This window comes from Hypanus sabinus, chromosome 3 (assembly GCF_030144855.1).
Source record: "Hypanus sabinus isolate sHypSab1 chromosome 3, sHypSab1.hap1, whole genome shotgun sequence".
Taxonomy (NCBI): Eukaryota; Metazoa; Chordata; class Chondrichthyes; order Myliobatiformes; family Dasyatidae; genus Hypanus; species Hypanus sabinus.
This window is the reverse complement of record NC_082708.1, coordinates 32,010,016-32,131,911: the sequence shown is the minus strand read 5'-3', so window position 1 is coordinate 32,131,911 and position 121,896 is coordinate 32,010,016. Positions and strand designations below refer to the sequence as shown.

Below are 121,896 nucleotides of genomic sequence, written 5' to 3'. Positions count from 1 at the left end.
TTGAGCGGGGACAATTCGGATATTTCTTTCAAAGACCAAGCTAGCATGATGAGCGCCCTCACTATACAAAATGGTTCAAAAAAAGAAGAGAATTTTGCATTACTTAGCATCTAATTTGAAAAAAAAAGTCTCTCAATAACAATAATTTGGGTACGTGTTCATTTAATCTAGTAGAATATCCCAAGTCTGTTTACGAGGTTCTGGCAGACAAAATGTGATAGATTAGGGTCTGTTGCATTTTTGAAGAGATGTATGTGGGTGGTGAAAGTGCCAGTTTTTCCGATCACATTTCCCATGTAGGCGCGTGTCGGAGAAAGACAGAGACATCCTCACCCTCTCGGAACTGTTGTGCGAGCCTGCGATGCCTTGCCGACGATGGTCCCATCTCGGGGCTGGACCGGTTTCCCTTTGCGAGGCCACGGTAGTATTTGGGTGCGGGACGGTTTTCCGGTGAGGTGGCCGGGGCTCGGTTTGTGTGCAGGGCGATGACCGACGCCAGAGTGGAAGTGGCCGGCCCTGTCCCGGAGCCGGGCGCCGGCGGGGCCCCGCAGAGCAACAACAACCCGCTGGCCAGAAAGCTGAATAAAATTCTGGAGACCCGGCTGGACAACGACAAGGTGGGTGAGGCCGGTACCGGAGCACTGCCATCGGTGTAATTACCGGGGAAACGCTGCCCGAGTTTATAAACTAGAATCCTCCCCACCTTAAAGCACATCGCATTTCTTTCGTAACTGCAAGTTCTGGTCACATTAAAGAATTGTCACACTTTTTGTTTGCACCTGCGGCGTGTTAAAAATAAAATCTGCAACCAATAATCAGCTCAATTCTTGAAAATATAGATAGTAAAAAATTAGAAGTGAAAACAAAAGAACATTCTTTAAGGCAGACAGCATTTGTGGTAAGACAAAACAGTATTTCAGGTCCTGAACCATTCGTGAAATCTGTTTTTTTCCCACTGACATTGCCTAACTTGAGTATTTCAAACATTGCAGTCCAACTGTTCAGATAGATTGCTTTCGAAATTGTAATCTTCTGGAAATTAAGATATTTGGGTTTAAAACGTTACTCCTATTCAGAAATGAACAACGTTTTGGGGTGACTAGTTCTTTGATTAGTCACTCTCCCCCTAGATAAGACTATACCAAGGTTTTGTCAAGTTCAGGTTGAATGTGCCTGTCACAGAGTTGGTTTGGCTTTCTTTCTCCAAACGTTGGAGTACTGGCACTTCTCAGTCCTAATTACCTGCCCCATGTCATCCTGCTGAGCGAAGGTAATCTTGGCCAACTTTTCACCACCTTCAGCTGTTTCCCCTTATTGCTGCTTTGTATTAAATGCAAGGAATTTGTGATTGCTTTTAGCAATAGGATCCAGCCCCGCTTATTTAGTTTCTTCTTCCTTTGCTACCTATCTAGCAGCATGGTAATGTTGTGCTTAACACAAGAGATAGTGATTGTTGTTGTCTGTAGGCGGTTTGCGTGTTCTCCTCCTGCCTGTGAGTTTCCTGTGTGGGCCCCCGGTTTCCTCCCACATTCCAAAGAGGCAACACCTGCAGATTGTCCCCAGCACAATCCTCACTGATCTGATTGAATGTTTTGACGTACATGTGACAAATAAGGCCAACGTCTTCTGCAGCATCACGATTCATTCTAATTCCTACATGATCCTTCATCTCATTTTCCAGAAAGCATATGCCTTCCTAATGTTCCATTTCTGTCAACTACTGCCTGACCACTTTATAAAAATAAATCCTTAAATTCTTTTACTTCACAAAGTATCACAGCATAACAATATTTTATTCCCTTTGAAAAGCTCTAATTGTGTTATTGCCTTCCAACTCTTTGGCCATCTTTGTAGTTCACTCTCTCCAATCAGGTTTTTGTCACTGCAACACATACAAAACGCTGGAGGAACTCAGCAGGCCAGGCAGCATCTATGGAAATTGGCTTTAAATTGGCTTTATTACTCACGTCCTTCATATACATGAGGGGAAAAATCTTTACGATACATCTCCATTCAAATGTGCAATGTGCATTATAGTCATTTATTATAAATATTATGTAACGTGCATTATGTCAATGTAACACAGTTGTGTCAGCATGAATTAACCAGCCTAATGGCCTGGTGGTAGAAGCTGACCTGGAGCCTGTTGGTCCTGGCTTTTATGCTACGGTACTGTTTCCTGGATGGTAGCAGCTGGAACAGTTTGTGTTTAGGGTGACTCAGGCCTCCAATGATCCTTCGGGCCTTTTTTACACACCTGTCTTTGTAAATGTCCTGAATAGTGGGAAGTTCACATCTACAGATGCGCTGGGCTGTCCACACCACTCTCTGCAGAATCCTGCAATTGAGGTATAGTTCCTGTACCAGGCAGTGATGCAGCCAGTCAGGATGCTCTCAATTGTGCCCCTTTAGAAAGTTTTTAGAATTTGGGGGTCCAGACCAAACTTCTTCAACTATCTGAGGTGAAAGAGGCGTTGTTGTGCCTTTTTCATCACACAGCCAGTATGTACAGACCACGTGAGATCTTCGGTGATGTTTACCCTCTCAACCCCAGATCCATTGATGTCTATAGGGTTAACCTGTCTCCATTCCTCCTGTAGTCCACAACCAGCTCCTTTGTTTTTGCGACATAGAGGGAGAGGTTGTTTTCTTGACACCACTGTGTCAGGGTGATGACTTCTTCTCTGTAGGCTGCCTCATTTTTATTTGAAATTAGGCCAATCAGTGTAGCATGGTCAACAAATTTAATTAGCAGATTGGAGCTCTGGGTGGTGACAGTCATGGGTATACAGAGAGTAAAGGAGGGGGCCTTGTACATTGTCCTGAGGGGCACAGTCAACATTTTGGGATGAAACCCTTTGGCAGGACTGGAAAAAAAGCTGAGGAGTAGATTTGAAAGGTGGGGGGAGGAGAGAGAGAAACACCAGGTGATAGGGAAACCTGGAGGGAAAGGGATGAAGCAAAGAGCTGGGATGTTGATTGGTGAGAGACAGAAGGCCATGAAAGAAAGAAGAAGTGGGGGAGCACCAGAGGGAGGTGATGGGCTGGCAAGGAGATAACATGACAGAGGGACAAAGGGATAGGGAATGATGGGAGCGTTACTGGAAGTTCGAGAAATCAGTGTTCATGTCATCAGGTTGGAGGCTACCCAAACGGAATATAAGGCGTGGTTCCTCCAACCTAAATGTGCCCTCATCATGACAGTGGAGGAGGCCATGGATGGACATATCGAAATGGGAAGAGGAATTAAAATGGGTGGCCACTGGGAGATCCTGCTTGTTCTGGCGGATGGAGCATAGACGTTTGGTGAACCGGTGTCCCAATCTATGTCGGGTCTCACTGATATACAAGAGGCCACACCAGGAACACCAACAGACTCACAAGTGAAATTTTGCTGCACCTGGAAGGACCGTGTGGGGCCCTGAATGGTAGGGAGGGAGGAGGTGTAGGGGCAGGTGAAGCGCTTGTTCTGTTTGCAAATGGAAGAGATGGGGTTGAGGGCAGCATTGTTGGTGGAGGAAGGGAAGCCCCTTTCTTTGAATAAGGAGGACATCTCCTTCATCCTAGAATGAAAAACCTCACCTGAGAGCAGATGCAGTGGAGACGGAGGAATTGAGAGAAGGGTCAAGTGTTTTTACAAGTAGCATGGTCAAGCAAGTTATATTCCAGGTAGCTGTGAGAGTCTGTTGGTTGATAATAGAGATCAGTGGATAAGCTGTCTCTGGAGATAGAGACAGTGCGATCGAGAAAGGGAAGGGAAGTGTCGGAAATGGACCAGGTGAATTTGAGGGCAGGTTGGAAGTTGGGGACAAGGTGGATGAAGTTCATTGCAGGTGCAGGAAGCAGCACTAATGCAGTCGTTGATGTAGCATATGAAAAGTGTGCGACGCTCACCAGTGTAGGCTTGGAACGTAGACTATTCCATGTAGCTGACAAACAGGCAGGCATAGCTGGGACCCCATGTGAGTACCCATGGCTACTCCTTTTGCTTGAAGGAAGTGAGAGGCGCCAAAGGAGTGAGAAGAAGTTCCACTAGGCAGAGCAGAGTGGTGGTGGAGGGGAGCTGGTTGGGCTGGTGTCCAGAAAGAAACGGAGAGTTTTGAAGCCTTCCTGGTGGGGGATGGAGGTGTATAGGAACTGGATGTCCTTATTGAAAATAAGATGATGGGGGCCAGGGAACCTGAAATCCTTAAAAAATCAAGAGCGTGTGAGGTGTCATGGATGAAGATGAGGTGGAACTGTACCGGGGGGATAAAACAGAGTCGATGTATATATGAGTTCAATGGGGCAGGAACAAGCTGAATGAGTGGGTCTACCTGGACAGGCAGGTTTGTGGATCATGATCAGAGTTTGTTTATTTGTTTATCGATACAGTGTGGAACAAGCTCTTCCTGCCCAACAAGCCATCCATCAATTCACCTAGTTAACACTAGCCTAATCTCAGGCTAATTTACAGTGACCAAGTAACCCACTAACTGGTACGTCTTTGGACTGTGGGAGGAAACTGGAGCACCCAGAGGAAACCCATGCAGTCATGGGGGAATGTACAAACTCCTTATAGATTGTATATGCAATTGAACTCTGACGCCCCGAGCTGTAATAGCGTCGCACTAACCACTATGCTACTGTGGTGTCCACCACAACCGCTATGCTACCATGGCCTTATTTCCAGTACTTGTGCTCCCTTAAATACTTGTGATTTTTCAACACCTAAACAATGCCCTTGGTGAGTTCATTTGCAGACGTTGGATTAGTTTCCACATGTTGATGATTTCATGATCGACTTATATCTACTCTTTTATCTCTTTTATTGCGTGAATTTTGCAATTCCTTTTAGGAGATGTGAGATTCTGGCAGGAGTCACAATCTTCTATAGTTAATCATGAGCAACATTAGCGTCAGTTTCTGCATAACACGCTTAATATAATTGTTTGAATCAGTCTCAGGGGGCACTGACTTTCAATTCTAAACCTTTCAATTCAAGTTGAGTAGTTTACTCTTCCCCTTTCTTTCTCATATTGTCTCCTGGTTCTTTGGGATCTGGAATTTGAAATTCTTTGTCCTATATGCTTTGCCTTTTATGGCATGGCTTTCACTTTCTCAAGAGCTTTCTTACTCTGACATCTCGTCCTCCCCCGTGTACTCTAATCTTTAAGTTTGGCTTTTTGTGTGTCCCATTGCTACGTTAAGAAAATTATGGAGACTCCAATTTTTTCCACACACCTTTTGGCACTCTGTCCTCTTAAAGATGTCTGTTAAAAACTGTTAGACTATTTCTATAACCTGTGCTGAAACATCTTTTGGCTTGTTTTGTTTTTCTGTGTATATTTTGGTATAATTTTTCTTACTTGTAGACAACAAAAAGCAAAGAAAAGAAAGTCTACAGTTATCCCTGGCTACAGGAATTAGAGATTGGCAATTTATTGATGTTGTTCCATTGTTTAACGAGGCAGGAAAGAATAAGATTCAAGATCGTTTAATGTCATTTCTAGTACACAAATGTAAAGGAAAATGAAATAATTTGTACCGTGGATCTGCAGCAAAAACATACCGTAAGATAAAGAACACAATAATAAAACACACAATAAATATAAGTATCTAAGATAGCTTAGATTGTATGTCCATAAAGTGATGCCAGGCACAGGAGTGTTTGTACATAGGTGACTTTGACAGGAAATGATAAAGGTGGGGTGATAAATGATAAAGGTTGGTGGGGTGGGTTAGTGAGTGGAGCCTTACTGCATAGGGAGATTAACTGTTTATGAGTCTGGTGGCAGTGTAATCGTAGATCAGTTGCTTTACTTTCAGTGGACAGTAAATTATTGGAATCTTTTCTCAAGGACATATTGATTTACTAATTGATATTTTTGGAGCCAGTAACAAAGAAGGGCATTGGGAGCATAGTAGATAACTTGGTGGTCGACGAAGTTAGCTCACATTTAAATTATAACACAGTAACACACACAAAAGGCTGGAGGTGCTCAGCAGGTCTGGCAGCATCTACCAAAAGGAATAAATAGTCAACGTTTCAGGTCAAGACCCTTCATCGGGATTGGAAAGGAAGGGGGAATAAGGTGGGGGGAGGAGGCTGTGTACAGTCCAGAAGGTGATAGGTAATGCCAGGTGAGAGGGAAGATGGGAGGGTAGGGGAGAGGGAATGAAGTGAGAAGGGGGGAGGTGAAAGATGGAAAAGATAATGGATGAAAAACAAGGAATCTGAGAGGAGAGTACACCATGGGAGGAGGAGGGGCACCAGAGGGAGGTGAGGAGATGAGAAGGGTACAGGGGGACCCAGGATAGAGAGTGGGAAAAAGAGAGAAGGAGTGGGGGGGTAGAACTTACTGGAAGTAAGAAAAATCAATGTTCATGCCGTCATGTTGGAGGCTACCCGGATTCAATATGAAATGTTGTTCTCCGGCCTGAGAATAGCCTCATTGTGGCAGCAGAGGAGGTCATGGACTGACACATCAGATTGGGAAGTAGAATTAAAATGGGTGGCCGCCAGGAAATCCTGCCTGTTGGAAAGTCCATCTCCCACCCCCCACCCTCATCACATTCTACAGGGGTTGTATTGAGAGCATCCTGAGCAGCTGCGTCATTGCCTGGTTCAGAAATTGCACCATCTCGGATCGCAAGACCCTGCAGCGGATAGTGAGGTCAGCTGAGAAGATCATCGGGGTCTCTCTTCCCGCCATCACGGACATTTACACTACACGCTGCATCCGCAAAGCAAACAGCGTTATGAAGGACCACACACACACCTCATACAAAGTCTTCTCCCTCTTGCCGTCTGGGAAAAGGCTCCGAAGCTTTCGGGCTCTCACGACCAGACTATGTAACAGTTTCTTCCCCCAAGCTATCAGACTCCTCAATACCCGAATCCTGGACTGACACCTCGCCCTATTGTCCCGTTTATTATTTATTGTATTGCCTGCAATGTGTGGTGCACTTTATGCAGTCCTGGATATGTCTGTAGTCTAGTGTAGTTGTTTTTTTTTTGTTTTTTTACATAGTTCAGTCTAGTTTTTGTACTGTGTCATGTAACACCATGGTCCTGAAAAATGTCTCATTTTTACTATGTACTGTACATAGCCGTTATGGTCGAAATGACAATATAAGTGACTTGACTTGACTTGTGGACAAAGTGAAGGTGCTCCCAATTTTCACCAAGTCTCGTAAGTGCAGAGAAGGTTGCACCAGGAGCACTGGATACAGTAGATGACCCTGACAGACTTACAGGTGAAGTGTTGCCTCACTGAGAAGGACTGTTTGGGGCCCCCAATGGTGGTGAAGGGGAAACTGAAACACTTGTCCTGCTGCAGGGGTAGGTGTCAAGAGGAAGATCACTGGGAAAGTACGGATGGACAAGGGAGTCAGGGTGGTCCCTATGGAGAGTGTTGTGGGGTGTGGGGAGGAGAGGGAAAGATGTATTTAGGGTAGAATCTGTTGAAGATGGTGGAAGTTGTGGAGAATGATATGCTGGATGTGGAGGCTTGTGGAAGTAGTAGGTTATTACATGGGGAACTCTGTCCCCGCTCTGGTGGCGGGAAGATGGAGTGAGGGTGGATGTTGGGGAAGTGAGGAGAGCATCAATGGTAGAGGAAGTGATACCCGATTCTTTGAAGAAGGGGACATTTCAGATATTCTGGAATGGAAAGTCTCATCCTGAGAACAGATGCAGTGCAGATGGAGGAACTCAGAAAAAGGAATAACATTTTTACAGGTGACAGGATGGGAAGAGCTATGGTCAAGATAGACATGAGTGTCAGTAAGTTTATAAAAGATTTCAGTAGACAGTGTGTCTCCAGAGATTGCAAGCAGGACAAGCGGTATCAGAGATGGACCAAGTGAATTTGAGGGCAGGGTGGAAGTTGGAGGCAAAGTTCATTGAAATAATGATATAGTCTGCATGGATTTTAGCAAGACTTGTGACATAGTTCTGCCATTATAGGCTGGTCAAATAAACAGAAGTACATAGAGTTCAAGAGTGTGTAACAAGTTGCATTTAAAATTGGTAGCAGAAGGGTAATGATAGAAAAACGTTGTTATGACCATTTGGCCTGCACAAAAGCTAATATAAAATGTGTTTTTTTGTGTTTTTATTCATGTTTTGAATTTTGGTGTTGAATTGACTGATTTTTTTGTACTATTGGATATTATCTATGTTAATACCATGACACACATTTACCTCACTTTTTTCTGTTTGTTAAATAATACCTTTGTCAATTTTCCACTGAACCCAGTGAGTTTAAAGGGACTGTGGGAAATGGCTCCCATGTAAGTTCATTTATTGTTGTCACTGTGAAAAATTTTCTTTTGCATCTTACGCATACAGATCATTTCATCATATCTGTACATTGAGGTAATAGAAGAGAAAACATTAGCAGATTGCAGACTGAAGCGTTACAGTTACCGAGAAAGTGCAGTGCACATAAACAATAAGGTGTAAGGCCATAACAAGATTGATTGTGAGGTCAAGAGTCCATGTTATTGTTCTAGGGCACTGTTCACTAGTCATACAACAGTGGATAGAAGCTGAACTTGAGTTTGGTGGTTCATACTTTAGGCTTTTGTATCTCCTGGCTGATGGGAGAGGGAAGAAGAGAGAAAGTTAGGATTGGGTGTGGTCTCTGATTATGTTGGCTGCTTTACTGAGGCAGCAAGAAGTGTAGATAGAAGGAAGGCTGGTTTCTGGGATGCTTCTATGGAGCATTTATTAAAAATAAACTGAAGGTCAAATGGGGCATCCCAAACTTCTTTATCCTTCTGAGGAAATAGAGGTGCTGGTGAGCTTTTTTAACCATAGAAACCATAGAACATTACAGCACAGAAACAGACCTTTCAGCCCTTCTTGACTGTGCCGAACCATTTCTCTGCGAAGTCCCACTGAGCTGCACCTGGACCATATCCGTCTATACCCCTCTCATCCACGTACCTGTCCAAGTTTTTCTTAAATGTTAAAAGTGACCCCGCATTTACCACTTCATCTGGCAGCTTATTCCACACTCCCAGCACTCTGTGTGTGAAGAAACCCCCCCCCCCATATTCCCTTTAAACTTTTCCCCCTTCACCCTTAATCCATGTCCACTGGGTTTTTTTCTCCCCTAGCCTCAGTGGAAAAGCTTGCTTGCATTCACTCTATCTATACCCATCATAATCTTATATACTTCTATCAAATCTCCCCTCATTCTTCTATGCTCTAGGGAATAAAGCCCTAACCTATTCAACCTTTCTCTGTAGCTCAGTTTCTCAAGTCCTGACAACATCCTTGTAAACCTTCTCTGCACTCTTTCAACCTTATTAATATCCTTGTAATTTGGTGACTAAAACTGCACATAATGCTCCAAATTCGGCCTCACCAATGCCTTATACAACCTCACCATTACATTTCAACTCTTCTATTCAGTACTTTGATTTATAAAGGCCAATGTACCAAAAGCTCTTTTTACAACCCTGTGTCACCACTTGTAGGGAATTATGTATCTGTATTCCCAGATCCCTCTGTTCTACTGCACTCCTCAGTGTCCTACCATTTACCTTATATGTTCTACCTTGGTTTGTCCTTCCAAAGTGCAATACCTCACACTTGTCTATATTAAACTCCATGTGCCATTTTTCAGCCAACTTTTCCAGCTGGTTCAGATCCCCCTGCAAACTTTGAAAACCTTCCTCACTGCCCACTACACCTCCAGTCTTTGTATCATCAGCAAATTTGCTGATTCAATTTACCACATTATCATCCAGATCATTGATATAGATGACAAACAACAATGGACCCTGTGGCACACCACAAGTCACAGGCCTCCACTCAGAGAAGCAATCCTCCACTACCACTCTCTGGCTTCTTCCATTGAGCCAATGTCTAATCCAGTTCGCCATGTATACCTAGTGACTGAATCTTCCTAACTAACCTCCTATGTGGGACCTTGTCAAAGGCCTTACTGAAGTCCATGTACACAATATCCACTGCCTTCCCTTCATCCAATTTCCTGGTAACCTCCTCAAAAAACTCTAATAGATTAGTTAAACATGACCTACCACGCACAAAGCCATGTTGACTCTCCCTAATAAGTCCCTGTTTATCCAAAGACTTGGAGATCCCATCTCTTAGTACACCTTCCAATAATTTACCTACTAGTGACGTCAAACTTACCGGCCTATAATTTCCTGGATTACTTTTAGAGCCTTTTTTAAACAACGGAACAGCATGAGCTAACCTCCAATCCTCCGGCACCTCACAAGTAGATACCGAGATTTTAAATATATCTGCTAGGGCCCCTGCAATTTCAACACTAGTCTCCTTCAAGGTCTGAGGGAATACCCTGTCAGGAGCTGGGGATTTATCTACACTGATTTGCCTCAAGACAGCAAGCACCTCCTCCTCTTCAATCTGTATAGGTTCGATGACCTCACTACCTGTTTGCCTTATTTCTATAGACTCCATGCCAGTTTCCTTATGTTACGTACTTGTGACACATGACAGTGGAGCCCTTGTCATGTGACTGGGGTTGAAGCTGTACTGGACTTGAGGTGATGGTCTTCTGATGGTGGAATGACATCATTTTCCCGCCAGTAGAGGTCATGTGACGGGTTTTTTACAGGTTATAAAAGGTAGACCCCACCCTGTGAGGAGGGGCAGTTCGTGGCTGGATTTGCCAAGTTGACTTCATGCCACTGCGTGTTTGAAGTGATGACGCAGTTTAGTTGAAGGATGAAGTTTTTATTTAATGCCTAAAGTTTAAAAGGTTAATGCCAACAGGTTCTTTATGATTCTGTTAGTTTGAGAATTAGAGGAGAGTGAAGATTCAAGGTTGGAAGTTAAAGATCGAGGAGAATCGCTTTCTACGGTGAAACGGGGGCGACCTTTGATCCTTATTTGGAAGGATTTCGTTGACTATCTTCGTGCTAATCCCTAGGTTTACCTAGAAAGGATTGAAGGTAGTGGAGAAGGAAAGGTCAGTGCCTTTAAGCCGTTCTGTTTCGTAAATTCTTCGTGGGAATTTCGACGTCGGGAATCGAAGCAAACGACGTGAAAGATAACTTAAATCGTCCTGTAAAGTCTCTCCTTTTAAATGGACTGTGAGCATATCGAACTTTTGGCAATATCACTTTAAAGAACTGTTTTGGAATATCACTTTAAAGAACTGTTTTGGAATATCACTTTACGAACTGTTTGAACAGCCGCTCAGCAGCTGTTTCCGGTTACGGTAGTGTTTGTTTACTTTTGGGGGGTTTGTTTTCTGTGTTTAATAAACGGGTTGTTTGTTATAAGAAACCCTTGCCGAACTCATATATTTATTGTTGCCTGAATACGTAACACTTAGTAAATACAGTTGCAAAAAACCCATTTAAGATCTCCCCCATTTCTTTTCGTTCCACACATAGCCGACCACTCTGATCTTCAAGGGGACCAATTTTATCCCTTACTATCCTTTTGCTCTTGTAGAAGCTCTTTGGATTATCCTTCACCTTGACTGCCAAAGTAACCTCATGTCTTCTTATAGCCCTCCTGATTTCTTTCTTAAATATTTTCTTACTCTTTTTATACTCTTCAAGCATCTTATTTCCTCCCTGTTGTCTATACATGTTATACATCTCTTCTTCATCATCAGAGTTCCAATATCCCTCAAGAACCTTATTCTTATTCACTTTGCCTTTAATCCTGACAGGAACATACAAACTCTGCACTCTCAAAATTTCTCATTTGAAGGCCTCACACTTCAAATGGCATCCTTGCCAAAGAACAACCTATCCCAATCCACGCTTTTTAGATCCTTTCTCGTTTCTTCAAATTTGGCCTTTTTCCAGTTTAGAACCTCAACCTGAGGACCAGATCTATCTTTATCCATGATCAAGTTGAAGCTAATGGCGTTATGATCACTGGAACCAAAGTGTTCCCCTACACACACTTCCGTCACCTTTCCTAACTTGTTTCCTAATAGGAGATCTAATATTGAATCCTCTCTAGTCGGTACCTCTATATATTGATATAGAAAACTTTCCTGAACACATTTTACAAACTCCAGCCTGTCCAGACCTTTAACAATATGGGAGTCCCAATCAATATGTGGAAAATTAAAATCCCCTACTATCACAACTTTGTTTCCTGCAGTTGTCTGCTATCTCTCTGCAGATTTGCTTCTCCAGTTCTCGCTGACTGTTGAGTGGTCTATAATACAACAACATTAATGTGGTCATACCTTTCCTGTTTCTCAGCTCCGACCACAAGCCCTCTAATCTGTCCTGCCTGAGCACTGCTGTATCATTTTCCCTGACTAGCAATGCCACCACTCCACCCTTCATCCCTCTGCCTCTATCATGTCTGAAACATCTAAACCCTGGAACATTAAGCTGCCAGTCCTGCCCCTCCTGTAGCCAAGTTTCACTAATGGCTATAATGTCATAATTCCATGTGTCAATCCATGCCCTCAGCTCGTCTGCCTTCCCCACAATACTCCTCGCATTGAAGTAGACACACCTCAGAAGATTATTACCACCACACACAAACCTTCTATTTGTGACTTTGCATGAAACTTTAACATAATTTTCACACCCACTCCACTATCTGCTCTGTCACTTTGGTTCCCATCCCCCTGCAAATCTAGTTTAAACCCTCCCCAATAGCACTAACAAACCTCTGCAAGGATATTGCCCCCCCCCCCCCCCCGTAGTTCAGGTGTAACCCGCCTCTCTTGTACACGTCCCATCTGCCCCAGAAGAGGTCTCAATGATCCTGAAATCTGAAACCCTGCCCCCTAAGCCAGTTCCTCAGCCACATGTTCATCCTCCAGAGCATCCTATTCTTACCCTCACTGACACGTGGCACAGGTAGCGATCCTGAGATTACCACCCTCGAGGTCCTGCTTGTTAGCTTCCTACCAAGCTCTCTATACTCACTCTTCAGGACCTCCTCACTCTTCCTTCCTACGTCATTGGTACCGATGTGTAACATGACATCTGGCTGATCACCCTCCCACTTCAGAATGCTGTGCACGTGATCAGAGACATCCCTGACCCTGGCACCCAGGAGACAACAAACCAACCGGGAGTCTCTGTTGCGACCACAGAACCTCTTGTCTGTACCTTTAACTATCGTTGTCCTCTTTCCCCCCTCCCTTCTGCACTATAGAACCAGTCTCAGTGCCATAGATCCAGCTGCCGCAGCTTGTCCCAGATAAGTCATCCCCCCTCTCCCCAACAGTATCCAAATCAGTATACCTGTTGTTGAGGGGAATGGCCACAGTGGAATCCTGCTCTGCCTGCCCTTTCCCCATCCCTCACCTGACAGTAACCCAATTACCTGTGCATAATTGCCATCGTGGCCAATCCTTGGCCATTGTGTCTTCTTGGTTGGACCAGGACAAGCTAATGGAGATGTTTACTTCTGGGAACTTGAACCTCTCAATCTCAGTGCCATTGATGTAAACAGGAGTATGTACACTGCTCCCTACTTTCTAAAGTCAATGTTTTGGTGACGTTAAGGGAGAGATTATTGTCATGGCATCATACCACTAGGCTATCTATCTCGTTGTATTTTGACTTATCATTATAGGAGATATGGCCAACAACAGTGATATCATCTGCAAACTTGTAGACAGCATTAGTGCCGGATCTGGCCATGCAGTCTGAGTGCATAGGGAGTAGTGTAAGGGGCTGAGGATGTGAACTTGTGGAGCACCAGTATTGAAGATAATCATGGCAGAGGTTTTGTGCTCTGTTGGTCAGGAGGTCAATGATCCAGCTGCAAGGGAAAGGTAAAAAACTCAGGTTTGAAGATGAGTTTGGTTGGATTGAAAGTTTAGAATTTTGAGCTGTAGTCAATAATCAATAGTCTAACACAGATGTCTTGTCTGTCCAGATATTCCAGAAATGAGTGTAGGGCCAGTGAGATGACACCCATCACAGACAGATCAAATGTTAGGCAAGTTGCAGTGGATTGATGTTGTCTGCAAAGCTGAAGTTGACTTGAGCCATGACACTTCATGATGGTGGTTGTCAGAGACACTAGGCGCAAGTCATTTTGACATTTACTACATTTTTCATTAGTACTGGAGTGATGATGGCCTACTTAAAGCAGGTGGGAACTTCAGGTTGAATTAAGGAGAGGTTAACATTCTTTGGAAGTATCCCCATCAATTGATTTGTGTAGGATCTAAGGAAGTGGCCAGGGGCAATATCTGGGCCAGCTGCTTTCTGTAGGTTTAAAGGAAGACAAGTTCAAAGGGAGAATAAGCACTGGTGGCGAGGTGAGATAAAAAGGAGTGTGTGAAATATCACTTAGTGAGCCAGATGATGAATTATTATGATTTCTGATTAAAGAGCAAATTATTAATTATACTGGAAATTGAAAATACTATATTGTTAGCTAAGTACCCTCAAGATTCAATATTGTTTAATATTTCCAGCACACAAGTACAAAGGAGAATGAGAAAATTGTGACTCCAGATCCGATGCAGCACAAAAATATGAAATAAAGAACACAATATTAAAAAAATGAAAATAAAATAAATACCTAAGGCAACTTGTATACGTAAATTGATTGCATGTACAAACCCATTTCCAGAAAAGTTGGGATATTTTCCAAAATGCAATAAAAACAAAAATCTGTGATATGTTAATTCACGTGAACCTTTATTTGACTGACAAAAGTACAAAGAAAAGATTTTCAATAGTTTTACTGACCAACTTAATTGTATTTTGAAAATATACACAAATTTAGAATTTGATGGCCGCAACACACTCAACAGAAGTTGGGACAGAGGCATGTTTACCATTGTGTTACATCACCTTTCCTTTTAATAACACTTTTTAATCGTTTTGGAACTGAGGATATTAATTGTAGTAGATTTGCAATTGGAAATTTTGTCCATTCTTGCTTGATACAAGGCTTCAGCTGCTCAACAGTCCGTGGTCTCTGTTGTCTGATTCTCCTCTTCATGATGTGCCATACATTTTCAATAGGAGATAGATCTGGACTGGCAGCAGGCCAGTCAAGCACACGCACTCTGTGTCTACAAAGCCACGCTGTTGTAGCCCGTGCAGAATGTGGTCTGGCATTGTCCTGCTGAAATAAGCATGGACGTCCCGGGAAGAGACATCGCCTTGATGGCAACATATGTCTCTCTAAAATCCTAATATACACCTCAGAGTCAATGGTACCTTTACATACATGCAACTCACCCATGCCATGGGAACTGATGCCCCCCCCATATCATCACAGATGCTGGCTTTTGCACCTTTCGCTGATAACAATCAGGATGGTCGTTTTCATCTTTGGCACGGAGAACTCGACGCCCGTTTTTTCTGAAAACTAGCTGAAATGTGGACTCATCTGACCACAGCACACGTTTCCACAGTCTTTCGGTCCATCTGAGATGAGCTCGGGCCCAGACAACTCTCCGGCGTTTCTGCATAGAGTTGATGTATGGCTTCCTCCTTGTGTAATACAGTTTCAAGTTGCATTTCTGGATGCAGCGACGGACTGTGTTAAGTGACAATGGCTTTCTGAAGTACTCCCGAGCCCAGGTGGCTATAATTGTCACAGTAGCATGAAGGTTTCTTTGGCAGTGCCGCCTGAGGGCTCGAAGATCATGCACATTCAACAGTGGTTTCTGACCTTGCCCTTTACGCACTGAGATGTCTCTGAATTCTCTGAATCTTTTCACAATATTATGTGCTGTAGATATTGAAAGACCTAAATTCTCTGCAATCTTGCTTTGGGAAAAGTTCCTTTTGAACTGACTAACAATTCTCTCACGAATTTTGGCACAAAGGGGTGAGCCACGACCCATCCTTGCTTGCAAAGACTGAGCCTTTGATGGACGCTACTTTTATACCCAGTCATGATACCTCACCTGCTACCAATTAGCCTGCTTAATGTGGAGTCTTCCAAACCGGTGTTACTTGAATATTCTGTGCACTTTTCAATCTTATTTTAACTCTGTCCCAACTTTTGTTGAGTGTGTTGCAGCCATCAAATTCTAAATTTGTGTATATTTACAAAATACAATTAAGTTGGTCAGTAAAACTATTGAAAATCTTTTCTTTGTACTTTTGTCAGTTAAATAAGGGTTCACGCGAATTAACATACCACAGATTTTTGTTTTTATTGCATTTTGGAAAATATCCCAACTTTTCTGGAAATGGGGTTTGTACATAAGTAACACTAGCACAAAAATGTTGATAAGGTGACTTACAGGAAATAATAAAATAGTGGTGGTAGAGGTTGTTGTGGGGTGGGTTATCAGGTGGAGGTGTTGATCAGCTTGGGGACAGTAACTTGTTTTGTGTCTGGTGCTTCTTGCATGGATGTTTCATAGCCTCCACTTAAGAATAAGGGGTAGGCCATTTAGAACAGAGATGCAGAAAAACCTTTTCACCCAGAGAGTGGTGGATATGTGGAATGCTCTGCCCCAGAAGGCAGCGGAGGCCAAGTCTCTGGATGCATTCAAGAGAGAGTTAGATAGAGTTCTTATAGATAGCGGGGTCAAGGGATATGGGGAGAGGGCAGGAACGGGGTACTGATTGTATATGATCAGCCATGATCACAGTGAATGGTGATGCTGGCTAGAAGGGCCGAATGGCCTACTCCTGCTCCTACTGTCTGTTGCCTATTATCCACACTGATGGGGTTGGGACAAATAGTCCTTAGCAGGGTGGATTGGATCCTTCATGATGTTACAGGCCCTTTTCTGTCACCATTTTGTTTGTATGTCTTTGATAGAATGTAGGCTGGTGCCAGTGATGCATTGGGCAGTTTTGACTACCTGTTGTAGAGCCTTCCTCTCCACTGCAGTATAATTTCAGTACCATGCAGTGATGCTGCATGTTAGGATGCTTTCTACTGCACTTCGGTAGAAGACGCAAGTATAGATGTGCGTAGTCCAGCTCTCCTCAGAAAGTAGAGGCATTGGTAAGCTTTCCTAATTGTGTAGAGTGTGTTCTAGGACCGTGAGAGGTTGTGTAAGATGTGATCTCCTGGGAGTGTGAAACTGTTTGCGGTTTCCATTGCTGTGCTGCTGATGTAAACAGGGCTGTGAGTGGTGCAGGTTCTCTAAGTTGATAATGATCTCCTCGGTCTTGTTGACATTTGAAGGGGGTATTTGCCTGGCACCAAGCCTTGGGCTATTCCACCTCCTCTTTGTAGGACATCCCATTGTTGTTGCTGATGAGCCCCTATACTGGCGTGTCATTGCTGAACCTGACAATGTGATTTCTTGGGTGTTTGGCTATACAGCAATACGGGCTCAGCACTCAGCCCTGGGAGGCACCCTCGTTGAGGATGATGAGGAGGGAAGAGCAGTTGTGCATCCAGTCTGGTGAGGAAGTCCAACACCATGCTGCACAGTGGTGTATTTAGGCTGAGAAGTTGGAGTTGTTCACCAAGGACTGTGAGACTGTAGTGTTGAATGCGGAACTGAAATCCAGAAACAACATTCTGACATAAATACCCTTTTCTTTACTTGTGTCAGGGCCAGGTTCATAATAGATGCTGTGGCATCTGCCATTAAGCATATTGGTGAGTGTCCAGTGTGGCAGGGGGAGTCTGAGGACAGAAGGCCATGGAAGAAGGAAAAAGGGGGAGGAGCACCAGAGGGAGGTGATGGGCAGGTAAGGAGATAAGGTGACAGAAGAAAATGGGAATGGAGAATGGTGAGGGGGGGCATTACAGGAAGTTCAAGAAATCAAAGTTCATGCCATCAGGTTGGAGGCCACCCAGACAGAAAATAAGTTGATGCATCTCCAAGCTGAGTTTGTCCTCGTTACTACAGTAGAGGAAGCCATCGACTGACATGTGTGACGTGTGTGGCCACTGGGAGATCCTGCTTTATCTGGCAGATGGAGCGAAGGTGTTCAGCAAAGCAGTCTCCCAATCTACGTTGGGTCTCACCGATATACAGGAGGCCGCTAATTATGCAAGGAAAAACACCGTCGACTGTACAAATGACACCTCTCTCCCAGCTGCTCTAAACAACCTTTATGCATGCTGCAAGACTTGCAACACACCATCAGCCACAAAAGCTATCCCCCTCCTGTTGGGCAGCCACTGTCAGTAACAGCAGCAGACACGAGAAGGACTCTGCAGAGAGTAATCCCCCCCCCGTAAGGCGGCCAGGTCCAGACAACATCCCAGGACAAGTACTCCAGGAGTGCATACACCATCTCACTGATGTCTTCATGTCTTCACTCATCCAAGCTACACACACAAAACGCTGGAGGAACTCAGCAGGCCAGGCAACATCTATGGAAAATAGTACAGTCAACGTTTCGTGCCAAGACCCTTCATCAGGAGGACTGCAGAAAAAAAGATGAGGAGTTAGAAGGTGGAGGGAGGAGAGGAAGAAACACAAGGTGATTGTTGGAAATGGGCGGCGGGGGGGGGGGGGTGAAACAAAGAGCTGGGAAGCTGATGTGGTGCCAATGACATTCCTGTTTTGGATGTATAGTTCACCTTCAGCCACCTGCATACTATCTATTATCTTAAGATAGTACAAAGATTTATTGTAAGGCCATCTTGGTCCTTGTATGTAACGCTTTTGGTATATATTGATTTAAATAATTAAGATACTCCAGTTTATTAAATTTAGATAGAATTTATCCTGAAAAAATAAACAGCTGTGTAAAGTCAATGAAATTCTTATTGTTTATTTCCAACAAGATGTATGCGGAGTATCTGCAATGCTTTTATTTGTCATAGTGATTCACAGCTCTTAATTTTTAAGGAATTTACCAAGAAAAAAACAACTTGTCAGATTCATGACAGTTTTTCTTTTAAGTTATTCTCGTTCTCATTTCTCAGAGGGTCTTAGTTTTGACAAGCTCATTTCCACAGCTATTCATGTCAATTTCTCAAAGATGTGAGAAGTAATCTATCTGTAAAGTATCGGAAGTTGTTATAATGCTATTGTGTGACAAAGATATTCTCTCTGTTGCTCAAATTGTTTGATTGAAGTTTAGATGCAACAAAGTTCTTCATTTAAATTGCAACTTATGAGAACCTTAATATCAAATTAAACCAAACAAAATTTACAGCTTTGGGTCTTTAGGAATCTCAGATCTGTCATGTATGAATAAAATGCTGCTCTGTAGTGCATTCATCGTTTATTGTTCATGGTTCATTATATTTTTGGAACATCAAGTTGCGGTATCTCATTGATTCATGGAAGCTTTTTGACAATTTCTTATAAAAGGGCATGATAGTTAACTCTTCAGCTTATGATTTACAGTATCTGGAAGTGTATAGTCTAAATACATTTGCTATTAAAAAATAAAACACAAACTATGCCTCTTTAATCCATAGGATATGCTGGAGGCTCTTAAAGCCTTGTCAGTGTTCTTCACTGAAAATAGTTTGCGTACAAGAAGAAATCTGCGAGGTGACATAGAGAGGCGTAGCTTGTCGATTAATGAAGAATTTGTACGCGTGTTCAAAGAAGTCAAAGAGGTACAGTACGTATTTAAATTAAGGTATAATCTGAAATGTTGATGCCATTTTGATTGCTGGATAATTGTAAAGTAAGCAATTGTTGAGGAACAAAATATAGCATACTGAAAGTAAATACAATAACTTATATTTTATCAGCAGAAAATTGAAGTTGGCAATGTTCTTTTTGAAATTGTATTAGTTTTCAGCAAGATTGCTTAATGGAGCTTGTGCTGGTGATGCAGTTCATCTGAAAGGAGATGAACTGCATCTCCAACATAAGACGATCAGGTATGTGCTTAGTTTTAAAACTGACGGTCATAATGAAGAAGTTACAAATGCTTGGTGGTATGGAAATGGCTTTCAGTCAATTAAAAACCTTATAGTAATTTAATCTCTCTCTTTTCTTTTTCAATCTTTTTATTGAATTTCATATATATAAAGAGAAACATAACATAATATAAATAGGTTATAAATGCATTAGATTTAAAGTTAAATTTACAATAGGATAACAATATCTTATTAAATATCAACCAAAGAAAAAACTTATAATAAACAATCAAACCTATTTTGATTGAACATGAAAAAGAATAAAAATAGTCATCAAAAGAAAAAAAAAGTAAAAATGCACGAAGAAATGTATATTAAAAAAAAATAAACCTAAACTAACATGGGCAATAATAACAGTTTATATGAGTATGATAGTGTCAAAAACTCCGGAACTCCATACCAGAACAAGAATAAAAAGAGAAAAGGTCTAGAAGATAATCTCTCTCTTTAGCATAATTAAGATTCGAGCAGTTCCAGTATTTTCATTTAATTAAATAGTCTGTCAGATAACTCAGAACATTCATCCTAAATGCACATTTCACCAGTTTACATCCTCTTCTTCCATGTGCATTTTGAAGCAATAATAAGGATTTGTCTTACAAAAAGGAAATGGACACACAGAAAGTGGCTGAAGCAAATTATGTAGATACATTTAAGGAGACAGTGGATAATCAACAGAGGGAAAAAGAAATAAAAAATACACTGATAGAGTTAGATGTCAAAAGGCTTGATTTGCATATCAATGAGCATGTGAACTGCTTCTCTTTTGTAAATCTTATGTAATTTTGTCTAAAATAATCTGGATTAAGTTTTTCATGGTATAGCAATTAATTTTAAAATACATTAGCAGTTTCTAATTGACAAAAATTGCATTTTTAACTTCACAAACAATAAGTAATGTTAAAGTACAGCTTTCCCCCGCTATCTGAAGGTAGACCGTTCCTATGAAACTGTTTGTAAGCTGAAATGTTGTAAAGTGAATAAGCAATTACCATTTATTTATATGGGAAAAATTTGTGAGCGTTCCCAGACCCAAAAAATAACCTACAAAATCATACCAAATAACACATAAAACCTAAAATAACAGTAACATATAGTAAAAGCAGGAATGATATGATAAGTACACAGCCTATATAAAGTAGAACTACTTTTCTGCAATCATTGCAGCACTGTCCAGCGTAGCGTATAATCTCACTAGTAGCGGAAGCAGTCTCTCCAGTAACCTTTAAGCTACGAAGCTGCCAAATCATACCAAATAATACATAAAAATACACAGCCTATATAAAGTAGAAATAATGTATGTGCAGTGTAGTTTCACTTACCGGAATCGGGAAGACAGTGAGCACACTGATGACGGTGTGTTAGGCTGAGTTGTCGGAGGTTGGGGTGCTCGGCAATTTTTTCCAATAAATTGCAGTTTTGTCACAATTAAACACTTGTTTATACGAATAACTACCTTCTGTAATTATTTTCTTCAGTTCTTCTGGGAACTTCAGTATCAGCCAAAGCACTCTCTCCAGTAAACTTTAAGCTATGAAGCTGCCCTCGCCTCAGAAACCGATCAAACCACCCATAACTGCCTTTAAATTCCACTTTCACAACACTTTCATCACCATCGTCCAGTGCTTTCTATTTCAGCTTATTAAAAAGACTGACTGATTTCTCCTTAAGTATAAAATAACTTAATGGAACACCATGCTTTGTACACCCATCAATCCACTCAAGCAATAGACTTTCCATTTTATCCATTATTTGATGTCAACTAAGAGACCACTTTGCTACGAGCAGAACCAACAGTAACATCGGCAGCTTTCAAGATGATTTCTGTCTGTGTATAAATAGTGCGAATGGTTCAACGCACAGACATTGTCCTTTCTTCATTCACCACGATTGAAACACTTAATTATGTCTGGTTTTACGCTAAGTGTAACACCCTTTCGAGCTCTTTTAGGCTTTTCCGATACCTTAGAACTCACCTTGCTAATGGATGCACAAAATAAATCGTGATAAAGCACAGATGCTCGGAGGCAGGTGTTTAAGCAATGGCAGCTAGAATGCAGTTCCGGGGGAGGAGCTTGGCTGCTCGGCGCGTATGCTGCCTTTTTTCATAACAGTGAAAACACCTTCTGTTAACGAAAACAAGTAACTAATGTAGGTCTTTCGTAACAGCGAAGTGTTGTAAAGTGAACGTTTGAAAAACGGGGGCCACCTGTATATTTATTATTACATTTAATCTCTCATAGGCCCTTGAGAGTGTTCATGAAGATGTCCAAGCAATGAGTGCTTGCTGTCAGGATATGACCAGTCGTTTAAAGGTAAAGAGGGAGAAATTTTTATCTTTCACAGAAAGTGTGAGAATATGGGTGGATTAATATTATAAAATGTTGATATGGAAAAGTCTGATTATTCTGACATGTATTAACTCAGCTGTTGTATTACGTGAAGCTGTATTAACTTTAAAAAAAAGTGCACTTTGCTGTTTTGTGGCTTGAGATAGGACTGAAAGATGCCTTACCTTATCCCATGAACAGGACTGATAAATCAAAGCATAAGATTATTCAATGCCCGCCTGCAAGTAGTAAGGAAGCACATTCATTGTGGACCCTATCCATCATACTGAAGCTTTTAAATCTTAAAAAGGAATTTAAACTTCAGAAGCAAACAAATTCAGAGCATCATTGAGTAATCAGACAGGGCGGATGGAAAAAGCAGGGAACCTAACAACAAGCAGGAACCTATCCCAATCACTATCGCCTGTCTTCCCTATATTTCCATGGTTTCTGGAAGGACCGCCAGGATCCTGAAGAACCACCAGATTAATTCCACCCATATACACGTAAGGAAGCTCAAATCACAGCTTATGTGAGTCAAAGGTGACGTGGGATTCAAGTTGGCTGGTGTTGACAGGATTCCCTGTGAATGTAGAGCAAAGTATATTGGCCAGTTGGAACACACAGTGGAAACCCGCATCAAGGAGCATAGGAGATGTATACGTTTGGGTTAGCTGGGGAAATTGGCGGTAGCAGAACATTGTATTCGCAATGGTCATAGGATTGACTTCAATGGCACAAAACTACTGTACCTTGCCAGTGACTTTAGGGACTGCCTGATAAAAGAAGCCATTGAAATAAAACTAGGGGAAAAGAGTTTTAACAAAGGTGAATGTCTTGCTCTAAGAAAGAGCTGGCATTCGATCGTAAACAAGTTGGAAGAGCCGAAACCTGATTGGATGAGACTAACAAATCAAGAGGGACGGACTACAGGACTATAAATACCATCGGACTAGACATGCTCAGGCATCATTCCTGATAAAGGTGCCAGGGTTTGTCATCAAATCACTGGTTATAATTGATAACTGTGCCCGACTGGAAGTGCGAGAAGAGTTTATTCATCATTTACGCCAGGAAAGCATTAGATCCTTTTTGAAAGTTTCATTGTTAATAACTTTGTGGAGAATTGATTCCCTGGCATGGACTCAGAAAGGAGAGATTTAGGAGTTGAAGGCATGTAACGCTGTATCATGTTGACACTAGTCAAATTTCACAGGATGAATTTTGCTTTTTCTCTCTCTTTTCAGCTAGCAAAGGAACAGACAGAAGATCTAATTATCAAAACTACCAAGCTACAATCTGAAAAGTAAGTATTGTGACTTATTTTTAGATTTGCTTATCATGGGAGCTATTGGGGGGGGGGGTGGGTTCGGTCACTTTAAAGACAAATTCTGCTTTGCCTAATTGGATTGCTCTAAATGTCTGATAACAAATTGTAGTCTAGTTTAATTTTTTTTTGAACCTTAGATGTTGGTCACCTTTATTAACAAACAAAAGTTAGTGATGGTAAGTTATGTTTACATCAAAGTGCCATTGTAGATGTCAGTCTTCACTGATTCTGGTTCCATAAATTGAGTGGAATGCTGGTTGTGGTCTAACTTTGGGTAGAAAGGACTCATTTCTCTGGAAGTATTAGTAGAAGAGCTGGAGCCATCAGCTGCTGCAATTCTTTTTCTGGCACTTGTCATTAGACAGTTGCTGGAATGCCGAAGCATATTTACAAAGTAACACACAATTTCATAGTAAAAAAATACTATTCAAGAGAATACTAATGGCTTATCTAGACTGCCCTTAAAATCGCCCAAGTGCTCGATTCATATGATTATGAACAATAATACTAGCAGCTTTATAGGTAGGAAATGCAACACAGATATTTAAGAAAGATGGCCAGAGGGAAGAAAATGGAGGAAATTATAAAACAGTTAATTTGACATCTATTCCTGGCACAATACTGGAATTCATCAAGAAGAATGTGCTAACAAGCACATAAGAAAGTTATAATTAACTTATAACTTATAATAAGTTATTGCCCGTTATTCCATTGGAATTTATAGCAGTAATGAAAGTTCTCCATCTCAGGCGGAGTTCAGGGCTTCCTCCATCAGATCAGTAGCTTCCTCGCTGTTTTCACTACTGCCAGTCACGCAAGTCCCAGGAGGAGACTCAGGAATACCCTCATAGTCAGATGTAGAAGAATTTTTCATTGTTTTTTTCTGTAATAATTTTGTTTTACCAGTCAGAGTTGTTAGGCCTGAGCCGAACCCCCGAACCTGGAAGACCGATGGGCCACTCTTAGTCTGGCCTCTACCCTTTGACCTGTTTGCATGGATGTCCTGACCAATAGCCAACACAACTCTACAGGTCATTGAGGCATGCAAGCTTCCAAACCCAATGACATGATTTTGGTCCTATTGGAGATATAATGTTAGTAGGTAGTCTGAAATCCTTTGCTTGAGTTTTGCTTGGTTTGTAGTCAAAATACATTTGCATTATAATTATACTATAGAATCAATTATGATCTACATTTGTTGCAACTTAACGGATAACAAATCTTGTGTTTCAAGCTGTAGAAAATCTGGCAGATGTTCTGTAGGAGTTACACAAAATCAATTGTTCTGCCCAGTATAGAAATAAATTATAACTATTTGCTGTTTCTGTGGACATTTTTCATCTTCCAAATGTCAGTTCTTAAAATTTTAAGTGATAGTCTTGTCATAGAGGGATAGAAAATTGAGAGGATTTCTCTGGTGACACATTGTAACCATTAAATTCAGTGGGAAAGAAATAAATAAATATACTCACTCATGGTTTGTTTCATCAGGTTTTGTGATGCAGCTTAAAGCCCATAATCTACAGATAATCAGAGCTGCACTAGCTCACGGTACTGTAGATAATTATTCCCTTTAGTGCAGTTGTCAAATACTGTTTATGTTTGTTAATGCTAAACTCAGGCTCTTTTCTAAAGAAGATAAGCTGTTGGAAATGAGTGTATAGATGGCTGAGTTGCGTATTAACAAATAGCTTTCTGAGAGTTTAACAGAAAAACCTATTTATCCTGTAACATTAGTAAATGTGTCCCTTTCTGACACGCTGTGTTGCTACCTGCTGATTTTCTACATTACTGATTTTCTTGTTGGTATTGAACTGACAGTAATTTAAATCACAAGTACAGTATCAAAGCTTTTGGATATGCAATTAATTTGAAAACATGGAAGTAACAGTAGTCACTTAAGTGCAGTGAAATTTCATGCTCTTTGTATGGGGTTTTAGATCAGATGGTTTTGGACATGTGTATTCAACTGTGCATTAGTGGAAGAAAGTCAGAAACTAAAATGTTTAAGTTGCTGTTTTCTAATAGTGTGATCTCCAAATAATATATAATTTTGAGAAAAAACCCACAATATGAGTCCAGACTCCATTGTTAGGAATTGTGTGGCATGAATGTTACTGCTACTTATAGGCCATCATTGAGTGTTTTTAAGAAACTGCTGCATTTGGGTATTCACCAAAGCGCAGCTAAACAACAACATGCCTGCATTGGCATTTCAACTTGACATATGACTCTATTCCACACAAAGAGAAACTCCCTGTCAGTGAAATCCAAAAGTGGTTGATTTCGTGTGTACATTACCAAAGGTTGGTGCACAAACTTATCTGTTACTAGTAGTCACTGTCCTGGGGCAATTGAACATCTTATAATTAAATGCCAGCCACATTACCTGCTCAGGGTGTATACTGTCGTGAATAGGCAAAGACTAAAGACCACAACATCAATGGTGAAGACCAAGAAGGTATGTATGGTCAAGAGAGACTGAGCAGTGCTTACAGAACGGCTTTTAGTCAGTGGACTTGACAATAGTCAGGGATTCATCTTTGAGTCTGAATGAATATGCCACAATTGTCACTGACGCCATCAAGACCTGTGTGGATGAGTGTGTGCCTTTGAGAACACGCCAGACATACCCAAACCAATAGCCATGGATGAACCGTGAGATTCATAGTCTGCTGAGGGCTAGGTCTATGGCATTCAAGACCAGTAAACCAGAAGTATACAATAAGTCTAGGTACGGCCTTTGGAGCACCATATTAAGGGTAAAAAAGTTAGAGACAGAATTGGAAGCATGTCAACTCTGACAGGGTCTGCAGGCCATTACGTTCTACAAAGCGAAACCTAACATCATGAATAGCTGTGATGCTTCACTCCCAATGAGCTCAACTCCTGTTAAGCATGCTTTGAAAGGGAGAATCAAACTGCACTTATGTGAATCCCTGAAGCACTTGGTGACTCTCTGTTCTTTCTTGGAGGCTGACGTCAGAATATCTTTCAAGAGGGTGAACCCCTGCAAGGTGACAGGTCCTGATGATTTACTTGGTATGGGTCTGAAAAACTTTGCCAACCAGCTGCAGGAGAGTTCAGGAATATCTTCAATCTCTCACTACAGTTGAAGGTTCTTACCTGCTTCAAAAGGGTGACAATCATACCGTTGCCCAAGAGCAGCAGTGTGAGCTGCCTCAATAACTATCGCCTGGTTCAGTAGTTCCATTTCATATCAAGGAATGTATACGGTATGTTTGGTGGCATCCGTTAGTCTCGCAAGACCGTGGATCTGTGCCTGGAATACAACTTGATAATCTTATTCTTCAGACATTTATGAGACAGAAGAAGACCCCGAAGAATGATAGACAAAAAAAAGTTAGAACACCAAAGCCCCCGCCATTCCTCCCAAGCACAAGCAACTGCGAAGCATCAACCCTCCCCCATTCCCCACCCCCCCTTCCCCACTTTTTCTAGCAGGAAGCATCAGCGCCCACCTTCCACCAAGCAATCAATAGGAAAGCTCCATAGGGCCTATGATCTGCTGTCCAACAAGAAGCTACAGTCTATAACCCAGCACTTTGACATGCCACAGAATGTGTGTGTGCGTGTCTCTCTCTCTCTCTCTCTCTCTCTCTCTCTCTCTCTTTCACACACACACACGCGGGACATAGGAGTGTCATCCTTTTCACACCAACAGATTAAAGATCGCTGTTTTAATGTTGAAATCAAAAGCATCACTTCTTTGAGCTCACCCAACTCAAGAACCAGCACTCTCTCCTCTCCCCATCAAGAGAGAGAGATTGAGAGTGATTGCCCAAATGCAGAGGCCTCCGACAGTCTCTCTCTCACTCTCACACACACACTCTCTCTCTCCCTCTCTCCCTCTCCCTCTCTCTCTCTCCCTCTCCCCCCTCCCCCTCTCCCCCTCTCCCGCTCTCCCCCTCTCCCCCTCCCCCTCTCTCCCTCTCCCCCTCCCCCTCTCCCTCCTTCAATGTTCCAGTCTCTGCGACATTCCAACTGGTGACACCAATGAGCAATTGAGTCGTCTGCAGGGACAACTCTAGGCCCCACCCTAGGCCCCACCCACAGTCCCTGAAGGTGCAGATCTTCCATGCCACTGCTGAAGATATCGAAACCACTCAGCAGACTCTGGAAGTGGGAACCTACTGCCAGTTTGAGTGCAGCTATAGATCATGGACTCCAACAGGATGCCAGCCACCTAGAAAAGGAAGAAGAGATATTAAAGAGAAGGATATAAGCTGTTTTGCAGATGAGCTTGAAGAAGTTGCCCTCTGACACTGCCTTAGCTCCTCCCATCCCAATAACATCTCCTCCTCACTGACGATCAACACTGGTCACCTCAAGGATGCATGCTTGGCCCACTGCTTAGCTTAATGTTGTGTGACTGGGAACAATTCAAACACCATCCATAAATTTGCTGAAGGCACAACTATGTTGGCAGAATTTCTGATGGTGATGATGAGGTGTACAGGAGCGAGATAGATCGACTGCTTGAGTAGTGTCGCAGCAACAGCCTTGCACTCAACATCAGTAAGACTAAGGAACTGAGTGTGGACTCCAGGAAGGGGAAGTCAAGGGAACACTCACCAATCCTCATCAAGGGATCAGAAGTGGAAAAGGGTGAGCAGTTTCAAGTTGCTGGGTGTCAACATCTCTGAGTACCTACACGTACAACATGCTGAAGGAACTCAGCAGGTTGGGCAGCATCCGTGGAAATGAGTAGTCAACATTTCGGGCCGAGACCCTTGCCCTCCCCCCCCCTTCTTTATAGGGCCCCTGCCCCCTCCCTCTTCATCCTTGACGAAGGGTCTCAGCCCAAAACGTTGACTGCTCGTTTCCACGGATGCTGCCCGAACTGCTGAGTTCCTCCAGCGTATCGTAAGTGTTGATTTGACCCCAGCATCTGCAGTGTACTTTGTGTTCTCTAAGTATCTATCCTGGACCCAACATATTGATGCAATTACAAAGAAAGCATGACAGTGGTTATATTTCATTAGGAGTTTGAGCAGAATTGAGGAGAATGTTACCAAAGATACTCACAAATTTCTACAGATGTACAGTGGAGAGCATTCTAACTGGTTGCATCACCACCTGGTATGGAGGGTCTACTGCACAGGTTGGAAAAAGCTGCAACAAGTTGTAAACTTTGCCTGCTTCATCATGGGCACCAGCCTCCCCACCATTCATGATACCTTAAAAAAGTGATATCTCAAAAAGGCAACATCACCCACAACATGCTCTCTTTTCTAAAAGTTAGAAAATAGATAGTCTGTTGCTACTGGCTCTTCATACGTGATGAGACCCAGGTGGTGTCAAGGAGTACAGTATCCCTGGGGGAAGCAGTTGTTTACCATCCTAACTGTTCTTGTCCTAATGCTAAGGTACCTCTTGCCTGATGGTAGGGGGTCAAGAAGATTTTAGGACAGATAGGAGGGATCACAAACAGCCCCACTTACATAACACTCTTGATAAATATTTCTAATGGGTGGAAGACAGATTCTGATGATCATTTCAGTGTTCTTCACAATCCTTTGTAGGGACTTGTAATCGGATGCCTTGCAATTCTCATAGCAGGAGCTGATGCAATTTGTCAGGGCATTCTTGATAGGGCCCTTGTAACACTTGGTTAGAATGGGGAGGAAGATCCCTCACTCACCTCTGCTGATGATACGTTGCTGTGTTTTGTGGTGGTGTTGAGGGACCAGGTGAGATCATCCAGTATGTGCACTTCCAGAAACTTGGTGTTGATGGAGGAGCCATGTATGTGTAGTGGTCAGCTGCATCTTCCTGAAGTCCACAATCATCTCTTTGGTCTTGTCCACGTTGAGACTCAAGTTCTTGTATTTGCATCATTCTACCAGCCGCCCTACCTCCTCTCTGTATGCTGTCTCATTGCTGTACCATCAGTGAACTTGATGATTCGGTTTGAATTGGATCTAGCCATGCAGTGATGCGGTCCTGGGGAGCACATCTGCTCAGCGTAATAGAGCCAGAGATGTTTCTGCCCGCATGAATTTAATATGTTACCAATGGATTTTTTTTCAAAACATGGCACAAACCTTTTCTAAGGTACTTTCAACTCCTAAGTGTAATATCTTTTCCATGTTTATAACTAATCTTGCTACACTCTTCTGCTTCTGGATTGTTTTATTCTCACATTGACATAGAAAGCACAGATACTTGTTATTTTTTAGTTATAAATAGGTATTTTAGTGATCCTGTCCTATGCTTACTTTGCTGCTTGTGTATCATGTTTCTTGGATCATGCTCTCTGATACCAAAATGCAAAAGGGAGAACATGAAATTGGAACCTAAAGTGGCCAGTGATAAAAACAGAGGAATAGAGGCATGGAACTAGTTATCCTTCTTCCTGCTAGATCACTGATGCTGAAATCAATTCCAACATCCCACTATTGATCTGATTCAGATGTGCCAAGTAGTATACCAGCAATTTCCTTGTCTAAGTGGCTTAGTTCAGTTTTGAACAGAACACTGCTACTGGCCAATGTTTCTAGTAAGTTAAATGCACTTTAATTGTTTGTGAAGCAATCAGTCTTTGTTTTAAATTTATCTACAGGATATGAGCACCACTGCTCATCCTTGTTTGCCTGTGAGAAAGTGGTGGTGAACTGCCTTCTTAAACCATTATGATTTGGACTTGTAGTAAAAGGGAAAAAATACTTGGCATATTGGACATCCTTCACTGACAAAATTAAGTAAAGTTTCTTTGTAATGTTTTATTAAACTTAAAGTCCATAATAGTCAATTAATTTGACTTTTGAAGCACATTTGTGATTTCTATATAGGTGAATGCTGCAACATTTGAACAAAGAAATACTTTAGAGATATTTAAATATTTAGAAATATAAAAGATGACTTTATAAATAACTGTGTATTCATATTGTTGGCTTAGATTTAAATATTGACTAGAACATTGGAAGAACTTCTTGTTCTTTGAGAAGTGCCGCCTTAATAGGGAGGCAGGTTGTAGTTTTAAAATGTTATATGGCACTCCCTCACTGTAGGACTGATATCTCAACGGCTATTTGACTTGGAGCTTGTTAACTAATTTAGCCAATACATTATAAAACTTTTTTTATATTTCCAAATACAAAACACAATAAATTTTAAACATAGTTAACTTTAAGTTGAGAATTGTTTTGAATGATGGAACAGAATCAAGATCTGGCAAATGTGCCTACAGGTTTGTATCACTGTGATTAATCAGTACAGGAATTTATTTGATCAGGGGCTTTAATTCTTTCCACTTGGCTTCATAACATCTTGCAAGCAGAAACTAATTGGAATAGTCCCAAATCTACAAGCATTGGAAAGCTCATTAACCCTCTAGTTTAGTAAGCTGAAGACTGAATAAAATCCAACACCAATGCTGTATGTACTAATGAGGCAGGCTGGAGAAATTCAGCAAATTATTGAGTTTGCCTTGGCGCTTGACTGAGTTCTAATCTTTAATCAGTGATGCTTCAGTCTCAGCTTGCCTTTCTTCGCTTTTTCAGGAGCATGAATGCACCCTTCCACCTTTCCCAGAGGATAGTAATATCCTCGATTTCCAGGAGCGTGACCATATCCTTCCTCCATTTCCAGAAGGATAGATGCACTCATCAAGTATTTATAGGATAACTGCACCCTGCTGCCATTGGCACCGACTTGAATCCCTGGGCATTGTGTTTCCCCTTTACAGCCAGTTAAAATGGCAATTGTTTGGGAAGAAAATTGTTCACTATTTCTGGGTATGGCTATTTAATTGAGTTTTACCTTTTAATCAAAAGTAAAATTATACTTGTAATTTTTAGGTTTCATAGTAGTTTAGAAATGCATTCAATGTGCCTCATTATAGGAAGGATGTAGAAACCATACAGAGTATGCAGAGGAGATCTACCAGGATGCTGCTTGGTATAGGTTGGGTGAGCTAGGGCTTTTCCCTTTGGAGTGAAGAAGGATAAAAAGTGACTTGATAGAGGTGTAGAAGATGATAGAATGGATAGCCAGAGACTTTTCTAATATGAGACAGAATAATTTTAAAGTGATTGGAGGAAAGTATGGGGGTGGCAGGATGTCAGAAGTAAGTTATTTTTTAAGAGTGGTGAGTGGGTGTAATGCTTTGCCGGGGTGATGGAAGACATAGAAATATAAGGGGCATTTATGAGACTCTTAGATAGGCATATGGATGCTAGAAGAATGGAGGGTTATGTAGGAGGGAGGGGTAGATATCTTAAGAGCAGGTTAAAAGGTTGACACAACATCGTTGGCTGATGGCCTGTACTGTAGTGTTCTATCCTATCGAACGTTGTTTTCACAGAGCTACTTTCTCTGTACCAATGCTGAATTGTTCTTTGGCCATTATTCACTCTACAGTCTTTTTCATTGATTAATGCCTCTGTCTAGATAAAATTATTCACTTAGAATAACGAGTAGCTAGTAAGGATTTTGTGGATCTGGGTGATATTTAAGTACTATAAGCATTCAAAATATGATGTTTATAGCAATGTTATCAAATCCAGACAGGCAATTTATCCCATTCCTTTTTATTATCTAAACCTCCATATTTTTGTTGGCAGAATTCCTGTTGTTATTCACCTCCTTTGAAAGTTATCAGGGACTTTTTAAAAAATCATTTCTTCAGGCAGGGTTTTGTAACATAAACTTTCAAGTTGCAAGTTACAATCCTTCAATCTACCAATACAGAAGTATTTAATCATAGTGACTTTGAAGATATGATCAATCTTCAGAATGCCGTGTTGCCACAGTCTTGTACCTCTTAGCTTGCCCCATTTTCTTTCAAAGCTTGAGAGTTGTAGCATCTGCGTTAGTTGCAACAGGCATCCTGTCAAATGACTTGAAATTTATACGTGCCCTTAATTGAAGAGTGCTACTAAGCTATTCAGCCATTAGAAAGAATCAGTGAAATTAAATACAATCTTTTCCAATATACCCCAGGCGACAATGAATATTAATCTAACTACATCTGTGTTTAAAATCACAAACAAGAGAAAATCTGCAGATGCTGGAAATCCAAGCAGTACACACAAAATGCTGGAGGAACTCAGCAAGCCAGGCAGCATCTACGGAAAACAGTACAGTTGCCATTTCAGGCTGACACCCTTTGGCAATACCGGAGAAAAAAAGATGAGTAGATTTAAAAGGTGTGGGAGGGGAGAGAGAAACACAAGGTAATAGGTGAAACTGGGAGGGGGAGGGATGAAGTGAATAGCTGGGAAGTTGATTGGTGAAAGAGATGCAGGGCTGGAGAAGGGGGAATCTGATAGGTGAGGATAGAAAGAAAAGGGGGGGGGGGGAAGAGGATCACCAGAGAGAAGCGATGGGCAGGCAATGAGATAAGTTGAGAAAGGGAAAAGGGGATGGGGAACAGTGAAGGAGAGGCCGGGGAGCCATTATCAGAAGTTCAAGAAATCGATGTTCGTGCCATCAGGTTGGAGGCCACCCAGACGGAATATAAGGTGTCATTCCTCCAACCTGTGTGGCCTCATCCTGACAGTAGAGGAGGTTGTAGATTGTCATATCAGAATAGAAATGGGAAGTGGAATTAAAATGGGTGGCCACTGGGAGGTCGCATTTCTTCTGGGGGATGCAGCGTAGGTGCTCGGCGAAACGGTTTCCCAATCTATGTTGAGTCTTTTTGTGTGTTTTTTTGTGTTTTATGTTTTTTTTCAATGTACATTTGAATTATAAAAGTTTCTTTATCTTTTTTTCTTCTTGTTATGGATAAGAGGAGAATAACTTTTTTATTCCCGGTATGTACTATTAGACTAATTCTATTTATGATCGTGATAATTTGTATTTTACCTTTTATTTGAATTCTTATTGATATAGATTTTTGAGATAATTCTCCTCTTGTTTATACATATATGTATTTTTTTAATTTAACCTAATAAAAAGATTGATGAAGAAAGAGAGTCTCATCAGGAGCACTACTTTTCTCTACTTGTCTGTAGTTTAATACAACAATTGAACCAACTCTGAGTACATTTGTAATTTTTAAATTCCTTATCCTTCTGATTTGGTGTGTTCATTGCCACTGAACTGAAAATCCTTGGTCATACACTCCCTAACAAACTTGTTAAAGTACCTTTGCATGTGTACCATTGCTTCATGCTGGTGACTCACCAGAACTTCCCAAAAGGGAAGCAGGGATGGGAAAAATAGTACCATTGAGAGCAATGCTTGAAAAAAAAATTAAAGGAAATATTTCCCCATCCTTTCCTTGCTCAGGAGTAAATTTAATTATTATCAAAGTTCATGTTTGGACTTGGAAGTGGAGTCATATTGGAGATTTTATCTTTATTTGTATATAAGGATGCAGTATTTATTTTCAAATATAACTTGTCCTTATCATTTTATATTCTTTAACCAATATCTTCTAAAGTGCCATATTCTCTTATGCCTGACTATGATATTAAAATTGTCCTTGTTATTTAGCGTAATTTTTGCCCTCTTCTGAATAATATGTTCATCCCAGTCTAGAGATATGATAACAAAATTCAGAAGGCCTGTTTCTGTACAGTATAGTAGGTTATTACATTGTCTGTGTGCCAGCATTTGAAAGTGGTATCCAGTGCAAACAAGAATTGATACAGGTGGTAGTAGAGCACTGCCTGGCAATATTGGCATTATAGTGGGAAAAGTCAGCTTACAGAGAGGAGGTGCAGCGGGTAACGGACTGTTGCAGAGCCAACAACCTGTCTCTGAATGTGAACAAAACAAAAGAGATGGTTGTTGACTTCAGGAGTGCACGGAGCGACCACTCCCTGCTGAACATCGACGGCTCCTTGGTAGAGATCATAAAGAGCACCAAATTTCTTGGTGTTCACCTGGCAGTGAATCTCACCTGGTCCCTCAACACCAGCTCCATAGCAAAGAACCCAGCAGCATCTCTACTTTCTGTGAAGACTGAGGAAAGTCCATCTCCTACCCCCCATCCTCATCACATTCTACAGAGGTTGTATTGAGAGCATCCTGAGCAGCTGCATCACTGCCTGGTTCGGAAATTGCACCATCTCGGATCGCAAAACCCTACAGCGGATAGTGAGGTCAGCTGAGAAGATCATCGGGGTCTCTCTTCCCGCCATCACAGACATTTACACTACACGCTGCACCTGCAAAGCAAACAACATTAGGAAGGACCCCATGCACCCTTCATACAAACTCTTCTCCCTCCTGCTGTCCGGGAAAAGGCTCCGAAGCATTCGAGCTCTCACGACCAGACTATGTAACAGTTTCTTCTCCCAAGAAACTATCAGACTCCTCAATACCCAGAGCCTGGACTGACACCTTGCCCTCTTGTCTTGTTTATTATTTATTGTAATGCCTGCACTGTTTTATGCACTTTATGCAGTCCAGTGTAGGTCTGTAGTCTAGTATAGTTGTTTGTGTTGTTTTTTACATAGTTCAGTCTAGTTTTTGTACTGTGTCATGTAACACCATGGTCCTGAAAAACGTTGTCTCATTTTTACTATGTACTGTACCAGCAGTTATGGTTGAAATGACAATAAAAGTGACTTGACTTGAAAAGGAGAGTTGCAATGAGACCCAATTCATCTTGTATACCAATCACTGAGAGCAAGTATTCAAGCATTGAGAAAGACAAATCATATGTTGGTCTTCAGTTCAAGAGGATTTGATTAGGTGACTGAAGTGTTTTACCACAGCTGGAATGAGGCCCCATATGGATTTTTCTATGCAGCTTTGGTCTCCTTATCTGAGTAGGGATTCTCTTTTTAATATATGTGCTAGTCCCAAACCAGATGTTTGAACACAAAATTCAAGAGATCCATCCCAGTGCAAGTATTGAAGATTTATTACACTGGCGGTGCTTCCAACATTTGAAGGAGATATAAAACACTGACAGAAATCTGCATATACAATTCCAGATGGGTTCTCACCAAAGGTATTACAGCTGCATCAAGATATTATTGTCATTCAGGATGGCAGGACTAAAATGAGATGGGTAGATGAGGCTTATACTGGTGAAGTGAAGAATGAGAGGTTATCCCAATAAATCCTATAACATTTTAAATTCTCAAATCTATTTTAAAAACTATAAAATTCAATGTCAAGATGTAGGGAAGGAGTTCAGAACTAGGAGCCACAGCCTCTGGGCCTGGAATATACTATTTAGAACTGACGTCGTGAAATTTCTACACATGCAGGGATGTGAATCTACTAAGTTCTGTACAAAATAAAAATACAGGAATAAATTAGCTAGTCAAGCAGCATCAGTGGAATGGGAAGCCAGCTACCATTTTAGGTTAAAGACTTTGTTCTTATTTGATCTGGGTCCAGTATATAACCTCAAGATTAAATTGCCCTTTTTTTTCCAAAGGGTAAATTGTGATTGAAACCTCTCTCAATAGTTAACTGCAAAGTAAAACTATGGTTAAAGCGTAGATGAAATAATTGTAGAGAATGCTTGAAAGCTAACAGCCCTCAGATCAAATTGCTTTTCTTTATGATGGAACTTGAGTCAGGAGGTAATGAATATTTGCTTCATTGCACTTTAGCAAAATTGAAGTATTCTGTAGCATCTATAATAATTCTGGAAGAATATTTGCTTTTCATAACCTGTACTGAGTGTTTGGATTCTCAGAAAGCACAGATGTCAGCCTTTACAAGCTTTATGAATTGATTAGAAATCTACTTTAGACAACTGCTGCTGATAGATGATTATTTTTGATTAAAATGCCTACTTCTGAAGAAGTAGAGTTCACTGCTAAAGCCTCTCATTAATAAATCTATTTATATTTCCATGGTATCTCACCAGTAGCTTTTGATAGTTTAATAGTAAGACTCAGTGGGTATCACCAAAAGTGTAATTGGCTGTTTGAGTCCAAGTTAATTACAGAATGCTTTGTTATAAGGTTGACGCACAGTCCAGTCAGATAGCAAGTGTTGGCTTAATGGCCTTTTATTATTACTGACAGCTATGAGGAATAGTTAGTGTGAGTGCTTTGTGCAAATAGTGCAGTGTGAATTAAATAACAATCCATCAGCCTTTTTGACTGTTGCTAATCTGAATGCATTATAAAGGTCACAGAAGTGAGTTAGTCACAAAATACATGTATGGACAGATGTGTTCAAACTTGTTGACAATTTCACAAAATCCGTTCGTTGAAAAATATGACTTAACGATCGGAGGCCATGCAGCATTGCAATTCAGCATATTGGATTTTTCATTATTAATGTATCCTCAGGTTATAGGCAAGCAATTGTTATACAATCAGCAGCAGTTAGGAGATAATGATTTAATAGCATGGTCTACTTTAGTCCATTTACCCGTAGGTTCCAGGTAAGAGTTCAGTCCAAATAAATGAAAGGAAGTCTCATCTCTGGAAATAAAATTTGTATTTGTTTATTATGTTGCTTCATCTATGTCTAAATTAAAATTCCTCCCAATTTAAATATGTGCATGAAAAGAATGTATGAAAATTTAATAATATCATAAATAGGATTTGAAGAAGGCCATGTAGTCCCTTAAGGCCATTTTGTTATTTAGTAAGATAATACTTCATCTGATCTTTGGCCTCAACTGCTCTTTCTTGCCCATTCCTTATGGCCATTGATTTTCCTTGCTGAAAACATCAAGCTTAGCCTTGAATATATTTAATGACTCAGCTTTCACAACTCGCTGGCCTAGAGAATTGTGGGAGCATTTGTTAAACTTTTTAAATTGCCAACATATTCATTTTTTAATGCTGTGTAAAAGTGATAGCAGTTGTGTAATAAACCTCATGTAATTTTCATAGTTTACATTTGTAGAAGGGAAAGCCAAATAGACTGGATTATTAATTTATGCATACTGTGCTTAAAATGGAATTTGAAAAAACACAGCTGTCTGTTTAATATTGTAAATGCTTTTGTGTGAACAGAGAGTCAATTTGGGGTTGAGCTTAGTCGTGATCTTACAATCAATAAGCCACCTTATCTGTGTCAACTCATAATGCCTATTTAGGTACAATTCTGGTGTATAGCTTGGGTTTCTAAAACTGTTGTTGAAAGCACCTTTGTAGTGTAAGAGGGATAAAAAATTGAGTATTTGCACAAACTCCATTTAAAGAAAATAAATATTTTCCCCATTCCAAGTAATGAGTTGGAGATAATTAACTCTGAAACAAAGGACACTGCAATACTGCGATTATCATGGAGTATTGAGCAGTACAGCACAGAAACAGGCTCTTTGGTCCATGATGTCTGCCAAGCATGATACCAGAATAAACTAATCTCTTCTGCCTGCCCATAATCTGTATCCCATTCCTGTACATTTATGTGACTATCTAAAATCCTCTGAAAACCACATTTGCACCTTTCTCCTTTACTACATTGGCAGGGTATTTCAGACACGCTCTACTCTCTATTTAAAAAAAACCTATCCTGCACATCCCCTTTAAATCTTCCTTCTCCCAACTTAGAGCTATGATGCCCTTAAATATTTGACGTTTCTGCCCTGGGAAAAAATTTAGAAAAAAAAATTTCTACCCTATTTGTGCCTCTCATAATTTTATAAACATTATCAGGTTTCCCTTCAGCCTCCAGTGCTCCATTGGAAACACTCCAAGTCTGCCCAAGCTTATAATGAATACCCTGTAATCCAGGTAGCAGTCTGCTAAACCTCTTCTGAACCCTCTCCAAAGCTTCCACATCCTTCCTGTAACACACACAAGATGCTGGTAGAACGCAGCAGGTCAGGCAGCATCTATAGGGAGAAGTGCTGTTGATGTTTCGGGCCGAGAACCTTCGTCAGGACTAACTGATAGACTAAAAGATAGTAAGAGATTTGAAAGTAGGAGGGGGAGGGGAAAACATGAAATGATTGGAGAAGACCGAAGGGGATGGGGTGAAGCTGAGAGCTGGAAAGGTGATTGACAAAAGGGATACAGAGCTAGAGAAGGGAAAGGATCGTGGGATGGGAGGCCTAGGGAGAAAGAAAGGGGGAGGGGAGCACCAGAGGGAGATGGAGAACAGGCAGAGTGATGGGCAGAAAGAGAGAAAAAAAAAGGAGGGGAGAACAAAACTAAATATATCAGGGACGGGTTAAGAAGGGGAGGATGGTTATTAATGGAAGTTAAAGAAGTCAATATTCGTGCCATCAGGTTGGAGGCTACCCAGCCGGTATATAAGGTGTCGCTCCTCCAACGTGAGTGTGGCTTCATCTTGACAGTAGAGGAGGCCATGGATAGACATATCAGAATGGGAATGGGATGTGGAATTAAAATATGTGGCCTTCCTGTACATCCTCCCTGTAATGGGTGAATCAGAACTGCATGTCATACACCATGTTTGGCCTACCCAAAGTTTTGCTGCATCACAACTGTATCAGGACTTCCTAACCCTAATAGTCAGTGCCCCTGGCGATGAAGGCAAGCTTACCATGTGCTTTATGTACCATTCCATCTCCCTGCATTTGCACTATGACAGGGGTTGGACTTGGAACCCAAGATCCCTCTGCACCTAAATGCTGCTAAGGGACCTGCCATTAATTGAATGCTTTTGCCTTATATTTGACCACCCAAGTTGCAACACTTCACACTTGACAGATTAAACACCATCTGCCATTCTCCACCCATAACTGTAACTCGTTTATATTCTTAAAGTTCGAAGTAAAATTTATTATCAAAATACATACATGTCACCACATGCAACCTTGAGATTCTTTATCTCCGGGCAAAACTTAGCAAATGTATAGTTCCTGTACACCAGGAACTGTTACCAGTAAACAAACTGCAAATACAGACATAAATAAATAGTAAATAATGAGCATGAAGTAACAACATAACAGAGTCCTTAAATGAATGTAGTTATCTCCTTTTGTTCAAGAGCCTACTGGATGCGGGTTAGTGACTGCTTGCAAACATGAGGAAATCTGCAGATGCTGGAAATTCAAACAACACCACACACAAAATGCTGGTGGAACACAGCAGGCCAGGCAGCATCTATAGGAAGAAGTACTGTCAACGTTTTGGGCTGAGACCCTTCGTCAGGACTGTGTGTTGTAGTGACTGCTTGAACATGATGGTGCGAGTCCCAAAACACCTGTACCTTCTACCTGATGGTATCAGTGAGAAAAGAGCATGGCCTGGGTGGTGAGGATCTTTGATGATGGATGCTGCTTTTCGACAGCAGCATTTCACATAGATGTGATCAATGGTTGGGAGGGTTTTACCCGTGATGTACTAGGCCGAATCCGCTACCTTTTGTACGATTTTCCACTCAAACGCATTGGTGTTCCTATGCCAGGCTGTAATGCAGCTAATCAGCGCATGTTCCATCACACATCTATAGAAGTTTGCCAGGGTTTACGATGACATGCTGAACCTCCACAGACTCCTGAGGAAGTAAAGAAGCTGTTGTTCCTTATTCACAATAACATGATGGGTCCAGGACAGGTCCTCTGAGTTAGTGACATCCAGGAATTTAAAGTTATAACACTCTTCGCCTCTGATCCTCCAATGATTACTGGCTCATTTCTGGATCATTTTCAGTCTTCTGTATCTCCTTCCTGATGGTGGTGACGAAAAGAGGGCACGTCCTAGATGGAGTTGGTCTTATGATGGATCCTACTTGAGGTGCTGCCTCTTGAAGATGACTTCCATGGTGGGGAGGGTTGTTCCTTGATGGACCTGGCTGAGTCTACAACCCTCTGCAGCCTCGTAGAGCTTCTGATAGATCCTCTGAGATGCTGACACCCAGGAACTTAAAATTGCTCACGCTTTTCACCACTGAGCCCTCAGTGTGGGTTGGGATGTACTCTCCCAACATTTTCTTCCTGAAGTCAACAATCACTTGGTCTTGCAGAAGCTGAGTGCAACATTAATGTTGTGCCCCCACTTGACCAGCTAAACTGACTCCTTGTGCATCTCCTTACCATTTGAGGTTTTACCCACAACATTGTTGTCATGGTAATTTTTAAAAATTCCATTTTAGTTGTGCTTAGTCACATAGTCATGAGTGTAGAGAAAGTAGAGCAGTAGGCTAAGCACATATCTCTAGTCATGAGTGTAGAGAAAGTAGAGCAGTGGGCTAAGCATATATCTTGAGGTGCACCTGCACTGATTGTCAGTGAGAAGGAGATGTTATTACCAATCTCCATTGACTGTGGTCTCCCGATGAGGAATTTGAGGATCCAGTTTCAGAGGGACATACTCAGGAAAGACCAGGTTTAGAAACTTGATTGTTAATACTAAGGGGATGATGGTATTGCATGCTGACTAGTAATTGATAAACAGAAGGGTGATGTATGTTTTGTTGTAAGTGCTCCAAAGCAGAGTGGAGAACCAGTGAGGTTGCATCCACTGTTGTGGCTGTAAGCAAATTTCAGCAGTTATGGATCCTTGCTCAGGCAGGAGTTAATTCTAGCCATTACCAAGCTCTCGAAACACTTCATTATAGTTATTGAAACAGCCTGCTCTACTAGGGCACTGGTATGATAGCAGCCCTTTGAAGCAGATTGCAGCAGTGAGAGTTTGAAGATGTCACTGAACACTCTATTCAGTTTGTTTGCACAGATTTTCAGTACCTGGCCAGGTGCACCACCAGGGCCTGATGCCTGTGATGATTCACTGTCTTGAAAGATGTTCTGGCCCCAGCTCCCATGATCAAGCTCACAGGGTTGCTGGGTGCTCTGGGGATTCACATAGGTGCAGTATTATTCCCCCTTTCAAAGGATGCATATAAGGTGTTGAACTCATCGGGAGTAAAGCATCACTGTTACAGTGATGCTAGAAAGTTTGTGAACCCTTTAGAATTTTCTCTGTTTCAGCATAAATATGACCAGATTTTAACATAATTCCTAAAACTAGAAATAGAAAACCCAATTAAATAAGTAACACAATCCATCATGCTTGTTCATTTATTAATTGAGAAAAATGAACCGATATTACATGTATTTGTTGGAAGAAGTATGTGAACCTTTGCTTTCAGTAACTGGCATGACCCCCTTGTACAGCAATAACTGCAACAAAACATCTCTAGTAACTGTTGATCAGTCCTGCACAAGAGCTTGAAGGAATTTTTAGCCATTCCTCCTTACAAAACTTCTTCAGCTCTGGGATGTTATTGGGTTCCTTGCATGAACTGCTTGCTTCAGGCCTTCCACATTTCTATAAGATTAAGGTCAAAACTTAGACTCGGCCATTCCAAACCATGACACTACCACCATGTTTCACAGATGGGATGAGCTTCTTATGCTGGGAATGCTATGTTTGCTTTTTTCCAAACATAGCACTTCTCATGTAAGCCATAAAGTTCTATTTTGGACTCATCCATCCCTGGAACATTCTTCCAGTAACTTTCTGGCTTATCCACATGGTCTTAACAAACTTTAGAGAGGCAGCGATGTTCTTCTTCTTCAGTTTTTACGTGATGGTAGACTCATGAACACTGACATTACCCAATGAAAGAGAGGCACGTAGCACCTTGGATGTTCTTTGTGACCTCCTGGGGAGAGTAACAATGGTGTTGCATTTCCTCCATTTGTACACCATCTGCCTGACTGTGAATTGGTGGAGCCCAGACTCTTTAGAAATGGTCTTGTATCTATTTCCAACCTGGTGTGCATCAACAATTTTTTTTTCTGAGGTCCTCAAATCTCCTTTGATCGAGGCATGGGACATTTCCAAAAACATGTGGTGGAGATCAGACTTTGATCGTGAAGATCCAGGTTTATGTTCTTGAAACAGGGCAGGGCCTCCCACATCTCGCCTGATTGTCATCTCATTGATTGAAGCACCTGACTCTAATTTACCTTTTAAAGGAACTGATAATCCTAGAGGTTCACATACTTTTTACAACAAATACATGTAAGTAAAATTGGATCATTTTTATCAATAAATAAATGAAAGAGTATAATGTTTTTTGTGTTATTTATTTAATCGGTTCTGTTTTATCTAGTTTTTGGACGCGTGAAGATATGATCACATTTTAGTTCATGTTTATGCAGAAATAGAGAAAATTCTAAAGGGTTCACGAATATTCAGCATCACTGAATTTATGCTGTTAAATTTTGCAGTTTGAGGTTAGCTGTTTAAGTCAAAAACAGTAAATGCTATTGTTTATATGAATTCTCTTCAATCTCCTGCAACAAACCTATAGCTTAGAGTATTTTCTTTTGCAAACAGAGGGGCCAAAGCTTTACTCTAGGTTATTTCCTCATTTAAAAAAAATAGATTTTCTTCAAAAATGGTGGTAACAATCTGGGGAAAAATGAGCTTTTTCTTTATTAGTTTTGTCTGTCAGTTTACGCTGGTACCAATTGAGAGCTTTACCCTGCTACTTTCAAGTTACATTTTTATGATGACAAAACATTCGAGCTGAATTGTAGATAGCTATTACTGAAATATAAGCTAGCAGCAATATAACTCAATGACGCAAATAAAAAATGATGAAAAGGCCATTTCCAATAAATAACTACATCTGGGGTAAATATGATTCAAATAAACTCGAGCATAAAGTTTGAATGTTCCTTCTATGGGAAAACAAAGGCAATTACTTTTATGAATACTGACAAACCCATGCAAATTTATCATACGCCAGGAAGCAATAATTTAACCATCACCAGTATAAACTTAGATTGAAATTGTATTGACAAGGTATTTTAAACTACAGGCAGTCTCCGGGATATGAACGAGTTCTGTTCCTGAGTCCGTCTTTAAGTTGGATTTGTATGTAAGTCGGAACAAGTACATCCGGTGTTATTTAGTTAGCATCAGTTAGTCAAATGTTTTTCTTAGTATATAGTATATATTTTACCTTTCTATGCATATAAAACACTTAAGAAATATATGTATTCCAATAATTAAACCACTACGTTGCTTCGTAATAATTGTAGCTTTCATCAGAGCAGGGCCTTTCACATGCTCCATTATTCTCACTTTATCCTTTAAAATTGTTCCGATCATTGACCGACTATAGCCTAACACTTTTCCAATGACCAATGACATTTCACCTCTTTCCAAACGCCTTATTATTTCCACTTTATTTTCAACCACGATCGCTTCCCGTCAGTGGAACAGAAACAGGTCGCAAGCTGTGCTGGCTCCTGAGGTCTGCTGGGTCCTAAGGACCACCACACTAAATTCCCTGGGTCCTAAAGTCCACCGCACTGAGACAGGTTAAATGGGACAAATGGGGGCTGTGCTGGGTTTGGGTGTTTGATCCTCCACAATATTCCCTGTGGGAATTTAAGCTGGAGATGGCCATGTTTTTTTTTATGAGGTCGAGTTGCAAGCTCGACATCAACCCAGTACGGAAGGGGTCTGTCACTGGATTGAACTCAGGACCCCCCCCCCCCCCCGTTCTCAAGCCTGGTGCTGATCTCACTGCGCCACCAGACGACCGGAAAAGGGGGGGGGGGGGGGTCAGGGTGAATCTTGCTAAGAAAAATTTAAGCCAAATTCAAAGTTACACACTCAACACAGTGTCAACAGCAACGACTTAAAATGGCGGACAGCGTCGCGATCTGACTTAAAATGGCAGATGGCATCGAGGTTTGACTTAAAATGGCAGACGGTGTTCTCCTTCCTCAATTCATAAGTATGAGTTGTCCGTAAGTCAGACATTTGTAATTCAAGGACTACCTGTATAACAAACACAATAAAGCTATATAATACAAAATAAAGAAAAATGTATTAGTTTATAACACGCGCATAATCATTGGAGCCCATTGTTGTGAAATCATTCCAGTTTGCTTCACTTTGTTTACTGACGGTTCTGAAATGGTTTTGCACTGAAGAATCCATCCCAGGAAAAAAGTATGTAACGTCTAAGGAAAATGGTGTTGAACTTTCTCCAAGGTCGTGTGCCAACTAGTTAATCAAAAGTTATCTGCACATTCTCTGTGAGATCATTGGCTGTGTGAGGATTTTCTTACAGTAGTATCTCTCCTTCCAAATGGGTTCTGTCAGTGTTTCACCATGTTCTACTGCTCTGTTCATTGTCCATTTCCATTTTCCTTCTTTCGCCTTCTCAATCCTGCATTCTCTCAAAAATAGCTTCTCATTCTTTTCCCTCTCAAAAAAATGTTAACAAGACAAGTCTTACCAGTTAATTCAACAAGCCTAACTTATCAGTCAACTGATTTTTTATTTTAAAAGCAAAAATAAAATTCTTGATTGTATAGTGTAGTACAGTATAATGTAATTATAGGAATGCTTGATGCATTTTGAGAAAATCTACAGAAAGTAAAATGTCCAACAGCATAACTGCATTAATAATACAAAACATGGTCTTAAACCAGGGTATTATATTAAAGTAATTCTATCTGTAACATTTTTACAAATATACAGAAATCTTGGCAAATAGTTCTACAGATCACATAGACAGTATTTTTGGTGTACTTTTAATAATATGAGTATATCAGAAGCAAGTAGTATGGAAACACTTTAACTAATTTTAGATGAAATAATTTGCTTTATTAGTCAGTAATTCATATTTCTTTCTGTTTTTCTTTCCAGTTGTGTAATTCTGTTTTAGTATTTTTGAATGTTTCCAATAAAGATCAATCTATACCACATAGAGAAACAAAAATAGGATTTTTTTTTATTCCATACTCCAGTTTCCTGCTCCTATTATTGCTACTTGTGGCTTTAACGTTTTGTATTTTTTTTCCTTTCAACCTGCCAGTGTTTTGCACATTGACGTCAGTGGTGGGTAAATTAATGGAAAGTATTCTTAGCGATGGTATATATAATTATCTGGGTAGACAGGGTCTGATTAGGCACAGTCAGCATGGATTTGTGCGTGGAAGGTCTTGTTTGACAAATCTTATTGAATTTTTTGAAGAGGTTACTAGGAAAGTTGACGAGGATAAAGCAGTGGATGTTGTCTGTATGGATTTCTGTAAGGCCTTTGACAAGGTTCCACACAGAAGGTTAGTTAGGAAGGTTCAATAGTTAGGTATTAATATTGAACCAGTAAAATGGATTCAACAGTGGCTGCATGGGAGATGCCAGAGAGTAGTGGTGGATAACTGTTTGTCAAGTTGGAGGCTGGTGACTAGTGGTGTGCCTCAGGGATCTTTACTGGGTTCAGTGTTGTTTGTCGTATACATTAGTGATCTGGATGATGGGGTAGTAAATTGGATTAGTAAGTATACAAATGATACTAAGACGGGTGGCATTGTGGATAATGAAGTAGGTTTTCAAAGCTTGCAGAGAGAATTAGGCCAATTAGAAGAGTGGGCTGAAAGATGGCAGATGGAGATTAATGCTGATAAGTATGAGGTGCTACATTTTGGTAGGACTAATCAAAATAGAGCATACATGGTAAATGGTAGGGCATTGAGGAATGCAGTAGATCAGAGTGATCTTGGAATAATGGTGCATAGTTCCCTGAAGGTAGAATCTCATGTGGATAGGGTGGTGAAGAAAGCTTTTGGTATGCTGGCCTTTATAAATCAACGCATTGAGTATAGGAGTTGGGATGTAATGTTAAAATTGTACAAGGCATTGGTTGAGGCCAAATTTGGAGTATTGTGTACAGTTCTGGTCACCGAATTATAGGAAAGATGTCAACAAAATAGAGAGAGTACAGAGGAGATTTACTAGAACGTTACCTGGGTTTCAGCACCTAAGTTACAGGGAAAGGTTGAACAAGTTGGGTCTTTATTCTTTGGAGCGTAGAAGGTTAAGGGGGGGACTTGATAGAGGTATTTAAAATTATGAAGGGGATAGATAGAGTTGATGTGGATAGGCTTTTTCCATTGAGCGTAGGGGAGATTCAAACAAGAGGACATGGGGGGGGCAAAAGTTTAAGGGTAACACGAGGGGGAACTTCTTTACTCAGAGAGTGGTAGCTGTGTGGAACGAGCTTCCAGTAGAAGTGGTAGAGGCAGGTTCGATTTTGTCATTTAAAAAAAAATAGATAGGTATATGGACAGGAAAGGAATGGAGGGTTATGGGCTGAGTGCGGGTAGGTGGGACTAGGTGAGAGTAAGCATTTGGCACAGAGTAGAAGGGCCGAGATGGCCTGTTTCAGTCCTCTAATTGTTATATGGTTATTAAGTAAATGTGTCATTCTGAAAGTTAACAGAGTGATATATTAGTCAGGGCACCACATAGCATTATGTTTTTGGAGTAAGATCTTAAAGTGCAAAGTTTACTTAAGATAAAATTACAACTGCCAGCCATGTTGTCTTCATTTGTTGCATTTTGAGAAACAAGGGAGATAATCCCAAATAGCAGTGCAATTCTTTATTGTACTAAATAAGAGAGTGTGTTCAGTGTTAGCAGAAAATTCTGAATAAGTGTTCTCACACTGAATTTCTATTGCCTTGGAAACTACTAGAAGCGTGGCTCACTGATTCCATTGGGTTCCTTCCAAGAATATAAATCAGATTTGCGTTCCAGCTCCTTTTCTGCACAGGAACAGTATTTCCCATGTTCTGCATGTTTTGTTTATGCATGAAGAAAAAACTAAGAAAGGTGGATTTGTTCTTAAGAAAATATGCCATTTTAATGAGACTACTAGTACCTTTCGAAAACCTGACCAACTGTTAAGAATTCACTTTGGCAAAGAGAACAGAGAATTGTGCCTTTACTTTCAATGACAGCACAGTTATAGCTAGTAGTCCAGGATTAGAAGTATTTTAAGAAGCATTTATTGCTTAAAAAGGGATAAATAATGTTTCCAAAAATATACTAAGATTGCTTCCCATTTGTTTCCATGCAGATTGTCTAGAGAACAAATTCTAAATGGTGCAAAGGGTCATTGACAGAGGAGGCTGAAATGTTTTAATGTTTTTAATTATGTTCAGAGGAAAAGGTATCCTATTCATCTGATTAACCTTTAAAACCAGTAGTTGTGGAAAAATAAATCTGTGGCTCTGATATCTGCATTGGCTTATTTTCAAAATTTCTGATTAGTTCATTTTAAGCAGAGCTTTGTGATTGGTTGGACTTTTATAACATATAAAACTAATCAGATAGTAGGTGGAAAAATAGTTCTTTTTAGCTTTCAAGGAATTATCTTGTTTCAATTTCCATGGCCAAACCAGCAAACCTAAAGAGAAGAACCAGATATCATAATTCTTAGCCACAGTACTTACCAGCAACTTGCTGATGTCTTCATTGCCAATAAAGCATCTGGCATAACATATACCATAATTCCCCTTTTAACACACTTTTTAATGCCTGAACCCGAACTCAAGAGTATGTGTCAGACCTATTCTTCCCTCAATGCTTCTACTGTATTATTCACAATTAACAGGCTGTGTAAACATTGCAATCCATAGCTACCATGGAAATACATCTCAGAATTAAACAACCAGAAGTACAATGACAGATCTCCACTGTGAATCTCCTAGAAGATGCATCCGTCATTAAAGGCCCTAATCATCTGGAATATGCCCCATCTGCATTACTGCTATCTAGGAAGAGGGACAGGAGCCTGAACCTACACTCAATATCTTAGGAATAGCTTCTTCCCCTCTACCATCAGATTTCTGAACCGCCCATGAACTTATGAATACTACCTCACTATTGCTCTTTTGCACTATTTATTTATTTTTGTAACTTTTTGTAATTTTTATGCCTTGCACTATACTGCTACCTCAAAAGAACACATGTCACAAAATACGTCAGTGATAATAATTCTGATTCTGTTCTGAATAACCCTAGCATTTCACTGGGGAATCTGCTTGTGTGATCTATGCCAGCCAGACCTGGCTAAGGATCAGAATTCCATTCATTTGACTGAGGAGTCTTGAGCAAAGCATTACTAGGAAAAGTATATTAATCAATTTTGCTGCATATCAGTGCTTTATCATTTGATTTTATTACTGTGTAGTTTTTTTATTTTAAAAAGAAATCTTTATCTTTGAAGAACTTCTGCAAGTGTCTGAAAATCAGTGACTTTTACAAATCCTCATTAAAACATTGCAGAAATTTAAAGGGGCAAAGTTTTTCCCCCAAGTTGTACCACATGTCAAAGACTATCAGGGCATTCTAGGAACCTGGCCTTATAGTATTCAATGTTGTGGTGCTTGGCACCTAGAGTTTATCAAAAATTCAGAAAAAGCCAACATCTCTTAGCATTTATTCTAATCTTTCAGTCGGTCATATTTGTCAATCGATGTGAGCATTGAGATATCTATTAATTGTTTACCCTGTTGAAGTGGTGATATTTTGAAGCTTATGATGGTTTGTCTAAAGTTTCTTCTGCAACTAACTTCCGTGCTTGTGGGCTTTATTTATTGAAAGTCAGGAAAATAGTCTTCTAATTGGCTTTTTATCAAAACAACAGCAGCTTCCACTTTGGGATCTCTATTTAGGTCTCTGTTCAGATGGGATCTCCTGGCCCTTGTGTCAGTAGACAGCCCACACCAGTATTGACCCAGAAAACATACAACGCTGAACATCAAGAGACATATTTCTGTTGATAATTTGCTCTCATTTTGCAAACTCCAATTGCAACTAAGTTTTATAGAGCTGACATCAGTTCAAGTTAGCTCAACTTCCTGCAAAGGAAATTTGGATCAGTATGTGGTATGGGTGAACCTTGTGTGGGTGCCATCCATACAACTTTTATCTGTGTCATAAATGATTTGAATTCTACATACAATAGCTTACTCTTCCTGTTTACTCTCCTGTGAGGGTTAAGCTGAAGGAGGTGGTGCTGGTATGGAGTATACGGGCTCCGGATGTGGTATGGGTGTGAGAGCTTTAGGAGGGGGTAGGGATGGAAAGGAAGTTACTTTAAAACCTTTTCAGGAGTGAATTAGGTTTATCAATGATGGAGAGGGATCTCACACTGTGGTGATTTTCAATTTTTTAGAAGCTTTGTTAAATTTACTTTGAGATTGGAATTTAAATGTTTGCTATATAATTTTACCTATTGCTTGTAAAATTGACTTGACATCAATTTCAGTTTGTGGGAAGATATTCAGCATTTTTTCTACACCTTGGGCAGCTTTTGCAATTAATCCAGAAAAAAAGTCACACTGTGATCTACTCTAAGTTAAATCAGTTAATGCATGGTGCTGAAATATTTTCTTCCCTGCCCACTTTTGCTTGGTTCTTATTCTTTGACTGTTTTCCAAACCAAGCATTGGTCTTCTTAGTCAAAACAAACAATTTCCCTTTATCTAGCTTGTCAATTTTTCATATTATCTTGATGCCTTTGAACAAGCACCATTATTTCATTATTTAGATCTACTAAATCCACAGATTCTCTCAAATGTCTCTACTGACACATACAAAATGCTGGAGGAACTCAGCAAATCAGGTGGCATCTATGGAAAGGAATAATGGGTTGACGTTTTGGTCCAAGACCCTCTAATGTCTACATATCCGTCTTCAGGCAATGTGCCCAAAATTGTTTACAGTTTTACAGGTGTAGATTAATCAAAGCTTTATATTGCTGCAGAATAACTTCACCTTATTTATATTGGTCCTGTAGATATGAAGGCCAGCAATTCATTGGCTTTTTGGGGATTTTTGTTTACCTGGATGAAAATTTAGATGGGTGGGTTAGTAAGTTTGCAGATAATACCAAGGTTGCTGTTGGTGTGGATAGTGTGGAAGATTGGCAAAGAGTACAGTAGGAGGATCATTTGCAGATATGGGCAGAGAAATGACAGATGGATTTTAACCCAGATAAATAGATAAATGTGAGGTGTTGCATCTTGGTAGAGCAAATGCAAGGAGAGAGTACAATGTTAAGGGTAAGATCCTTAACGGTGTTTCTGAGCGGACAGATTTTGGGATCCAAGTCATAGTTCCTTGAAAGTGGCTACACATGTCAATAAGGTGATTAAGAAGGCTTATGGAATGCTTGCTTTTATTAATCAAGGCACTGAGTTCAAAAGTTAAGAGGTTATGTTGTGACTTTATAACACTGTGGTTAGGCCACATCTGGAGTATTGCATACAGTTCCGGTCGCTCCACTATAGGAAGGATGTTGAGGTTTTGTAGAAGATGCAGAAGAGGTTTACTGGATGCTGCCTGGTTTAGAGGACATGTTGTCATGAGAGGCTGGATAAACTTGGGTGGTTTTCTCTGGAGCACCGGATCTGATTGAGGTTTATATGATTATGAAAGGCATTGATAGACTGGGCAGAGAGTATCTGATTCTGGAGTTGAAATGTCTGGTACTAGAGGGCATGTGTTGAAGGTGAGAGGGGGGAGCTTCAAGGGGAATGTGAGGAGTAAGCTTTTTATTCAGAGTCTTAGATGTCTGGTATGGTGATAGAGGCAAATACACTGGAAGCCTTTAGGACACGTTTGTGAAGGCACATGGATGTCAGGAAGATGGAGGGATATGGACATGGTCTGATAGGAGAGTTTAATGTTTGGGTGATTTTGTTTTGCTTTTTAGCTGGCTCTGCACAGCATTGTGGGCTGAATGGCCTGTTCTGCTGTACTTTTCTATGTTCTGTGATCTGTTCATTGATGTACAATCCATGGGCCCATGGACTTCTTTGGAATTCCATAGTTTCCAGCTCAGTTTACCATCATTTAGAAGGTATTTATTCTCTCTAGGGGCTAAAAATATTCTTCTCATATTTGCCTCAAAGTGTTTCACAATTGTTCCTATTTGTATAATTCATTAATAACAAAATTTTGATGGTTCTATCCTCACTGATTCCATAGCTGTATATTGCAAAGTGCTGTTGCTATCAAACTTGGTTGAGTGATTTTCGAAACCATCATGTCAAAAGTTCAAAGTAAATTTATTATCAAAGACCATAGTATATGTCGCTATATAATATGTTGAGATTCATTTTTTTGCAGGCATTCACAATAGAACAAAGAAATGCAATGGAATCAATGAAAAAACTACACACAAAAACTAACAACCAATTGAACAAAAGACAAGCTGTACAAATAAAAAATGTAAATAAATACTGAGAACGTGAGCTTGCGAGTCCACAGGTTGTGGAGTCAGTTCGGAGTTGAGGTTATTCATACTGATTCAGGAGCCTGATGGTTAAAGGGTAATAACTGTTCATGAACCTGGTGGTTGTTTGACCTAATGCTCCTTACCTCCTTTCCCAGTGGCAGCAGCAATGAGAGTGTACCTGGATAGTGGTGGTGGTCCTTGATAATAAATACTACTTTCTTGTGACAGCACTCCTTAATAGTTCATTAATAAATAAGTCATATATGCAGAGATTGATGGAGCCCAGCATAAACCATTCTGAATTGCCTCTTAGCATATTCTGCCTATAAGTGAACCAGTTTATTATTCGTACTTCTTGATTCTTCTGCCAAGCTATCTTTTTTTTCTAGACAGGTTTCATGACCTTCAGTTTTTTTGCCAAGTAGAACTTTATTTACTGTATTTGGGTTTCCAAATGCTTTTGATAATGTATATGGACATTCCCTACTCCATTTCATTAGCCACCTTTTCAAAATATTTAACCAGATTCATCAGCTATGACCTATCATTTACAAACCAATACTGGCTTGTTCACTGCTTAGACTCGCTTTTGATTATTGTTTGAGGCACTCTAGGAGAAGGTGGAAATAAGAATTGCAGAAACCATTTGCTCAGTAATTTCATCAATGTCTGATTTTATTTTAGCGCATTTGTTGATTTAACTTAGAGGAGATCATATATTATTCTGGTCAGTTGCACAAGTTGTTAAATTAATCTTATTTTTTGTTTTCATTGTTAATCTGTCATTGTTACGGACTTTATTCCATGTCATTATTGCAGCTATGTACTGTAGACTGAAGAATGTGACTGAAAAGAATGTATCATTATAATGCAACCCCAATCAATTTGGATGTCATGGCATACAGGACAATGTGCACAAAGTTTGCTTTTGAGCAATACTTGGGACTTGGACTCGGACAGCAAGTTGAAAACAACATATATTGCTCCATCACTGTAGCACCTTGCAACACAAACTCTAAAGTTTTGGTTTGCAATTTCTGGGCAGTTGTGTTCAGAAGAAGAGTGGAAAATGGGACTTGAGCATTTGAAGGCTCCCTTTGAATTGAAATTTGAGCTTGCATGACTTTTTTAAGCACAATTTACTATGTTTTGTTCAGGTACAACGATGTGCTGATTGTTGCTGCCATCATGTGGATTCCTCATAGTACTACACTTTGTAAACCGGCACGATAAAACCAGAGCAGTAGAATATTTCACTGTGCAATCCTGAGGCATTTTCTGACAGTGTTTTACAGTTAGATGCCATCTCCTGGATACCTTGTGATTATATCAAGATCATCTCATAAGTGCTGTTAAGGCCACATCTGATGCATTTCAATCAGCAGTAAAGAATTTCTCTGAAGTACAGTACAAGATGAAGCTGGGCATTCCTAAGCAAACTGTTGTAAATCTTTGCAACAGGATGCTCAGGAATCTGAACTCTCTTCTACAGCAAAACCTGCTGTCTGATGGATCAAGGCTAATTTTAACTTGTAGTTCTTAAGATATATAATGTCATCAGCTCACTATTGCGTATAGAGTTAATGACTGTGATATATTGGGCTGCAAGTCAGCTACAGAGAGCATCACTCTCGCTCATCCCCCAGTAGACATCTGCAATAACTATTCCACAATAGTGACAGCGGAACAGTAGAGGTTCAACAGCTGGAACTAAATCACAGCAGTGGTTACTTCTCAGAAGAGTAAAAAGCTTCAAGATATCCTGAAGCCATGAAAGGTGCTACAGAAATGCACTCTTAATTTCCACATTGCAGTCCAAACTATCCCTCTGTTATCAGACTCTTGAATGGACCTCTTGTGCAACAAGATGGACTCTTAGCTTCACAATCTACCTTGTTATGATGTTGCACTTTATTGTTTACCTGCACTGCACTTCATCAGTAGCTTTTACACTTTATCCTGCTTTGTTACCTTATTTTACCTTATTCTAGCTCAATGCACTGTGTAATGTTATGATCTGTATAAATGGTATGCAAGACAGTCTTTTCACTGTATCTTGATACATGTGACAATAATAAACCAGCATCAAGCTGATAAACATTATCATTATTTATGTACCATCCACTTCTTGCCTTAGTACTCTTCAGAAAAAAAAATTCTGAACTGCATTACTTTTGGGAAGTGCTCAATCAGTTGCCTTAATAAAGCTTCTGAAAGTTGTTTGTTCCTTAAAAGCCCTCAAAGTGTCTACAGTCAATAATCTCTTTGTATTTACATTCTGAAGCACTTATCTGCAATGGATTTTGGTTCAGCAGATGCTAAAATAGCTAATATTACCAACATCCTGAGGGAGGAAATTTTATGGTTCTTCCAAAAGTCCAATGTCTTACAAGTGTTGCAGATAGTTATCACTTCCACTGGTCTCTAGAAAGCTCTTAGAATTGAGTCCCCTGCTTTGTCTGAGTTGCCTGTCCCTCTATAACAAAGCCAAAGTCTGCATGGAAGTGATTTAAATTTTTAAAATGTATATTCAGTCTCGAGCCTGTAGGGCTTAATAAGATGTCTGTTAACAAAAGTAGTAGACGAAAAAGACCGTAAGGCATAGCAGCAAAATTAGGCCATTCAGCCCATCGAGTCTGCTCCACCATCTAATCATGGCTGATGCATTTCTCTTTCAACCCCATTCCCCTGCCTTCTCTCCGTACCCTTTCTCCCCCTAACTAATCAAGAACATATCAACCTCTGCCTTAAATGCACCTAGTGACCTGGCCTCCACAGTAACCTCTGGCAATGAATTCCAGAGATTCACCACCCTTTAGCTAAAGAAATTCCTCATCTCTGTTCTAAATGGACGTCCCTCTATTTTGAGGCTAGGCTTTCCCACTAAAGAAAACATCCTCTTCACATCCACTCTATCTAGTCCTTTCAACATTTGATAGGTTTCAAAGAGATCACCCTTCATTCTTCTAAATCCTAGTGAATATAGGCCCAGAGCCTTCGATTGCTGCTCATATGATAACACTTTCAATCCTGGAATCACTTTCGTGAGCTTCCTCTGCACCCTCTCCAATGTCAGCATATCCTTTCTTAAATAAGAGGCCCAAAACTGCTTACAGTACTCCAGGTGAGGCCCCACCAGTATCTTATACAGCCTCAGCATTACATTCTTGCTTTTAAACTCTAGTCCTTTTGAAATGATTGATAACATTGCAGTCACCTTCCTCACCAAGGATTCAACTTGCATATTAGCCTTTAAGAAATCCATGGGGACTTCCTAATCCTTTTGCATCTCAGATTTTTGAGTTTTCTTCCCATTTGGAAAATAGTTTACGCTTTTATTCCTTCTACCAAAGTGCATAACCGTACACTTCTACCAAGGTGCATTGCCATCACTTTGTTCATTCTCCTAATCTGTATAAGTGCTTTTGCAACCTCTCTACTTCCTCATAACCACAAAGCCATCAATTTCATCATTCAGCTCTTTGATATACAATGCAAAAAGAAGCAGTCCTAACACAGACCCCTGTGGAACACCACAAGTCACTGGCAATCAATCGGAAAAACATCCCTTTATTCCTAGTTTCTGACTCTTGCCAATCAGCCACTGCTCTATCCATGCTGGTATGTTTCCTGTAACATTATTTCAAGTCAAGTCACTTTTTATTGTCATTTCGACCATAACTGCTGGTACACTACACAGTAAAAACGAGACGGCGTTTTTCAGGACCATGGTGCTACATGAAACAATATAAAAACTACACTGAACTACGTAAAAACAACACAGAAAAAGCTACACTAGTCTAAAGACCTACCCAGGACTGCATAAAGTGTACAAAACAGTGCAGGCATTACAATAAATAATAAACAAGACAATAGGCACGGTAGAGGGCAGTAATTTGTTGTTAGTCCAGACTCTGGGTATTGAGGAGTCTGATGGCTTGGGGGAAGAAACTGTTACATAGTCTGGTTGTAGAGAGCCCGAATGCTTCAGTGCCTTTTCCCAGACGGCAGGAGGGAGAAGAGTTTGTACGAGGTGTGCGTGGAGTCTTCATAATGTTGTTTGCTTTGCGAATGCAGCGAGTGGTGTAAATGTCTGTAATGGCGGGAAGAGAGACCCTGATGACCTTCTCAGCTGACCCCACTATCCGCTGCAGGGTCTTGCTATCCGAGTTGGTGCAATTTCCGAACCAGGCAGTGATGCAGCTGCTTAGAATACTCTCAATACAACCTCTGTAGAATGTGATGAGGATGGGGGGTGGGAGATGGACTTTCCTCAGCCTTCGCAGAAAATAGAGACGCTGCTGGGCTTTCTTTGCTATGGAGCTGGTGTTGAGGGACCAGGTGAGATTCTCAGCCAGGTGAACACCAAAAAAATTTGGTGCTCTTAACAACCTCTACTGAGGAGCCATCAATGTTCAGCAGAGAGTGGTCGCTTCATGCCCTCCCGAAGTCAACAACCATCTCTTTTGTTTCGTTCACATTCAGAGACAGGTTGTTGGCTCTGCACCAGTCTGTTAGCTGCTGCACCTCCTCTCTGTAAGCTAACTCGTCGTTCTTGCTGATGAGACCCACCATGGTCATGTCATCAGCTAACTTGATGATGTGGTTCGAGCTGTGTGTTGCAGCAGAGTCGTGGATCAGCAGACTGAACAGCAGTGGACTGAGCACACAGCCCTGGGGGGCCCCCGTGCTCAGTGTGATGGTGTTGGAGATGCTGCTCCCGATCCGGACTGACTGAGGTCTCCCAGTCCGGAAATCTAGGATCCTGTTGCAGAGGGAGGTGTTCAGGCCCAGTAGGGTCAGCTTTCCAATCAGTATCTGAGGAACGATTGTGTTGAATGCTGAACTGAAGTCTATGAACAGCATTTGAGCATACGTGTCTTTTTTGCCCAAGTGGGTTAGGGCCAGAAGGAGGGTGATAGCAATGGCGTCATCCGTTGAACAGTTGGGACGGTACACAAACTGCATGGGGTGCAGTTATCTTGCTAAACAGCTTCATGTGCAGCACCTTGTCAGAGGCCCTCTGAAAATCCAAGTATACAACATCCACTGATTCTCCTTTGTCTATCCTGCTTGTTACTTCCTCAAAGAATTCCAACAGATTTGTCAGGCAAAATTTTCCCTTAAGGAAATCATGCAAACTTTGGCCTATTTTATCATGGGCCTTCAGGCACCTTGATCACATTCTTAACAATCAACTCCAACATCTTCCTAACCTCTGAGGTCAGGCTAACTGGCTTATAATTCCCTTTCTTCTGCCTCTCTCCCTTTTTGAAGAGTGGAGTGACATTTGCAGTTTTCTAGTCCTCTAGAACCATTCCAGAATCTAGTGATTCTTGAAAGATCATTACTAATGCCTCCAGAATCTCTTCAGCTTTTAGAACCCTGGGGTGTATTCAATTAGATCCAGTTGACTTATCTAACATCAGGCCTTTCAGTTTCCTAAGTGCCATCTCCCTTGTAATAGCAGCTGCTCTCACTTCTGCCCTTGACACTCTAGAACTTATGGCATGCTACGAGCAAAGACCAACGCAAAATACTTAGTCATTTCATCCACCATTTCTTTGTCTCCCATTACTATCTCTAGCCTCATTTTCCAGCAGCCCAACATCTATCGTCACCTTTCTTTTACTCTTTATAAATCTAAAGATACTTTCAGTGTAATTTTTGATATTATTAGCTAACTTACCATCACATTTCATCTTCCCCCTTTTTTTGGTTGCCTTCTGTGGGTTTTTTTTAAAAGTTCCCAATTCTCTAACGTCTCTTTTGCTTTTATCTTGGCCTTTGACTTCCCTTGTCAGTCATGGTTAAATGATCCTGTCTTTAGAATACTTCCTTTTCTGTGCCTTCCACATTGCTCCAGCCATTGCAGCTCTTCCATCATCCCTGCTAGTGTCCCCTTCCAACTAACTTTGGGCAGCTCCAGTCTCATGCCTCTGTAATTCTCTTTACTCCACTATAATACTGATACATCTGACTTCTCCATCTCAGATTGCAGGATGAATTCTATCATATTATAATCACTCTTTCCTAAGGGTTTACCTTAAACTCCCTAATCATATCTGGTTCATTATGCAACACCCAGTCCAGAATTGCTCACCTCCTAGTGGGCTTAACCACAAGCTGCTCCAGAAAACTATCTTGGAGGCGCTTCACAAATACCCTCTCTTGAGATCCAGCATCAACTTGATTTTGCGAGCCTATCTGCATATTGAAATCCCGCATGACTAATATAACATTGCTTTTCACACATGCACTTTCTATTTCCACTGTAATTTGTACACCACATACTGGCTATTGTTCAAAGGCCTGAATAGAACTTCTTTCATAGTCTTCCTACCCTTGTAGCTTCTTAACTACCCACAGGGATTCTACATCTTCTGATCTATATCACCTCTTTCTTAAAATTTGATCTCAAGCTGCTCCTCCTCCTCTGCCTACCTTCCTGTCCTTTTGATAAATTGTGTATCCTTGGATATTAAGTCCCAACTACAATTGTCTTTTAGCCTGACTCCATGATACCCACAATGTCATACCTGCCAATCTCTTAGCTGTGCTACAAGATCATCTACCTTATTTCAGATTCCATATGCATTCAAATAGAACAACTTAAGTCCTGTATTTGTCCCCCTTTTAAACCTCGACCCATCCCATGACTGCAGTTTCTAGCTGTGGTTCAATTGACAGCATTGTTGCCTTTGAGTGTTGAGATTTGATCACAAGATTTTGGTCTCACTTTATTATACAGTACCAAAGGTGTGATGGAGTGACAGATGTACTATTATTTAGATGAGATGTTAAGCCAGTGTCTTTCCAGAAAGTGACTGTTGCCATGGTACTGTTTCAAAGAGTCAGGGAGTTATTCTCCCAATGCCAGATAACCTTCATCATTGAGGAGGTACTTAATGAATACTTTACTTCAGTATTCACTATGAAAAAGCATCTTGGTGATTGTAGTGATAACTTGCAGTGGACTGAAAAGCTTGAGCATGTAGACATTAAGAAAGAGGATGTGCTGGAACTTTTGGAAATCATCAAGTTGGATAAGTCGCCGGGACTGGGTGAAATGTACCCTAGGCTACTGTGGGAGGTGAGGGAGGAGATTGCTGAACCTATGGTGGTGATCTTCACATCATCAATGGGGACGGGAGAGGTTCCGGAGGATTGGAGGGTTGCGGATGTTGTTCCTTTATTCAAGAAAGGGAGTAGAGATAGCCCAGGAAATTATAGACCTGTGAGTCTTACTTCAGTGGTTGGTAAGTTGATGGAGAAAATCCTCAGAGGCAGGATTTATGGACATTTGGGGAGGTATAATATATTAGGAATAGTCAGCATGGTTTGTCAAGGGCAGGTCGTGCCTTACGAGCCTGATTGAATTTTATGAGGATGTGACTAAACACATTGACGAAGGTAGAGCTGTAGATGTAGTGTATATGGATTTCAGCAAGGCATTTGATAAGGTTCCCCATGCAAGGCTTACTGAGAAAGTAAGGAGGCATGGGATCCAAGGGGACATTACTTTGTGGATCCAGAACTGGCTTACCCACAGAAGATGGGTCATATTCTGCATGGAGGTTGGTGACCAGTGGTGTGCTTCAGGGATCTGTTCTGGGACCTTTTCGTTATTTTTATAAATGACCTGGATGAGGAAGTGGAGGGATGGGTTAGTAAGTTTGCTGATGACACTAAGGTTGGAGGTGTTGTGGGTAGTGTGGAGGGCTGTCAGAGGTTACATCGGGACATTGATGGCTGCAAAACTGGGCTGAGAAGTGGCAGATGGAGTTCAACCCAGATAAGTGTGAAGTGGTTCATTTTGGTAGGTCAAATATGATAGCAGAATATATTATTAATGGGAAGACGTTTGGCAGTGTGAAGGATCAGAGGGATCTTGGGGTCCAGGTCCATAGGACATTCAAAGCAGCTGCGCAGGTTGACTCTGTGGTTAAGAAGGCATACGGTGTATTGGCCTTAATCAATTGTGGAATTGAATTTAGGGGCCGAGAGGTAATGTTGCAGCTAAATAGGACCCTGGTCAGACCCCACTTGGAGTACTGTGCTCAGTTCTGATCGCCTCACTACAGGAAGGATGTGGAAGCCATGCATAAAGAGTGGATAGTCAGAGGCTTTTTCCCAGGGCTGAAATGGTTGCCACAAGAGGACACAGGTTTAAGGTGCTGAGGAGTAAGTACGGAGGAGATGTCAGGGGTAAGTTTTTTATGCAGAGAGTGGTGAGTGTGTGGAATGGGCTGCTGGCAACGGTGGTGGAGGCGGATACGATAGGGTCTTTTAAGAGACTTTTGGTAGGTAAATAGAGCTTAGAAAATTAGAGGGCTATGGGTAAGCCTAGTAATTTCTAAGGTAGGGACATGTTAGTTACAATTTTGTGGGCCGAAGGGCCTGTATTGTGCTGTAGGTTTTCTATGTTTCTGTGAATCAATATTAAAAACAGATAAAGTGGTCATATCCGTTTTGTTTGTAGGACCTTGTACTGTGTCATTTGCTGCAATAATTCCATTACTTTTCCCTTATAAGACCAATATAGGAGGACTCCTCATTTGGGAGTCAGAGGTGCCTGATAGGAAATATGGGTAGGTAGTTCGTGAGGTGATATGTGCCTTCCACGACTTGTGTGCATGGATTCTCAAAACCACCCCCTGAGTACATTGAGATTTCCAAGAATCGGTAGAGATGTTGCACTCCTTCACTAACAACGTAAGCACGTACCTGAATCACTTCCTGTGACAGAGCTGGGAGTAGTCAGTTTGTTTTAGGATTCTACACCCAGGCATGTGAGTGACATGCCCTACCCAGCACAGTCAACTGCATTAATTGGGTCTTGGTGCTGGGTATGTTGGCCTGGAGGAGGACACTGATGTTGGTTTGCCTATCCTTTCCACTAAATTTGGAGGATTTTGTGGAGAAACCATTGTCGGTAGTTCTCACGTGTTGTGAAGTATTTGCCAGGGTTAATCCAGGTTTCAGAAGCATTTTTAATAAGGTGTTGATCACTTCTGGGGAGAAAGCCAGGAATTTGTGAAAGGTCTGAAGTCTGGAACTTCAAATAATCTTTTTGTTAATTGACCAAGGGCTATTTGATCATCTACATTTGCCTTTGCTTAGAGGTAGTTCCTGACTTTGGGATAGTGGTCCATGTTTTCCTAAGTCTTGCTGTGAATTTGTTGTCAGAGAGCAGTGGGACGGAAAACTGGCATATTGGCTCAGAACCACTGTCGCATCACCTGAAGTATTAAGGGTGCAATATGAAGTCTCTTAAAGTGTTAAAAAGGATAGTGATACTGAAACTGCTATATGTGTCTTTTCTTCAGAATCAGCTTTAATATCGTCGGCATATGCCGTGAAATTTGTTAACTGAGCAGTAGTAGTACATGATAAATAGAGAAAAAAGGAATTACAGTAAGGATATATATGTATATTAAATAGTTAAAAATACTGGTGCAAAATCAGAAATAATAAAAGAGTAACGTAATGTTCAGGGATTCAATGTCCGTTTAGAAATTGGATGGGAGCGTGGAAGAAACTGTTCCTGAATCACTGAGTGTGTGCCTACAAGCTTCTGTACCTCCTTTCTGACAGTAGCACTGAAAAGAGGGCATGGAATGCACTTAATCAGATAAATGAATTAATGTCATAATTAGCAAAGCTTGTAGAGATTTGATAAGATCAGAAGACAGCTAATGAAGTTGTTTACCGTATCTTTTGTTTTTTACCCACTTTTTACAAAGCCAGTGTACTTGTGAATACCAGTTCCATCATAATCAATTCAGTTTTTCATATATTTTAGTAGTTGACATACTGGTGACCAGGTTAGCAGAAAATGGTACTACAGCCTAGTGATTACAATGTGATCAAATTTTTCTACCTGTTTCTTTTTGCACGACAGTAGTGTATGTTTGCCCAATATGCTGAAGGCTGGGTGTTATAGTCCATGCAGTAGAAAATTATAATTGTACATCTGATCTGAATTTTCATTTCAATTGCAGTCAGCGATTAGAAATCCGATCTGAGGTGGCAAATGCTTTCTTGTCCAAGTTTCAATTAACTGCAGAAGAGCTGAATACTCTTCGAGGTCCAAGAGAGGGGCCGATTACAGAGGTAATCCATATATTACTTTGTAAATATATACTGGTATTTATGTATTTATGCATAATTTATTCCATATCTGTCCTTTAACCTCTATCTTTATGTTTTATGTAATCCTTTATTCTTTATAATTTTGGATATTGTTTTTGTTGCATGTCACACCCTGACTAACATATCATAGGAAGCTCCTAATACATGTAAATGCATACAGTGAATAAAGTTAATCTTCAATCCTATGTTTATTATGTAGCAGAAGCATTTTGTTTACAGAATTGTGCTGCATAATTTTATATATACTTTTAGGACTTCTTTAAAGCACTTGGAAAAGTGAAACAGATTCACAATGACGTGAAGGTTCTGTTACGAACAAACCAGCAAACTGCAGGGTAAGAAATATTCTTAATTGTTCTTCTACATGAACTTCTATTTTCCAACTTATGATGCATTTTGGTTTGATTTGAGAAACTATAAGGAACAGTAACAAAATATTACATCTGAATAGCACCATGAGAGAGATCATTTTGCCTATAAGCTATGGAGTAAAGTATTTAACAGCAACAAAGTTAAGTAGAGGATGAACACAAGAATTTTGCAGACGCTGGACTTCCAAGGGAACGCACACACAAAGTAGTGGAGGAACTCAGCAGATCAGGCAGCATCTGTGGAAAGGAATAAACAGTTGGGCTGAGATCCTCCTTCAGGATAAATAGAAGAGTTGAAAGACAAAACAATCATGTTTCCAGGAAAGAGTGCTTTCTCTGTAATACAGCATTTGCAATGTAGACAAGTTTATATATACAATGTCAGTGGTTGTTGCAGGATGTTAATTCCTTTCTGTATTTCAAAGTTTGGAAATTATGGAACAGATGGCCCTCCTCCAAGAAACATCATATGAAAAGCTTTACAGATGGGCACAAGGTATGTCTGTTATCAGAAGCACATATCAAGTATATTGAAGTTGGATATATGTAAAGGACTGTCAATGATGTTTTGAAAAACACATGAACTAAAAATGATTCAATTAAGTGAATGATATATCAATTATTTTTACATTATTCATAATGTAAAGCTATTCTGTCTATTTTATGTTTTGATTTGATATAGTCACTTTGTTTCAGCTGCTTATTCTTTGGAATGAGATCAAGGTAATTTTAGCTGTGCCACACACCAGTTAAATTCCCTTGTATGTAAGAACATTAGAAATAGCAGGAGCAACTGGCAATATGATGCTTTCAGCCTACTTCATATATTTAATCAAGTCCCTTTTATCCAAGATTTGATTGAGTCTATTGTTAGCATCCTGTCAGGCAAAATAATCTATTGTAACTATTATTTACAATAAAAGACAATACAGTGGTACTAGAAAATTTGTGAACCCTGTGGAATTTTCTCTTTTTATGCATAAATATGACCTAAAATGTTATCAGATCTTCACTCGTCCTAAAACTAGATAAAGAGAACCCATTGAAATAAATAACATAAAACATTATACCTGTTCATTTATTTATTGAGAAAAATTATCCAATGCTGCCTGTATTTGTTGGAAAAAGTATGTGAACCTCTGAACTAGTGCCCTCTTTAAAAGCTATTTGGAGACAAGTGTTCAAATCAATGAGATGAGATGGGACATGTGGATTCTGGAGTTGCCCTGCCCTATGAGAAAAGACACGCAAAGTCATAATACTGACAGAGCCTGCTCTTCTCAAGAAAGATCTGTTTACATTCACTGTGCCTCAATCAAACAACTTTCAAAGGACCGTAGAAGAAGAATTGTGGAGATGCATGAAGCTGGTAAAGGCATTTTAAAGACCTGAGTGTTCATCAGTCCACAGTAAGAGAAATTGTCTACAAATGGAGGAAACTCAGTGCTGTTGCTTCTCTCTCTAGGAGTGGGCATCCTGCAAAGATCACACCAGCAGCACAACAGGCAAGGCTGAAGGAGATGTAAAGGAACCCAAGGGTAACAGCAAAAGACCTGCAGAAATCTCTAGACCTTGCTAAAGTATCTTCATGTGTCCACAATGAGCAAAACACTGAACAAGAATGGTGTTCATGGAAGAACGCTGTAGAGGAAACCACTGCTCTCCAAAAAAAAATATTGCAGCACGTCTCAAGTTTGCAAAAGACCTTCTGAGTACAATGCTTCTGGGACAATATTCTGTGGACACATGAGACAGAAGTTGAACTTTTGGGCACAAATGCATCTTGCTACATTTGGAGGAAAAAGGGTATTGCACATAAACACCAAAATGTCATCCCAACTGAGAAGCATGGTGGAAGAAGCATCATGATTTGGGTCTGTTTTGCTGCCTCAGGGCCTGGACAGCTTGTAATCATTGAGGGAACAATGAATTCAAAATTGTATCAAGACATTTTACAGGAGAATGTCAGGGTAGCAGGCTGTCACCTGACGCTTAACAGAAGTTGGATAATGCAACAAGAGAATGATCTGAAAGACGAGTAGCTCAACAACAGAATGGTTTAAAAAGAAGAAAATTTGTGTTTTGGAATGGCTGCGTCAAAGTCCTGAACTTAATCCTATAGAAATGTGGAAGGATCTGAAGCAAGCAGTTCATACAAGGAAGCCCATCACCATTCCAGAGTTGAAGCAGTTTTGCAAGGAGGAATGGCCTTCAGGCCAATGTGCAGGACTGATCAACAGTTACCAGAAACGTTTGGTTGACATTATTGCTGTTCAAGGGTGTCATACCAGTTACTGAAAGCTAAGGTTCGCATACAGTCAGCCCTCCGCATCCGCGGGGGTTTGGGTCCGGGACCCCTTGCGGGTACCAAATTCCGCGGATGCTCAAGAACCTTATATAAAATGGCATAGTATTTTCATACAACCTACGCACATCCCCCTGTATATTTTAAATCATCTCTAGATTACTTATAATACCTAATACAATGTAAATGCAGTGTAAATAGTTGTTATACTGTATTGTTTAGGAAATAATGACAAGAAAAATAAGTCTGTACATGTTCAGTACAGACACAACCATCGTAGCTCTTCTGGGAACGCTGACGCCGCCTTGCTTTGACCACGTAATTGCTTTTTAGGAGCGTTTTTTCACAGAAGCAAAGGGTGCACACAATACAAGTAGCAACCAAATGAGGCGTGAGGCAAACAGTGCTCAAACAACGAATACTGGAGAGAGAACTTGCGTTTTTTTTTCTCAATCCTGATCCGCGGTTGGTTGAATCTGCGGATGTGGAACCTGCGGATATGGAGGGCCAACTGTACTTTTTTCCAACAAGTATATGTAATATTGGATAATTTTTCTCAATAAATAAATGAGCAAGTAAAATGTTTTTGTGTTACTTAATTGGGTTCTCTTTATCTAGTTTTAGAACCTGCATGAAGATCTGATTACATTTTAGGTCATATTTATGCAGAAGTAGAGTAAATTCTACAGAGTTCACCAACTTCCTAGCATCACTCTCTGTTACCTCAGGTTCTATTGATCATCACTTTCCATCTACATTTTCTGGATATTGGCTCTTCAGCCATAATAGCTCTGAACTTTCTGTAACCCTTTCTGGTTTAAGCAATTCTATTCAAGCTCATTCTTCTCTGCAATGATGACAACCGTTAGTTTATTCCTAGAATTGTTCAAATAAATGTTTTCTGCACCCTTCCTAAATTGCCATGTCCAAATGACACATAACTAGTATTTTAATAGTACAGTTAGAGTCATGACTTGTGATTTAAATTTGAAGCACATTCTTGGTTTGTTCTTAAACTTGGATGTCTTTGTTCAAGAATTAGAGTACAATGGTAACATTTTGATAGTAATAGTATTATGTTAGCTACCTGGAAAGCAAACCAGATTAATTTAATTTAAATGTGAATAATAAAACTCAGAAAATACTTAGATTTCTTTTGTTTTTTCTTAAATATATATAGTTGAATCCAGAACTCTTACTCAGGAAGCCTGTGATGTTTCTCCCACACTAACTCAAGCGATGGAGGCTCTGCAGGATCGACCTGTACTCTACAAGTTAGTATTATATTGTTTTCACCATATTATTCTTTACCAAGGCAAAAATAAAGAGAAAAAGGAATGTGCTTTATAAGAATTGCATCTTGTCCTGATCTGAGGAGTTTTATATTACATCAGACTTTCATCAACTAATCTTGGCTTGAATTTGGATGGTATAGTGTGTCATCTTCCACCTCTGTTTCTTCACTTCTTCCTATAATTCATTTTCTATTGTCTATTACTTTCTTGTCCAGATCCAAAATTTTAATGTAAGCTGTTGTGGAGGATTCTTTGATCATTTATATTGCAACGTGCAATTGTAATTCAGAAGCTAAGTATACAGCGAAAGTTAGTTAAATTCTTTGGCCTTGTATCTTTGTGCAGAACAATAGCTATCCTTGAAGTGGTGAAAATCTCCATCTGCACTTCAGTCTTTGAAGTTTCATGTTAGACCATAAGACATAGGAGCAGAATTAGGCCATTTGGCCCATTGAATCTGCTCCGCCATTCAATCATGGCCAATCCTTTTTTCCCCTCCTCAGCCCCACTCCCTGGCCTTCTCCCTGTAACCTTTCATGCCATGTCCAGTCAAGAACCTATCAAGTTCTGCCTAAGTACACCCAACAGCCTGGCCTCCACAGCTGCCTGTGGTAAAAAGTTCCACAAATTCACCACTCTCTGACAAAAGAAATTTCTCTGCATCTCTGTTTAAATGGCTGTCCCTCTATATCAAGGCTGTGCCCTCTCGTCCTGGACTCCCCACCATGGGAAACATTTGCCTTTCCACATCTACTCTGTCTAGGCCTTTCAACGTTCAAAAGGTTTCAATGAGATTCCTCTCTCATCCTTATAAATTCCAGCACATACAGACTCAGAGCTGTCAAATGTTCCTCATATGAAAACCCTTTCATCCCTGGAATCATCCTTGTGAACCACCTTTGAACCCTTTCTAATGCCAGCACATTTTTTTTTTTAAGATGAGGAGCCCAAAACTGTTCACAACACTCTAGGTGAGGCCTCACCAGTGCCTTATAAAGCCTCAGCATCACTCCCTGCTTTTGTATTCTAGACCTCTTGAAATTAATGCTAACATTGTATTTGCCTTCCTCACCACTGACTCTAACTACAAGTTAACCTTTACGGTGTTCTGCACAAGGACTCCCAAGACCCTTTGCATCTCATATTTTTGGATTTTCTTCCTGTTTAGAAAATAGTGTGCACATTTATTTCTACTACCAAAGTGCATAACCGTGCATTTCCCAACATTGTATTTCATTTGCCACTTCCTTGCCCATTCTCCTAATCCATCTAGGTCCTTCTGCAACCTACCTGTTTTCTCAACATTACCTGCCCCTCCACCAGTCTTTGCATCATCTGGAAACGGCAACAAAGCCATCTATTCCATCATCTAAATTATTGATTTACAGCATAAAAAGAAGTGGTCCCAACACCGACTGCAGTGGAACACCACTGGCAGCCTACCTTGTCTCTCCGGTACAATGTGTAACCTCGGACATTTAGCTCCCAACTACAACCATCCTTCAGCCACGATTCACTGATGACCACAACATCATACCTGACAATCTGTAAAAGTGCAGCAAGATCATCCACCTTATTGAGATATAACACTTAAGAGTATTATATTTGCTACCCTTTTTCATTCTGTATCCCTAATGCACTGATACTCACCCTAGCTGCAATTATGTCCTATCATCTGCCTGCCCATCCTGACAGTCTGACTACACAATATCTTTGCTTTTTTGCCATCTATCCTGTCCTGAGTCCCTTCACTCTGGTTCCCACCCCACTGTCAAATTAGTTTAAACCCTCCCCAACAGCTCTAAGAAACTTGCCCACAAGAATATTGGTTTCCCTTAGGTTCAGTTGCAACCTGTCCCTTTTGTACAGTGATCCAAGAAACTGAAGCCTTGCTCTCTGCACGAGCTTTTCATCCATGCATTAATTTGTCATATCATCCTGTTTCTACCCTTACTGGCACATGGCCCAGGCAGTATTCCTGAAATTAGTACCCAGAAGGACCTGCTTCTCTAAATTCTCTTTTCAGGACCTCTGCTTTTCCTTCCTATGTCATTGGTACCAATATGTACCAAGACATCTGCTGCTCTCCCTCCCCTTCCAAAATGTTGCAGACATGGTCTGAGACGTCCTTGACCCTGGCACCTGGGAGGCAACATAACATTTGGGTGACCCGTTCACGTCCAAAGAATCTCCTCTCTGTTCCCCTGACTATTGAGTCCCCTATTACTACTGGTCTCCTCTTCTTTTCCTTCTGCACCAAGGACCTGTGCTCAGTGCCAGTTAACCTGGTCTCCTTGGCATTCCCCTGGGAGATCATCCCCCTCATCAGTATCCAAAACAATGTGCTTATTATTGAGGGGAATGACCACTGGGGTGCTCTGCGCTAACTGCCTATACATATTTCCATTTCTCCTGACATTCACCCAGCTATCTGCCTCCTCTTAACTTAGGGGTGACTACTTCCCTGTAACTCTGATCGATTATCTCCTCACTCTCTTGTACAAGGCAAAGGTCATCCAGCTGCTGATCCAGATCCATAACACAGTCTTCAAGAAGCTGCAGACTGATGCACTTCATGCAGACATAGTTCCCTGGGAAACTCTAGGTATTCCAGGTCTCCAACATCCAGCATAAAGAACACACAACAGCCATTTGCTACACTAGGTACAGCAAGAGAAAGCTTACCCAGGGCCAATGCCTCTTTCTTGTTGAAGCCTGACACTCCTACTCTCACCACTGACCTACTCCCAACAATGGCAGTCCCGCTCTTCCCTTCTGTCCCTTTAAACAAGCGTCACCAACCTGCGAGAAACCTCATTGCTGTGGCCTGCTCTTGCCGCTGATTGGGCTGCCGGAATGAGCCCAAATGCCCACAAAGGTCTTTTAAACAAATGTCATTGACTTGTGAGAATCCTCATTGCTGTGGCCTGCTCCTGCTGCTGATTGGGCCGTTGGGTTAGCCTGACTACTGTCTCTGGAAATGTGAAAAGGGAAGGAAAATTACATTTTTAAGTAAACGAGCAGACTATTTCCTAAGAAAGGCACCAAGCACAAATGAATATTATTTACCTACATGCATTTTTAAGAAAAAAGTTAAGAAAAAATACTATATGCCTTCATTTTACAATTTATATCTTATCATTTTGATTGTTGTAGAAGAAAATTGAAGCTGTTTTCTTCTTTACTAAAAGCTTTCAGTAAAGTAAGGATCAAGTGATTGAAATCTTATGAAATTTATTAGCCCAGATTCCATGCTTATAATATTGATGGAATTATATGTCATGATACCAAGAAACTACTATCAAAGAATCTAAAACAAGAAAAAATCTTCAGATGCTGGAAATCCGAGCAACACGCACAAAATGATGGTGGAACTCAGCAGGTCAGGCAGCATCTATAGGAAAAAGTACAGTCGGCATTTCGGGCCGAGACCCTTCGGCAGTTCTTTTCCATAGATGCTGCCTGGCCTGCTGAGTTCCTCCAGCATTTTGTGTGTGTATCAAAGAATCTAGTTCATCAATTTATTACTTGGATGCTGTCTTGCAACATTTTCCAATGTTAGTATCCAGAAATGAGAAAGTTAATTAAAAAATGAACTAATTTAATCTAAAATACTGTGTAAGAATCTTAATTTTGTTGTTGATCTCTATAAGTGAGTTTCTAATCGTATATTAGCCCATAACTGTTGCCTAGCAAACTCACTGGCCCTAATGAAGTATTTTATACATATGGCATGTAATTATCCCAAAAATATTTCATGATGTAATAAATTTTAAAATGATACATCTGTATTTCAATTATCATTTGAATTTTATGTATATCTCCTAAGTTTTGTGGTTTATAAGATTTTTTAAATATTTTGAGTTTTTTTCTTATTTTGCTCACTGTCAGAATTCTTCAAGATGATTAGCTGCTCGGCTGGGTTGCTTGACATGATAGATATTGATATTCTGACTCTTGATAACAATTACACTGGGAAAGGGCAATTCCTTCCCAGAGGGTTCGTTAAAATGCAGTTTCCTCAATTTGGTAGTGAGTGCCATTGCTTCACCAATGGGCACAAAATCTGTGGAAAACAAAATACAATTAAGTTTCATGCTGTTGATCCCTGTCAGAAATGGAAAAGGGAAAAAATTAGTTAGGTTTATGTTGGGAGTTTCAAGATGGCGACGTAAACACCTGCCTTTTAGGCGCTCTTTATTTTTTCAACTATAATCACCCTTTAATTAAATCTTTTTGAATTTAATCATATGAGTTGATACTTTCGATTAACTTTTTTTTTTCCTAAAACTATATTTGATCTAATTCTGTCAAACTTAAAATGGCTACAAGCAAGAAATCGTCTAAGGAGTCTTTATCTATCGACGCAATTTCTAATCTTCTGGATGCAAAACTTGCAAGTTTGGAAAGCAAGCTGGAAAGTAAAATGGAAAGTAAAGCAACTAGTTTGGAAAGTAAACTGGCAAGTTTGGAAAACAAGCTTACCATGAAAATGTCTGAACTTGAAGGAGTTGTTAGATCGCTTGATAATAAGCTTCAATCGCAGGCATCGGATATTCAGCGGCATGAAGATAAGCTTACGACTCTTGAAAAATTAATTTGTGGAAAAGTACGTACAATTGAAGCGCTGGACAAGAAGATACAATCGACTGTTAAAACAGTAGATCAGTATTAGTTTAAAATTACTGATCTCGAAAACCGATCTCGCAGACAGAACTTGCGAATCATCGGGTTTCCCGAAAAAGTTGAGTCCAGTGATTTAACTGAATTTTTCTCTAAATTACTGTGGGAAATTTTCGGTGGTGAAGGTTTGCAAGCTAAACCTGTTATCGACTGCGCTCACAGAGTTGCGAGGTTTTCGGCTACGAGTGTTAAACCACGAGCGGTGATTGTTCGCCTTCATTATCCTCGGGAGAAAGAGCTTTTAATTCGATTAGCTCGTAAAAAAGGTATGATTTCTCACAATAGCAATACATTTCGAATTGTTGAAGATTATTCATTCGAAGTAATGAGAGCGAGAACCGCTTTTAAACCAGTGATGGCAGAGATTCACTCCATTGGACTTAAACAAGCTTTAATGTATCCAGCGAAGCTTAGAATTGCGCTGAACGACAACAGTCAGCAATTTTTTAACACTCCGGAAGAAGCGAAGAAATTTGTTGAAGAATATCGATCTTCTAGTCCAACTTGAACTATGTGTTACGTTGAAGATTTTTCGGAGAGAGGATGCCATTTCATTTTAAGTTTTAACCTATGAAGCTGGGTTATAACTTCTTATCCTGATCTACGGTCTGTTTTTTTTTTACTATCATCATTGTTTATAGGTGCTCTTTTTAATTTTTATAATATCTTTTTTTTATTCTTTTTTCTGTTTCGGATATGTACGTTTATATTTTGTAATAATGATTTACTTTTTTTTAAAGATGTCGTTTCTTTTTCCCGTAAGACTTTGTTTTCTGTAAGCATTTATTTGTTTGCCTGTACTTAGAAATGGGACGAAGGTTTTGGATTTTTTGGTCTTTTTTTTATATATTGTAGTGTCTATTAAATCCCTTTTTTAATCCTATTTTGATAACTTTTTTTAATTTTATTAAATCTCTTTTAATAGGTTGCTGAACTTACATTTGTATTTTGTAATATGGCTTTTCAAAATGTCGTTTCTTCTTCCCATAAGCCTTTGCTTATGAAACGTCATCTTTCTTGTATTTGAATATGGAATTTTTTTTAAAGGTATATTACACTTTTAAATTTTAATGTTTATACTTTTTTTTATTAATGATTGTTTTATTATATTAGTTTTCTCATTCTGACTGATATATATATTTTTTTTTGCAACCCTATATTTAAATCTGGGTGTTACATAGTTTTTTTTTAATCTTTTTATGGAGCTGCCATCTTGAAATGGGGGTAATGTTAGTATTAGATTATGCGCCTGCCGCTTGGCTTTCTTTCAAAGGGTGGGGGGAGGGGGGAAGGATCTTTTTTCACGCTTTTGATTTTTATTTTTTTGCTTTTAGTCTATGGGCCGACTTTAAATTATTAATATTGTTGAGGTGTCATGTTCTCCGGTTGCTCCTGAATCAATTTTCCTTCTTCCTGAATTATGGGTTATGTGTCTTTGTAACCTTTTATGATATACACAACAAATATTGGCATGATGGATAAATCTATTAACTTTATTTCTTGGAATACTAATGGTTTAAATCATCCGATTAAACGTAAAAAAATATTTAAAGTATTCCATAGATTGAACGCTAATATTATTTTTGCACAGGAGACCCATATTAGGAGGGAGGATAATCAGCGTTTTTTTAGGTTCTGGAAGGGTCAACAATTTCACTCGAATTGTACCGCCAAAATTAGGGGTGTGTCTATTTTTATAGACCCCTCAATTTCGTTTACACATCATGAAATTATTTCTGATCCACAGGGCAGATTTTTGTTGATAACTGGTTCACTTTTTAGTCGAAAAGTTGTTCTAGTTAATATTTATGCTCCAAACTTTGACTGCCCTGAATTTTTTAAACGTTTATTTACTTCCCTTCCTAATCTAAATGAATATATGTTGATAATGGGTGTTGTTTGAATCCTTCGATGGATAGATCTAAACCTATCCGTACTCTTCCGAATAGATCTGCCTTACTTATTAATTCTTTTATGGTTGATTCGGGAATCACTGAAATATGGCGGTTTTTGAACCCTAAAGATAAAGAATTTTCATTTTTTTCACATGTATATCATAGCTATTCTAGAATTGACTATTTTCTTATTGATCATCGGTTATTAACGGATGTTATTGATTGTAAATATGATTCTATTACTATTTCGGATCATGCACCTTTGAAGTTATCTATTAAGATTTCGGACTTTTCCAATAATATTAGATCTTGGAGACTTAACGCTACTTTGCTTCAAGACCCAGAATTTATCACCTACATAAAACAGCAAATTGACTTGTTTTTCTCAACAAACTATACTGAAGAAATCGACAGAGGAATACTTTGGGATTCTTTTAAGGCTTTTATCCATGGACAAATTATCTCATATTCCGTTGGTAAAAGAAAACAAAGACATTTAGATATTGCTTTATTAGTGGGTAAAATTAAGGAAATTGATAAGATTTATTCCGTGACTCCTACCAAAGAACTTTATAAGAAGAGAGTTGAGCTTCAAATGGAACATAGTTTTACTATTATCTTCTTCAATTGAAAATCAATTAATTAGGACCAGGACTCAATTCTATATTCACAGTGATCGAACTGGTAAACTGTTAGCTAATCAATTAAAAGCTATTTCGACTAAGCGACAAATTATTAAAATTCGTAAACAAGACGGTAATTTATCTACTGATCATAAAGAAATCAATAACACTTTTCAAGATTTTTATAAATCTTTATATCAATCAGAATTTGATGGTGACCTGTCCATGATGGATAATTTTTTTAACAATTTGAATATTCCTAAACTGATAGATGAAGATCGTAGCTTGTTAGATGCTCCTATCTCTATGGCCGAAATAGGAGAGGCTATCTCATCAATGAATTCAGGGAAAGCTCCTGGCCCTGATGGTTATATTGTAGAATTTTTTAAAACTTTTTCTTCTTTGCTTTCCCCTTGGTTATGTGAAATCTTTAATGATGCGTTTGCTAAGAAGAGATTACCTCAATCTTTTTATGAAGCTACTATCTCTCTAATTCTTAAAAAAGATAAAGATCCTACTTTATGTGCATCTTATCGCCCTATATCATTATTAAATGTAGATTCTAAGATTCTCACAAACATTTTAGCCATTAGATTAGAAAAGGTACTATCACAGATTATTTCAGAAGATCAAACTGGTTTCATTAGGAATCGGTATTCCTTTTTTAATGTTAGAAAATTGATTAATATAATTTATACTTCATCACCCACAATCCCAGAATGTGTTATCTCATTAGATGCTGAAAAAGCTTTTGATAGAGTTGAATGGACATACTTATTTAATACATTGAGAAACTTTAATTTTAGTCCCAACTTCATATCATGGATTAAATTAATATATCATAAATCTGTTGCTTCTGTTCTTACAAATAATTATAGATCCTTTTTTTCAATTATCTCGTGGTACGAGACAAGGCTGTCCCTTGAGTCCTTTATTATTTAATATCGCATTAGAACCTTTAGCCATTGCTATTCGTGAATCTCCTAATATTTTTGGTATTACCCGTAATGAGAAGTTATACAAATTATCACTTTATGCTGATGACTTGCTGTTATATATTTCTGATCCTGACAGGTCTATTCCCGCTATTTTATCCTTGTTGGCTCAATTTGGTAGCTTTTCTGGTTATAAACTAAACTTGGATAAGAGTGAATTATTTCCCTTAAACGCACAAACTTTATTGAATGACAGGATACCATTTAAAGTTGTTACTGATAACTTTACCTATTTAGGTATAAAAATTACCAAGAAATATAAAGATTTATTTAGACTGAATTTTTTACCTATGCTTCATCAAATTCAACAACTTACTACAAGATGGCCTCCCTTATTCTTACCATTAATTGGTGGGATTAATGCTATTAAAATGATGATTTTACTGAAATTTTTATACTTATTTCAAGCCTTACCAATTTTTATTCCTAAATCTTTTTTCGATAACATTGATTCAAAAATTTCCTCATTTGTATGGCAAAATAAAAACCCCAGGTTAAGTAAAAAGCAATTACAAAAATCTGAAAAAGATGGTGGTTTAGCTTTACCTAACTTTAGATTTTATTATTGGGCAAATAATATTCGTAACTTAATGTATTGGAAATTAGATTTGGATTCACTACTGCGCCCGCAGTGGGTAAATTTGGAATGTAACGAGGTAAAGGGATATTCTCTATTCTCTGTTCTTGGTTCTTTTCTTCCTGCTGATTTAGTTAAATTCAATAAACAGATATCTAATCCTGTTATCAAACATACATTACGAATTTGGTTTCAATTTCGTAAGTTTTTTACTCTGAAAAACTTTGTTCTTGATAGCCCTATCTTACTTAATTTTTTTTTCAAACCTTCCTGGACTGATCAAGCTTTTAGCATACGGAAAAGGAAAGGTATAAAATGTTTTCGTGATCTTTTTTTTGAAGATACTTTGATGTCCTTTGACCAACTTTCCAACAAATTTAAATTACCTAAATCTAATTTTTTCAGATATCTACAAATCAGAAATTTCTTACATAAAGTTCTACCATCTTTTCCCAATTCAACTTCAGTGGATTTTTCAGATTTGATTTTTACCTTAAACCCTTGTCAGAAGGGATTAGTAGCTTTTATTTATAATATGATTATGAAGATACAACCAGAAATATCAGATAGAATTAAACAAGAATGGGAAAAAGAACTTCGATATAATATTTCAACAGATAAATGGGAAAAAATTTTACAAATGGTTAATTCCTCTTCTATATGTGCTAAACATGCTTTAATACAATTTAAAATTGTACATAGAGCTTATATGTCTAAAGATAAGCTTGCTCGATTTTACTCTTATATTAACCCTCAATGTGACAGGTGTCATCTAGAAGTGGCTTCATTGACCCACATGTTTTGGTCATGTCCCACTTTACATAGCTATTGGAAGGACATATTTGTTACCATTTCTCCTATTTGGAATATTGATTTACAACCTCATTTTATTACTGCAATTTTTGGTATACCAAATGAGGATGGTATTCAGTTTTCCCCTTCAATCAGACGAATGATTGCTTTTGTAACATTAATGGCCAGAAGGTCTATATTACAAAACTGGAAAGAAGTAAATCCTCCTACCATGTCTCAGTGGCTTTCCCAAACTATTTCATATCTAAGTTTGGAAAAAATCAGAAGCACTATTTTTGACTCATCAGTCAAATTTGAAGAAACTTGGGGACCGTTTATTCGGCATTTTCATATGAATTAATCTGACCTTTTCCAGACCTTCTTTCTGCTTATTCTTGTTCAGGTATGGAGTTCCGGAGTTTTTTTTGACACTATCACATACTTATAAACTGTTACTATTGCCCATGTTAGTTTAGTTTAGTGCTTTTTTTTATCAATATACATTTTATTTTACTTATTTTTAATTCTTTTTTCTTTTTTGACGATTATTTTTGTTTTTTTTTTCATATATAGCTATACAGACTTGATTGAGTAATGTACTTTTCTCTGTTGATGTTTTAATAGGATATTATTATCTTATTATCAATGTAATTTCAAGTCTATTGTATTCATAACCTATTCATTATTATGTTATGTTTTTCTTTATATATATATGAAACTTAATAAAAAGATTGAAAAAGAAAGAAAGGTTTATGTTACAGGGAAGGTGGGGAAGTGTCTAATTGGTCCACAGATAAAATAAATGAATGGTACTGCAAAGTAGCTCTGTAAATGAGATAATTTGGAAAGCTTATTTGTATAGAATATCTACTCATTTAGGATTTGAAATACTAATTTATTTCACTGTTTTTCCATTTTTCTGTCATTGATTTTGCATGTATTTATCAATCTAGCTACATACTTGATGAATTTGGAACCGCAAGGAGGAGTGCAGTAGTTCGTGGTTTTATAGACGCTCTCACCAGAGGTGGACCTGGTGGAACTCCTCGGCCAATTGAAATGCACTCTCATGATCCTTTAAGGTACGCCATTGAATGCTCATCATTCTTTCTGTTGCGATAGTGTCTTCTGAAATCCAATTTTGCTTAATTTTGTGTTTTCAGGTATGTTGGAGATATGTTGGCATGGTTACACCAAGCAGCTGCTTCAGAGAAAGAGCATCTTGAAGCTTTGCTGAAGCTTGTAACTATGCAAGGTAATTGTCTCATTTAATTTCTTCCGTGGGCTGTCCACATTGAAAATTTCCAGAAACTTCGTATAACCGGTTCTCTAAAATTTAACGACACTTCAAAGCCAATTTCTATCAAAAACTAAACAGAAGAGTAAGAGCAGAAATTTCAGGTTGTATACTATATACATTCTGTTATTAAATGGAACAGTTGAATATTGTACAAGCTAATTTGCTTTTACACTGAGGTTTTTGTTGTAGCCATACTTAATTTCAGGAGAAAAAGCTATACATGGTTGTCCTATTAAAATGACTGAACAAAAATCAAAGGGATCTTGGTCTTCTTTACTATCTGCAGATAAATAAGGAAATTATAAACAACCGATTCTCAAGTAGAAGACATAATGCACAGAACAGAACTGTACAAGAATGAAGAAAATGTACTCTTATGTATTCTAATGTGTCAGGGCTTCCCTAATTTCAGAATCTATCATGTGTCCATGTTAGTTTGTTGGAATATTGACAGTGCCAGAACTGTAAATGTCAATTGCATTAGGGAAGCTATGTCATAAGGTAGAACGAGGAGCAATCACAGCATCAGAAAATATAATAGTTGCAGTTTTGCATTTAAGAATACTAGTGGGCCCAAACTGTAATTTTAAAATCTAATCTGTGTAAATTCATAAACTGATAAAACACTGTTTGAATTTGGATTTTGAATTATTTGTATTTTCAGTATTATTTCAAGGAGTATGTGCAAGTCTCAATCACTGAGCAGACTCAGTTCATTTAAATGTATGTTTGGTGAGGAAACCTATCATTGTGACTTGTCCACAGCTGTTATCCAAAGTGAGCTGCATGACTTTCTGTAGATTGGCTTTAATCATTTCGCAAAATCAGGTTCAGATTTCTCTTCTGAACCAGTTTTATTCTATATTTACCCTCATGTCATTTGCACACACCAGCCGTGTTGTGAAAAAGGCACAACAGCGCCTCTTTCACCACAGACGGTTGAGGAAGTTTGGTGTGGGCCCCCAAATCATATGAACTTGCTGCAGGGACACAATTCAGACCATCCTGACTGGCTGCATCACTGCCTGGTATGGGAACTGTACCTTCCTTAATTGCAGGATTCTGCAGAGAGTGGTGCAGACAGCCCAGCACATCTGTAGTTGTGAGCTTACAATGATTCAGGACATTTACAAAGACAGGTGTGAAAAAAAGGCCCAGAGGGTCACTGGGGACCCAAGTCACCCCAACCACGGTCTAATCCAGCCGCTACCATCTGAGAAACGGTACCACAGCATAAAAGCCAGAACCAACGGGCTCAGGTACAGCTTCTTCCACCAGGCCATCAGACTAAATAACACACGCTGATTTGAGTGTATTTCTATGTTACATTGATTGTTGTACTTATTATAAATTACTGTGATTGCACATTGCACAATGTAAAGCTTTTTACTCCTCATGTACGTGAAGGATGTGAATAAGAAAGTCAATTCAATTCACTGAGGCAAACTCATACTCAGTACACTAGGTGGCAGTCTATATTGGTCATTCTAAGTGTAAGTAGAAATTTCTATTTTAACAAGTATGGATAAGATTGAGTAAGCTTTCTCATGCAGACCAGTAACTGCTTTATTTTTATAATGAAACATTAAATGATATGTTAAATCAAAGAATTACATTTTTTAAAATTAGGAATGTTGTTGTTAATCAAGTATTCTGTCAGAGCCACTTGGGTCTGGAGGATCAATAATTAATTGATGAGACCTAAAACAGAAAGTGAAGATCTGTTTGCAGCATGAGATTTATGCAGGTGGTAAATAGATTTAAAGTTTTTAAGACCTGCAAGTATTACATGTCTGTACTTTTATGTAAAGCACAGGTAGATCTATTTTAAAGGATAATAAAAGTTCATAATTACTATATTTTTTAAAAATCTAATTCTGCTATACCCATCAAAAAGAGTTCTGATTTTAAATGTTGTTGTAACATTTATAAATGTCACACTTCCTTCAGGCTAATCCTGTGGTATCAGTAATTGGGAAAGCTCCTCTTAGTTGCTGGTAGTGGTACTGTTAGTGGTAAGGGTTTTGTTAGTTTTAACCAATGCTGCATAAAAAAAGCTTATTGAAGCAATTTGATTATTCATACTACCAAACTGTAATTGAAAAGTTAATTACGATTAGAAAGTGCGAATAGATCTTGCGATCAAATGATGGTCAGTATAGTGTTGATTTCACTATTAACACTAAAAGAGAATTCTAGAAGAAGTCCTCTTTCCGGAATTTTGCCTTATTGACGATTGAAGTGTTTTTGTGGTAGCAATGAGGTTTCTGATTTCGTCATGCAAAAGTGTGCTTTTGTAATAGGAATGAGCAGCTTGGTTAAGCTATACCTTTATGTAAAGTAGAATGTTTATTATTACAGGCGTGGACGAAAATATTCAGCAAGTAGTAGGACATATCACTGAAGGAGTATGCCGACCTTTAAAGGTACAGACTGATTTATTGGAATTTGTTCTGATATTAAATAAAAATGCAGTCACATACTTAAAATTTGGTGAAAATATTAGCTTCATGATGCCTTTCAGTTTATCCATACAGATGGGAAGCTCATCTACCTTGAGCCTCCAACTATAATTGAAACAAAAGTTACTACAGTTAACTTCATGATTCCTGGGGTGAAGAAGAACTGTAGGCAACATTTCCAAACATCTGTTTCTAGATGTTTGATAGGATTGAGGCAGGAAGTATGTTCCAGATGTTGGGAGAGTCCAGTACCAGAGGGCATGGATTGAGAATAAGAGGTCAGTTATTTAAAACAGAGTTGAGGAAGAGCTTCTTCTCCCAGAGAGTTGTGGAGGTGTGGAATGCACTGCCTCGGAAGACGGTGGAGGCCAATTCTCTGGATGCTTTCAAGAAGGAGCTGGATAGATATCTGATGGATAGGGGAATCAAGGGATATGGGGACAAGGCAGGGACTGGGTATTGATAGTGAATGATCAGCCATGATCTCAGAATGGCGGTGCAGACTCGAGGGGCCGAATGGTCTACTTCTGCACCTATTGTCTATTGTCTATTGTCTATAGATGCACAATGAGAATACCAGATTACAAATACAAGAGATTGTGCAGATGCTGCAGATCTGATGAGGGACCAGTTTACTTTTGCATTTGAATGGTGTGATAGGAATCAGAAATTGGATATGAGAGCATAAGTGAGATCATAGTAAACTTGTTTGTAAGGCAATAAACAACAAAGAAGATGAAATCTGGAAGTCAAGTCAGAATCACATTCAAGTTTATTATCACCGCATTATATGACATTAAAATTGCTGTTTTACAGCAGCAGTACACTACAAAAACACAAAATTACTTTAAAGATATAAAATTACACCTTGAAAAGAGAGAGAACCTTGAGAAGAGAGATTGAAGTAATAAAGAACTAGAAGATACTATCAGCTTAATTTCTTGATTAGCTAGCCAAATGGTGGAATCAATTTTCTCAAGAAAGGTGAGTTTTAGAAAATTAACCTATATTAATTAAATGGTTATTGAAAATAATATGATGTGAAGCATAATCCTTGAGGAGCAATTGATGCAAGTTTGCTAGTTGATTCTGCAGCAAAATACCAATTCTAGCTGTAAGGAAAATAGAAAATCTGTCCACTTAGCTTTTGCTCTTTCAAGGTGATTAATGCGTGAAGTTAAGTAGTCTGCCTGATCACTTGGCAAGGATATGCTCTGAAAGGTTAAATGAACAATGAGAGGAATCAGCTTGTCATACAATGCATTAGTGCTAATCTTAACATCTGATAAAGGGAATCCCCATCCAGCACCAAAACAGTAGACTTGAAGTTGTGCCTCTTAAATTCTTTTTCTGTCTGTAAACATACTCTCATTTAGACCTTGTGTTAAATTAGAAAATAGAGATGTAACAGGAAGAGCCTGCATGCCCATCCAACTTGTGTTTCATTCTTTGATCCTTGCATCTCAAGTACATTATCATCCTGTCCTTGTGTCCATTGTTTCCCTTAGGGCCCAAACATTTTGTGTACTTAGCTTTGAATATACATGGGGTTTCTGTACAGAAACACTGACCTTTGACTCACAACATCAACACTGACCCTTTTGCCCCTTTACACGTATCCTGCTTACCAATTTTACCACCTTATCTTTATGTGCCTTGCCTCTTTAAATGTCTGTCCAAATGTCTCTTAAGTAATTATTACTGATTCCACCATCTCATTGGCATGTTTCAGATATCAACCGCTCTCTGTATTTTTTAAAAAAACCGTCCAGAACATCCTTGTATCTGGAGTAAACATCCACATCCGCCGGAGAAAGGAACTCTGAAGGTTTACAGACCTCTAGAGTGAGAATAGTTTCTTCTCAGCTCACACCCTGAACTGAAATTTTGCCCCCATTTCCTAATTCTTCATTCATAAGAAATAGCCTCTCAGCAACTCTAAATTCCTCACAGGATCTCTGAAGTTTCAGTAAGATCCCCTTATTCTTTTAAATTCTAATAAATTCAATCCTGGAATCAATTTTGTAAATCAATGTTGCACCTTCACCAAGTTAAATATATTCTTTAGGTGCAGACACCAAAATTCCAGTTGTACAATACTGTAGAATTGAAGATAAATTGATATACTGTAGCTCAATTTAAACAAAGGCCAACAAAAACATTTGCCTTCTTAACTGCTGTTCCAGCCAGAATCCCTTTGTGAATTGTAAGTTGTTGGCAGTGCTAAAAATAGTCGTATTCAATTTTGTTCCTCTTTTTAATGCAATTGTTTAATAGTTTTGTCTCTGCTGACTGCTCAGCTGCTTAGTTCAGTTTTTCTGACAAATAGAATACCTCTTAAATGCTGTTATGCTATTCAAAATGGCAGTGAATAGTAGTTGCAGGTCTATAATGAAAATAAAACTTTTAAATAATTTGATGAAATGTAATAACTTTTTAATTAAATCACTTAAAATTAGTTTGAATTCAGACAGTACTCATTGCAAAGATAATCTGATGGGTGGCAGTATGAATTCACTAGAAATGTATTTATCTGATACGTTCTTTGTTAATGAACTTCAGCAGTTTTGAAATAAATGGAGCAATGGTATTAAATATTTGAGGAATGGCAGGTGCACGTCAAAACAATGCCTTTCAAATCTTTTTTAAAATAGATAATACTGGAAGAATTTGGCAGATCATATTGCAAATGTGAGAGAGGAATTCAAGCTAATATATTAGATCAGTGACCTTTTATCAGAACCAGAAAAAGTTGGTGATACAGCAGGTTCTTGTACAAATGCACAGCCAGGACAAGTGAGAAGGGAAAGAAAGCTCAAGAGTGTTAACTGTGGAATACAAAAACGGCTGATAATGAGCTGATCAGAAGAAATAAAATAGAAGGTAAGTATAGGATTAGCAATGCAATTGGGCTAGACTGGACTGAAGGCTAGCCTGCAATTCCATATAGAAAACAGATAGCAGGCTACCCTACAACATCTTCTTGAACAAGAGAAAATATGCAGATGCTGGAAATCAAAGTAATACACACAAAGCCCTGGAGAAACTCAGCAGGCCAGGCAGCATCTATGGAAAAGTGTAAACAGTGGACATTTCGGGCTGAGGTCCTTCATCGGGACTCTTGGCCTGAAATGTCAACTGTTCACTCTTTTCCAAAGATGCTACCTAGCCTGCTGAGTTCCTCCAGCATATTGTGTGTATTACAACATCCTCTTGATTTCTTGACATCAATAACAAATGTCCTTTGATGTTTTATTTTGGATCTCCAGGATTTTCTCTCAGTGCATTGAGTTGGAGGTTTAGAAGATGGACAAACTCAATGAGTTTTGACTAGGCCTCCCATTTATAATGTAATTCAGATTTGTATATTTAGGGGAAAAAGTTCAATAACATACATTGTTTAGACATGATCTTGCAACCTATGATTAGAGTTGCTGATTGATTAAGCAAGTTGCAAAAAACTTGATCAACATTTAATTCCATGTATTCTGTTTCAGGTTCGTATTGAACAGGTTATCGTCGCAGAGCCAGGTGCAGTTTTGTTATATAAACTTTCCAACCTTCTCAAGTTTTATCATCATACTATCAGGTAAGACAAAAAGAAAGACATGTTATTTAGTTACTAATGCATCTGCCTTTTATTGACAGCATGCGTCCGATTCGAGAAAATAATTACGCACACCCACTGTATTCCAAGGAATGTGAGCACAAATAGAATTGGTGCTGAAATGAATCACCATGGAATTTTATATAGAGAAACATTATTGACAGAAATATTGTGTTGGGAACCTGATGGGAATTCCTGTTCTCCCCAGAGCTGTCCTGGGAACTTGGCACAAATCCAACAGTAAATCATTCCAAAGTGTGGAGAAGTTGGTTGTGCCAACTGGTGTGGTGTAGACCAGAACAACTATTGCAGCCACATAGCATTGAAAAGTGGCGTTCAGGGCTGTATTCTTGCTAATACAGTGTGTACAGATGATTGGTGAGAACTGGTAGCATCTGCTCTGTGTGCCGAGAAATGTCTGTGCAGCTGACCAAAGTTAGCAGTTAGTGACACCCATAGAATCCAGACAACCTATCGATATGCAGAGCAGCTGCTGCCAGTCCCTACGTCCACATTCTAGCCAGGTGGAGTCTTTAGCCCCATATCTCGGAAATGAGCTGCTGCACTACCCTCCCCAACCTGCCCATTTCTGGCCATCATTGTTGTAGGAGCACTGGCAGAAAAGAGGATGGGCTTTTGTGCAGGTTCCCGGGACAGCTGTGCACAGCCTAAGCAGACATAATTTTTGATACAATGAGGTGTACATCTGGGAATGTTAGTACTGGAGGACCAAGAGCAGTTTAACACATCTACTTTATGAGGTATCGATGAGCATGCTCCCAATTTACAACAGACAAAATGTGTAGTTTCTAATGCTAAAAGCTGTAAATGCTGAAAATCTGAAATAAAAAAGAAACTTTAAAAAAAATTCAATTCAGGCAACATTTATGAAAAGAGATAAAAGGGTGATGTTGCAAATAGATGACCCTATGGCAGAGTCTTCAACTTGAAGTGTTAATTCTGTTTTCCTTTCCACAGATATTCCTAACTTGTATTTACGGCATTTTCTACTTTTATTGTCTTTTGCAGAATGTAAAATCTATTTTAGTTTTGATTAGAATTAAAATGGCGCTAGAATGTAAGTGTGTGTATGAAATCATGAGGGGCATAGCTTGGGTGAATTCACTCAGTCTTTTTCCCAGGGTTGGATTTCAAGAACATCAGAGCATGGCTTGAAGCTGAAAGAGGAAGCATTTAATGGGAATTTGAGGGGCATCTTAGTTTTTTTTTACACACACAATGTGGTATGTATGTGGAATGAGCTGCCGGAGCAAGTGGTTGAGGCAGGTTCATCAATAATTTTCAAAAGACATTAATACCTTTAAAACACAGTTGGACAGGTACACAGATTGGAAAGGTCTGGAGTTCAAAAGCTCAAAGTAAGTTTATTATCAAAGTACATATATGTCACTATATACTGCCTTGAGATTCATTTTATTGCAGGCATTCACAATAAATAGAACGCACACAATAGAATTATTGAAAACTACAAATGCAGGTCCAAAATATCTTATCTGAATTCATTGGGGCCAGTTGCATTTTGGAATTCAGAATCTTTTGGATTTCAGAAAATTGATAATTGATATTTAACCTGTCTCAGTGCGGGTGGACTTTAGGACCCAGTGGAGCTCCAGACCTATGCACATCCTTCTGTATACTTTAAATCATCTCTGGATTACTTATGATACCTAATACAATGTAAATGCTATGTAAATTATTGTTATACTGTATTGTTTAGGGAATAATGACAAGAAAAAGATGTCTGTACATGCTCAAACAACGAGTGCTGGAGAGAGAACTGTGTTTTCCCAATCCGCGCTCTTTTACAAATACTATTACAGTTTATTTATAGAGAAATATATTGATAAGTGAAATAGTGGGATAATTATAGACCATAAATACACTAGTACATTTTATTTCCAACAAAAACATTCAATAAAACATTAAAATATGCAGCTTCAAACGAACCGAATCAAACACATGGTAAATGACTTACTGGAATAAATGAAGAATGTAAATACTCTAGGACATATACAGGTTCTAACTAAGCTAAATACGTACAGGTACCTCTAGTTAAGTTGCATTACGTCTGGCAAACAAAGCTAAATAAAATGCATGTGTAACCAATGCAAGCGCTGAGCCACAACTGACATCACACCTGAGTAACGTCAGCTGTTGGCATGCCAAACAATCCTTGTTACGACACGCTCCACACTCCACGAGAAAAACTTCAGTTTTCGGACCTTTTCAGATTTCAGAATTTCGGATAAGAGATTGTAGACCTGTACACGAAGGTGGACAAACAACAGCATAAGAAGGCAAACTGTAATTATATAAAACAAATAATAAAAAGAATATAAAAAATAATAATATTGAAAGCACGAGTTGTAGAGTTTTGAAAGTGAATCTCCAAGGTTGAGGAATCAGTTCAGTGTTGAAGTGAGTGAAGTTACCCATGCTGGCTCAGGAGTCTAATGGTCGAAGGGTAATAATTGTTTCTGAACCCGGTGGTGTGGGACCTTAGGCTCTGAACTTCCTTTGTTAGTGGCTAAAAAGTGGCAACTGGGATTAGCTTGGATGGGGCATCCTAGTTGGCATGGATCAGATGGGCCAACGGGTCTGTTTCTGTGTTGTAGAACTCTTATGAAATCTAGTCTATTGTACTCAAATCCTAGCAATCAGTACTACTGAAGTTGGTAGTACACAGGAAACCTGTGCGTGCAGTTAAGCCATTAAGATATCAGATCTTACAGGGAACTGGCTGGAAATTGCAGTGGTATCACTTGTGGAGTTCCTGAGCCACTCTGCATGAGTTTTGTTGTTTCAGCATAGAAAAGCAATTTTCCACATTTGACTGATAATATGTCACAAAACATGTGCCCGCTAGTTATATTCAACCAATACTGATAATCTTTTACTTTCCCCTTCCAACAGTGGAATTGTAGGAAATTGTGCTGCCACTCTGCTGACCACAATTGAAGAAATGCATGTTCTAAGCAAGAAAATGTTCTTCAATAGCCTGGGTCTTCATGCCAGTAAATTAATGGATAAGGTGATTTGTTGAATTAACATTAATCTTTGTAGCTACCTTTGGTAGATCTACTTCCAGTATAAATGAACTGATGGTAAAAGAAAGCAACTAACCGTTCGTGGCTTTGGAATGTTTTCTGTTTTCACATTTTTTCAATCCTGTTGCCAAAATACACATTATTGTAAAAGAAGCTGCTGGGATACTTTAAAAATACAAGGAATACATTAGAAAATACCTTTTACTGATCCTTCTATGTTATGTACATAATCACGAATCACAAAGAGATTTGAAGTGCTTTTTGGATAACGTTTAATTTGCATTTGTACTTTTAGAAATCTTAATTGAACCCACTCAAATGTATTCATGACACATTCTTGATCACATTTCACTACGGTAATGGGCCACACACATTTTGAGCCGGCTTAAGTTTTATTCTTTCTATCTTCTGTAAAGTTATGAAAATACAGGTCATTGGGTTAAGCTAATTAGCTACATTCTACAAAAGTTGTGATTTGTAGTAATTACTTTTAATTATTTTATGTAAATATAAACATGTATATGGATTAGAAGAAATCTTGTTTACTTCTCTAAGTAAAATGTTAATCACAGCATGTATATATGTGATGGGAAAAGCAATTTCTTTTGCTTATCAATTTCTCTTCATAAAGTTACTCAGCTAATTAGCATCATCCATTTCGATCTTTGTTTTATTTCAACAGTGGCCGTTATTCTTGCTTTTATCTGTTTCTTCAAAAAATAGAATATACTCAACCACCCCTGCACCGCATCCAACTTTACAAAGTTAAACTCATGCAGATGTCTGCTGTCCATATCCTAGTTTACACCAAGTCCCAGTCACCCATTAGTCTTTGCACACTAACTTGTATTGGCTCCCAGTTTGACACTGCCTCAGTTTTAAATGTTCTTCCAGTTCTGGGCTCTTGCAGAAACAGAAATGCTTTACTCCACCATCATTTATGACTTCAGTTGTTCCTTAACCATCTTTCCTTATTCAGAACATTCCTTAAAACTACCTCTTTAACACACCTTTTCGATATCTAATCCCAATAATTCTTGAGGTGCCACAAATTGTTTGATAAATGAATTGAGGCTTTCCTCTGCAATAAAAGTGAATAACGATAGAAAGTACAACCTGATGTTTGAATTTCAATTCATATAGGTTGAGCTACCACCGCCTGACCTGGGACCTACCACTGCTCTAAATCACACATTATCCCTCCTGCGTGAAGTTCTTTCCTCTCACAATTCATCAGTTGTCCCAATGGATGCGAGGCAAGCAGATTTTGTCCAGGTAAACTAAAACATACTCTGAAATTTAATTTCATTGGCCAAAGACTCTGAAATTCTAAGAATGTTTTAAATTTTGAACTTGATTATGTGGTAGTAAAGTTTGCAGTCTGTTAACCTGCTGGGACTGGAGTGCTAAGAACTTGGTTTTGAATGTATCAAAGCTCTTTCTTTACTTTCAACACTCTTCAATTTTTAAATGTCCTAAAATCTTTCATTAGTTTTAACACCTTTCAGTTTTCATATCCTTTTTAGAGGGATTTTTGCTTCACCAGGGTGGGGATATCCATGTTATGGTTTGTGGCTGAGGCAACACAGTTAACTTCTGCATTCAGTTATATATTGCTCACAATTTGATTTTGTTGACATTCTTGAAGCTTTTTAATATCTGTTTAAAGTCTAATTTGTGAATGCATTCTCAAATGGAGCATCGATATTTGTTGGTTACGTATTCTTGTGCGGGTATTTACCCAAAGTGCCGATGAAGATTTTGAAAAAAGCACCATGTTATAGGGATTGGTTATATAATTGCCATTATATCCCAGTATTAAATAAATCTGCAAACACAGTAAACCTTCAACACAAAAGATTCTACAGATGCTGGAAATCTTGGGCAACATAAACAAAATGCAGTTGGAACTCAGCATGTCAGAGAACATCTATGGAGGGAAATAAATAGTTGATGTTTTGGGCCGAAACCTTTCATCAGGATTGGAAAGGAAACAGGCAGAAGCCTGAATAAGAAAGTGGGGTGAGGAAATAGTACAAGCTGGCAGGTGATGGGTGAAACCAGGTAAGGGGCAAGAAGTTAGAAGCTGGGAGCTGATAGATAGAAATGGGCTGAAGAAGAAGGAATATGATAGGAAAGACTAGTGGATCATGGAAGAAAAGGATGGAAAAGGAGCACCAGAGGGTGATGAAAGGCAGATAAAGAGAAGGAAAGGGTGAGTGGGGAACTAGAAGGGAAATGGGGTGGGGGGGAGAGAAGGAGTGAAAAGGAAGAAATTACTGCAAGTTAGCAAAATCTTCGTTCATGCCATCAGGTTGGAGGCTACCTAGAATATGAGGTGTTGCTCCTCCAGTGTGAGAGTGGCCTCATGGTGACAGTCAAGGAGGCATGGTCTGACATGTCAGAATGGGAGTTAGTGTTCTCTCATTCACTGCTTATCTATGTCAGTTTGTAACCACTTAAAATCTCAGTTTTGTGTGCTCTCTGAAGCATACTATTAACTTTGCAGGTGAACTGATATAAAAAGTTGCAAAGGGAGGTGTTAGAAGTAACAAAATTACATTTAATGCACCATCATTTAAAAAAAAAATATTTTTACTTAATCTCTTCAGTACTTTCCAAGGCCACCAGGAATTTCAAAGCAGTAAGCATAATCTATTTGCTGGTGTCCTAATGAAGGTCTCACCCTGAATGGTTGACCATTTATTCTTTTCCATAGATGCTTCCTGGCTTATTGAGTTCCTCCAGCATTTTGTGTGTGTTGGTTGGTTTAACGTAGCTGTTTGGATGTAAATTTGAAACTAAGTCATAATGATTGGGTTTCTCTCACTTGCATACTTGCTTCCCATGGAAGGCAGGAATGTAAGTAGCTTCCCAGAGGATTTCATAACTGTTCTAAGATTTTGAAAAATGGTATGTTTATTGCCTGCAGTGAATAAAATTATGAAACAAACAATACCTGGCTTGTTTGTAAGGCAAATTGGTTCATCGCATGTGGGCTGAGCTGGTGATGATAAAAAAGAATGACTTTGAACACAGTTTAAAGGCTTGGGATACTGCAGTTATGTTCAGACTTTGGTTGTATAATTCAATCAATTGTGAAATATTTTACTTTCTACCTCTAGGTACTATCCTGTATAATGGACCCACTATTACAGTTGTGCACTGTATCGGCCAGTAACCTTGACACTGCTGACATGGCAACCTATATGGTAAACTCTCTGCACATGATGAAGACGACATTAGCTCTCTTTGAATTTACTGATAAGCGCCTTGAGATGCTTCAGTTTCAGGTATATTCAGTACTTGCAAGTTAGGTTTATTTTAACAGGATATTCATGAAGAATATCCCATACAGAACTTTGAACATTAGGCATTTCTTTCATCCTCACTTTTGTGGTAAATGTTGACTGGCTTGCTTTGTGTTTCGAGCACTTAGAATTTTGATTTCATTTTGTGATTCACTGTTTAAGCTGATAAATTGAGGCATGTAAGAAGTTCCACTCATTATTTTGGGGAATTTCCCCCTTTCCCCATTATTATTTATTCCAATCTGATTCACAGTTGATAAATCTATTTTTTAAAATTCTTCAATCTTCTCCTCTCATCTTTTCTTTGTGTTTGCTGAAAATTTACTCACAGTTTTGAGAAATTTGGAAAACTGCTTCCAAAGCTGTGTGGTGTTCCTCTTAACCTGTGTATAACTGTTGGAGTTTTCTTTTAACCTGTGGGCAGTGTGATGGTCAGCAATCAGTTTTAGACATATAGAGCAGTGAGAAAGGTTTTGGCCCCAAACTGTTTACTCTTTTCCATAAATGCTGCCTGGAACTCCAGCAGTGTTTTGTGTGTGTTACTTAATCATGCAGAGCCTCCTTGATAGCGTGGCTACGTCATCATTTGAATTTGGCAAGCAAGCAATGCTGGTCAAGCCTTTTCATTGGACGGAGGCAGTGACTAGCAAGTTAGGGTGTGTGTTTGGGGGATTATAATTGGGAAGAACAACTTAACATTTAAAAACATTTCTCATGAAATCTTGCAGTGCAAAAACAGGCCCTTCAGCTTGCCATGTTCATGAAAGCAATGAAATCTGTCTTATTGGCAGATGATATGCATATTTGGATCAATGTCTTCTCAAATGGAGACCAGTTGGAGCAGTCATTATTCAAACATCATTAAAGTAAAATGTAATTGAATGAAAGAGTAGATGCTGCTGCTTTTAGCCTAATAAATTACTCATTTAAATATACATTCCCAATTCCCAATAACATTCCCAACAATAGTACTATGGAATACTTTAGAATAAATGTTGAGAGTGAGAGGAATTCCTGTCGAGATCCAGTAAAATCAAACAAAGTATTGCAAATACATAGATTATGGGAAAGTGGAAGTTCAATAACAGAGCAAAAGTAAGGCTGCGACCAGAGCTATCAATCAATATTTGAATGAGTAAGGATGCAAAACCAGTCAGCTGACAACAACTTAACAATGGAATAATTTTCTCTGTAACCAATGCATGTTTACGGGTTTAAAGAAAGCACCTATAGAAGTACAAAATTTTGTGAGATACACTGTGAGAAACCTTTCCCTTGGCAGTGACTGTCATTTAGATTCTGTGTGTGATGTCACTCAAGTTTAAACAGTTTGAGGATGTGCTGGGGGCAGCCCATAAGCGTTATGCTTCCACTGCCAATTTATCATGACCACAACTTACTAACCCTCTCATATGTTTTTAGAAAGTGTGAAGCAACAGGAGCACCCAAAGGAAACACGTGTGGTTACAGGGAGAATGTACAAACACTTTGCAGGCAGCAGTGGAATTGAAAGTACTTTGCTGGGTCTGTAATAGCGCTACACTAATACTACACTGCTGAGCCATTTTCAATTCTACAGGACCACCAACCTTTCAGGGCTCTTCCCATTACTTTCTTAGAAAAGTATTGTCACAGAATGGAAGTTAACTATTCAAATTTCAGCAATTTGGAACTTTATACGGTGCTGTTCGAAAAAGCTGTGGATGCTTATGAATGAATTTTAAACGTTTTACATTTCTCTCTGCAGATTGAAGCCCACTTAGATACTTTAATAAATGAACAGGCCTCATTTGTGTTAACCAGGTCAGGACTAAGTTATATTTACAACTGTGTGCAGCAACACAAACCAGAGCAGGTAAATATCTATCATCATAAGTGATTATAAGCCAGAACAACCGTGTATGTCACATCACTCAACTATTATTTGTTCAATATGTAGGGTCCGTTATCCAGTCTTGCCAATATGGATGGTGGATCATTGAAAGTGGCAATGGTAAGTGTGAAATTAAACAAAAGTTATTTATAAATATTCATTGATTGGATCCTCCACAGTTACTGCTTGACTTACTGAGTTCTTCCAGCATTTTGTTTTCTGCCTCAGATTCCAGCAACTGCATTCTCTTGTGCCTCAATAGTCTCAACTAACTCCATACCTATTTTGATTTTTCACTGGGTAAAGTACACTTCTTCTGCTGTATTTCTTTATTTCTTGCTAGGAACGCCTGAACTCCACAACATTTAACACTTATAAAATATTATGGATATCTGTATAAATGTAGATTAAAAACCAAGTTGTTAGAAAAGACTGTCATTCTATTGAGCTTATTCTTTTGATAAATAATGTGCAGTGTAGATCTTCATAATTCATCTGCTCTTCCCAAAGCTGTCTGACATAGATTTTTAAACACAGGACCTTATATTTAAAATAATTGGGAGAAGTTCAGGGGAGATCAGAAAATCCTTTTCACTTGAGGATACTGCTTCCTGAAAGGGAGGCAGGAACCTTTATTACATTTAAGAAGTACTAAAATTTTCATTTGGGGATTATAACCAGATCAAAAATTAAGTGTGGATTTTTAACGAGTGTGACACGATGGATGCCTCCTGTGCTGTAAATCCTTATGATTCTCTTTACTAAATAAGAGACTATATCACACACTTTTTCATCACAAACTGGATTGTACTGAACTCTTTTAGACATCTGATCTGTGCAGAAATCTGATAGAAATACAAAGAATTAACTGGCCAATTTTAAAGTACTTAAGTGATGAGATCAAAAGTAGACCATCCAATCCCTCTAGCCTGATTTGTCCTCTAGTCACATTATAATTGATATTATCGTTGGTATCAATTCCACATTTCTGTCCAAACACCGTAGCCCTTCATGCCTCTCTCTCGCCCCCCCCATCTCTCTCTCCCCCCTCTCTCCCCCTCTCTCCCTCCCTCTCTCCCTCCTCTCCCCCCTCTCTCCCCCCTCTCTCTCCCCTCCCTCCCCTCCCTCCCCTCTCTCCCCCTCTCTCCCCCCTATTTCCCCCCTCTCTCCCCCCTCTCTCCCCCTCTCTCCCCCCTCTCCCCCCTCTCTCCCCCTCTCCCCTCTCTCCCCCCTCTCCCCCCTCCCCCTCCCTCCCCCCCTCCCCCTCCCCCTCTCCCCTCTCTCCCCCCTCTCCCCCCTCCCCCTCCCTCCCCCCCTCCCCCTCCCTCTCTCCCTCTCTCTCCCTCTCTCTCCCTCTCTCTCCCCCTCTCTCTCCCCCTCTCCCCCCCTCTCCCCCCTCTCCCCCTCTCTCCCCCCTCTCCCCCCTCTCTCCCCCCTCTCCCCTCTCCCCTCTCCCCCCTCTCCCCCTCCCCTCTCTCCCCCTCTCCCCCCTCTCCCCCTCCCCTCTCTCCCCTCTCCCCCCTCTCCCCCTCCCCTCTCTCCCCCTCTCCCCCTCTCCCCCTCTCTCTCCCCCCCTCTCTCCCCCTCTCTCTCCCCCTCTCTCTCCCCCTCTCTCCCTCTCTCTCCCCCTCTCTCTCCCCCCTCTCCCCCCCCTCTCCCCCCTCTCTCCCCCCTCTCTCCCTCCCTCTCTCCCTCCTCTCCCCCCTCTCTCCCCCCTCTCTCCCCCTCCCTCCCCCTCCCTCCCCCTCTCTCCCCCTCTCTCCCCCCTATTTCCCCCTCTCTCCCCCTCTCTCCCCCTCTCTCCCCCCTCTCCCCCCTCTCTCCCCTCTCCCCTCTCCCCCCTCTCCCCCCTCCCCCCTCCCCCTCCCCCCCTCCCCCTCCCCTCCCTCTCCCCTCTCTCCCCCCTCTCCCCCTCCCCCTCCCTCCCCCCCTCCCCCTCCCCTCTCTCCCTCTCTCTCCCTCTCTCTCCCTCTCTCTCCCCCTCTCTCCCCCCTCTCCCCCCCTCTCCCCCCTCTCCCCCCTCTCTCCCCCCTCTCCCCCCTCTCTCCCCCCTCTCCCCTCTCCCCCTCTCCCCCCTCTCCCCCTCCCCTCTCTCCCCCTCTCCCCCCTCTCCCCCTCCCCTCTCTCCCCCTCTCCCCCCTCTCCCCCTCCCCTCTCTCCCCCTCTCCCCCCTCTCCCCCTCTCTCTCCCCCCCTCTCTCCCCCTCTCTCTCCCCCTCTCTCTCCCCCTCTCTCCCTCTCTCTCCCCTCTCTCTCCCCCCTCTCCCCCCCCTCTCCCCCCTCTCTCCCCCCTCTCTTCCCCCTCTCCCCCCTCTCTCCCCCCTCCCCCCTCTCTCCCCCCTCTCCCCCCTCTCCCCCCTCCCCTCTCTCCCCTCCCCTCTCTCCCCCTCTCTCTCCCCCTCTCTCTCCCCCTCTCTCTCCCCCACCTCTCTCTCCCCCTCTCTCTTTCATGCATATATATATGAGGAGCAGAGGGAAATATATATATCTCCCTCTGATATAGATATAGATATAAGATATATATATCTTAAATATATATAATGCAATGAGCTCCTCCTTTAAATCGTAATTACCAACAAAGCTAACTTAAAACTACACGTGACTTAGAATATGAGTGTACTTACCAAGTGCTCTCCAGCACATTACCCAACTTGAGTACTAAAATGTGAGTGGTGGAGTGAGGATGTGTCTCTACCAAAGGAGGCGTAAGGTACTTGTTCCCTCTGCTAGCCTGCAGGTCAGTCTTGGGCAAGCTGTAGCACGTTACCCAACAACCATCAGGCTCCTGAACTGGCATCAATAACTTCATTCACCACTACTTTTATGTAGATTTAATAGCAGGCTGTTACCCTATTGAGCTTATTCTCTTGATAGAGCTGATTCTATGAGCTACAGGCTCAGCTTCAAGGAGCCTTCACAGTTCATGTTTTCAGTTTTACTTTTATTTGTATTGGACAACTTTGGTTGTTTGTCAGTCTTTGTCTATTGATGTATCGTTTCTTTTAAAAAAATATTTTTTAGTTTTTTCCTGTAAATGCCTGCAAAAATGAATCTCAAGGTAGTATATGGTAACATGTACATACTTTGATAGTAAATTTACTTTGAATTTGAAACTTTGTGCAGCCACTTTGCCTGAAGTGTTCTAGTCAGGACTGGAAGTTTTGTTGTATGGCAACAGATTTCAAAGTGTCTTCAGAGGTGGCCAGCTTCCAATTCTTTTGATGAACCACTTTATCATGCATCAACTGAAGGTGATGCCTCTTTATGTTTCAATTATTTCCACCCCAAAATGAAGGCTCTTTGCTATTTCCTGAAAGTAGTTCAGCTACAAAGCAGTTTCCACCTGAGAAAAAAACCACAGGAAATCTGACAAAAAAAACAAATGAAAAGTGCATACTTCTGTGAGCTTGGTCGTCGTATCTGTGTCGTGATGTAAGTGTGTTTCCTTTGTGTATTGCAACAACTCCTCTGTCTTTCCCACACTTCTGCAATAAAGATAAACAGAATTCATGAATCATTTTCTCAGGCAATCTCCACTAATATTTAAAAGGAGAACATTGGCTCAATATGTATAAAATATGTTTCTTTTCTCACTTCTGTCATAATTCTAATCTGACCTCACTGAATACACAAAAAGCACTTGTCTGGTAATTGCGCAGAGGAAATGGCTTCAGCAACTGCGTAGTGCCATGTGAGGCCATTTCCTTCCTGACGCACTGGAATCTGAGTACGTCAACATGAAAACATTGAGGGGAAATCAGAGTTAAATGAGGTCGTAGGTTTTGATGTGTTTATATTACAGGTTTACACTTGTAAAGTGGAGCCCTCAAATAGGATATTCTGCCTAAGTTTGGAAATGATTAGAGATTTTCTTAGAAGATATAACAATTACAGCACAGAAACAGGCCATCCCGGCCCTTCTAGTCCATGCCGAACACTTACCCTCACCTAGTCCCACCGACCTGCACTCAGCTCATAATCCTCCATTCTTTTCTTGTTCATATACCTATCCAATTTTACTTTAAATGACAAGACCGAACCTGCCTCTACCACTTCTACTGGAAGCTCATTTCACACAGCTACCACTCTCTGAGTAAAGAAATTCCCCCTCGTGTTACCCCTAAACTTTTGCCCCCTAACTCTCAACTCATGTCCTCTTGTTTGAATCTCCCCTACTCTCAAGATTCAGGACATTTTTTTAAAGCTAAATAATATCTGGTGAAGCCTGTGTTTGCTTCCAAACCAGATTAGCTTCTAAGCAAACCGATCAAAATGACGACATCAAGAACAACATAACATGCATACTCTCCTCACATGGTTTGCACCGCACTCTGGTACGTTTCTCTTTCTGCATCCATACAGTACTGAAGTAAACAACTTTAGATCCTCCTTAGCACTAATATCACCTTATTTCTCCTCCTCAATGTCCCTTATATTGTATCTTACAAAATATAACTTGAGAACTACCCAATGCATCAATGTCTAATGCGCCACTTAGAGGTCATAATATTTAAAAAATATAAGTATAATACAGGTAGTCCCCGAGTTACGAACGTCCGACTTACGGACAATTCGTACTTAACAGCCGAGGAAGGAGAACGCCATCCGCCATTTTAAGTCGGATCGCAATGCCATCCAGCATTTTAAGTCGTTGTCGTTGACACTGTGTTGAGTGTTTAACTTTGTATTTGGCTTAAATTGTTCTTAGTAAGATTCACCCTGACCCCCCCCACCAACCCCTTTGGGTTGGCTGGTGGCGCAGTGAGATCAGCATCGGACTAGAGAACGGAGGTTCCTGAGTTCGATCCAGTGACAGGCTGCTCCCGTTCCAGGTTGATGTCGATCCAGTAACTTCCCTACCATCCGTGCCGGGTTGATGTCAAGCTCGCAACTCGACCTCGTTAAAAAAACACTGCCACCTCCAGTTTAAATTCCCACGCAGAATATTCTGGAGGATCAAATACCCAAACCCAGCACAGCCCCCACTCGTCCCATTTAACCTGTCTCAGTGCAGTGCAGTTTAGGACCCAGGGAATTTAGTGCTGTGGTCCTTAGGACCCAGCGGACCTCGGGAGCTGGTGCAGGTCGGGACCCACCGCCCGCAGTGTTTCTGTTCCATTGACGGGAAGTGATCGCGATTGAAAACAAAGTGGAAATAATAAAGCATTTGGAAAGAGGTGAAACGCCATTGGTCATTGGAAAAGCGTTAGGCTACAGTCTGTCAACGATTGGAACAATTTTAAAGGATAAAGGATAAAGTGAGAATAATGGAGCATGTGAAAGGCCCTGCCCCGATGAAAGCTACAATTATTACTAAGCAACGCAGTGCTTTAATTATTGGAATACATACATTTCGTAAGTGTTTTATATGCATAGAAAGGTAAAATATATACTAAGACAAACGTTTGACTAACTGATGCTAAATAATACTGGATGTACTTGTTCCGACTTACGTACAAATCCGACTTAAAGACGGACTCGGGAACGGAACACGTATGTAACCTGGGGACTGCCTGTATTGCAAGTATTTTGTGTCCAATGTATTTCCAACCAATATTCTGATTTCTTGATCACTGGGACCTATTTTGGGGCAGGTGTGACCTGTACAAAAAGGACGGGTTGCACCTGAATACCAGGGGGCCAATATCTTGGCGGGGAGGTTTGCTAAGACTGCTGGGGAGAGTTTAAACTAGAATTGTTGGGGGGTGCGAACTGAACTGAAGAGACTGAGGAAGAGGAGATTGGCTCACAAGTTGAGGAAGCTTGGAGACAGTGTGTGAAGGAGGATAGGTCAGTTCTGGTTGCCTCACTGCAGGAGGGTTGTGGAAACCATAGAAAGGGTGCAGAGGAGATCTACAAGGATGTTGCCTTCATTGGGGAGCATGCCTTAAGAAAAAAGGTTGAGTGAACTGGGCCTTTTCTCAGAGCAACGGAGGATGAGAGGTGACCTGATAGAGGTGTATAAGATGATGAGAGGCATTGATAGTGTGGATAGTCAGAGGCTTTTTCCCAAGGCTGAAATGGTTGCCACGAGAGGACACAGGTTTAAGATGCTAGAGAGTTTGGTACAAAGGAGATATCGGGGTTAAGTTTTTTACTCAGAGAGTGGTGCATGCCTGGAATGGGCTGCTGGCAACGGTGGTGGAGGCGGATATGATAGGGTCTTTTAAGAGACTTTTGGACAGGTATATGGAGCTTAGAAAAATAGAGGGCTATGGGTAAGTCTAGTAATTTCTAAGGTAGGGACATGTTCAGCACAACTTTGTGGGCCAAAGGGCCTGTATTGTGCTGTAGATTTTCAATGTTTTCTATTTTTTTAATTTATATGGTTATATTTTTGCAAAAGACATGTATTAGTGCAAAATTTGAAAATGTGTCCTCTTTCCCACTGGCTATTTCTTTTAGCACAATGTGCTGACTAGATCTACCTGAACAATTGTTTAGATTTTCTTTGCAATGCAGAACCACATATCTGCTGCTTCACCATTGACCAAATTGTTAGAGAGAAAATTGAATGTACACCAGTAATTCCTAATAACGATTTAACAGAAGGCACAAATAATGAAACGCATTTAAAAATATCATTTCTGTTTCATTTCAGTTATTTGTTAAGCTAACAAATTTCACGTCACATGCTGGTGATAATAAACCTGATTCTGATTCTGAGCTGATAAAGTTAGAAAATTTCAACATAAAAGTTGAATTTTGCTGAGGTTGATTTGAAATTTATGCTGCTACCTTGCATTTCTTTTTAAGTTATCAACCCTTGCTGCAAAGATGAGATGAAAGTAACTGCCCTTAGTTTCTAGGCAGCTTTGAACTCTGAGGGTCAAGAAACCTTACAAATATTGAAGTCAATTGAGAAGAAAGCACTTCACCTTCTGGAGTCATACCTGACACAAAGAAAGATGCTTCTGGATCTTGGCGGTGAATTATCACAGCCCCAGGATATCATTGCAATGATTTTACAAAGAGTCCTTGGTTCAGCATATTACATTGCTTTATTAAGCTCATACCTCCATCATAAAATCAAGATGTTGGTTGAGGGCCAATTCCTCTGATAGCTTTTGCATTTAACGGAGTTTGTGTTCAGCGAGCTATGGCTAATAAACGGTCAGTAATTCCATCTTGCTCTTGAATTGAGATTATGACAAGCAAAGTATAAGCAGATCTCCAAAGCATTCAGCAGTATTATCACTGCTTACTCTACCACTGCCAACATCCTTGGGTCACTATTAGTGAGAAACTTAACTTGAGTAAATATGGCTACAAGTGCAGGTAAGAGGCTGAGAATCCTGTGACCTTCCAACTCCTCAAAGCTTTTGCACAATTTGACTGGATGACTGTAACTCCAAAATCATTTTGAGAAGCTTAACATTATCCTGGATGAAATAATCATCTTAGCACAGATTGTATATCCTAAGCATCCATTTCTCACCACTGACACACCAGCAATCTGCAGTGAGAGTCCTGGCCTGTCAGTCATTTGTTTGTCACTGCACATGTCTCAGAGCTGCTGTATGAATTCACTGTCACAGAGAATCAGAAGAAATATACAATATGGAACCTTACCAAATGAGGACAGAGTCTTTTGTGACTCAGGTCGATTATTGTGGGTGGAGCATAAAAATAATGTTTGGTTGTAATAGAATTTATATGTCATGATTTGAGGGGCTAATATCTTCTGTCTAGGAAATGGTCTGCAGCTGACTGGAACAACCCAATATTGCTCCCAGTTATTATATAATCTAGTATATCACAAGGAGTCCATTTGACCCATTGTACATGAGCTTGCATGGCAAAATCATCACACAAGTACGAGTTGCTCCTTCATTTAGTCTAGTTACCAGGAAATAGGAGGCCCATCAAGCCCAAGCCACTAAAGCAATTCCATTGGACCCTTTCCCTTTCATGTTATTCCCCTGTAGTCCTGTAACGTATTCTCTCATCTGCTCACCAACTTACTTTTCCATTTCTTTCCCACACTTAGCTACACTAAGGACAATTTTCAGCAGCCAATTGGCCTACCACCACATCTTTGGTTTCCGAGGGGAAACGGCCATCCAAAATAAACACACGTGTTAAAGGAGAGGACATACAAATTTCACACAATCTACACCCGACGTCAGGATTAAACCAGATTCCTGGAGCCATTGGGCAGCAACACAACATAAATATGGATCTACAGTAGATTCCAGTTAATTGGGACTTAGCAGAACCAGCACATTTTGGCTGAAGTTTCATGGTATAAACAAAATACAGAGCAAGTTAGAACACTGCCGAGAGTACTATAAAACTGTATTAGGTCCTAATAATTATCGACGGAGGAATTCATTACTGCTGTGTTCTTTTGATTGACTGTAAGTGAACAAAATCATGCTAGTTAAAACCTGTTTAGCAACAGTTTCCTTTCCCAATTAAGCACCATAGTGTCCCAAATAATTTTCTTAGGAGTTCTCAAATAAGCAATGGCCCAATTAACCAGAATCCACTGTATTTTTTTCTTTCTACGTATTGAAATTGTTACCATTGCAATTTGTAGTAATTGAATTGCTAGTGTGGAGTATGACTGCGATCTCATTGTTCTCAGCAATGACAATAAAACTAACTAGCTAACAAAAATTCAATTTCCACCAATCTAGTTAAATGAAGAAACATTATCGCCTTATTCAATATTATACAACTGCATCTTAGCTACATAAAAATAATTGAAAGTTGTGTCTGACTTACGTGAATGAATGTATTTTGTAGGTTCAATTTGATCGATATTTGTCTTCTCCGGACAGTCTGTTAATGCCACAACTGAATTTCATTTTGAGTGGAACGCTAAAGTGAGTATGTGGAAAGACGCGCAGCAACACATTAAAAATGTAAAATTGATTCTAATGGTGGTCTTAAACTTTGAATATTTCTGACCAATACATAATCTAAGCGGAAGCCAAGATCAGTAGGTTGATAAAGGTTAACAATAAATCACAGCTGCAACTCTGAGCAAGTACCGGGTTGTGTTGCAGTCACAATGGAGATTAACTAGAATCCGAAATGGAAAAGGTGAGACGATTTGGGTGAGCTCGAGAACTTCAGGTACTCGTTTTACTTTATTTAGTTTAGTAAAACCATGCTTCCAAACAGAAAGTGGTTAAAGTATTAGAGCTATAGGCATAATTAGACATGAAGTTTGTTCACATTCAGCTGTAGTATTTCCAGTCTGGTAATCTTTGATTTGGCCTTCAGGGAGAAGATCTTCAAGCAATCTACGGAACTTGTGTGTGGTGCTTATAAAGATATCTACACAGCAGTTATGAACCCTACCAATGAATACAAGGAACCAGCAACAATTTTGCAAAGATCTCCGCAGCAAGTGGAGACTCTATTATCCTAACAAATTCTATCCGGGTTTACCTTTGGACACTGTACATAATGTATTTAGCTCTCATTTTTAAATTAAAATTTGGGTTTGTATTGGGCAGTTTGTTTCTATGGTGATTTCTAAGTTTGCATTTTTTTTGATTTGATTTACGCCAGAGAGCCATCTTAACATTTCTGAGTGGGATATACTCTTAATCTGATCTTCAAACATGATTTCCAGTGATTAGTGGGAAAGACTGCTCTGATTACTTTGAAGTTGGCACACTTTATATTTTAAAGTAACTTATATTAATTTTGTAGATGGAAACTCCCAAGGCTTAAATTGGTTAATGTTGTTCATACTAAACCAATAAGCATAGCATGCATTGCTATCATTTTCAGTTTGTGATTAGGAATTGATTATGTGATTATAATCGATGTCTAATTGAAAGGCAGGGTGATATCTTGAGTAAAAAAATGGGAAAGCTATTTGCAAGCCATTTAAGTTTATAATGAATTGGGTAAACCAAAGGAGATAAAAAAAAGTTAATAAAAAGCCACCTTTTAGTGCTAATTTGGTTGTATTTGTATGCAGTACAAATTCCCCATTTAAATGATGCAATTGGGGGAAAAAAACACTGTACAAATCCTCCCCGAGTTATACTATAACTCGAGGAGGAGTATGTTTCCATTTCCGAGAACTTTTCATAACCCAAACAGTTCACCTGTTGGAAATGTGGCCATGAATTGAATTACCACACAGCAGAAGATGCTTGCAATACCAGAGCAACTCGCAGATTCATCCCACTAGTCTCCCAAGCACTGATTTGTATGTACAGTACATATATCGGGCATTCATGAACTGGGAACGATCTGACTGGTGAAAAAAGTAAAATAAGTTAGATCTTAGATAAAAGTTGGTTGAATATTACTGTTCAAAAATTAACTTCAAAATTGAAAATACAGAATTATTTTGTATATAATATATTGGTTATTGAGAAAATAGTAAAACATTGAACAAAATTTTGTTGTCATTTTATTGTCTATGGCATATAAAGCAATATTTGTATTTAATACTACTTGTGATTATAATGCAGCAAATCAAAATTTCTAATTTTGTTACTTTCCTAATGGGCAAAGGCAATGGGCTGACAATAGAAAGCCTACTATGGGAGATTAGCAATTACTGATCTGTCTGAGAAGTAAAGAGAAGGCATATAATGCTGTTGCTGAATGTTTTCTGCTCTACAGTTGTTAATCAAAGCCAACATTCTAAAAGGACTATCACCATTCCAAAAACAATTCCATCAATGCCTTGGGTAATGTTAGTGAAGGAAAATGCCCAGTTTATTTCTCATTTTTTGTCACATTTGGCAGTTAATGTTGTCAAAAATTGTAAAAATGATTTTATTGTAAAAAAATAAATCGCAAATAATATTCAATGAGATCCATAATATTCTTGTTATTGACATTTCTGAAGTTACTGTGCTTTTCAAACATGCCACATGTATCATTTGAGTGTTGGATCTCCTATGACTTTTGAATGTCTTCTGTGTCCTCTTCCTTCTCCCTCCTTCCACAGACTCGCAGGATACACATGTATATGTTTTATTCAATTAATTTGTACTCAGATTTTGGAATGCATCATATAGAACCCAACATAAAGTATGTACTGAAGAAGAATGTAAATAGTCTCACAGCATAATATTTCATGGATGTGGAACCTAAACTTAAAAGTCTCCAAATTAAGCTGTGCCCCTTGTGGGGTGGCATGGTAGTGTCGCAGTTAGCTTAACACGTTACAGGGCCCAGGTTCAATTCCATTGCTGGCTGTAAGGAGTTTTACCTCTTTTCCCGTGACCATGTGGATTTTCTCCAGGAAAGCTAGTAAGTCTTGATGATGGGTCTTGGCTCAAAATGTTGACTGATTATTTCACTCCATAGATGCCAGATGACTTGTTGAGCTTCCCTAGCAACTTTTGAGTGCTGCTCTGCATTTCAAGCATCTGCAGAATCTCTTGTTTTTATGTAATCTAACCTTCCTTTTATTCAAGCGGTGTAATCACCTTGTCCAAGGAGACAAGATATTCTGCAGATGCTGGAAATTCAGAGTAACACGCACAAAACGCTGGAAGAACTCAGCTGGTCAGGCAACATCTATGGAAAGGAATGAACAGTCAATGTTTGGAGGGTCTTGGCCTGTAACATCAACTGTTTATTCCTCGCCATAGATGCTGCCTGACCTGCTGAGTTCCTCCTGCATTTTATGTGTGTTAATATGATTATGGAGTTTAGTTTTCTCCAGCTGGAAAGCAAGACCTAAAACATTCTGTGAGTGATATGATGAGTGTAACACAGTACTGTGGATGTGTGAATGTGTTGCTATTATCAGATTACTGTATCAGTACACATCTCACCCCTTAGTGGATGGTGCCATGTGTTGAAAGAGTTGACAATGCATAAAATGACAGCAATCGTCCCAAATCTGAGAAATTATATGTGAGCTATAGCTGGCATATCCCTTTCATTATTAAAGAACATACGCAGGGCAGCATATATCTTATAAAGTCATGCTTCAAATATCCAAGTCTAATGCCACTAGATAGCCTTATTTATGATGCACTGCTTAATAACGTTCCTCCATTTGCAGGGCTTTAAATGAGTGGTGTGTATACAATATGGTTGTCTCCACTGTAGATCACTTCATAACAGACCAGGTTAGGTTTGGATTTTACTCTGTGCAGCTGTTTCAAAACCACCTCTCCCCTTGCTCCGGAATGTTATTGTGAGGAGAAAGCCCTTCCAATGTATTTTAAAAAAGAAATCTGAATAAATTTTATCTCAATAACTCCAGAAGCTTAGTCTATATCTGAACAAAGGACAAAACACTTTTTACTGCTTCAGAACACAAAATTGGAGGACTGACCAGATTGACCTTGACTATTATTCAGGTCCTTCGGTACCGATAGGAATGAACAGTTTAATTAGTTACTTCTGATATTTTCATTTACTATCTTCAATTGATTGAACCAGCTAGGTCAAATGTCTTGAATCAATTTCCTAAGCCTCATCATAACCATCAAGTCTTCATCAATTAAGAAAAATGGCATTTGAAAATCAAAACCTAAAACTTGGTACAAAATTCAGTCTAATACATAACCAATGGTCCCTGACCTCTTATTTGTTCTGAGACCTGGACTAGTTACAGAATGCATTTCAGGGCGTGGGAAGAATACCTCTAACTGTCTCCAAATCCACCAGAACAATTAAGTGAACTAATCCTTTCCCAAGGCAACATCCCTAGCACGGAGCCCTAGTTATTCAGGTAGGTATTAACATACTTAAAAAAATGCTCTTCATTCTGATCTTCTATGGAAAGAGAAGTACACAGGAGAAGTTTCCAGGATACACTCAAAGCTCCTGTGAATAAATGTAAGCACAACTTGGGAATGGCCCAGGAGTGTTGAAAGTGGAGAAGGAACATTTTGGACAGTATTGAGAAATTTGAGTATGTACACTGGATGCATTAAGTGGTGGAAGGAGTGTACAGCCTCACAGACAGCCCACCCACCTGCTCCCTACCAAATCAGTTAACTCCTTCCATCTGAAAAGTCCATTTTTTCCAATATTGGCTTCATTAGACACCTCTGAACCCACAAAATCAGAATGGAAGCAAATCAACCTTGATCACGAAGGACTGCTGAACCAAAAGAATGGTACTACAATAGATCCTTTCCTTCCATCGAGTCATTGGTTACACTTGTGAACAGATTCTACAAAGATGGCTGTTACTGATTTAACTCCTCTTGGCCTGGTGCATCATTCGCTTCTCAGTTCAATAGAGGATCTATCAGCTGAAAATATTTCTGAAGTTCTTCTTGCCACTCTCGGATCAAAATTCCAAATTCTTTCATTTAGCTGGAACAGTAAATGATCATTTGAAAGTGAACTTTGGAAAAGAAAGCAATGAAAAAAAGCGGATGAATTTAAAGAGGTAAAATATGAGGGTGCATAGAAGGAAAAGGGCAGAAATAATGGGAATACTATTTCAATCTATTTATAGTTTATGAGTTTCTTTTGGTCCATGTTAGTATCCAAGAAAAAGTATTTCTGTCACTTCAATAATGGTATTGCTAAGAGATTCAGTAAATTGAGCTGCAGCGTTTGAAGTTCCACCTTTTCAGCTATACAGAATTATGAGTATATATAACATAAATGCAAACAGACTTTCCACACAGGTTGGGAGAGACTAGAACTGTATGTCATGGGTGAAAGATGAAATGTTTAAGAGGGTGGTGAGAGTATGGAATGAGCTGTCAGTGCCAATGGTGGATGCGGGATCAATATGCCCCCTAAGAGAAATTTAGATGAATGGGAGGGGCATCGAAGCCTTCGGATGCCGCTCAATGGGTCAAGGCAGCTTAATAGTTTGACATAGAGTAGATGTGTTGAAGGGCCGGTTTCTGTAGTATCATATTCTATGACTCTTTGACACCATCCATTTGCAGGGAATTCCTCAGGGATGCAGTTGTAGTGCTTATTAATATAGTACACCAGAGATGGCGTTTTATATGGAATACATACTGGTAAATTTTGCACTTTCTCAAGCTTTGTCACTAGGGGGCACTGAATGGCTGCATTTTGCCAGATGAGCATTGTTTTGCTCAACATAGAGTATGACATTAGTTCTATGTATAGCTTAAGTGTATAATGTTTTCCAAAGCACAGATTTTAGTGCAGTACAGAATTAGTTCTTGTTAAAGAGGTTGCTTGATCTATAGATCATTGAATTACACAAAATTTGCAACACTGAGGGGATCATTCCGTGTGCATTAGTCAAGAAAAAAGATGCTGTTCAGCCTAGTTCCATCTTCCAGCAGTATATAGATAGCTGTCTGTCAACATGCAAGTACTGGTAAATGTGATAAGAGATTTTGTCTCTACCACCTTTTCAGACAGTGAGGGTCCCTCTAATTCTTTTAACAATTTCTTTTAAATGTATGCCCCCTAATTTTTACTCCATTGCACAAGGAAATAGATTATTCCTATTTATCTATACACCCAGTCATTTTATACAACTCAATTAAATCTCTCCTTTTCCAAAGAGGGGGAGAATACATTTTACTACAAATTGGTGACCAAAGCTGTATGACAGACAGACAGACTTTATTGATCCCGAGGGAAATTGGGTTTTGTTACAGTCGCACCAACCAAGAACAGTGTAGAAATATAGCAATATAAAACCATAAATAATTAAATAATAATAAGTAAATTATTACAAGTGGAAATAAGTCCAGGACCAGCCTATTGGCTCAGGGTGTCTGACACTCCGAGTGATTAGTCGTAAAGTTTGATGGGTTACTGAAAACTGGCCTAATTTGTGCTATACACCCCCATTATATTCTATGCCTTTGCTAATTAAGGAAAACATCCTATCTGCCTTTATAACAACTTCATTAACTGTTGTAACTTTCAGACTGTGAATGTGTACTTCAAGGTCCCTCTGTTCATCCACACCTCTCCACTACCTCCCATCTATTTTACATTCTCTTCTTTGTTGCACCTCCTCATATGCATTAACTCACACATCTCTGGATTAAATTCCACTTGCCAGTTTTCTGCCCACAGACCAGACTATCTCTGCTTTCCTTCAGTCTAAAGCTTTCCTCATTGCAGTCAACCACAGAGCCAATTTTGTTTTAGCTAGAAACATCTTTATTCATGCTCCCTACGTTTAAGTCAAACCACTTAAATAATATTACGCAATTCAAGAGATCAAACCCAGTGTCTTGTGGTTATAACCATCCAGTCACAAAATACTCATTGACCATTAATCTTCCCTTTACGTCACTGAGAAATATTTCAATGCATTTTCTTCTTGCCTGTCTTGAATCTGCTTTCAAATTGCATAGAGCCTCATTTTCACAATAAATCAGATAAAAGCATAATTTGATTGATTTATAAATTAAAAATGAATTTGGATTATTTGTCTTACTCATTAGCTTATTATTGTAATCCACTTCATTCTCTGATCTAAATGTGAGGTGATTGTGCCAAAGGATTATTGCAGTTCAATATTGTTAAAATTAAACACTGTATTTATTCCTAGTTAAATAACCACACCTCCCCTAATAAAAAAATAATGAAGTAAGCACTGTTGAAAGTCCCAGTGGAGCTTAATTACTTTCTCCATTTGCTCATTGACAAGCCCAACACACCCCTTGCCTTCCAGAGCATGGACATTTCCTCTTATTAGTATCGGTGAGTTTGGTCTGTTTTCAGAAAACATTTAGTGAGACTGTCGCTCGGTCTTTGCAACAAAAAAATATTGTGTAAACTTAGTCTGTCACTCAATAGCGCAAATGCACATAGTTGCCTGAAAAGTTTAATCCATGCATTACTAAAGAGAGACTGAATAATTATTAAATGTGATTATTTGCACATCTTCTGAGCATTTTTCACTTTAACTAAATGGATGACACAATCAGAACAAACTGTATTTCAGAAGCATTACTTTCAAAAGCAGTTCAACCACCATTAGTTATACTGAACATTCAGCACAATCCCCATGTGCTGTTCTAGAATGGGCAGTATTGACAGATGAGCAAAAATTACCATCTCTTGTTCATCTCAAAATTTTACAACTAGCAACATTGAGAGACATTCACTGTGGCCATAGAATGAACTTAAATATTCTTGTAAATTGCTGTTAGAAGATCGTGTGTTGTTGGCAATCTAACAGAATCTTTTTTTAACAAAACCCAACCATACAATTCAATATTTAAATATTTAATAAAACACAATAACTTATTTTATAGAAGGATTGTTAATATTCTTAAGGCACACTGTAAGTGGACAGTGTAGGAGCAAATAAAAAAGAGGATTAAAGTAAAGTTTATTGGTTATGTCTTAATATATGATGTGATACTTTATCTTTTTCTAAATAAAACAAAGATTTTGAAAAGCTAGGTGATGGTTCAGGTGCAAGACAACTAGGCAGGATAATAGTTCAGCTTGGACTAGATGGGCTGAAGGGCCTGTTTCTGTGCTGTGGCACTCTATGTTCTATTTAACAAGGGGGAGGGGGTGTAGGCAGACAGATCTGTAAGGTAGGTAGTCTGGTCCACAAAATGGAGAGAATATAGTTTTCACTTTTACTTAGCTTTTGTATTTCATTAAAGTGCATTGCTGTCACATCGAGAGATGACTCTTGAATCAGAACACAAAGAATCATTCTCAGGGTCAACACAAGATGCACTTGATAAAGGAAGAGTCAAGTTGAGGACATTTTAGCCCTGTGGCTCATTTAAATCTGAATTATCCAACAAACTAATACTCTTTAACATCAGTGGCAATAGTTTTGGCCTTCCCTTGTGACTCTAAGTGAACACGATGCTTTATCAAGTATTCAGTCATTCATACCCCACTATTAGTCCTGAGGTGGGAAGAGAGTATAACTTGGCATTTGGGAAGGCTGTAGGATTCCTGAGCTCCTGGCTGAATTATTATTTCTGTTTCTCAAACTAAGAGATTGGCAAGTGAGGGGCAATTTGCCACATCTGGAGAACAAGGACAAGGGAGAAGGAAAAGTGGAATCAGCCTGGGTTTAGGAGAAGACTGGATACCGCAAAGGGCTGCTTTGGAAGGAATATTGACAATGAAAATAGGTCACTGTCTGAAGGGAAATTTCCATGGAAACTGGAAGAGGCATGGAGTTGAGGCAAGATGAGTAGTGAGGGAGTGTAAGGGCTGGTAGTTAGGAGATCATAACAATCATTGAGAGAAGTGGAAGAAGTAGATTGCAGTCTTAATCAAGCTCTAGAGTCAGAGGCAGGTAAACTGGCACCAGCAGGTGTTTTGAAAGGGACTTGAATCACTGCACATATTTCTTTAAGGCCTGGGAAACCTGGCAGTCCAAATTCCTAGATTAAATAGATGTGTAAAATTTAAATCAGGGCATCGTGCCTCCTCCCATTCTCCCTCCATAGAAACCAATTTGTTCTGACCAGATATACCCAATTACGTGGGTTGAAAGCCCTTCCACTCTGCCTCTGATGTTGAATTCCAATACAATCATCGTCATGTGAGACTAATAGGCCTGTCATTTCTCATTCCCACACTGCTGAATCAATAGGCAACATTTGAAATTATCTAATCACAAGCCATAGTAAAAGAATCTAAAGAGATTTAGAAAATTATGACTAATATACTATAGGCAATTATCTCACCTATAGTATTTCTTATTATTCTCTTGGGTGTAACCGATCAAGTCCCTGAAGATTTGTCTAAAAGTTTTATTCTTTCAAAAGTTGGAGCAGTACAGGGCAAGAACAGGCCCTTCAGCCTATGCTGACTGTGCTGAACATGATACCAAATTAAATTAATTTCTTCTGCCTGCATATGATTCATATCCACCCATTCCCTCATAGCTATTCATGCACTTATCTAAAAGCTTCTTGTACGCCACTATCATATCTGCTTCCACTACCACCCTGACAGTGTGTGGAAACTTGTCTTCATATCCCCTTTGAACATAACCCTCTCACCTTAAAAATCTGCCCTCTCGTATTCAACATTTTTATCGTGGGAGAAAGATTCTGACTCTCTACCTAAACAATGCTTCTCTTTTATGTACTTAAAACTTGTTTCTAGTGACATCTTCTAATGTTGGGGTTTGTCTCCATCCTCCAATGTGCAAATAGATATAAGAACTAATTTAACATGTAAAGTTTCCTACTTTCCATCATAAATCTTACTCCATTATCTCGAATAGCCTTTCTTTCTCCACTGCCAATGCGTCGAAATATATTTAAGAACTTCCCGAGTTTGATCAAGCTTTCCTTGTTGCCCCCAGTCACATTGTCTATAACATTCCCCGTTTGCACTTTAAAGCTCTCAGCTTGCAGTATTTCTACTCAGAAATGCATCACTAGGAGTGAGTGAGGAAAACACAAGTATGATAAAGGGTCATTGGCAATGTATAAGCAGGAAGTCTCCAGAGAGATTTCAGTCTACATCCCAGAAAGATATTTTAGCTGGACCAATTAATTTGTCAGTGGTTGTAATGATCAGACAATTAGTTTAAGAGATAATGGTATCTGGTTTACTGTTTAAATTGATTTAAGACCCAATCTAAACACATTCACAGAAGCAAGGCTTTAGATTACACAGATACGTCACAGTATTTTTTGGAAAGGCGCAGATTAGTGTTTGCCTTTTATTGCCATGGGCAGTCAATGACTTAATTGAATTAATTACGCAAGAAGATGGAAACTGAGAAGAAGCGGAGGTGAAACTAGGAGCTAGGAAGCTTATAGAGCTCAAAATCTGTGGGGCAGAGTTGTAGCCAGAATTAATAATCTCAAAGAACAGCTTGCAATTGCTTTGTACCTATCACAGACTCAGGATATCCCAGCTATCTCCCAAATACATTTTGAAGGGTAGATGCTGTTACATTGCAGGTGATGTGGCAGCTAATTTGCGCTCAGCAAGTTCTCTCATACAGCAAAAAGAAATTGTGACTATATAATATGTTTATCTGTTGTTGATTGAGGAATAAATATTGATCAGATCACAAGGAACAACTTCAGAATAATGCCGTTACATCTTTCAGAAGAGCATGAGTTCAATATCAGAAAGTGACATTTGCAACCAAACCCTTATCCCTTGGTTATGACAGTGAAGAAGCGACTTGAACAAGATTCAATGACATTTCCAGTATGCACGTGTAAAGGAAAATGAAATAATTATTTCTTCAGATCTGATGCAACTCAAAAAAACACACAAGATAAAGAACACAATAATAAAGAAAACAATAAATATTAATACAAAAGTAGCTTGTATGCATAGATTAATTGTATGTACTTGTAAAAATATCAAAATTTATAATAGCGCTGAAAATGCTACCAGTTGAGGCATATTTGTATGAGTTACAAGTAACTTAGAACAAATAATCCCTCATCTTGTTTGAAAAGCACTGCGTAGTTACAAACCCAGTAATAAATAATTTATATTAAAGTTGCTCCTTGGAATTCTAAAAAAACGGATCCATTCTGAGGATCCGCGTGCTTAAATTAAACAAATGGCGGTGGATTAAATACCTCCAGCTAATCCATTTAACTTCATTTATTTATATGTTTCTAGGTTCAGTGTTTACTTTATGCAGAGGAGATTTACCAGGATGCTGCCCGGTTTAGATAACGTGTCTTATTGGGAAAGGTTGAGCAAGCAAGGGGCTTTTCTGTTTGGAGCAAAGGAGAATGAGAGGTAACTTGATAGAAGTGTATTGGTTGATAAGATGCTTAGAAAGAGTGGGCAGCCCTTTTCCCTGGGTGGCAAGGGCAAATATGACGACATCCTTTTATGGAAATTGGAGGATAGTATGGGGGCGGGGGTGTCAAAGGAAGTGTTGTTTCACACAGAAGAGGTAAGCCGTGAAATACACTGCCTTGGGTAGTGGTTCGGAAAGATAGATTTGGGATAGGCACGCGGAAGAAAGGAAAATAGGGCTTAAATTTGGAAGGGAAGGGTTAAGTTGATTTTAGATAGATTAAAAGTCAGCAAAACATGAAGAAGACCTGTACTCTGCTATACTGTTCTATGTTCAATGTCTTATGTTCTAAATAAACTCAAGTGCAATTTCAAATCCTTTGTTTTTTTGCTAAGACTGGGGTATTGTTGCTAAAGTAATCTTATTTTGGCAGGAACAGAAATGATACCCTCCTAATTTTCTTTAAACTATAAAAGCAGGTAGAGCCTTTTAAACCTATCAGGTGCCCAGAAAGTATTGAATAAAAAGCCATTGCAAGCACCTAAACATGTTAAAATTCCAGCAGCATCTGTGGAGAATTGGAGGCCTGGGTAGAGAAAGTTAGAGGGATTTCTAAAATGACTAAGTATAGCAAATTCCTTTGAGAATTGTTATTTGCCTGTTTATTATGTTACAAATAAAGGCCTGCATTTTCTGCTTGGCTTGCTGGCATGACTCCAGTGGATTGGAGTGGGACATTTTTTGATTACTGCTCCACCTGCTCTCTGTTCACTTCCACTGCTTTTGGGATTTTCCACTGGAAATAATGCCAGGCATGCAATCTACTTGTTCTGAAATGGGCAGGCGTAATGTGATTACTCACAGATGAAGGATCTACACATTATTAGGTACCTCCTGTAACTAATAAAGTGGCCACTGAGTGAACCGTATGTTCATGTTTTTCTGCTGCTGTAGCCCATCCACTTAAAGGTTCAATGTGTTGTGCATTCAAAGATGCTCTTCCACCCACTACTGTTCTAACATGTGGCTATTTGAGTTACTGTCGCCTTCCGGACAGCTTGAGCTAGTTCAGCCATTCTCCTCTGAACTTTCTCGTTAACAAAACGTTTTCACCCACAGAACTGTTGCTCACAGGATGTTTTTTTTGTTTTTCATGCATACTCTCTAAACTCTAGAGAACGTTGTGTGTGAAAGTCCTAGGATATGGCAATTTCTGAGATACTCAAACCACCCCATCGTGCATCAGCAATCATTCCATGGTCATCAGAATCAGAATCAGACTTTAATGGCCAAGTACCTGTGCACATACAAGGAATTTACTTCCGGCAGATGTTGTCTCTCTGCTCATAACAATAATAATGATAAATATAAATGAAAATATAGATTATACATACAAGTAGTGCAATCCAAGTAATAGTTAGCCGACAGTTAACCAGCAGTTAACTGTTCAGCAAAGTAGGGAAAAAACTTCTCCAGTGCCTATTAGTCTTAGTCTGGAGGGATCTGAAGAGCCTACCAGACGGAAGCAGTTCAAACAGTCCGTGCGCAGGATGGGAGGAGTCCTTTATGATGTTCCCCGCCCTCTTCTTCAACCTGGAAGAGTACAGGTCCACAATAGAGGGCATGTCATGGTCACTTAGATCACATTTCTTCCCTATTGTGAGGTTTCATCTGAACAACAACTGAACCTCTTGACCATGTCTGCATGCTTTTATGCACTGAGTTGCTGCCTCATGATTGACTGATCAGATGTTTACATTAACGAACCGGTGAAGAGTTGTTCCTTGTAAAGTGGTTACTGAGTGCATATCCTTTACCATTTCTACTGTCGTAGTTCCATTACTTTCTGTGACTGGTACGGCCATGAGTAGGGATGGTGTCATGTCTAAAACATAATGAGCACAACTTAATCGCCGATAGGGAACCAATTTCATGTTACTTTTAAACAGTTTACGTCTTTTTCCCTTGGTCTTCACTCCAAAATTAACATCTGTTGAGAAATTCAAATTTAAATTCAGGTTTGAATATCATATATACATCAAAAGTTACTGTGAAAATCTGCATGCTTGTTCTATGTAACCTATAGATAATATTGTTATACATTATTGAGGGGTAAATTAGACTGGATTCATTCTCCATTTAGCACTTATTTGTAAAGGATGGTAGACAACATAAAACCTAGCAAAACATGATAACTATTTAAATCTAGACTCTTTCAAATGTTACTTTTCTGGCATAGAAGTATGCACTATGTAAATAATGTCTTTTAAAAATTAGATGTCAAATCTTAGTCTCCGTGCCCTGTTTTGCTATGTTCAAAGTATATCACAAAAGCAGCTATTCAGTGCATTCAGTGTACTGTATGGGTATCTCATTAACCTTCTTACTTGTACTCCTTTATCCCTTATGAGATTATCCTGCTTCCTTTCAAACAGGTCTTTGTTGTTTGCCTCCAGTACTACCTTTGGCAACTGTACATGATTTTAGAACAAAGAACATCAATCATTTCAGCACAGTGCAGGCCCTTTTGTGAATGATGTGCTGACCTTTTAACCTACTCTGAGATCAAGCTATCTCTCCCTCCCACGTAGCTCTCCATTTTTCCATCATCCACATGCCTGTCTAGAAGATCTTAAATGTCCCTAAAGTATCTTCCTCCACCACCACCCCTGGCAGAACATTTTCACACACCCATTAATCTCACCCACTAAACTTACCTCTTTATACTTTCCTCCAACACCTTAATACTATGCCCTTCCTCATAGTAGTAATTTCTGCCCCGGGATAAAGTCTCTGGCTGTCCACTCGATCTAGGGCGCTTGTTATTTTGTACACTCTGAGCAAGTCTCTTCTCCTCCTCCTTTGGCCCACTCAACCTATCCTCTCCAGTCCGGGCAATTTCCTGGTAAGTCTCCTCTGCCCGCTCACTAAAGTTCCCACTTCCTTCCTACAATGACATGAGCAGAAATAAGCACGATGCTCCGAGTGTGGTCTGAGCAGGGGTGTATAGGCCTGCAGCCTCTGTTTCTGTTTACAGCCGCACTGACCTGCCATTGCTCTGAGCAGGGATTCTTTACGTCCTGAACACTGTGTGGTGTGGCACTTTAACGTTAACATTATATCAAAGGAAAACTCCAGCTGTGGGGCAACAAAGGCTATGTGCACGGGAGCATTTCAGATACCGCATGGCCGTGTACCCATACTGCTTTGAGAGCATATGCCCACGATATTACCTCATGGCTCCTCAAAACTCAAAAACTCATGAACTCAAAACCCCTGACTAATAACAGCCACACACCATATATCTCCTTAACAATGCTGACAAATTGCATGGTAACTTAGAGGGGTCTATGAACATGGACCAAAGTCTCCTCTGTTACTCCACACTGCAAGGAATCCTTTTGTTAACCCTCATTTCTGCCTTCAAATTTGACCTTCCAAAGTGAATCACTTCACATTTTTCTGTGTTGAATATTTACTTTGTGTTCAGCTTGATTGTGCATGGTGCAGTTCCATTGTTACCATAATCTGTTGGAAGTGATAACCAACACTTTCTGCAATTGCTTTCCTGTTTAAGAGTTCCACTTCTTCAAGAAGTGATGATTTAGCAATTAATTGAACCAGTGAAAACCCCAGTGGTGAGGTAATTTCCAGGGTGTGCCCAACAAATATGCTACGTGACATGGATTTTTGTCAAGAGGTCAATGAATGCCAGAAGTGAGGAAATGCCATTAAATGACACAACCAGAGAGGAGCGGCAAGTTGGAAGTCACATCATCACAGATATTCTTGATAAAGTTCCATCTTCTCTTTGTAGCAAATTTGGCCATGTCATCTGTGAACACCCAGATGCTGTTTAGTGTTGTCCATTGTCTCTGAGGGAGATTGGATTGGGGTCAGTACTGGGATATCTTGGATGCGTTCCACAGTTTCTTCCTGTGACGTGGATGTTGACCACCATTTCCCAAATGCCAGGTGTGATTTTAAACATGGAACATTACTGCACAGTAGAGTCCCTTTGACCCAATATGTTGTGCCAATTCATCACTCCAAGATGAATTTAACATTTCCCTGCTACATATCCTTCCATTTTCCATCATCCCCGTGCCTATCTAAGATTTTTTTTTAATGTCCCTAATGCTTAAACTCCTCTATCACCATCCCTGGCAGCGTGTTCCATGCACCCTCCCCTCTCTGTGTAAAATATTGACCTCAGACACCTCCCCCCCAACATTCCTCCAATCACCTTAAAATTATGCCTTCTTGTATTAGCCACAAATTTCTGTGGTAATTTTGTCAAGTTGTTGTGGATAGGGAGGTGCAGGAAATCTGAAATTAAAAGCAAAAAAAAAGCCAGAAACTCTTAGTAGGTGGCAGAATTCATGGGAAGAAACAGGTTTAACTTTTCATTTCAAAGACACTTAGTCAAACATTTTGATCTGAAATGTCTCCTTACGCTGATGATAGCTGACTGTGCCTTTGAAGCAGTATGTGCTTTTATTTCAGGTTTCTAGCATCTGCAGGTTTTGATATTTTAATCTCTAAATGGTTGTTCAAGCCATTTTTCCAACTTGGAGAGGACATTAAAATCACAGTAAACAGGCCAAGTGGACTAACAGTGGTATTCTCAGAAAGTAGGTAATATGTGCTGCAGATTTGTCTTGGTATGTTGGTCAGAGGTAGCATTCCTAACAAACAATAGGTTACTTAACCACTGTAAATTCCCCCTAGTGTAGGAGAATAAAGATCAAAGGCCAATTGATAGGTATACAGGGAAATACAGACAGTAGGAATATGACTACTGCAATTACTAACCGGTAGCTAGTATGGAGCCAATGGGCTGAATAATCTCCTTTTGTGCTGTTATAAGCAAGCATTAGGGAAACAGAGAATGGAAGCATGTGGGATATGCTACGGGATCAGTAATCAAAAGGCCTGCATTAATTTCACCCTTTTTGGCAGCTAAGACATTTAAATACAGTTTATTAAATACAACGGAATGAAGGAAAGCTGGTAGCTATAAGTGACCCTGAAATGAATTTACCCAATTATCATTAAATCCACCGAGTTCCCTGATGTACAGTATGGAATAAAATCTGCCATTGTTTCCCAGCCTGGTCTAGCAATGTGAATGACCTTTGGTTACTCTAGATTGTGCCAAATCACTTTAGGAATCATAACTTGAATAAAATCACTGGAATTATCTGTTTTTTGACCAAGGTACCAGATTCCGATGTAAAATAAAAGTACACCCCGTACAATCAAGCCAAGAAGCTCATACGTAATTACATCACAGAAGGAGTTGTTCCAGCTGAAAAGTCAATGCCAGTTTTTGGAATAATTTTATCATACTCATTTAGCATGGTAGATAGCAAAATCACCAACAATCGTTAAAATTATTAAAATTGTACAAGGCATTGGTAAGGCCAAATTTGGACTATTGTGTACAGTTCTGGTCACCGAATTATAGGAAAGATATCAATAAATTAGAGAGAGTGCAGAGACGATTTACTAGGATGTTACCTGGGTTTCAGCACTTAAGTTACAGAGAAAGGTTGAACAAGTTAGGTTTCTATTCATTGGAGCGTAGAAGGTTGAGGGGGGATTTGATCGAGGTATTTAAAATTTTGAGAGGGATAGATAGAGTTGACGAGAATAGGCTGTTTCCATTGAGAGTAGGGGAGATTCAAACGAGAGGACATGATTTGAGAGATAGGGGGCAAAAGTTTAAGGGAAAAGTTTGAGGGGGTATTTCTTTACTCAGAGAGTGATAGCTGTGTGGAATGAGCTTCCTGTAGAAGTAGTAGAGGCCAGTTCAGTTCTGTCATTTAAGGTGAAATTGGATAGGTATATGGACAGGAAAGGAGTGGAGGGTTATGGGCTGAGTGCGAGTAGGTGGGACTAGGTGAGATTAAGAGTTCGGCATGGACTAGGAGGGCCGAGATGGCCTGTTTCCGTGCTGTGATTGTTATATGTTATATGTTCCTGCAATGGACTGTAAGGAGCATACGTGTTCTGATGGCTATATGGGTTTTCTCCAGGTGCTCATGCTCCCTCCCACATTACTAGTATGTAAGGGCTGGGGTCAGTGAGTGTGGGCATGCATTGTTGCTACGAAAGCATTGCAGGCTGCCCCCAGCGCATCGTTGCTGACCTGATTTGATGCAAACAATGCATTTCAAGTATGTTTCAATGTACATGTGACAGATAAAGCTCATCTTTCATCTTTTATCCTATCTTTCTGCTTATTAACATCCAGTTAAATTGAGAGAACTGCCTTGTATGCAAGTGACATGATCATAGTCATGCGTCTTGATGACTTAGACTCCATATTGTTGTTTACTATATATCCCATCTAACAAGATGGGCAGACACATTGAGGGTAGCAACTCAGAAGGGTACAGATGGCAATATGTGGTCTCCCATTCCCATTCCAATATGTCTGTCCATGGCCTCCTCCACTGTCATGATGAGGCCACACTCAGGTTGGAGGAACAACACTTTATATTCCATCTGGGTAGCCTCCAACCTGACGGCATGAACTTCAATTTCTCAAACTTCCAGTGATGCCCCGCAACCCCCTTCCTTCACCATTTCCCATCCCCTTTTTCCTCTCTCACCTTATCTCCTTGCCCTCCCATCACCTCCCTCTGGTGCTCCACCTAACTTTTCTTTCTTCCATGGCATTCTGTCCTCTATCAGACTCCCCCTTCTCCAGCCCTGTGTCTCTTTCACCAAACAAATTCCCAGCTCTTAACTTCATTCCTCCCCCTCCTGGTTTCACCTACCTCTCTCCACTCCCCCCACCTTTTAAATCTACTCCTCAGCATTTTTTCTCCACTCCTGCTGACGGGTTTCAGCCTGAAACATCAACAATATTCTTTTCCATAGTTGCTGTCCGGCCTGCTGAGTTCCTCCAGCATTTGATGTGTGTCACTTGGATTTCCAGCATCTGCAGATTTTCTCTTGTTTGAAAATGTGGTCTCCAGTGACTTTAGACCTGATGAATTGTCCTGGTGTCAGGTTAACCTTCAGCCCCACCCGCAGCTATCAAATCAATACTCCTACGTACCGAGCACAACCTGAAAGAAGAAGGGGATAACAAGGGTACAGAATATAGCCTGGCTTACTAAATATCCATCAGTAAGAGTGGTTCTCTAGCCTCTCAACACTGGCCAAGTTCGCCAAGTCATTAAGGTTCAACTCTGAGAGTGAGCAGCTTTAATCTCTTGTAAATCACCAGCAAAATGGCAATAGGTGTTGATAATAGTGTAGAGAGCTGGCATTAAGTTACCGTGTGCATGCAGCGAAAATGAAAGAAAGCATAGTCTGGCCTTATGCCACAGCTCCACTGCCACAGTCAAGCTTGCTGACGACACCACTGTTGTTGGCCGAATCCAAGCTGGCGATGAATCAGCGTAGAGCAGAGAGATTGAAAATCTGGCTGAGTGGCGTCGTAGCAATGTCAGCAAGAGCAAGGAGCTAATTATTGACTTCAGGAAAAGGGAACCAGAAGTCCATGAGCCAGCTCTCATCAGGGAGATCAGAGGTAGAGAGGGTCAGTAACCTTAACTTCCTCAGAGATGTTATTTTGGAGGACCTGTCCTGGGAAGAAATTGAGAAGAAAGCACAGCAGTGACTCTAACTCCTTCAGAGGTTGTGAAGATTCGGCATGAAAACTAAAACTTTGATAAACTTCCATAGATGTGTAGTGGAGAGTATATTGACTGGCTGCATCACCGCCTGGTATAGAAACACCGCTGCATCACCACCCTTGAATGGAAGATCCTACAAAATGTAATGGATTCAACCCAATCCATCATATGGCTAAAACCTGCTATGGTTAATATTCTATGGATTTATTGAGTATGCCTGCAAGATGATGAATCTCATGGTTGTTTATGGTGACATAAATGTACTTTGATAATAAATTTACTTTGAACTTTGTTTTGTAATAATGGATGTGATGCAAATAATGAAATGACACTATCCCCTGCTTTGGTCCTGTGCTAAAATGATTGAAATTCTCCATCTTGGATGAATGGGCCAAGCTGCTGGCACGGACAAGTGCAGCAGTCTGTCTCTGGTTCCAGGCCCGCTTGGAGTTTGGCGATCCCTCCTCTTCCTTGCCTGGAAAGAAAGTGTCTCTTCACCTTGGCATTCTCCAGCAGCCCGCCTAATCACTAGCACACACTCAGCTCACGAGGAGGCTCATAAGACTTGCACGCTTCCTTGCAAATCAGGCTCCTTTAATCTTCTACAATTACCAGGAGAATGAGAGGTGATTTCTGTTTTAACTAGATCTGTCAGACTGGGCAGAGCTCCCATGGGTGTCAGTGAAATCATTCTAAACTATTCTGAATCATTCTGAATCTGAATCAGAATCAGGTTTAATATCATTGGCATATGTCATGAAATTTGTTGTAACACAAAGGAATACTTAATAAAAACTATAAATTACAATATGATATATATATACACACACACATACATACAGTGGATTGGGCCATTGGTTAACAGTGGGGGGGGAGGGGGTGAAATCCGCTTATTTGGGACAATTGTTAAAGAACAATAACTATTCAAGAAAATAGCTGGATTTCCCTTCATTCATTTGGGACACCATGCCGCTTAACTGGGACAGCAGAATGCTGCTGAACAGTTTCTATCTGGCATCAGTCGCATGCACTTGTGTGGCTGTTAAGACTCTACACCATGGTTAGAATGAACAGTTTTTAAATCACATCAATTACGTGTGCTTTACCGGTGGATGCCAATTCAAAAATCTGCAATCTTTGATCATTTTGTTCTTTTTATATCTTGGCTTTGAATTATTCAGACCCTTGCTAAGATTTGGCACTAGGTGAAAAAAATTACCCTACTGGACCAAATTAAAAGCCATCTGCCTAGCACATCTTCAGCTGGCTGAGATAACTGGAGTGCTGGAATCTTGATACATCAGCAAGATAAACTGGGAGGAGGATAAGCATTATGAGAGGGACAGAAGGAACATCCCCAAAGCAAAACCGTGAAGGTAAGGATCCAGATGTTGAAGAGAATCTCAATCAATGGTTTTCCATTGTAATTGGACAAGCTGTGAGTGTTTGTGGACCAACGTTAAACAACAAGCAAGTCAGAGGTGCTAGCTAAAAAACTGAGTCATAAAGATTTTAAAGCAACAGATGGTTGTTTGACTCGACAGAAATGTTGGCACGGCATTAAATTCAAGAAAGCACACGTTGAAAAAGAGAGTGCTGATGTTGTAAGTGTAGAAACATGGAAATCTACAAAACTCCCTGACTTGCTTAAAAAAAAGTGTAGATGATATCTACAATACTGATGAAATGCCGACTATGTAACCTACTCTAGAAACTGCCTAGAATGTCTCTACCGCATAGCACTCTATTTTTCGAAGCTCCATGTACCTAATTAAGAGTCTCTTAAAAGACTCTATTGTACCTGCCTCTACCACTGTCATTGGCAGTACATTCCACACACCCACCACTCTCAGTGTGAAAAATTTACCCTTGACATCCCCTCTGTACCTACTTCCAAGCACCTTAAAACTATGCCCCCTCATGTTAGCCACTTCAGCCCTGGAAAAAGCCTCCACACCATCAATGCCTCTCATCATCTTATACACCTCTATCAGGTCACTTCTTATCCTGTAGAAACTTGCGAGAGTCTTACTTCAGTAGGACTCACTCGGGAATTATAACATTTTGGACCTGCATTCTGAAGCACTGGGGGAAGTTATCAACCAAGAGTGCTGCTTGTTTAACCTTAACCCAGCTGAGAAGCCGGGATCTGGTGTTGAAGGAAGACTGAGGAGCTGGCACCAGTGCAAAAGAAGCGAGAAAGCTGGTGGTCTTGGGTGAAATTCCATCTATCGGTTAACAGGGGCAAAATACCAGGCAATCAAATGGTTCTCAGCACAAACTAACCTCAGAGCAGACTGCCAAAGAAAAGAAAACTCAATGACTCTGAAGTGGTAGAATATCATGTACAAAATATAGCATTTGTAGTCCAGGTAACTGTAGTGGAGGAAATGATGTGCTGATGCCAAAAAGAATTATACATCAGACACTTGGCTCCCTACATACTTGCATGGAACACACAGAAACTAAAATTCCAAATAAGACCTCTGTGGAAGCTGCCAAGGGAAAATTCTGTTTGAAGTATCACAGACCACTTGAAAGAGAAGTTTAGCTCTCAGCCATCGATTTTGTGACTGAAGTGTAGGCAGGAACAACGGTTAGCTGGAAGAACACATTAAAAGCTCATGAGTAACCAAATCCCATTTGACAACATGTTAAAGAGATCTGGAAAAGGCACGTTCTTCTGAATCAGATCTGTTTTACGGTGCCAGACAGTGTCCAGTGTTTATTAGAAAACCTTTAGGTCAAGTTCAGTTACAAGTGGACAGGCAAAGAATCCAGCTGATAACCCTTGATGTGCTGCATTCGGCTTTTTGAAACATGGTCACGAAGCATTAGCAAGTTAAGCCTTGTGAAGCCATAAGGAGCTTCTCTAGCTACAGGTTAAAACTACATGATTAAATTTAGGTTTTTGCTCTCACCGTATCCTCTCACCACCACCTCCCGCACTTACACTCAGTCTTGTGTGCAGTTTTGGTCATCCACCTCTAGGGGTGCAGTAGGTAAGGTTGAAAGACTACAGAGAAAAGTTACCTGCTGAGACTGGGGGACCCGAGTTGTAAGGAAAGATTGAAAAGGTTAGCGCCTTATTCCTTGGAACAAAAAAGATTGAGGGGACTATTGATAGATGTTTACAAAATTATGAGGGGAGAGATAGGGTAAATGCAAGCAGGCTTTTTTCCACTGGGGTTGGGTGGGGCTACAACCGGAGGTTGTGGGTTAAGGGTGAAAGGTGAAAAGTTTAAGGGGAACATGAGGGGAAACTTCTTCACTCAGAGGGTCGTGAGAGTGTGGAACGAGCTGCCAGTGCAAGTAGTGCATATGAGCTCAACTTCTTCAATGTTTAAGAGGTTTGGATAGGTACATGGATGGCAAGGAGCATGGAGAGCTATGGTCTGGGTGTAGGCCAATGGGACTATGAGAAAGGAAGCTGAAAGAGTTGTCCAATTCTTACTAGGATTTGGACGTCACGGGCATGGCCCACTTCTATTATCCACAAGAGCAAAGAGTTGGGCCATTCAGCCTATCAAGCTTGCTCTTTCATTTGATCATGACTGATTTGCTACCCCTCTCAACCTCATTGTCCTGCCTTCGCCCATAAACGTAACTCTGTCCATCTTTAATTACCTACTTGCTGAGCCACTTTGGAGGGCTGGTGAGGAGTCAACCATATTATTCTGAGTCCAGAATCACAGATATCTAAATATGGCAGATTTCCTTCCCTTAAAGGGCCATCAGTGAGCCAGGTGAGGTTACATGATAATCTAGAAGTTCAATGGTCCTAGGGAGCTTTTGGTACATTGGCTTTCAAAAATCAGAGTGCTCAGTATAGGAGCCGGAATGTTATGTTGAAGTTGTATAAGACTTTGGTGAGGCCAAATTTGGAGTGCAGCTCCAGTCACCTACCTACAGGAAAGATATAAATAAGATTGAAAAATATAGAGAAAATTGACAAGGGAGTTGCTGAAATTTCAGGACCTGAGGTTTAGGGAAATGTTGTATAGGTTGATATTTTTTCCTGGA

General features: G+C 39.8%; 1 protein-coding gene across 1 annotated transcript; it reads left to right on the top strand.

Moving 5' to 3' along the window:
* The first annotated feature begins 478 nt into the window (after positions 1–478).
* On the top strand, positions 479–101,390 carry cog6 (component of oligomeric golgi complex 6). Its single transcript, XM_059964028.1, has 19 exons — positions 479–617; positions 19,301–19,444; positions 21,997–22,068; positions 23,331–23,389; positions 61,294–61,405; positions 61,697–61,779; positions 62,241–62,311; positions 65,301–65,394; positions 75,934–76,062; positions 76,144–76,235; positions 78,642–78,706; positions 82,240–82,331; positions 85,284–85,401; positions 86,561–86,692; positions 88,543–88,710; positions 90,476–90,583; positions 90,668–90,721; positions 99,352–99,431; positions 99,835–101,390. Exons 1-19 carry the CDS (start codon positions 486–488, stop codon positions 99,980–99,982), a joined length of 1,953 nt encoding a protein of 650 aa, XP_059820011.1. The 5' UTR covers positions 479–485; the 3' UTR covers positions 99,983–101,390.
* The last annotated feature ends 20,506 nt before the right edge of the window (positions 101,391–121,896 follow it).

Coding starts and splice junctions, on each gene's coding strand:
- cog6 (XM_059964028.1), top strand. CDS start 486: ATGACCGACGCCAGAGTGGAAGTGGCCGGCCCTGTCCCGGAGCCGGGC. Junction 62,312..65,300: donor GCTTTACAGATGGGCACAAG/GTATGTCTGTTA, acceptor AAATATATATAG/TTGAATCCAGAACTCTTACT. Junction 90,722..99,351: donor GATCATTGAAAGTGGCAATG/GTAAGTGTGAAA, acceptor TGTATTTTGTAG/GTTCAATTTGATCGATATTT.